The following is a 128,621-nucleotide window of genomic DNA, read 5'->3' on the forward strand; positions in this document are numbered from 1 at the left end:
GCTGCCTCTGACGTTTGAGGATTGCAGCTGCTGCTATGGCACTATGCAACGTAGCGTATTTAGCTCGTCAATGATTTCATTCCTGCTGCGGCGAAAAATATGTTGCGCTTAGAGTGTTATTCGGAGCTGCCCCGCTCATATATGGGTATCCACTCGGATCAGTTACAACCCTGGGTGGCCTGAGTACGACGACTTTACATTAAATGTCCAAGACTAGCTTCAGTCGTTGCGGTACTAAAGGAATCGCACGAGACAGTTCTTTGCGGAGTCGCTGCTATGTCTCCTGCAGAGCAGGTCTTCCGTCCATAGCCATGACTGCAGCAGCCCGAGAAGAAAGCGTTCTTTGTCTGTGTCAATACATACACTCGATCCCCATTTGGAGTTCACACATTTTAGCGAGATAACATTTGCCGAAACAGCCAGACCACAGATTCTTGAGCACGCTGCACCGCCTGTCGCCGTCCTCGATCGAATAAACAAAGACATTATAGTTCCTAGAATACTGAAGATGACTCCGGTTACGAGATACAGACAACCAAGTTCTTTATGATTGCAGTACACCACCACCCCATGACTGTGGGTCGCCACTCTGAACGTGACACACGGTTCTGAAGTCAGGGACAAAACGGGATGTTTTTGGAACGTCAGGCAAACACCTAGAGGTTCCCATCCCCGGCGGGGCCTTGGGGGGGAAGGGTGGGGGGAAAAAAGCTGGTCGACAAATACGCACACTAGCCGTTTCGCACACCATCGCGGGAGCGCCCAAACGCAATAGACAGCTAACTTGCTCGATATCGGTGGAGGTACAATTTTCTTGTCAGTTCATCTCATGCTGACAATTCAGCTGATGGCCCCATAGTAGGTACCAACACCAGGTGAGCTCCATTTCACTGCGTAAGTGTGGCTTGCTGAGGCGCGCTCCTGTACGCTTCAGAGTGTCGCTTATTCTGTGTCTTCTTCTGCTTTTGACTACTGCAGTGACAACAGAAAAACACACCCGACTGTAGCTGCTGGCTCCGCACAGCTTGTTCAAGTATTGTCATGCATTCTATCAAAGGGCTACTCGAGCCGTGGTCATTGCAGCACTCGCTCTAAGGCATTGAGGCAGCTGCGGAATTGTCGCTTGCGGCGTTTGTATGCTTGACTCATCAGAGCGTTGCTAGTTGATAGAATATTCGTTCCGTTACTCAAGTCTTCTTCCTGTACGAGTTGGATGAGAGATATTGCCGCTAAATGATAACCACACTCATCTTCAGGACCTAGAGCTTCTTACCCCTCCTTCGGAGACGAGTAAAAAGACGGAACGTGGATATCCTTTCGACATGCTGAAGGTGACAGGTCCAAAAACTCAAGCTTCTATCGTTCAGCTGGAACTATAATGTGCGTAGACTCTGTCTATCTGTGCAGGTTTTTGCCCGTCTCCAAGCGCTGCTCTTAGGAAGGGGCTTTCCAGCAGGCACCACACACTATTTATGCAGGTTGGATAACACTCTGGTCCCCTTTTCATATTCCCCCATCCGTAAGGATCCCTTTAAGGGGGAGTTTCGGTTCCCCTCATCCCGTTTACTTTGCTTAATTTGCATTTCTTGTGGCAACATGGTGCGTCGCCACGGTCTTGGCTGCCGCCAGGCGACCATGCTCTCACCACTTTCTCGATTACTCGTCGTCGTCGTCGTCGTCCCGTTACTCCTTCTTCATTTTGGAGTTCAGTGCGGACGGGCAGCCCCTTCCCAAGCCTCGCCGCATGATGTCCGTCAGGGGGGAGCTTCTCAGCAATCTGCAGCAGTAACATTCGGGAGTGGGGTCATGGGAACGACGACGGCAGGCTCTACACAAAATCCGTCGATCCTACACCTCGCAAGCGTGCAAGATCATGCGGCCATGGACCCCGTAAGAAGGTAGAAACAGCAGTTTTAATTTTCCGAAGTAGATAACTATATGCATGCGTGTCGTTCTCGTACAGACGCTGCTGTGAGCTGTACCCCAGAAGCGACCTGTACCCAGAAACATATAATATTTCCAGCCGCCGGCGAGATTCAGTATTGGTGTAAACACAATAAGTCTTGATTCACTTGCCTCGAATACAGAAGTAATCGAGCTCTTCACTGTGGTGGTGCTCACTTTCCCCCTTGAGAAGCTGTCGCCTGTGCTGACGGCAGCTCTGTTGCTCGGACCCTGCCGACGGTAGTACCTCTTCTACTGTTGACATTCGCCTTTCATGACCATTTCCGTGGTGCCGTATAAATACTGATTCCTTCAAAAGCACGCTCTAGGGCACATAGCCACTACTGAGCGAGGAGAAAGAACGTTTACCTCTTTGCTGGTACTGTCGTTTTGTCAATACACTCGAAGGACCTCTCCGAGCTGAACAAGCTCATGCAAGACTGCGGCGCAACATTCTACCTCGAGCAGACTCGAGATATGACAATGTTTATGCCAACGAATTCCGCTATCAAGGCTCTGTTGCCGATCGATCTTCACCAACTGCCGTGGGAAGTGAAATGGAGACTCCTTCAGTACCATATCGTTCCGCAGGTAAGAATGATGCATTGACCAACTACAGATATACGAACGCTATGGCAGTGTTGGCTCGCTGGAGCTCGGTGGCGTCGTTCTTCGATCAGCTGGGCAGTATCCTCGAAGAAGCGTAGAGCCGGCTTCTCCGCAATCCGGTGACGAGACAGGAGTTGACTCAGAGGAGCGGAACTCGTCTCCTTCGCCCAGTGACTGAAGCTTCCTCTTCGCAAGAACTGCGAGAGAAGGTATCGCGAGACCACAGGAACCCAGACAGAATGCACCGAGGCGAAACCCACGCCTCCGAATGAAGAGGCAAATCATGTCCTATAGCGTTAGGCGATATAAGATATCATTATGCGCAGGGGGAGGAGCTGGGTACTTCTTCACAGAGGGCTCGTTAACTTACTACTATCTTTATGGTGAACCTCTTTTAATGGTTGTGGCTGTCAATGATGGCAGGAAATTATCAACGTTGAGGATATTCCTTTGGATACGTCAAAGTCTTTCAGTACATGGGAAGGCAGCACGATCAAAATCACTCACAAACGACGCGCAGCCAACTCCAATTTGCGGGGCCAGTCTGCCTCGTCAGCTCCCGCTTTGTACCTGGTGAACGATATCAGCACTGTCGTCAGCGACCCTCCACGAATCGAGAACTTCAATGGAGCGTCTTACAAGATCGACCGCGTGATCATCCCTCCTGATATGGACCTCAGGTCAGTAAAACCGTTGTGAACCTTTTTTCGCTCAGTTGGGATACATTTTGAAACCGAGGATACGTTCATGCGACGAGGACAAGACATTCACTCTGACACGTCTCAAAATATTTGACGCAGGCCGACGAGCGCAGTGAGACATGGTCGGCCGGCGAAAACATTGCTGTCGAAGATGTGATTTTTCCATAAGGACGCGCACACCTTACCGTCCACATATACCGGCCGACTCTACGCTCGATACCCCCCGTCTCGCTATTCGTTTCCGCTCGCAGATCAGTTGAAGCGGCACCAGTGGAGAACCGCCAGAACCCCGAAGTAAGACATCAGGAGCCGAGAGAACAGAAGCGCGGACATGGAAACGCCACCAACCGCCCCACGCCCACAAATCGCCCTGCAGCGAAGAATAGAACGGGCAGAGACGAAGACGGGAATGACAACTCCCGAGCTCCTGCAACTCATGGGGGGCGTCAGCAGCGCCATCAGAAGCCACAGGCAGGAGGGGAAGAAGACGGTGTAGAGAAGACGCTGCAGAACTTAACTCCCGTTGGACACAACAGCCAGACTCCCGTTGGAAATGGAGCTCAGGCACCAGACTTTTTGCAAAATATCAACAAACAACACGCACGCTGGAATCAAGATCTCTACCTCGGGACGCGAATCATCGGTGACGCCGAGAACACGGCGACCGAAGCGATGAAGCCTTCTACTGGAATCTTCTCTCGTAAGCCCAATGCCCTCCGCTTGCACGAATTGGATTATAAATTTGCAAACTAGATAATGCGTCAACACAGAAGTGCCTCGACTAAGCCATGCATTCTCCTCATTAAGCAACTATTGTCACGGTTCATCTCAAGGTTGCCGAGGCTTTGAAACGTACCTCGGTACAAGCGTGTACAGACTGTTTATTCCTATACCCACACAAACATGCCAGTAAGCTATTGAAATGTGGATCTATGCACAGTCAAGTAATGCAGTCTGTTACGTTGGATATATGCGTTCTCCAGCGTCGACAATCAGTGCCTTGGGCCTTCCAACCCTCCGATCTTCTTCAGCCGGCTCCATCGCACGATCACCAGCGGCCATCTCAACCCTGGCTATTGAAGAGGAGCAATTCCCAGATTATCCGCCGAATAGCATTCAATACAACCAGAATGGTGCGTGACCTTTTCTCTGGCTCTCTCCGGCTTCTCGTCGTCTGCTGTACACACGATCCAAAATGAGGAAGGGATGCAGCATATCTTAAGAATGTACACGGATGACTAGTATGAGTGAACCCAGAGCATGTATTCTTCGCATGCAAGTAATTTGCACGCCTATAACGCATTTTAAAGCGGAGACATACGCTTTGAATCGGCATGGTCATCCACGCATTTATCGACCTATATATATTCACACGTAACAGGTGCCCCGGTAGTGTGGAACTATGTCCGCGGCTATAGTGTGTCTCGGTTTAGAGTTCCTCCCTGAGTTTCTGTCCGTGCTTGGAGCTCGACGAGTGCTTGACTCTGGAACACAGGGCTTGGAGGCGGCATGGGGGTTCCCGGCGTCGCCATAATTTGTGTCTTTCACCAAACGTGAAGACCCTGTGCTCGTGTGCTAACGCCGAATCCCGTGTGCGCTTGTGGAAGCGTGGCGGGAATCGCAGGTTCACTCTGTTTCGCTTGTACACATGCTTTTTCTACTTCTCCTTCGTGATCATACGTTCGAAACCTGGTTCGTCTCTCTCCTTGGAAGAGCTAAATCCCTCCTACCCGCTTTTGTACGCACCCATCCTTCTCAGGGCCTCGACCGACGCAGTTCGGCGTCCCGCTTTCACCTGAAGCTGACGGGGCCGGCATCGTGCTTCCGCCCCATCCATTCGAGTCTCTTTTAGTCGGTAATGCCCCCCAAAAACCTAAGCAAGCAGAAGGCGACGAAGTTTTGACAGCGGCGAATAATAGTGCCGGTCAGCCATTGCCAAGTGGCAAGAAAACAGAGGACTACAGACACGTAGAGCGAACACCAGAAGACAGGGAGCACCACCTGGAGTCGCCTAAACAGACTGACGCCCGTGGAGCGACTTCCTCGTCTACGCTTTTCCTAGGAGAAAACTCAGACCAAACTGCGGATATATCTGGAAGCCTTTTTTCTACTGCTGATACAATCCAATTCGATCCGCATGTTGTGTCGCCGTCGATTGCCGCCTTGGGGCTCGCTGACGGTCTGCTACCCGTCGAAGAGCTTCTCACACACTTTTGGAGCAAACCCGTCAGCACGAAACCCAGCGAAACCCAAGGCACCTCTGCAGAAGAGGATGCCAGCGCAAACGGAGGGCGAGGAGAGTTTAGAGAGAGCTCCACACAAGGCCGGCATCAGAAAAGCGCCTGGGGCGCTCAAACTCGCCCTGGTCCTCTAGGCGACCTCGCACATCTCGTAGCTCTGCCTGGCGAGTATGCCCACGCGTAATCATTGGCTCCGTGAAATAGAGCACCCCAAAGAAGAATTACATACACATGCCTCTGCACAAGGGCTCACACAACTGCAGCGGTATGTTGCACCCCAGAAAGTAACATACGCAATCACGCCAAACCACACCTTTGAATATACCAATTTCTTCACCTACAAGCGTTGGCTCTCCAAGGGAGAGTCACAGTTTCCTCTACCGTTTTGCGGGGAATTACAATTGTAGACCAGTGGTGTCCCTGCATATATAAACTGTTTTGGCTACCAGTACTATCCTCGCACATGTCGTGGTTGTCAACGTCTTGTCCGTATTTCTATATCATGCGCGACTGTCCATCGTCGCTCTAACGAAAGAAATACCATACCGGCAGCGGCGACCGGTCACCGTCTACGGTGCTCGGGCAAGCCGGAATTTTTCGCATTCCCTTGCTGCATTCCAAAAACCAACAAGTGGCTCCCAATGGGGTCTTGTAGTGGGCATTCATAAGCTACCTGACCGGAGGCGCTCATCACTGCTGTGCGCGAATTCACGGGGGACGCCGACTGCGTGAAGTATCAATGCCTGTTTGCAATATGGGAAGACCAGGCTGAAAAGGACAGTTTCTTCCGCGCACGGGAAGAGAACGTTCAAAACAGGGGCGATGTTCCTGCGCAGCACACGAAGATGAGTGCGTCCCCATCACGAGGAATTCCATACTCTCCTTCAGAGCTACCTCTTGAATTTACTCAGCACCCGTGCACGCCTTCTGTCGCTCTGCTCGACGTTCGCGCTTGTAGTGTGTGTTACGTCCTCTGCAAAGCCCTAACGCCAAACGGGTTTTCCTGCATACGTCTATCTTTAGAGAGATTCTCAACATCAATACCCTCGGTAGGCGAATATCAGCCTTCCTCTGTGTGATACGCCTACACTCTCCAACTAGAAGCACAGCAGTGTGCCAACCGGCGTCTCAATGTCGCCCCTCCTCTTCCGCTTGAACATGTGTCTCGCGACAGTCGCCTCAACCGGTTTCTGTCTACTAAGAAAAACATTGCTCTTGACGCTTCTATCCTGGTACATATCCATATTCACAGAAATCTGATCGAAACGCACGGCACAATATCATTGGGAGAGCAGCAAACCGTGAAAGATATATTCTTGCGACCCCATACTCCAGTTGAAGACGTTCTTGTTGATTGCAGGTGACCAAAAAGCCTCATTGTTTCCGCGGTGCATGCAGCGGCTCTTCTTCAAAAGACTTCCGAGACAGAAGGAGCATGTTGGGCAAAAAAGCCTCATAAAAAAGAGGGCAGGAAGCATCTATTGCTTCTTATTTCACATCATCAAAAAGATATACAATTGACTGACGTGGGTTGTCTTTCTCGGAATGCATAATAAGAAAGGCAACGCTTGTCATCGGTGTTTACGTCTCCGTCTTTGTGTCTCGTCCACACCACACTTTCTTCCTCATTGTCGTTTCACTGTGTGGGTATTATCGCTCTCCCGTTTTCCGTATTTTCGTTTTGCATGGTCCTCCGTATTTTCTTTTTTTTTGTGTCTTTCGGGGTCTTTTTTGCCTCTCCGTGTGTGTGTATGCCTTTTCTCCCCGTCTCGCTCCTACAACTCTGGTGTACACCGGTTCTCGTTTATTGCCGCTGCCTCCAGTGCTCCCCTGTTTCTACTTCCGCCTCATTCCTGTATTTTTGCTGCGTGCGGATCCTCTCTAGAGGAAGTCGTCCGCGTGTCGTACTCTTTTTTTTGTCCGGAGAGGATTGCCGCGTAGTGAATGAGGACTGTGCGTGTGCGCACACGCTGAAGGCTGCGCGTGGATACTCTCTTCGGGTTCGGACTTTCAGCGGGTGTGTGCACACGGGCTCGTTCACGCGCGTACAAGTCTGTTTGCAGTGCGTGCTTGCATAGGTTCCTCTCTCACTGCCGCAGCATCTGTATGTCCGTCGACCTTGATCACTAGCCTCATGGCGCTCAGCATCCGGGAGGCGGACGCGAAGCGTCTGCTGTGGACTCCCTTGCCTGCCTCAGTTTCCGCATCGGAAGTCGCCCAAACGCCCCTTTCGGGTTTGCTGAACGGCAACGCGCCCTTCGGGACTTCAGCGAAAACGACCCCTTCCGCGTCGGGGTCGTTCCTCCAAGGTGTCTGCGTGGCTGTTGATACCACTACGGACTTGGACGAACTGCCAAGTGCTCATCCGTGGCTTCTTACATCGCGTTTGACTGTCAAGCCGGATGTTTTGCTTAAGAGACGAGGCAAGAGCGGCCTCGTGAAACTGAATCTGTCGTGGGAAGAAGCGCAAAAGGAGTTGAAGCAGTTGATGGGGACGTCGTTCACCACACAGGGACTTACAGGTGAGCTCGACCACTTCATTGTCGAACCGTTTTTCCCACACGACGAGTCGACGAACGAGTTCTACGTGGCGGTCCGCACGTTGCGAAGCGGAGACGAGGTCCTTTTCTCGCACCGAGGGGGCGTGAATGTCGGGAACGTGGATGAGCACGCAAACCGGGTCCTCGTGCCAATCGAAAACAGGGCGAGGAAACAAAGCACGGAAGAAGCAGCGACGGGTGCACAAAGCGGCCAAACGACGAGAGATTTGAATGGCATCGTGCAGCCCGCCCCAAATGCTGGAGTTTTTGCTGCGCGTTCCGAGCCCTCTACCTCCGGCATGGCTGCCACCAAGGACGCAAAGAATGAGGGCATGAATGGCTCAGCGGAGAATGCCACGCCCAGGCGACAGGCACAATGGGAGAAGGGGCAGAGAGATGGCAGCGAGTGTCACTACACGCAGGAAGAACTGGAAAGACTCTTTGCCACGCTCGTCGTCGATGTTGCGGCTGAGGAAGTGAGGAACGCGCTGCCCCGCTTCCTTGCAGAGCTGTACAGACAGTTCTGCGAGATGCACTTTTCCTTCTTGGAAATCAACCCCTTCTGCTTCGATGCATCGACACAGACGTTTGCGATTCTCGACTGCGCCGCCAAACTTGACCACACAGCCGACTTTATCTGTGACAAGAAATGGGGCGACGTCAGCTTTCCAAGCCCGTTCGGCAGGCGCTTCACGGAGGAGGAAAGATATGTCCGGTGAGGAGAATGTAATAGACGCCTGGAAGCCGATCTTGGGAATGTGCAATGCGGCAGTCGAGGGAAATTATGCTTCCGCATGCAGCGGGTATCGGTCCATAGTGCCTCCTCGGGGAGGGGGACAGCTGCGTTTAGTGCAGGAGCCTCACTGAGGCGAGCGGTCCTTTTCGGGCCGTTCGTGGGGCTGAAAAGTTTTTGTTGATTTGCGTTCACACTTGACTTTCCGCAACTCTCCGATGGATGCCTGGCTTCAGCAGACCTCTCACACCCCTATGGTCCCGCATGTTTGATCATACCTGTATATGGAGATGAAAGGCGAGCATAAGGGTATGTATGTTGACACGCGAAGGCGTTCTCAGTGCATTGCGCTGTGACTGCTGTTCTCTGAAAACTTTTTGTTTGTCTGCCGGGGGCGCATGCGTAGAGGATACGTTTACACACATATCGACGACGCGACCTGATTCCTTCTGCGTCTGTGTGTGGCGTGTCTCTCGCTTCAGGGAGCTGGACTCGAAGACCGGCGCGAGTCTGAAGTTGACGGTACTGAACCCCAAAGGGCGCATTTGGACGCTGATTGCAGGCGGGGGGGCCTCCGTGGTGTATGCGGACACCATCTGCGACTTGGGCTTGGGTCATGAACTGTGTAACTACGGCGAGTACTCGGGCGCGCCGTCGGAAGTCACGACGTACGAGTACACCAAGACGATTCTCGGCATGATGACTGCGCCAGACTCGTATCGCCAAGAGGGCAAGGTCCTGCTGATTGGCGGAGGCATCGCGAACTTCACCAACGTCGCCGACACGTTCCGAGGCATCATTCGCGCGTTGCGTGAATTCCGCGAGCAACTGCGCGCCTTCAAAGTGCGCATCTACGTCCGCCGCGGCGGCCCGAACTACCAGGAGGGCTTGAAGCGCATGCGCGAAGTCGGCGAAGAGCTGAACATCCCCGTGAAGGTCTTTGGACCCGAGACGTACATGACTTCCATTATCCCTTTCGCGTTGCAGGACGATGCCGGCTCCGGTGCGGATGCGAGTGGTTTGGGAGAGAACGGCCAGACAGGCGGCCCAAGCCAGGCTAACGGCGTGGTTGCATGCACGCCGGCGACCATGAACGACATGATCGGCGACCTCGCGACCCACCACGGGTGGGATATCAGCTTGTCGTCTGACTCAGGCGCACCTGGAAACACGCCGGCTGGATCTAGCCGAGCGGTGCATTCGATGGCCGAAGCGACGTCCGTGGGGATTTCGCCTGTGACGCCGTCGGCTGACGGGCGGGATGCGTTCTTTGCGCACGGCGGGCAGCTGAGCACGTGGCACGAAATGACGATGGAGGAAGTGGAGAAGAACCCGCACTTTGAAAAGTACATTCAGGCCTTCTTGGCTCAGCAGAAGGCGACGAGCGCACGCTCGCCAGAGGGCAGCGCGACGCCGGAGAAGACCGCGTCGTCAGAGTCGCTCTCTGGGCTGCTGAACGCTCTGCAACGGCCCAACCTTTTCACAAACGAGACCCGGTGCTTCGTCTGGGGGCTGCAGTCGCGCGCGGTGCAGGAGATGCTGGACTTCGACCACGCCTGCGGCCGGAAGAAGCCGTCGGTGGCGGCGATCATCTACGAGTTCGCTGTTTCCCACTCGCGGTCGTTTTACTTTGGCACCGAAGAAGTGTTTCTGCCCGTCTACCAGTCTCTGCAGGAGGCAGTCGACCGCCATCACGACGTCTCTGTTCTTGTCAACTTTGCGTCGATGCGGTCGGCCGCCTCGGTCACGCGCCTCGCGCTCGACGTGGCGCCGCAGCTGCGCACGATTGTAGTCATCGCCGAGGGCGTTCCTGAGCGCGTAGCCCGTCAGCTGGCGACTGAGACGCACGAGCGGGGAGTCTGCCTTATCGGCCCCGCAACTGTGGGCGGGATCAAAAGCGGCGCTTTTCGCATTGGAAACACTGGCGGGACGCTGGAGAACGTGATGAACGCGCGTCTGTACAGACCCGGGAGCGTCGGCTGCGTGACTAAGTCGGGAGGCATGCTGAACGAAATGAACAACATCCTGTCCATCGTCAGCGACGGCACGTATGAGGCCATCGCCATCGGCGGCGACCGATTCCCTGGAACGTCGATGCTGGACCATCTGCTTCGCTTCGAGAAAAATCCAGACATCAAGCTGCTGGTGCTGCTAGGAGAAGTCGGCGGGGGCATGGAGTACGAGGTGATTGAAGCCATCAAGGACGGCCGCCTCACCAAGCCGCTGATCGCGTGGTGCGTCGGGACCTGCGCCTCGCTCTTCTCCACGGAGGTTTCCTTCGGCCACGCCGGTGCGTGGGCGGGAAGTCAACGCGAACACGCGTCCGCAAAGAATGCGGCTCTGAAGGCCGCCGGTGTCTTCGTGCCTTCGTCGTTCCACGAATTCGGAAAGTCAATCAGACAGGTGTATGTACAGCTTGTCAAGCAGGGCGTGATCACACCCCGGCGCGAGGTGCCCGTTCCGCGCATCCCCATGGACTACGCGTGGGCGAAGAAGCTCGGCTTGGTTCGCAAGCCGAAGGGTTTCGTCTCCACCATTTCGGATGATCGCGGTGAGGAGCTCGTCTACGCAGGATGGCCGATTTCCAAGGTCCTGGGCGACCAGCTGGGCGTCGGCGGCGTGATTTCGCTGCTCTGGTTCAAGCGGCCTCTGCCCGACTACTGCTACCGCTATCTGGAGCGCGTTCTCATGCTCACCGCAGACCACGGCCCGGCGGTGTGCGGCGCACATAACGTCATCGTCACGTCGCGCGCCGGAAAAGACTTGATTAGCAGCTTGATCTCGGGACTGTGTACAATTGGCGATCGCTTTGGGGGCGCGTGCGACCAGGCTGCGCAGCAGTTCCTCGGCGCATTCACCAGGGGCACAACGCCTGCAGACTTTGTCGCAGAGATGAAGCGACAGAACAAACTGATCATGGGCATTGGCCACCGCGTGAAGTCCGTGCACAACCCTGACATGCGCGTGCAGCTGCTGAAGACATTTTGCAAGTCGAGCTTCCCCCAGACGCCACTGATCGACTACGCCGAGCAGGTGGAGCAGGTCACGACGAAGAAGAAGGACACGTTGATTCTCAACGTCGATGGTTTGATCGGCGTGAGCATGTGCGACATGCTCTTCCACTGCGGACACTTCACCGAGAACGAAGCAAAAGACTACATCAACAACGGCTGCATCAACGGACTCTTCGTCTTGGGCAGATCTATTGGATTCATCGGCCACTTCCTCGACCAGAAACGCCTCAAACAGGGCCTGTACAGACACGACGTCGACGACATTGCCTACGTCCTACCTGACTGGAGCAGCGCCGACAAAAAAGCATGAGTGCGCCCAACCTCTCAGTGGCATGCACAGGACAGAGTAGAATCCATATACACGCGTGTGTCTGCGTGCCATGACGAGTGGGCGAGGTCTGTACGGTATAGTGTGTGCGCCCGGTTGCGCACGTGTGCGTGGATGCATAAAACATGACAATTTATCCATAGGTGCGCATACAGAAACTTGTACGGGCCGGGGGAGGAGGGAGGTGGAGGGCTGGACTTGGAAAATACCAACAGACGGTAATGCGCGAGAGGTACTACTAGGGAGGAGCGCGGCGTCTGCCTGCGCCGCCTTGCTGACCGCCACTTGGTGAAAGGCTCTTTTTGAACTTCGAAAGTCTGAGCCCTGGTCAGCGGAAAGGGTGGAGAGATATATGTATGGCTTTGTATATAGAGAGAGTTACGCGCGTGGTTTTTTGTACGCGCTTACGCACGCATGCAAATGCATGTGAATGATATGTATTTTCCTAGGCAGACACGGACGATGCAACGTCACGACAGAGAAGGGTGTGACGCTTGTATATGTGTGGGAGCCGAACTCTGCGCCACCTTTTTCCTTCATACGGTTGTCCGGGGATCGTCATGCTTGACGTGGGCAGATTTTCCTTTTCCGGATAGCAGTTCCTTGCCCGCGCGCGTGTCACCTTTCTTACCACTCTCTGATACGAGCTGCGCGTCTGCGGCAGCGACTGCGCAGCAACACATCTCGCCAGATTGTTCTCGACCCCTTCCCTGATTTCTTGGTGATTCTATGCCGTGGCTCTCACGGTTACGCCTTAATGAGTGTGGACTAACCAGTCACGGGGTTGTGTAGCTTTCAACGCATCGCGGAAGCGCGGGAAGCGCAGGTGTCAGTGGTACGTGGATGAACCCCAAGTCGGGGGCAGACGCTGCATCCACCGACGCATCTACAAACACATGCGAATGTACTCGTTTACGCACGGGCCTGTTTTGTACGTGAACCATGGATTTGCATTCTAATCCAGTCTCATCACAGATGTGCTGTGTGCGCACGAGCGGCCATGGTATCAATATATGTAGGTATTCATCTCACGGGATACACGGTGGAAACTGTGTAGATTAGACTGGGAAACGCCTCCTCGTGTCCGGACTCTCTTTTTTCTCAGAGAAGAGTCCGAGCATACATTGCACGCAGACACTAACACAGTAACCTCTAGTGCAGCGGGTGGGACGCCGATCGCTGCAAGCTGTGCTCATGCTTTTCCGCTGTGAGCATGGAAACCAGGTCGCATGCATTGGAAACAATGAGACTGCAATGCGTGCCGGGTCGCGATAGCGTGCAGGCAACTAATATCGGTGCAAAGAGTGAGACACTTGCGAGTGAAGAGAGGCGGTGTGACGGCGGGGCGCAGCTTTGGCAAGATACACCAACGACGGTACGGAAGACGGAAACAACTCCACACCTGCATTTGCGCATATATGTGTACAGCACTTAGGTGTGTCACCTTCACGATTGTGAACGCGAACGTGCCCCTGAAGCAACAAGAACATCCTTCACAGCGGCGGCAGTGGCTGTCCGTTAGCCAGCGTGCGGCTTTCGCAAAGGCTGGCAAACCGGCGGAGTGGACGATGTGGCGTCTGACTCAGCGCTGTCCCTGCATATAGGGGGATACCAGCCTTAGCGTCTTGACGCGATATCAGAGAGGACGGTTCTGCACTGATTTTCCGGTGATCGCTTTATGGACTAATGAACAGGGAGGGCGATTCTTCTTGACAGGCGCTGGCATCGCTGGAAGCAGCTCCGTTACCATGGCGCGCTCTTCCTCTACGTCGGCTGCTACACATCTTCCCATAGGCTGCTGCCTCACGGCGTTGCTCGTAAGTCCTACCAGTCAGACCCCACGCGCTTTTCTCTGGGGGAGCCGGCAGTCCGCGTCATCACGCATACCTCTGTCATGCTTGCGCTTTGAGAGGGTGAGGCCTGTTCGTTACGAAGGAGTTACTGTCGAGATGAACTCGACAGTGGAGAACAAGAAAAACGAAACGCGAGAGAAGCGTCGAAATCATCAAGAGTTGCCACAGCTCGCCAGAACTTCAATTAAGACTGCGTCCGAATACCCGTCATCTTTAGCATAGTTTTCCGGATTAGAGGCGTCTTGAGTACCCGTTCCTCGAGGCATATACAGGTGCGCTGTGCCGGCCTCCGTCTGACTTCGGCAGTGTGAACTGCGGGTTAAACTAGAAGGCTCACTCGACTGTTTTTGAGTCCAGCCTGCGGTTATTCCTGTCTCGCTTCCGTTTCCTTCTGCTGCCGCTTGAGGCATATCGTGGTCGACTGCTTTCTGCGGACCAGAAGCTCTTGCAGGCACTGCCAGCCCCGGACTGCTCTTCTCCGGAAACTCACTGCTGGTGTCTTCAGCCTCTGACGACGCAAGTGCCTCCGTTCCTGAGCCTTCGCCCCTTTTCGCGTCATGCTTGCTCCTGAGTTTCCTGTTCAGGTAAGCCACCAGGGCACTGTCGTCCATGAATACGAGCGGGGTCTCTTGTTTAGAGTCTAAATTTACCCAGCACTGACCAACCGTTGCCTCTGGCCTCACTTCCGAGAGGCCAGAATGCGTGTTGGGAAGCTGGACCCCACTATCGACGTCACCCCTCGAGACCATGGCACACTCCTCTCTAAAAGCTCCCGAGTGCTCAGATGAACTGTTTTGACGAGGGCAGCCACTCTGCGCAGTCGATGTGACTTGCGCATCTCTACTGCTGTCTGTGGCATGTCGCTTCGCACAGGGCTCCGGGGGAGCATTGAAAACGAGCACACACCTAGTCCCCCATTTTTCTTTCTCTACGGTTCTTCCCCCAGCTTGGGAAGTTTCACCTTTCTCATCAAGAGAGGGTGCTGAGCCATATGTGCAGCGTACCCGTCTGATGGCGTAAAAATGCCGACTTAGACCTTTCGGTAGAAGCCGCTTCCAACCAGTTTTCGGCAGTTCCACATTGAGGATGAAGCCGACCAACCCGGGATCTCTGAGCTGGTCTAAAGTGACGATACCTGTGCAAGCCAGACCGTCTTTCTCGTCCGTCTTCGATTGGCCTGCCAAACTGCCACAGCCGTCGTCTCCGCTGCTCTCCACCGCACCGTTGCTCTCCACTGCACCTGTATCAACAGCGTTTTCCCTCCGAAACCTCAGCTCTAGACCGTGGCGTGCCAGGAGAACTTGAAGGAGAGACAAGTCGTAGTTTCCCAAGCCAAACGGTGCACTATAGCTCGTCGGAAGTAGAGCCGAAAACCATCCAGTCCTCGTTTCCCCCGCAGCAGAGGACGAGGAAAGGGGCTGCGTGGCGAGGCGGCAGGGAGCTGTAGGCGTCGCGGCGGCGTTTGCCAATGAAGTATCAAGTTGCGAAGCGCACGCGACGCACAAAGCCGAAGAGGGCGAACCTGACGATCGCCGACTACCTGAAAAACGTTTTTTATCAGGGTCTGCCTTACGTCCGGCTGCTGTTTCCGTGTGTGCAGACGACGTAGACGGCGAACCCAAACCACAGCTGCAACATGAGTCGTCTCCTTTCTCTTGCGGTGCGGAAGGCTCGCAGGACGCGGGTGACGCCCCCGGCGCACCTTCTGGGGTTCGACTTCGAGATGCAGCTTCCAAGCGGGGCTTCTCATCCGGAAAAAACTGGCCGCGATCGAGAGCCCACGCCAGCTGTGTAAAGTCGTCAGAAGAGTAAACAGGCCCCTGCAACAGATTGTTGATCGTATGCCGAGCGCATTGCAGCAGACTCTGGCGCTCATGGTACACCTCAACAAAACAGAGACGAGGTTGCCCGCGACAGGCCCTCGGGAAAGGGGACACGGGAGGCAACGTAGCCATTGCGTTTATTGTTATGCTTTTATGAACATTTTCTAGTGCTCAAATTGAACTTCAGGCACGCTCGCACAAACCATGACGAAACAGCTGCGCACGGGTCACACGCTGCAGCACGGAAGGATGGAGCACTATACAAACCCACGGCGCTGGCGGGAAATCCCTCGTTCCACTCAGACCTCCACGGTCCGAACCACGCACCGAAAAAGTGTAGGACGGATCAACAGGCCTCACGGCGACAGGCCTGACGGCGATATCCGCTTCGCGAGGCTCAAGGCGAAAAACGTTGCGTTCGAGTGGAGACTCACTCCACTGGGCGATCTGCACTAACGAGGCCGCCACAAGCGTGAACTTGAACGGGAGTTGCCAGCGCGGCGAGAACGCGGACAGGCAATGCAGTTGAAAGCATTTTCAGTGCAAAGGCGAGCTGCAAAAAGGTAAAGGTGGATCCGTACAACGGATTCTCTTCCCAGGTGGGAGATTTTCCGGTAAGAGGAACACAGGCTACTTCCTCGCGTTGTCGTGCAGGGACGGATTTCCAAGAAAACACCAAGCACATACGGGTTTCCCTCAGTACAAAGTATAGAGAATCAGAAAGCTCGTTGAAAAGAATAATCTCTTCAGCAAATCATTCCCAGAAACGCGCAGAAGTCGCGCGGCAGTTGCAAAGACCTCGGTACCGCTATGCTCGAAGCTGCCGCACACGACACTATGCGCTTTCACCGCCCCCGTGACTGGCTTCGCAGCTTGAACAGCAACTCGTCTCCACACCAAGAAAACATGCTGATGACTACAGGAAGAGCGACTACCGCTGACTGTGAACAGTAGATGACAGAACTGTGTCATTCTGTTGAGTGAAAATCCATTTCCTTCAGGCGTTGCGCCAGCATGCCATGAAGAGATACCGTACACTCGTGCCCGTGGCGCGTCGCATAAAAAGGCCAAATGGACAGCAACTCCTCATCAGAGAAAACAGCTATGCCGCCATGTAGACCACAAAGAAGATAGAGTCTTTTACACAGGCGCCTCGCCCTGAGGCCCTACGAATACATATATATATATATATTTATACATAGCATATCCAGGGCTCTCACGCGCACCTCACTACTGTATGGTTGTCTAGATAGATTGAATGCACGAACAACTGATATACTGATATGAAAGTTTTTCTCCGAACGGTTCTTGCACGTGTATGTGCATGCGCAATAGCAGACCGTAGACAGAGCAAACTTGGCATCCAGGAAATGCACGACAGCAAACATCCACTCCTCCGTCGCACATAAACGATTACCTACTAGTAATGTACGCGTGAGGTCGCTTAGCAAAGAGAGGGCGGCTCTCTTTTTGGCAAAAACCAAGCGGAGGAAAAGCCACATCAGACCCTCTTGCAGAGAGGCTGCCACAACATGGCAGGCTAGCCCCTCTCTCACGAGGCCTGGCTCTGGGCCTTGCTCGCCTGGCGACGGTCGCTCGCTCCGCGCGTGTTGTTCGGGCCTGTCACTGCCGGCACCTGGTTACCAGGTTCTCTGCGGCGAAGAAAGACACACTGCCGGAGCTTTTCTTTGCTCTACGCATGCCTGTCCTCTCCAAAACATGTGCTTTTTTGGCTCTTGTTAAAAAGGGGCGTGTTTCTTCTGCGACTCCCGTCTCCGATCTTCCCGCCGGTGAGCCCAGAGAGTCGGAAGCGCCGCCAGCCTCCGTGGCTGCAGCCTCGGTCCTGAGCGTTTTAACTCTTTGAGTTGCGGAGCCATCTTTCCCTCTAGCACTCTTAGTCATGAGCCTTTCTTCTTTTAAAACCCCCTTCGTTCAACGCATTTCGCTGTTTGTGTGACTCTTCCGCTGCTTTCTGACTGTTGCTTCCCGTCCCTCCTCCTGCAGTGCCTGCGCGCCCGTGGGGGTTCGACCTCCGCCGCCCTCGTTTACATGCACACGCGGCGCTTCTGCGTGCCCAACGCTAATGCAACAAATACGACCTCCGAGACCCAAGATTTTCCTTCCAGCGTTTTTGGGCAGCTGCCTAGCGCTCGGAGAGACGAGCCTGAAGTGGGTGCTGTGCCCTCAGAATCGGGTATACCGCAGACCACGTCCTCACCACTCCTCGAGCCCCAGAGGCACCGCGGGGACGGACATCGGATCAGTGTGCACGCCGAAGCTCCACATCTACATGACGTGTTGAAGGGACAGATGGGAAACCTTGGGCGACAGCTTTCTGGTTTGGGAATCGACGGCCTCCGCACCCCTAGAAAGCTAGGTCTCCGCAGGCAGTCCTACGCGAGGCATTCCTACAGGCCTCTTTCGTAACCGACCCAGGACGATCCTCTCCTCATTCTCGCTTGAGTGTAGAAGGCAGAACCACTGAAGCTATCAACTTCGCCTCTGTACCCTCCCTCCGCCCTACCGCGATGCGGCCAGGTACGCGCGCGAGTCTGCGCCTCTTCTGGGCCTTGTGCGCGGGGTCAGTCCTTCTCTTTGATGAACGTCGCTTCCGTCTCGACTGGGCTGCCAATGAAGCTGTCGGGACTCTCTCAGCTGCCCCAGTGGCTGCCAATGCACGAGGCGCGCATCTCCTGTTGTTGCCCGCTCTCTTCACCGCTGCGGAGGCCGCCGGCGAAAGCGCTGCTGATCTCGCGGGAAAGGACGGCATTCCGCCCAGCAATGCAGCGCATGAAGGTGAGGCGAACAGTGCTGCGGGAGAGGGCAAGCAGCAAGGAGACTTCTCCCCGGAAGACAGCAACGATGACTTCGAGAGCGTGACTGTTGAAGATGACCCGTTTGGCGAAGACAACTATGACGCGCTCAGAGACCTCGCAGCGCAGCTGAATCCCGACAAAAAATCCGCGGGGACCCCCACGGACGTGCAGGAGCCCAACGCCGCCGCGGCAGAGGGGCCGCCGGGACGAGACGATACAGACAGCATAGACGAGGTCGAGACCGAAGAGGAGACGTACACGAACTTGCCACTGAAGGACGAGGCCGGAAACATCCTGCCTCAGTCGCAGAAGAACAGTTTGCTGGAGAGCGTCAAGAAACAGACACAGGGGCACATGATGGCCGCACCAAACCGAAAAATCGTGAAGCTTGCGATCAAGGGCACGCTGGAAGACAAACTCCTGAAGGAGGAAAAGGAAAAGGAGCAGAGACGGCAGAAACGGAGAATGAAACTCGCCCTCGAGCGGCACCAAAGGAAGCAGCAGGAGAAGTTCGACCCGCGAGTCGAGCTCAGCGAGAAGGAAGCGAAGAACAAGAAAATCAACAAAGTTCTGCAAAAACTCGTTGCATTCTTTGAAAACCGGTTTTAAATGGGGAAGCGGCGTACAGCGAGACCCCGAAATGCATCCTGGGGGCGCGAGGATGCCTCCGCAGGTTCCAACGGATCCCGCGGCGATGGAGGGGTCCTCGCTTGAGCGCCGTTAAAGAAAGAAACCAGAGCGGCTCACTGAAAAACCAGCCGCTGCTGAAACGAGGGACGATCGAGCGCCGGCTTCTCGTAGAGACAGGACGCGTCGAGTAGGGCGGGGGTTGAGCCTCGAGCATGGAGCCGTCTGGCGCGATTACGCCTTTTGAGAAAATGTGAGTTCTTCTGGACTGGCGTGTCGGGACGCGCCGTGGTGAGCCCAGGAGTGTACGAACGACGAAGGCAGGACTGAGGGCGACAGACGCTGCACGCTGCAGTCTCGCCCTGCGGGAAAAGTGGAAATTCGGGTGAAACTGACGGCAGAAGCGATAGAGCGCGCTCGTCCCGGGGGCGGACGACAGGCTTCAATGAGTGTCTGGACGGGCGGGACCGTAGTGCCTGTGGTGGCCTATAGAGCTACGAGCGGAAAGTCACTGCAGAATTCGTGAAGTAGGCGTCTGCAGTTGCAGATGTTCCTGCAGCATGGAGGCGTTAATAGGTCGTTGTGTGGCTGCGTGCGTACGCTGTTTTTGGAGAGGGGGTGAATACGGCCGCGCACTAGGTAGAAGTTTTGGCATGTGAATATTCTCGGTACAGCACTGCGGAGTCTAGCAAGCGAGTATCTGCAGCCTTTGTCGCGTGCACGTGGATCAGCCCGTGCAGGTGTTTCTCTCGCGATCCTTCGAAATATTTTCTTGCCGGGCTTGGCGGTGAGCCGCGTGTCCCTCCCGCCTCCTGAGCGGCCAGCGGCGGCTACGGACAGCGGAGCTGAAGCCGACAGTCCTCTTTGAGAAGAAAGGAAACGAACTATGGCTGGGAACGTACGCTCGAGGAGAGAGCCAGAACAAGAGCTCGCAAAGACCTCGTCTTTCTATACGCATTGAACAACGGCGATGGCCCCTGCAAGGCTCTTATGTGCGAAAAAATCGAGATGCTACTTCTGTGTACCCGTTTTTTTAACTGTGTATGGACGCGTGGCATTCTTCACGCTTTCTTCGTGCGTTTGTGAGTGTGCAGACAGACGCATAGTCCAAAACACTTTTGTTCACACTTCCTGCAAGGAAACCGAGGGGGAAAGTACAACGAACCGATCACGCATGCGGACTCACAGCTTCACCCTGCCCGAGGCAATACCCTGGAGCGAGTTCGAGGGCTGCTGAGAGCTGTTTATATGCATGAGAATATGCGTGCTAGTGTCCGCTTCTATGCGTCAGCTGTACTGTCAGGCGAGGGGGCACGAAGTCACCCCACAGAGCCACACGCGCTGCTTCTCATAGCCATAACAACTAAAACACTAGCTCTGAGCTCGAGCGGCGTCGAGGGCAGAAGCGTCTCGACCAAATCAAGAAAACCACAGTCATGCCAATGTCAAGGTGTGCGTACTGTTTGTATCGAGTGCGACTTCTTTTGGAAAACCCACGCTAGCTGTCCTCCACACGAAACTGTGCAAAGCAGACTGGACTGCACTGCGTCAATTGTTCCCTATTCGACCAAGGATACAAATGTAGAAGGCTTCATTTTTCGTACGGAGCTTGGAGCTCGCAAACCGCATCGAAGTTAGACAAGGCAGTCGTGCGCACGGAAGCCGACAAGCACCAGCACGCACGAATATTTTAGCATTCCCTCGACACTTCAGGCACTAGTATATATATACATATGTGTAGTGATTTATAGACTGTTATATACATATTATATATGTTCTTGGATCTGTGTGCATGCCCATCTGTTTTCGAACGTATATGCGCACGCCTCTCCATCCTTGCACGACAGTAGTGGATACACGTGCCAAGCACTGCCAACGAATTTATCGGGCACCGAACCAGGCCGTTGCTGCCTACTATTTTTCGAAGGCAAGCCTCCGTGAAAGGCCCGTTGCACAGGCACTCCTGCGTGCATGCAGTGAGAGACCCAGCTAGCGCATGCCGTTGTCCGCAGAAAAGCATGCATCGCAGCAGGAACGTCGATTCGTGAGCCTTTTCCCTAATGACGGAAACTTGGAGAGCTCAGAGCTCCGTCCGTCGCTTCCTTTTGCTTTCTTTTGCTCGAGAGGGGCTCTCTCTCGCGTAGCTTCTTCATTTAGGAGACTCTCAGAAAGCGATCACCCGCGCCCAGCGCATATATATCGCTGTCTCGGCTCTCCTTTTTTCTCTCCAACCCATTTCGCCACGCCCAACCCACGCATTCTGCGGCTTTTTAAAGACAGATACGCCTTTTCGTCACATCACAACCTACGTCAGCACCGATACTTCTGAAGAGAAGGGCGTCGTTCAACCGTCAACCAGGCGCAGCCGTATCACGGCACTCACGCGACTCTTTGCAGGTTACACGTGAGCCAGCGTCGCGAGCGGACCTCCCTCTGAAGGCCGTCTCCTGCGCAACGTTATGGACGAGTATTTAGGCGCTGCGACGAGAGACTAAGCCACACGCGAGTCTGCAGCTTTCTGGAACCCGCGTCGGGAGGACTGCAGGCGCACTTTTTAGCTGATTGTGGGCACAGAAGAGACGCAACGGCTCCCCGCCGCCTCGAGACTCACGGAACTTGCACGCCTCCAACATGAAGCGCTCTCTGAAGCTCCTTAAGGCGAGGTCCTCCTCGTCGCCAGGGCAGTCTGGGTCTAAACCGACTGCGCCTTTGAAGAAGAAGGATCGATCGGCGGCGAGGAAGGTGAAAACCCGCAGTCCCGCGCCGGCGTCCCTCGACAAAAAATCGCAAAAGAGAGCGGATGAAACACCGCAGCCCGCAGAGAACGTGCCAGAATTCTTTAAAAAAACTGAGGCCACACGCGCAGACAAAAAATCTCGAAAAAACGTCAAGAAGGTATGCCGGGAGGGCGGGTGGAAAGGAAGCTATTTGATAGCAAGCGTAGGCGTACTTTAAAAAGTCCGAATAATGCGGGTTTTCCGTTGAGTGTGTCTGAGACCCTTGCGTCTTCCACTTAGAGAAACTAAATATATATATTTACATGCCTATTGATCATTAAACATACATACTTGTGCAAACACGCGCAGTTCGGTGAAATGAGACCTGGTGGCACCGTTCTCTGCGTCTGTATATATCGGTGCAAGCAAGGTGTGCATATGCGGCTGTCGTTCAGGCAGGTGTCTACCTGTGGTTTAATACGCCTGTAGTGCGTTGTGTTTCTGTTGCGTGTGCGTCCTTAATGCATTCCCTTTCGCGGTCCGCTTCTGCTTTCTTTCTCTCTATCCGTGTTTGGGCTGCGTGTCTGTGTCTCACAGGACAAAGGCGAAAAGCACGAAAAGCGTTTCATTGTCTTTGCTGGAAATCTCCCGCTTGACACGACCGCAGAGCAGCTCAAGCTCTTCTTCAAGAACAAGCTGCGTAGGTGATTGGCTGCGTTGTCGCGAAGCTCTGCGAGTCCGCTTATGGACGCATCCCTCTCGCTCTCTATCTCTCTTATCTGCGGAGGCGATCATCGATCACGCGACATGGGAGTTGCGTTGAGTTTTTCGTCGGACGTTTCTTTGCTTGTGCTCCGTGGCTGACGCTTGTTGCGGAAGGACGGTATCCTCGATTTCTTTCGCTTGTATTTTTTTGAGCAGAATCCCGCATCGTTGGTGTGCGCGTGCTGACTCACCGAGGCACGAACAAGCCAAAAGGCTGCGCCTTCGTCGAGTTCGACTGCCGCGAGGCTCTCGAGGTAAGTCCATTTGTGACGCTGCTTCATCGAAGACCGCAGCGCCGCCTCGCCGCTTTCTTCAGGCGCCAGTCAGTGTCTTTACCAACGGCGGATGCGGTGGGCTGTCGGCATGCAATTAATCCGTTTTCGCGTGCCTTTGGATGTTTCAGCCCAGGGCGCACAGATATATCTGTCCAGCTTGTGTATGTATATAGATCGGAAACATGCTTGGTGATGCACGCACAGAGGCATCACGCTTGCGTGGGACTCCGCGAACAGGGTGTGCGTGCGAATGCCCTCCAGTCATAACTGCTTCGTGATATTAAACGTAGCCTTCTGGACGTGGTATTCGTACAGAGTGCATGCACCATCCCCACAGCGCATTTACCCATGTATATCATATGTGTACTCTCTATGCTGCTATGTATGTATGTGGTTATGAGTTTGGCTTAGAAAGCCGCTATGTAGGTCACGCGCCATCTGGGAAGTGCGTGTGCCAGTGCATGATTGGACACGTGAGCGAGCGTACCTGCAGTATTTATTCTGTGATAGAGGCGTCACCTGCTGAGCCAGGGATGCGGCGTGTTTCGCAGCCCTTCTTGCTCACCAGCTGTTGAATTCGTCAAATACGCTTATGAGTGCATCCTGTCCCGCGTCTCGCGTGAGCTCGGCATGCATGCGTGAGACGGCGAAACAGTTTCTTTGGCTCCACGAGGACTTTTTCGGGTATGACTGCGGCGTTCGTGGGCCGCATGCAAGTTCGCTCCCCTACGTGCTTCGCACACACAGCGGCGCCCTCGGGTTTTCGCCTTGTCGCGTCGACCGCCGACAGTCTGGCGCGACGGCATCCCCTCCCTGGGCTTGTTCACTGAATCTGTTTTTCAGATTGCGTTGAACTACCACCACCGCGAACTCGGTGGCCGCAAAATCAACATTGAGCTGAGCGCTGGAGGGTGAGAGCTCGGCGCCAAGGGAGCCTGACGCGGCGAGCGATGATGGTGTCTTCGCTGTGCCGCGTACCTAGCTGATTTCATACTGGAGCTACAGTCGTATATGTGCGCGTTTGGACGTGGCCTGGCGTGACGCGAGGTGTGTGCAAGCCAGACCCCCCGCAGGTTAACGCGCACACGTGCAGCTGGGCATTCATATATCCATGCGATGGCAGCGTAGAGCTCAAGTACCTTGTATACTCGCTAACGCGTGAGGCACGTAATCCTGCTAAGTCTGTCGTTTTGGAGGACGAGTGACTCCGCACGTTGCTGTGCATTCATCATGAAAAAAGGGTTCTGTCGCCTGGCGTCTAGGTCATCGTTAGAGGGTACCCTGTGAAGTCAACATTTTGAGGCGGCTTGGTGGTGCCGTCGAGTGGAGAGATGCGTGCTGTGTGACGCATGTGTGTGTGTGCTTGCACGCAGAGGCGGTAACTCGAAGAAACGGCGCGAGAAGATCTCCAAGAAGAATGCTGAATTGAAGAAGCATCGGGTGAGATTTTTAATACAGCACTGGCCCGAATACGCCGCTCAGCAGGAAGGTGAGGGCTCTCCTGTCATACTTCAGTTACGTGTACCTTGTGGGCGGTTCGATGAGTCGCGTTCGCGTGTGCATGACTATTCTCACGGTCATATAAACACGGCGTCTCGCGGCGTATACGCGTAGGGTTGGATACTGACACGTCCACAGGTATTTTGTGTTTCTATATTCAAGAACTAGGGCAGGAAACGGCTCGTATATGCACGTGCATGCATCCCTAAACAAATTTTTTCATGTACAGTTTTAGTGCATTTTGTATCTGCGCTGCGCGCGCTCTCTGCAGCGAATGAAGGTGAAGCAGGCGAAGAAGCCAGAGCAAAGCAAATGACGCCTCCATTAGGAAGACGACGAAAGGAAAAAGACATGAGAAACAGAAACACACCATGGGTAGCATTTGAAGCTTATGACAACTACGTACCCGTTGCGGGCTTCCTCTCACTGACGTAATCGAAGCGATGACTGAGTAACGATGAAAAAAACAGCGAAAGTGCCGCATCCAGGAAGCGTGCGCACAGGACGGTTTTTTTCTAGCGCGTATGTGCACAATCCGGGAGCTCTTATATATGAGCACGTGCTCAGAGAAAAGCAGGCGTACCGTCCGCAGGTGTGTTGGAAAGAAGAATGCTAACGCACGCAAAACGATGTTGGCTGATCCCCATAGCATCGCAGCGAAAATCCGGTTTCTGTAGAAACCGATGCGCGTGCGCTAGGGGCGGCTCAGCAACCGGAGGGGTTTATTCGAACAGGCTTGCGCAGGACGACAGCGCTGAGCAGAAAAGTTGTAACAGAAGGCGCGTCGTAGACTAGGGTGTATGCCGGGTGACGTTGAGATCGACTATCTCTAGTTTTTTCTGTCCTGGTGTAAGCAAGCGACCTGCACTTCGTATGAGTCACATGCGTATATGCGCGAATCACTTTTCATGCTCTGTCTTTCTACAGCACGGAACCTGCGGCGCCTTCATGGCCGTAAATATACTCGGTGAATATATCTGAGCCTATTCTGAATATGACCTTACGTGTGCCGACTATGTACAGCTTTGATTGCGTGGGTGTTGCGATGAGAGCGCGTTCTCTGTTGAGGAGGCACCGCGGTGCTTTTGCGGGTTTCAGCCGTCTTTCTCGTTCCCCTCGGTTCTATGATCTCTTTCGTCACCCCGTCCGTTGATGTGTTTCTCTATTGTTTCTGCCCGTGGGTCCTTGAATGCATGCGCATCTGTGGGTGGTCGCGCAGGGACCTGCCCATTGAACTCTTGGCTGCCCGGATGTTTTTTCAAACCCTTGTAAAGTCTTGCCGGTCTTGAACATTTGCATGTGAGCGCTCACAGTTCCTTCAAGAGCCTCTAGGTCTAGGATATCCGTGACGTAATACGAATGTCTCGTGGGTGGGTAGATCTACACACCGCGCGTATACGGTTATTTCACTGGCTGGTGTTTGGCCGTAGACATCAAAGTTGGGAAGCACTAACCGGGGCGTGCCTGCGGAGGGAGTGGTCTGCGCAAGCTGCTCCGCGCGCTTCAGACACACCTCGCGAGCCGCAGCCTCACGAGGCAGCGCTGCATGCGCGCTCTGTGCAACATTTGAGGAGTTCGAAGACCCTAGCCAAGGCTGGTTTCGGAGCTCCTCTCGGAGCGAGGCGCGCACAGAGGGGAGAGGCGTCTGTCGCCGACACGAAACTGAAAACGCGCTGCAGCGCTGGGAGAGACATAGACACCTTACAACTGTGGACACGCCTAATATGTGAGGACAACCGCTATACAACAGGCATCTCTCCACGTATTGGCACACGCAGGTGTCTCCTCAATCGAGGAATTCACCGGCAACAAATGGGGGGTGCTCAAGCGCGACGCTGACCACGCTCAGAAGACGAGGTGATACGGAGGGACAGTTTTCGGCTGGCATCCCTGCACGTCTGAGGACACAGGCACCTTCATCGAGGCGCATGCTTTCCAAAAGCAAGATGTGTTGACCAGAGTTCCCGCGCGAGCACCGGAGCCTTACATATAACTTCGTCTACGTACACAGTCAGAGACTTGCGCATGTACAGATACATGTTTACACATCGAAGCGAGGCCTTCGTACAACGACAGACCGGGTGGATTCAGACCCGGCGTTTTGCAGGGATCCCTGGAGACAAGAAACTCGTACGAAAGTCATAAATTTCCAAAACAATTGCTGTTCCTCAGAAATCTTGTGCATGCACACAGACATAGCCCTGCATGCACCGAGATGAGTATATATTGCATGGGGCGAGTTGGGCGTTCCATCTCACTCTGCGCGTTGAAGTTCCGCGGCTGCCTCTACGCGCCTCGCCCGCGCTGGGCGGCGCGGGAGACGCCGGCAGCCCCGGGTGTCTCTGATAGCGAGGCCGCGCGCGGCAACGCGGACGCAGAGGACGGGGCGCTCCAGCTGGGCGTCGCCGCCGACAGCGAGCAGCCCGCAGCAGACGCCGCGGAAGGAGGCGAATCCTCGGCGGAGGCGAGAGAAGACGACGAAGAGGAGGAACTAGCCGGCGACGAGGACGAACTAGACGGCAACGGCGACGACGCAAGATGCTCGGGGAACGTCCGGATGACCTCACGCGCCAAGCGAAGAGGCACATGCGCGACGCGATCGCTCAAAATGGGCTGGCTACGTCGAGCGAGAAAATGCTCATTCAGCGCCTGAACGCCGAGAGACGCACCTCCCCCGGCCGCATCTCCGTCCGCGCGACCTCCGGCGACCGACTCCCCGTGTTGCAGCGCCGCTTTGTCAAACACATACTCACTTCGCGTTGTGTGCATTGTGCGAAACTCCCCTCTGACCTGCTCTCCGGCTGGCAGTCTTCCTTCGCGCTTCCCCGCCCTCGTCGTCTGGTTCGCCTTTCCTGTCTGCTGTCCTGCCTCCGCGCCTCTCTCCGCGCCTCCATCCCGCCCCTCTGGTTGTTTCCCTGTAAGCGCGTGGAGGGTTGACTTCACGCTAACGTGCCCCGGGTTGGGCGCCTGAATAAACTCGGGCTGAAGCCTCATATTGCCGGCCGAAGAGCGCGCGGCGCCCTGAGAGACGCCGGCGGCAGACGCGGAGCTCGGCAGGTGCTCAGCGAGCGCGAAGGACGCTGGCGGACACGCTGCGCAGGGACGACAGGCGAACGGGGAGCTTAGATCGATACACGCGAGCCCCGGTGCAGGCGCGAACGCCGACGCCGGAAAAGAAGAACCACACGGCAGAGTTGCTGCGGGAGAGAACGACGAAAGGCGGGGGTCGCCCGGGTTGGCCTGGCTTCGGCGCGCGCTGCTGTCGTCCCATTGTCTGCGAAGAAAGGCGGCACAGGAAAGATACACACACGCATTTTCTGATGTCTGTCCGCGAAGCAGGCACGCCTGCCGAGAGCTGTGCCCCCGAGACACCTTCCAGGCAACTCGCCGGACACTCACAGGTGCCCGCGCAGCGCAAGTCATGACGTGAGCACTTTACGTGCCCGTTTTCGCGTCGCGTGCGTGGAAACAGATGAAACAGACGCGTGAAGCAGATCAGCAAAGCGGGCGAGGGGATGAAAAAACGCTGGTGATGCTTTCCGCTTCGCAGCTCTTTGCGAGGCACTACCCCGCGCTAACGTGACGGAATGAAACAGGCAGTCCTCTGGCGAAGAACGAGAGAATGTCCAGTGTTGCGGAGGCGCTGTCTCCAGTGCCGCCTGCAGTCGCTCGTGCGGACGCGCCTCGTGAATTCACAGCCATAAAACCTGCTGGCCTCGACCGGAGTGCACTTCCGTAACACTGTCGTCCTGCCCACCCCAAGTTCTTCTGCTTTTCTCCGCCGTTACTTCCCTTCTCGTTCTGCGTTCGCACTCGGCGGCTTTCCCGCGAGTCTCTCTCGCCAGGCGCCGAGGCGTGTCCTTACTTTTCGAGGCCGATGGTGAGGTTGCATGCGCTCAAGCATATCTTCTCGAACTTGCTTGTGACCAGCTCCAACTGCTTCGCCTGCGGAAAGATAAACGCCGCCGCGAGTGATGAAACGCATGCAGTCTGCGGACACGCGCGGATACGTACGTACGCTGAATCGCATGGGCGGTCTCCAAGCCAGGAGGCTTGGAGACTGTAGAAAAGCGCCTCCCCGTATGCGTGAATGTGGGGGGGGGGGGGGGAGGCGATCTCGGGGCGTTTATATATACGTATGAAAAACGGGGGCGTATGGGTGTGTACACAGCGCGTGTAGAAAACCGTGGATAATTCCAACTGTGTGTCTGCATGAATGTGTCAGCAGAATACTCGATCCGCTGAATCAGAAAGACACGTCCACGAGCGGCGAAGCACCCTTTCTCCGTACCAGCTCTTCCGGCGAAGGGTTTTCTCGAAACTTCACCGTCTTGACGACGGCCTGAGCGAACTCCCTGCAGGCCGAGGCACAAGCATGCGCGGAAAACAAAACTGAGCGGCTGTGCTCATGCACGTTCACATTCCCGTCCGCAAGCAAACACGAACGCTCCGCTGTGAACGCGGGCTAACGCTCTGGATCTTTTTGGATCACAGGACAGCGCCATAGAGCGGCTGCATGCCTGCTTCGAAAAACGCCACAACCCGCTTCCAATTAGAGACGGTTTATGAGGACGCACCCGCCCAGCATACGACGCGGTCACGTATCAAATACATCGATGCGGGCATATCCTTACAGACACGAGCATAGAGAGGCCCCACGCGCAGTGTGTAGCCACACCGTAGACGGCGCGGTGACTGAGTTGACGGAGAGACAGTTCAGTCTCGACCTACTTGCCCATGACATGCACTGCGTCCATTTCGATATCTGAGTCGCCGACGCTTATCAGGTTCGTGTTGATTTCACGGTCTAGCTGCCGCCGAACTTCCAGAAACGCATGCACCTACGCAGCGCAATTGCACAGAAGCAAGGGAGGTCTCCAGTCCATCAGCTGACCTAGGCGACCCCTGCTCACGGCCAAGAGGTTGCTCACAGGGACAATACCCGACGAGCGCAAGCTTTTCTCCTCCACAGACGGCGCAAACGTGAGAAGCGAGGCCTTCACGCTGCCAGCGCCGCGACGGAACCAAAGGCGTACCTTCCATAAGTGATACGCGCCCGGGTAGACTGCCTCATACCGGTTGCGCGCAGAGATAACTGGAAGCCTGAAGCGCCGAAAGGCATGGCCCGCAAACGGACACCTCAGCTGAACATGGGCAATTCTCTGGCCTTCTGCCTACATATACTTACACGTAACTATATATATTTATACTTGTTTGGTGACTTGGTATACCGGAACACAAATACCGGGATGAATAAGCAGCGCCTGCAGCAGCAGAGGCAGCTAGCGCCAAGGCGCCTTCCCTCGACGCATCTCGCTGCGCACTCGAATGCGTGTACGCATGCACTCGTGTGCACAGATCTCTGCAGGAGAGCTCGAGGGCGTGGTCTCCGACGTAACGAGAGTCGATTATCGCCAGGGCGCGAGGCCGAGGCCCCCGTGCACGTGGACCGAAAGATATCGACGCTGGACAGCGAAAACCGGCGAACAAGGCGGACGAACTCGCAGCCAGTGCGAGAGAGACAGAGGAACGTCGACTCAGCAGCGACAAGAAACGTCAGAGAGCACCTCCTCGCAAGGACGCAGAAGCGCATGTGCAAAGTTGGAGTGACCCGCTTGGCGCAACTGCGCATTCGTGCAGGGCGGCCGGCGTCAGGTGCCCTGAGCGAGTCATCCATGCAGCTGCGTCGGCAGCGACGCATCCAGCGAGAGATACACACGTCTCTGAGTAGCCGTGCGCCGACGGCGGGGAAGTCTGGCCTCACTGGCATCAGAGGTTGTGGACGCGGCGGCCTCGGAGTTTCTGCCTTACTTTGCCAAGACGGGAAGCAAGCCAGGAAGGAACCGCCGAGAGGAATGCTCCACCCAGCCTTCGACGGCGTTCGTCACGATGAATACGTGCCCCATCTTCATCGCCAGCTCCAGCAGAGCTTTCTGAATGACAGGCAAAACCCGGCGCGTAGCGGAGCGACTACTCTATATCTACGTGTCTACACTCAGTTGCTTCAGGTGACTGGTGCAACGACGTCGCTCACTCCTCTCACCTCCGCAGACATTCCCCGCATCTCAGCCGGTGGCGGCACGTGCACAGGACACAGAGAGCGACGACGTCTGCAAGTTCGCAGAGACTCTGGCTCGCGCCCGCATGTGCGTATGGAGGCCGCGGCGGATCTACGCACTGCAAGGTGCTTGTTGCGTCGCTCCTAATGCGCATACAGAGCGACACCCCAGTCCGAGAGGACAGGAGGCGAGGATTCCATAGGAAAAATGGAGTTGGACAGTGAAGCCAACTGGAACCGGGAGACGTCCCCCCACCCCTGACCCTTACCCCGTGCCGCTGAATCGTCTCCAGGTGCTCCACGACCGACACGCGCCAGTCCGGCGAACGGCAGTACACGTTCAAGAACGACGTGCAGAGCAGCGTGTCGTCCCAGTCGAAAATGATGACTGACAAAGACAAAAAACTCCAGACAGACACGCATTCAGGAGCTGGCTCGCGCAAGGCGTCCGCAAACGAGAGCCGAACTAAGAGAGAGACTAAGAGTGACTAAACGACGGCAGAGTAGATACGGGACTCAGTTGCAAAGAGCAGCAGAAACAGTCGCTAGAGGTGAAAAAGAACTCGCGCGGCCGACGGCCGCACAGACCGCTTGGGATGTGTCTACACGCATTGAAGGAATACGTGTAGATGTGTATGTGTTGAATCTGAGCGCTTCGCGGGGGTTTCAACCCCCCGCGACCGCAGCTTTAGCCATGGTGGGAACAGCAACAGAACCACCAGGTGAGCACGCACGCAGCACGACGAACGCCGGTGTGGTGCCTTGTCTGTGAGGCGGTCGGGGAGCGGGTCTACTCGCGCGCGCACCTGTTTGATGGCCCGGGAGGCGCTTCGACCGCGGAAGAAAGACGCGCCTGCGGAAGGAACGCAGGCAGAACTCCAGCGCCGTGCAATCCGCGTGACCTGCGCGAAGTGTGATTCGATGCAGTTCAGGTCCACACGCCCACGATCTCACGCTCCTTCGAACACAGCAGATGGATGAAGACGCAGGCACCACCGGCAGCTCCGCGCTGACATGCAAGCTGCTGACACAACTGTCTGTTTGCGTATCTAGGTCACTGTCCATATCCGGGGGTATCTACGCATGGATGGAGAGATGCACTTGTAGCGAGGTGGGGTGGTAGCGTGGCCGCACACGCGAGGCGAAGCGGGTAGCGGGTTCATGTGGAGATCAGCGACTCCGCATCCGCGGATGGCGGTACAGTTCGGCGTATGCACACGGGCGGATGCCTGGGGAGCTTCAGGACGCACGCGTAGGAGAGTTTTCTTAGGTAGCTTAGCGAAACACCGTCTCTTTTCTGGGCACCGACACAAAGCTCTTCCGCAGCGTCGCCGCAGGCCTTCGCGCTTGCGCCACCTTCTGCGTGTGCATCCCGCGAGTACTCTGCAACGGCCCCTGCGAAACACAGTCAGTCAGGCGGAGACTGTAGAAACGCTCGGTGAGGCAACTCACGCAGCGAATGCGTGTTTGCGGATACGCATGGAAAGAACTATGGACGCAGAGACGTGGAGGCCTGCGGGCTGGGCATTCACTCTGCAAGCCAAAAGGAACACGCGTGCGTATGCATACTCACAGAGGCATTTATATATGTATACAAATGTGTATGTGTCTTTACAAAAGTGTGTGATGCCCGCAGTTGACGCAGCAGCCACTTTCTCTCCGCTCTGCCTTCACGTTCTACGGGCATGTCGCGATATCCGCGAAACGTGTGTAACTGCGTACGTCGGATGTGCGCAGTTGCGCCCGCTTCGTGGCAAGTATGCAGTTTGAGAACAAAGTGATATATGCGCACACAGTCACGCACGCACGCGATGGCATACAAACACGGAAAGACTTGCAGCGCGCCATCCACTGTGCCGGCCTACCCTACGAATGAAAGATGGCCCTCCCCCTCCCGCCCCCCCCCCCCGCCCCCCCCTCACGCGTGAATCGCCTCTGAGCCCATGCTGAAACTCGCGCATCATCACGCGTGTATGGGAACGCGCGCCCGGCCAACGCCTGCGTAAAGCGCGGCACCGCGCTCTTTTCGTCTCTTGTTCGTTTCGTTGTCCCTTACCGCCTCCTCGGATGATCTGTGCCACGCTGGCGGAGAGCCGCTGTTCGTCGTCGTCCTTCTCGTCTGCGGTGCTCCAGTCTACCTGGCAGCCTTCGTCCTCCGTGTGTGCTTCTTCTCCCTTGCTTATGCAGTCTGTGTCGCCCTCGTTGTCGCTGTCCAACACGAGCGCTGTGGGCCACCCGCTGAGGTCTTCCACGTCATCTTCTTCCGCTCCAGATCTTCCCGCGGCGAAGTCATCAACTCCCGCGAGCGGCGGCTCCATGCCGCTGGTCTCCTTCGCTGCACCGGCGCGCGGCTGCAGTCCAGCGGTTCCCTGCAAGTCGTCCGGGGCAGGCTCGGTCTGCGTGCCGGCGCTGGCGACCCCCGGCGCTGCGTCTGCAGGCGGCGCCGACGAGGCCGCGGGCGCACAGGCACCCGCCGAAGGCGCAGAGGACGGGTAGGACACGGGGGACGACTCTGCAGACTCGGATCTCGAAAGGAGCGGGAAAGTTGCAGCGAGCAAAGTGCGCGGCTCTGCGAGCTGCTTCAGCTGCGAAGGGGCTCCGCAGGGCGCGCCGCGAGCAATCTGTGGGAGAGCAGGTCGGACGCTGCCGAAGTAGCCTGTCGGCAAACACGCGCATGTGCGCAGCAGTGGAAGCCATGTAAGCCCGTCGGTGCATGCAGCCATGTCCCTTCCTCTCATGAGTACTTACACGTAACTCATCGGGGGCGTGTTCGTACCCTGAAGCCTGCGCACTCCGCATCCGAATAAAACCCAGATAGCATCTCCACTCAGCAGGTACACATACATATGTACATACAAATATATATGTTTGCGCATACTGTCTGGGGTTCGTCTGGGATATCTCTTCTACTCGTGTTTGCGCAGAAACAGCAGAGTGAGAGACAAACACAGACATTCCGGAGAGGAGACAGAGAAGAAGAAACAGGCCGTTTGGCAGTGTACGGACAGTCCTCAGCACGGGCTTCGAGCTCGACTTACACGCATCAGGTGCGGCCAGGACGAGGCCGGGAGACGAAGAAGAGAATGTTGGGCACGTGCTGGCCTCAAGCCGCTCTGTGGGAGCCTCTCCGAGTTTCCGCAGCAGCTGTGCCCGGTACATTGCGAAAACGAATTAGAAAGCGAACAAAGCCTAAGGCAATACACGCATGCGTATTGGAGTGCGCCGTCTGCTTCGCAACCCTATGCCCATGGAGGCCCACACTCCCCCGAGGCGGCGTCTCGAGCCGAGATCAGCCGCTTAAACCGTCGCGCCGCCGAAGGCGCAGGAGTGCAAGACAATCTCACAACGGAGAGAGGACGGCCGGGAAAACAACAGCAGACGCCAGCAGGACAAGAACGAGTCTGGCGGGGCAAGGCGCTGGAGAGGAGACCGGGACTCCGCGGCTCCACGACTGTGGAGAAGGGAAGGCGAATGAGATCACACGAGGCGCCGAGCAGTTGCGGCGGATCGTCTGCGCGTTTCGAGTGCGTCGAAAAGGAGACGCACGAAAAATCTGGCGAACGCAGCAGGCGACGGCAAATGAGTCATGACATCGAGAATCTCCCGACAATCCGCAGAAGGTCGACAGACACAAAGCCTCGGGTGCCGCACGCACGCCCGGGTAAAGCGAAATCAAAGGGGAACAGGGCGAGTACGAAAACGGCTGGGCGGAAGTGTATAGCAAGGCTCTGCAGCGCTCGGAGCACTCCCCGGCACGTAAGCTTGGCAGATGCGGAGGTGGTCTTGGCTGGCTGCGTCCACTTACAGTGCCCGCAGTCACCAGCCCCCCGAGCCAACCTGCCTTGTGGGCAGAGAAAAGCAGCTTTTGCGATCCAGGCGAGGCCCCGAGCCGGCCTCAGCCTCTTCGTAGACACGAAGATACGAATGAAAAGGCAAAGGTACCTGAGGCGGGATCTTGACAAACGCAGTTGGCGGAGCACAATCGAAGCATCTGAGAGGGTTGCAAAGCCACCATGCAAACCCACGTCTCCGCACACTCTGCGAAGCAGCGCCTCGACGGCGTCGCCTAACTGGCCGCTCCTCTTGCTGACGCCAATGGAAGAATCCGCGGGAAAGCACAGCTGCCGCCCCCCTCTCGGATGCAGAAAAAAGTCAAACGCAGATTTCTTAAAGAGCTTCAATAAGGAGTTGATTCGATGCCTCAAGGAAGGCGCAGGCGTAAGACTGCCAAGACCCTCTGGCTATACGCAGACGAGGACATCCAGATCCGTGGACACAAAGATGAATATTCTCTGTGGACGCGGTCGGTGTGGTTTGCATCGATGCATGGGTGCTTACTTGCTCAATGCGGTTCGTACAGACCTGTTGCTGCGACAATCTTTGCACATGCCGCTTCCCGTTCCGCTCGGCTTTGACAAGCGTATCCAAATAGAAAATATCTGCGTCGAATGTCACTCCTCAATACCTTTCCCCCTCAACCAAGGGGCACGCACCATTGCGAGAATGAAGAGGATTGTCGCAGGTCACACGCGGTCAGACTCCCTCGACAAACTATGCATTCAAGGCGCGTTTGCTCAGGGGAGATGCGTGGACGCGAGGCCGTATGCGGAATAGATATACCAACAGTCACGTTTGCGAACGCATACATACGCAGAATGTAATGCGTTAAAGCTGTGCCGTCCACGACGCAGAACAGAATCCAATGCTCTGGGGGACTTGACACGCGTCGGAACAAATCGTAAAAGAAAAAGTCCGAGACCTAAGGGCCGCGAGCATCCCGCCGGAAGATTCTTACATCATACAGCACGTTTTTGTGTGCCTGTGTATCGGCATAACTGCTCGAATATAACTATATATATATATATATATATATATATATATATCTGTACGTTCGCAACGAGCCCGACACGCGTTTGCTACAAAAGCATCAGGACACGATTGCCGAAGAGAACACGAAAACTTGACACGAAGGCCATTTTGTCGCCAACGGCTGGACAACGGGGAAGAAGCTGCGTCTCACTTTGCTGCACATGCACGCGCCCCGCCAAAATTAGACGCATACGCGAGAGTGCATCTGTAAGTCATGCGCGGCTGCAGATGACTCGCGGCACACCGGTCTGATTCGAGGTCCCCCAATCAGAAGCGCATGCGAGGAGAATTGGACGCACATATATACAAGCGCTCTACCAGGTATTCACGTGGAGGCGACGAAATCCAGAGAGAGACCACTGGAAAAAGACGCATTGACAACACGTAATAGGGGGACCCGTGGAAAAAGGAGGCCGGTTCGAGCACGCGAGACACGACAGTAACAGCCGCTTCTCCCTATCCGGAAAAGCTCGGAAAACCCAGAAGACGTCGAGCCCACCATTCTTTCGCGCGCAGCAAGACTGCCACCTAGACGCCAACTGGGGTCCTCTCCAGCGGCACACGCGCGAACTTCCGCTAGCGACTGATCACGGCATGTACCATAAACAAACACGCACACGGGCGATGAAGGCGTTTGTCTCTCGCTCGCTTCAGTCACAAGTCTGCCATCGCCTTCTGTACCATACAATATACATCGATGCGTCTGCGCATACGGACTTTCATCTACTTGGTCACACTCACGAGCCGGAGACACAAACGCGATAGTGGCGCAAGCAGTTGCAAAACGCGGGCGTTGCTGTGGCGACTCGCGGCTCGTGGGCCGAACGAGGAGCTCTGCCTGCCGACTGCTTGAGAAGAGACAGAAGCAAAAGAGTAAACTGTGACAAAACAAACCAGCGCCGGCACGGAAACGGGCTGCTGCGAATGACCAGAAGGAAGGACGACACGGGTGAGAGACGCACACAGCAAGTGTCGAGTGAGTCACTCGCGAAAAGATGGTGCCTTTGACGGGAGCAAAATGGGGCCGGTCCGCCTCCTGCTGGCAGGAACTTTCACCACGCCGTTGACAAGAAAAAGAAAGGAAGGAAAAGACCTAGCCTCGCGCGGCTGGAAGAACACAGCGACGAACTTCTTGCGGCAGCACAAGGGAGAAAGCACGCGAGCGCGCGGCGGCGCGGCGGCGGCGCTGTAAGGACGCTAGATATGGGAACCGCCCAGCAGCAGATTTTGACACCGAAGAGCCGGCGTCGAATATGCAAAAGACACAGAGAAGAGTGTGGAGATGAAAAAAGGAAGGGTCTGTTGCGGAGGAAAGGCGCGAGAAGGTGACTTTTACACTTCAACGACTTACAGGAAAAAGCGGTGCTTGCCGGTGCAAGCCAGCTGGAGGACCAGCAGCCCGGGCAACTGCAGACACCCAAACTTGCCTAGTCGCCGCGCAACAGCTGTCTCTGTCGCTCATCTTTTCTCCCTCTTCTCATCGAGGAGCTTTCTGCGGAGTTCGGATGTTTCCGTTTCCTGGTTGCAGAGACACCCGAACCCGCTGTGCGTGTGTCTTTTGTTTCTCTCTCCACGTATGTTTTCACGTGCGGTCTCCATTCCCTTTGCCTCCTTCCGCAAAAGACGAGACAAAAAGGAAAGCGCGCCCAGTTCGCCGTCCTTCGCCTTCCTACCCCGCTTTTTTTCCACAGGGGCAGTGGTGACGCGTTTCCCTTGCTCTTCTTCTGAAGGAGATTCACATTGTGTCTTGCGTTTTCCCCTCCTGCCTCCTTTTTGCCCGGCTGGAGGCCGTCACGTCTCCCGTGGCTTTTTGCGAGTCGTTTTGCTTGCGGTCTACGAATAATACGCGTTGTCTGCCCTTGTCGACGCGATCCGATTTCCTCACCTATCTAGTTGTCTGTGTGAATCTTTCGGCTCTTCCCTTTCTGTTTTCGCCACCTCGTTAGCTGTGATCTGCAGTCCGGCGGCGGTTGGTGTGCACCGAACAACAGTGGACTGCAAGAGTCCGGTGTGCACGTTTTTCTTTTGCCGTGAGACAGGTCTGAGAAGGGAGATATGGGGGAGAGCCAGCCTTTCCACTGGAAATCAGCTGTCTGCATCATCCAGCTGAGCGTGCCGCAATATTTGACTTCTCGCCTTTCCAAAGCTGTGCGGTCAAATCAGTGGCGAGAAAGGGTCTACGGGTGACCCCCGTGTAGTGAAGGCAAAATTCTTCACACTGCCGGGTAAAGAGCTCCCGGTTGAAGGCTAGTCTGAGCGAACAGGGAAAGTCTGCATTGCGGTTGGGATGTAGTTTTGTGGGTGTTCAATACATTGCTCACATGTCTGGTGCATGAGCTCTCGCCACTTTTGCAGTAGGCATACAGGTGAAGGGAAGGCCTAATAGAAGGAGGAGGCGACCCAAAACTTATCAGTGTAAAGTCAGAGATGCGCAGGCACACGTTTTCAACAAGGGGGCAGACAATCAAAGTGTCACGACGGGCGTTCTGTGACTGTACACACACAAACACATACATACACACAAACACTAACATACTTCTGCGCACAGGCTGCTGAATTTCCGGCTTTAGGCCGTTGAGGCAAGCCAAGTCAAAGTCAGCGCTGTCTTAGCTGCAGGAACTCCTCTTCTTTGCTTTTCCAGTGATGGAAGAGCACTTGAGTCAAAGGGGGAATCTGGTCACTTGATTGTGTGTTTGCTCCCTCAGTCCGGTTTGGTGGCACGCCGGCGGCGGAGGGGGGCGTTGAATAGCTCTACCGTGCAAGCATCCTCTGTGGAGTGGCCTCATTGTGTCCGGCTCCTGCTCGAGAAGACTTGTTGTTAAGCGGAGGGGACGCTAGGCCAGAAATTGTTCTGCGGCGCTGCACCGTAGAGAAACCTGCTCGGCTGTCGGCGCGTCTCTGGCGACTGTGAGACGATTGGTGCATTCCAAGAGTACGGGTCTGAAGCCGACACACAGGTCCACCAGCAATTAGGAAGCAAGAGGTTTTTTCAGGATGAAGACCTGTCATTCCTCCTTTGCACGCAGATTCGCACTGCCATATTCAAGAGAAGTTCTTTGACCTCTCCAAGTGAACTGCCATGCTGGGAGCCCGCAGTTTGCTGCAGTGCTGGCCTGTACTGCACAATCAAGCGGTGCCTGAAAATGGCGTTCGTGCAGTTGTTTACGCGTTGCCAATTGACCGCTTGAGGGTCTGCTGCGGTAGTTGCGGGAACCCACAGAGAGCGAAACCGTGTCGCGTCGTATGTGTGTCGCTCCTCCGAAACTCAACAGTGGAATTCGTCTAGGCACGCAGTTGGATGCTGCGGAGTTCCTTCGCCTGATCGCGCGTGGCGCTTGGCAACGTGTGGGTCTGGCGTTTCACCACACTTGCCGTATCCGGGAAAGCGCAGCGGTTTGCAATGCGGCAGCGGCGATGCTGGAACGTGTAAAATACGAACCTCTCTGAGCGTGTGACCCTTTACGCCACGCGACGAAACGCTGCACGCCCGCGACACATCCTGTGGCAGACGAGTTTGTGAGTAGCCACCCAATGTATGCTGACGTAAAGTGTTTCTTCTGTTTTGAGGCGTCTACAGAGCAATCAGTGGCGGCAGGCGGCTGTAGTGAGGGCTTGCGTCGGACGATGGCTCGGTTGGAGTAGACAGCACGGCTTGGTATTTTCATAAGGGATCCAGTCCCGAATTGAGGCGGGGTGGGACATATGCCGTTCATGCGTAACCTCGATTTCCTTCTACAGTTCTCTTTCATGCAGCTGCCTGTCTCTTGAGGATCCGCTGAGACATTGAAAAGGCCTGATGAATCTCTCTTCATTAGTGCCTGGTGGTCCTTCCATTTGGTATCTTCGGACGCGATAGTGAGACTTCTGCTTATTAGCGTGCAAATCCACAGTAGCAATTTCAAACTGCAAGATATTCCGCGAGAACTGCCATTCTTCGTGCTTTGCGCCTCCGGCGGCCGTTGGGAGCGTGGAGGTGCAGTGTGGGCGCTGGAGCCACATTCGTCCAGCGCGTTGAAACTCGTCGGAGCGTGTAGCAGCTGGGGGCCGAGATACAGGTCTCTTCCATCACCCATGGTCTCAGCATTAGCAGCTTCCGGTCTACCCACCCGTCGTGAATAATAATAGATCCGCTATTAGTTGTACATCCTCGTCTATGAGCTTTTATATATGAAGCAATGGTATGCATATTTGGCGGAGTGACCGTGCCTAGCACAGCGGCTCAGTTGCGTTTTCTCACATGTTATCGCGGCACGTCTTTTCTGCGTTCGTCGCTGTGTGTCGCGTCGGCGCGCGGAGTCCTCTCTTTTGTTGACAACGTGCATAGAGGTATCTGGAATACCTAAGAAATGTGGCCTGTCCCCCAAATTTTACTGCGTCACTCACCCAACTTCCCCGGTTCACATCTTCCATCATGTGAATGAACTTTGTAGAGCTCATGTGCGTACCGCACTAAGTGCGAAAAAAAACCAGCTCGCCGCCCGCCACAGGTCCATACGGGGACGCACAGACTGTCAATTATATTCACAAATGCTTTGCGTGGCATTATATTAGATTACTCTACGCGTATGTATGCATATGCGGCGGCATTTGTACTTCATCACCGACTGTGAGGCGGGGATAAAATGCACCGTGCCTGACCTTTTCTGTCTTGACTCTTCGCGTGTCTGTGTACGTCGCGTTCTTCGCTAGCTTTTCGGGTCCTTTTCCTGTTGGCTGGCCTCAGTCCGGTCCCGTCCACCCAGAAGCGCCACCGCGAGAGTACCGAGTTTCCTCATCAGTAGGGATGCTCGCTGGGATTACAAAAGTTCAAAAATAGATAAAAGCGCGTGCGATCATTGGGGACGAGAGCCTTGGCAGTCTTGCTGGACTTCTTTATTTCAAGCAGCCCGCCTACCCCCCTGAATGGTTTCTGTGTCGGGCGGTTGGATGTGCGTGCGACGGGGGTGAACGTTTCTGGGCGTTCTCGCTGTTTCCAGTTTTTTGCTCCATTTACTGTCTTCCGCAGCCTACGTGTTTATCATCTGCGATCCCGGTGTGGTTTTCGTGGTTGTCCTTATTCAGACGACGCCAAAAGCCTCCACTTTCGCTTAACAGTGGAGGGCAGTGGGAATTTACGGCCTACATGTACCTTCCTGAGTGCATTACCCTTGGAAGTTTCAGCTAGAGGTTCCTTCGGATGCGACCAGCGGCCGCATTCATTTCACTGTATGGAGACTTCGTTGCTCGCTTTCTACCCCTATGGCCTCTCTTTGTGTCTCTTGTCTCCAGAAACAAGAACGAGAAACACGGCCGGAACATGCCGTGCTCAACGGCCGTTGTTTCCTGTCTCAGTCCGATGGACGCGTGCAGCAACTGGTTATGCACATTTTTGAGCCGTGAACAGAATCAGTCGGACCGTTTTGGTCCTTTGCGTGTATTTGCCGCCACCCTTTCTTTCCCAGACTGGGCCACCTTCCTCCGGCTCCAATGTTGAAACGCGGACCGCCACCATAAGAAAGGGGTTATCAGTGTCCAGTCCCAAACGGCAGTGCGCGATAAGTGTGCTTTTAACGCAAACTCGAAAACAAGTAAGTCTCAGCTGGAACCTCTGCCTCTCAAAATTGTGATCTAGGTGCTTGACCGTACATATCAATGTGTCTTACCCGTCCAATGATGAACCAGTCGCCTCGTGGCTACTGTGTTAGTTTTTCGTGTCGGGATCGAAAAGCGAAGCGTGAGTTTTTTCAAGCCCGGGGACAAGTCGCATACGCCGAAGAGTTGATACGTCGATGAGCATGTGTGTACCTGCGTGTATACGTATCGGCGATCGTCGAGCCGTCGATAGGACGCGCGTGCCTTATCGTCGCCTCTGCTCCACTGAAGAAAAACAAACATATCTGTAGAGGAACGGACTTGTGCGAGCAAGGGTGACACAAACAGCATCACGGTTGTAAGAAGTGGAGCAAGACATTGCCTTTTCCTTGTACGTCTCCAACAGGAGGGCGAAAAATACCGCCCTGCGAATCCTTCGAGTTATGTTTCTCTGGAAACGCATATCTTTACATTCTTCGCTTCCCCACTCCATTCGGATGCATGCAAATGTGATCTGGGCCGGCATCTTCCACGTTTCGTCTCCTCGTCAGCACTACCAGGTTCTGCAGATATTTAGTGTTTTTCATCCGTCTGCGTAATTCCCGGAGGTACCAAAAACGCTGCTGCTTCCGTCGGTTCCTTGCATCAGCAGCGGCGCCCCTCTTTAGCCATGCCTCACGCCGACAGGCCAGGTAAGGGCGAGCAAATGCTGAATGTGAACGGTAATCCATCGGTGGTGGGGGGCATATAACAACTCTTTCGGTTCCCCAGTGTGTGTGAACGGGACTTTTACATTGGCCTCTATCAAAGTTGCCAGGTCAAGCTGGAAGTTCGGTTCTTTCTGCGGGCCTTCCACTCTGTGCCCACATTTACCTCTCTCTTCATAGCTATATACATGTATACATTTAATATGTACCCAGGCGCTACACGGTGGCATCAGTATGTCAGTGCATGCCACGATGTGCCGGGCTGTCTTTCCGTGTAAATTGCAACCACGTAGTGTGTCACGTGGTGAGTCCGCATTCTCAATACTCCGAAAGCGTGCTGTGGAGATATGCTTTCCTGGAGATGGCGTTCCGCGCTGCCTGCGGGGATACTGAGTAGACGCCGAAACCCATTTTCCGCATCCTTCAAAGCTACGTGCAAAACCGTAAACTCTTGAGTGCAGGATTCTAGTGTTTCCGGTTAGAATTCATATGCAAATATATATTCATCCGCCGTATGCCAAGAAACATACGACTGGCGTGGACAGGCAAGCCTGCGTATCTGCTCGTTTATGCATGTGCGTGCAAACGGTACTTCTCTCGGTTGCTTTGCCTGCGACTGGCGATCATGTGTATTGCTACACATGGCCGTGTATTCACAATGCATTCGTATGTACGTTAGACGATACCTTTAGGTGTGGCGGCCTTAACAGGCTGGCGCCTACCCGTTGTGTTTTTGCCGTTTTTGTGTAATTCCGTGACTCAGCTTCTGGAAGGACGCGGGACGAGGCGACCTCAGCATCCTCTGACTCCTCCTTGCCAGCCGTACCCCCTGCCTTCTCTCCTCCTCCTCTTTCCTTTTCCTCTTCCCTCTCCACCGCGTTTTTCTCGTCTTTTTCATCTTCGCCGTCTTCGCCTAGTCTTCAGAACGCCCCTTTCCAGCCCCCCGATCCACAGGAGTCCCCGTTTCTTTCCTCTCCGGCGGCTTCCTTTTCGCACCCGTCTTCTTCCGGCTCGTCCTCCTTCTACTCCGCGTCTTCGCCGTCCTCCTCACTCTCCTCGTCCGTTCCCTCTTCTTTTCCCTCTTCCGCGTTTCCGTCTTCGTTGCCTCCGCCCTCGCTTGCATCTTCGTTTCCTACATCGTCGTCTCCCTCCCCGCCCCATTCGGAGTTGCTCGACGGGCTAGGCACGGGTGCTGTGGCCGCCGTGCCGATTCGCCAGGTTCCCTCGACGCGGTGTGTCTCGTCTTCTGGATCTCGGCATCCTGCTGGCGCTCCGTCTTTCCCTCCTGCGTCTTCCACCAGTTTCTCCTCCTGCGTGTCTCGCGCCTCCGGTTCGTCTTCATCTTCGAGCTCGCGCGCGGCTTCAGACTCCGCGTCGAGTCCGCACCCACCCCCGCGTCTCCCGTCGTGTGAGCAGGGAGACCCCGGCCCGCGCGCCGGCAGCAGCACGAGGCGCAAGAGAACGATCTGCGAAATCTCTTCGGTTTTGTACTTTGAGCGTGCGAGTGGGGGTGCGCGGTCCGCGTGCTTGACGTTTTCAGCAGCTGCGTGCTCTGCTTCGCCCGTGGGCCTGCCGGGCGGCAACGAACTTTTTAGGATCTCCTCGCGCATTCTGCTGCCGTCGATGTCTTCCTCGTCGTCGACGCCTCTCTCCGGCACACATGACGCAGAGACGCGGGGCCCAGCAGCGAGGGACAGCACAGAGCAAGAGACGAGGACGCTCGGAGGCGACGAGGGCCGGCGCGCCGGAAGTGTCTCCGCGAGACTCCCGCGCCCGCAAGATGGAAGTGTGGAGGGCGAAGCCGCACACGCGGGCCCGCGCGGGTCAGACGAGGAGGCGGGAGTAGGGGGAACGCGCGCAGAAGAGTCGGAGGTAGCCGGAGCAGCAGAAAACCGCGAAGACGCTCTCGCGCGCCTCGCTGCAACCCCTCTCACGGTCGTCGCAGTTGGACGGCAGCCATTCGTGGCTCTCTACGACGAAGTGACCCAAGCTGCAAAGCGTCACAGGAAAAGCTGTGACGAGTTAACGAAGAATCTAGATCTCCTCCTCGATGCCATCCTCGTAAGCCCCTCTTCTGCGACTCTTCTCGAGTGTAGACATCTGGCAGGTCGGTGCGGATTTAGCTGTGAGAAACCACCCCAGAGGAGGCCTAGGTTGTTTGATTGCAGGGAAACTCCAACATGCGACCCAAACAGAAGCGGAATTATGAGTGTGGCTACGGAGTTGCCGTCGCTGACTCGGGATGTGAATCTCCCCCTGTGGGTAGCTACATGCGCGCGTGCGATTCGTCTTTTGCCGTCCGCTCACTGCGTATCCCTGTAGTGTCCCTGCAAATCTTGCAAGCGTTTACACGTTCTTACACTTGGAATCAGCCGGCGTTTTTCCTGAACGTCTTTTGGTCTGGTACCCAGGGTGTCTCCGCTTGCCTAGTCTGGAGATGTCTCTCAGGCATCTGTTTTGCGTGACGGCGATAGGTTTTTCTGGCCACCTTGTTTCTTGGTTTGTTCTCTCTGGTGTATGTTCGTTTGTGCTCACTCTGGCCCATTATTGGCTGCCTCATCTGCTGTCGCGCTCGCTTCGCATAGCGGTCGGCGTGCCCTTTCCTTCGTGAGCATCCTTTCTCCTCTGTGCTTGCGTGTTGCCCCTGTCTGCGTCTGCTTCCTCGCCTCTCGCAGGCCGCTTTTCACAATCTTCCGTAGCCGTTGTCTTATTCTTTACTCCTTCGCCTCTTCTCATCTTGTCCGCGTTTCTTCCTATGTATGTGTCGGCTGCGATAGGAATCGAAAGACAAGCTCCGCGCAGCAGCAGCGGCAGCTGCGCGGCCGCCTTCAGGCGCTGGCGCAGTAGCAGGGCTCCGCTCTGGGCCGTCTTCGCTGCCGTCACCTGCTTCTCTGCCTCCATCTTTTTCTTCTTTAAATGAGAGCGTCAAGGGCGAAACGTCATCCTTTCCGTCCCCTTGCACGGCTCCTGGCGGAGGCGGGGCCTCCACGCGTGGCGGATTTCTCCCTGCGTCTGCGCCTCCTTCGTCGCCACGCTCGCCTCCCCCGTCCTCCGCGGCTCCGTTCGTGCTTGCTGAAAATGCCATAGCAGGAAACCAGTCGCAGGGACGCAGGGAAAATGACAGTGCTGGCCGCGGCCCCGCGCCGTCCGCCGCCTGTGCAACGGAGGGACAGGGAACAACAGCAGAGGCGTTAGCCGAGGCTCGCGGTGCCGGAAGACGAGAGGGCAGCAGAACGGGAGACAGACCGCCGGCTGATGGGCTTCCCGGCGCCGCGGACGGTGCTTCACCTGCGGCTTTGGATGCACATCTATCTCAACAGGGCAGACTCGAAATCCAGACGATGGGAAGAGCAGACGAGGCGGCAGAAGAGGGAGGAGAGCGAAGGGATGAAACCCAGGGCACTGGCGAATCCGGGGTGCTTTCTTCCGCGACCCTCGGGACTCTTGATGCGCCGCCACACTCATCTGCCGCGACGGCTGCTTCGCCTTCTGCGTTGACCTCACTCGTTCGGGGATGGGAAGGAGACACGACTGCCTCGCTGGCGTCGGCTGTCTCACCGTATGGAGGCGACGGTCGCGCAGGTCTCGCGGGCAGCCGCGGGTCGGCGGCCTCTTCGTTCTCGCCTTCGTGTTTCTCCGGTATCTCCTCCCCACCGGCATCTCCTTCGCCCGCCCTCTTGCCCTTCGCCTCTGCGTCGCCGTTTTTTTCAGCAGCCCCATCGCCAGCGGCAGCGTGTCGCCCTGGCAATGCCTTATCTTCTTCGCAGTCAGCGCTGCCGAGCTACTCTCTGCCTGCGCCGTGCTTGCAGGTAGCGCCGCCTTCGGCTTCAGTGCCTCCTTCTGCAGTCTCTGAGGCTTCCGCAAAGGCCTCGGCGGGCGCGACTCTCGGCGCGCCCGCCGGTGGGGGCGGGGACACACCCTCTGGCGGGGGAGCCCTCACGGAGTCGGGCGCCAGTTCGCAGCTCGCGGCGTTCGCGGGTTTGGCGCGCCGAGGCGACAAGGGCGCGGAGGGTATCCACGCGGCGATAGTGAAAGAGGTGCTTCGGGGATTGCAGGCGAGAGTGCAGGCCCTCGACGTGACGCACACGCTCGCAGAGACATACAAAGATCAACAGATGGCGCTCAGCGGCGTTGCCCGCGCCATTGATCGACTGATGCCTGGCGACCCGGCCCCCGCGACGCGCGTCCTCCCTCCACCGCCCGAGCAGCAACTCTTCTTCGCTCTGCACGCCAGGAATGAGAAGGCTGCTGCGAAAGCCGCTGCCGGAACACGCGACACGCCGACTGCAGAGAGCCAGGCACTGAAGGACCGCGAAGGGTCTTCAGCTGAGGCCGGGGCTTCCGAGGAGACGGCGGGGCCCGCGCCGCCGGCCACGCCAGCAGCGCGGCCTCAGAGAGGGACGGAGACTAGGGTCGCGAGCCGACGCGAAGGCGAGGAGACAGAGGTTCTGGAGCGACGCCGGCGGAGGCGAAAGGAAAGTGAAGAAGGCGGGAACGCCGACCGGCGGCGGAGAACGGTTCGCGGCGGCTTTGAAGGCGCCCTCACTGAAACAGGATCGGGCGGTACGCCTCAGATTCTCCTCGCTGGCCTCACGGCGTCGGGCGGGTCGCGGCGGCACAGAGGCAGTCGAGACAGCGAGGAACCGTCCTTTGCGTGCCGTGTAGACGAGCCGTGCGGGCACCACGTGTCGGGGAGGCGGCCGTCGTTGTCGCTCTGTCGCTCTCTGGGAAAGTCGCGAAACCCGCGGCATCCGTCGCGGTGCCGCGCGGCTGGAAGAGACCCAGCCTCCTGCGCGTACCGACGGGCCTGGTGCACGCGCGGAAGCAATGCGAACCTCGCCGCTGCGCTGCCGAGACTTCTCTGTGGGGGAGGATGGTCTGCGGGCTTCTGTGCGCGAAGGCATCTCATCGAAAGCGAAGACATGCTTCTCGCAAAGCTTCTCGCGCTGCACTTTTTGCACTGTGGCTGGTTTGACATCTACGCCCAGTTCTGGTAAGGCCCCAGCTCAAGGCTAGCATAAGAACGACAACACAGAGAGAACCTACGGGAGATCAGAGACTCTCATTATGCTTCCTGAAGCAACATGTTTCTGCTTAGGACAGGCAGTCCACCCCAGCGTGGGAACACTAGAATCCGCACTGAGGGTGGCATTTTAGCTTCTGTTCGCTTCCCGCATAATACAGAGCATGCGGTCACGGGGCGGATTCCGCTGCGCGTGAGGGCAAGCGCCTCGAAGGGGTGAGACCTTCACGCCTTGTGCGGTTTCCATCGCGGGTCGTCTTGAATCTTTGCCTAGCTGGGCGTGGATGTGTGCGGTGCTTCAGCGCAGAGCAGCAGCAAATCTTCGATGCTGTCCATTGCCCGTGTCTGGAGTGCCGGGGCTGGTCGCACCGTGAGTGGCTAGCTAGCCGCTGCGAAGAGGAGGGGCACCTCGCTGTGTCGGATTCTTCATCGGAGAACAGCCAGCAGAGACACCCAGGCCAAGAGACAGAGGAGGCACCACCGCCCAGTTCTACGACGAAAGAAGACGCCGACGGGCGGGGGCGGGCTCAAATGGGCGCGGCCCAAGCAAAGGCGAGTCAAGAGGACGGCACGAAGAAGGAAGCCGCGTCTGCACTCCCGTGGCCTGCGGCTCACGAGTGTCTCCATTTGCCTTCGGGAGACCGCGCTGAGGAGACTCTCGCGGGGGCCTCGCACCGGGCAGGGACTGGAAGCGAAGAAAAAGTGGAGGGCGAAGCAGCAGCGCGAGGAACGAGCCGAAGTGTTGTTCTCTCGTCGGTCACTTCGTCGAGCCCGCTATTGCATGCAGGTGATCCGCCGGGGGGGGCAGCTAGGCACCTCAATGGAGGGGCAGGATTCACAGGAGAGGAGGGACTTTCGTCCGCGTCGGAACGTGGCGACTCAGAAGTTTCGAGTCTCCCGAGTCTCCTGTCCTTTGGTGTGAACGAGTCCTTCTCGCTGGACTCGCTCAGTCGCGTCGGCACCTCCACGGAGGCGGCGCAGCGGACTACTGGCCAGAGCAGGGGGGCGCCTGGCGGGTCAAGACACCCGACGAGACCCGCGGGTACCCGCACCGGAGAAGCAGATCTGAGCGCCAAAGAGGCCGAAGCTGCGAAGGCTCCGCACGAGCCGAACGGTGGACAGCGAGAACAAGGAGGAAAGAAGACGGTGCAGGAGGGCCTCAAGCAGCGGGAAGCTCTCGACTGGAGGAGCCGGCACGCGGAGAAATCAGCCATGCGCGTTGGCAGACTTCAGCTGCTGCCGGGAGAAGTAGAGGCTGCCTACGTACAGCTGCATGAGGTGCGAAAAACGAAAGAGGGACGGAGAAAGAGAGCACGGAAAGATAGAAAAGTGTGAGATGAGTGCCGAGACTCCCCCAGGCAGCGGCGCAGCAACAGAGGAAAAAAACGATGGAGGCAAGCGCAGACGCATGTGCAGCATGAAGGAAGATAACAGCGAAGGATACGGTTTCGCGTTTGCGGGCGCGCCATTCAGGGTTGACTTTCTGTAGTGTAATATTCTTTAGGACTGCCTCAGCCGCTTCGGATAAAAGCAGACGTGGTTGATAGGGGGCGGGTGTCCACGAGAGAGACGAACAGCGAAATGACTCGGATGATTGTATGCACGCACGACAGACAGAGGAAACGTAACATGCCATTAGAGATAGCGAGTCAGGGAATAGGGATTGAGGGAGATTTGAAGTGGGCATCAATTGAGAGCCAGAAAAGGATCGAAGGACACTGTGGGAAAGCGAAGAAAAGTAGAATGAAAGACAGGAAAAGGAAGTCCGGGTCTACCGCGTGCTGAGGATTGACGAGCGGTACCTTTAGATGCCATAGAGCACGGAAGAGAGACCTCGAAAGACACGCAGAGATCTTCGGCTTGGCGACAGGTATCTTTTAGTATACAAACTGTCGGATCTGTCGCCGACAGTGGCAAATACGGAGTGCGACCAGGTACCATACCGTAAAGCAGCCTCCAATAAGCGAGGGGGCTGCATTGCCAACCTCCGTCGCTATTGATTTACCACGATTTATCGTGTACTTTTGACGAATCAACTAGTTTGGCACTTCACACACATTTACAGATTCCAGGATACTACAAGACAGGGCTCGTTTCGGCTGTGTATGGTTGTTCCTGCGTGGAGCGGCCGTCGGCAAACCGCAATTCCTCTGGGATTCGTTTCTCAGATTCTTCGGCGGCTGGAGCGCACGCGCGACAGCCAACTCCTTCAGTGGCGGCTGAAGTACGAGGGCAACGAAGGGGCACTCCGCGCGTGCCCGGGAGGCGCCGCCAAGAAGAACGGAATCGACCTGGCGCTCCACTGGCTTGCCCGCCAGAAGAAGCATCACAGGCGCAGGTTGGCTGCGCTTCACTTCGAGCTTCACAAGCTTAAAGTGAGGCATCCCCCGTATCTGCGCATGCTCCAGTGCGCAGCGAATGCAGAAAGTGCGTGCCTCGGAGTAGCTACGAATATCCAGGCGCGTCGAGCGGACGCGGCGTCATGCAACCTCCACGAGTATTTCTGTGTGCCGGGAGCCGCTTTAAGGAGGTCTGGCCTCGCCCAGTCCTGTCCTATTTGCACAGACATCGCTGCATGTCGTGTGAGTGTGCGGTCCCATTGGTTCCGCGTTTGAGCTCTTCGAATATGGTTTCTGCTCTCTTCTGTTTCTGCAGTTCCTCTCGCTCCTGTCCTCGCCTTCCTCGACGATCGAAGAAGCGCTGCTCTACTCGCGGAGCCACTTGGCGCCCCTCTGGCGCTTCCACAAGGCTGACGTGTGCCGCCTGATGGGCTGTGTGGCCTTCTTCGGGCGCCGCTCGGCGACGGCTAAAGACCACGGGGAAGCTCTCGCGGGGTCGTCTCTCCTTACTTCCTCCTCTCCGTGTCTTTCCCACCACGCCGACGTTAAACACGAGGCACAGGCTCAAGGCGAAAGAAGCGCTTCGCCTGAGAGGGAAAGGGTGCCTGACGGGCGCGACGCCGACCGAAGCGGGTCCCGAGGCTCCGCTTTATCGTCTTCCCGCCCGGGGGCTTCGGAGGGGCCCGGGCGCCCGAGCCGCGCATGGCCAGAGGCCTCAGCCGACGGATCAGCTTCTGCCTTCTCTTTTGCGGTGCACAGAGGCGAAGACCGAGAAGACGGACAAGTTCAGCTCCTGCTTAACGGCCGGGTAGCCAGAGGCCAAGTGTCGAGTGCGTTTCCCGCGTCGCATGAAGCCGACGGGGCAGCAGAAGCCCACGCCCGCCAGACGACTCCAGACCCATCCGCCGAGCGTGGACGCGACCCGAATTCTTCATTTCTAGCCGAAACGACGCCCTACCGGGACTTAGTTTCCGAAGCTGAGTGGGCACGTGTTTTGAATCTCTTCCGCCGGGCGTTTTGCGAGGTCGGTCTTCTCCTGCCTGTATGCGGTCATTCGGCGTCTTCCATTCGAAGTCGCGAAGACGTGGACACGCCTCTTGTCGCCGAGGCATCGAGCGCTGCAGGCTCCGCGCGCGCCGCGGAGGTCGCAGGCAGCGTGCCAGTCTTCTTAGGCGCGCAGGCGTCTCCTCCAGGAGGCGCCTCCATGCCCGCCCTGGCGTTGCCGCCGCCCTCCACTGCCATCGGGGGAGTCCCCTTCGTGCAGGCTTCGAGAGGCGTGGGGGCAGGCAGCGGCGGCGTCGTGGGCGCCCAGGCCGCTGGGAACAGTGCGGCCCGCCGGAGCTCCGTTCAGGCCCTGTGGGATGCCATTGCAGGGCGACGGCAGGCGGCAGAAGCCGGCAGCGGGGGAGGAGGCAGTCCGAGTCTCAGGGGGGCGGGGGGAGTCGTCGATGGGACAGGGGCAGCAGGGGCTGGCTACAGGGAGGAAATGACGCTGGCTGGCGCTGAGTATGGGCCGGAGAGCAGCAGCGCAGAGGAGGAAGCTGGGATGATGCCACTGCATGCCGAGGACCACAGAGTAGCTGAGAGCTCGCTGCAAACGTCGAGCCGGACAGCCCGGAGTTCTGCGGAGAGCGCCGGAGACCGGGGACGTCGAGAAGGACGCGGAGGCTTGACTCGAGCCCGAATCACCATTTTCTACCGCCCTGGGCACTCCGATTGGCGCCAAGCCGAAGCGGTCACCACCGCAGCACACGCCGGGATTCCCGTAGATTTCCTCTCCCTCCTTCCACCCGAACCGCCGCGTCTGGCTCCCAGTGTCTCCTGTGTGGGGCGACCCCTGAGCACCCTTTTCGCGGGGAAGGACCGGTACCCGGAGTTCGTTGACGCGGCGGTCGTCTCAGCGCTCAACTCGGCCTCCGGCTCGGCGGCGGCCACGGCTGCGGTCGCGGCAGCAGGAGCCCTAGCGGACGAGGTGGAGCACGCCGCCGAAGAGTATTCGCTGCTCTCCGACGTCCCGCTGTCCGCACCCCGGGTACCGGCGCTCCAGTGCTTCTCCTCCTTCCATCAGAGCATCCTGGCGAATGAGGAAAAGTTTTACAGCTCGTCCGAATGGTACCTGGATGTTTTAACAAACCAAGACGACGACATGGAGGCTCCAGTGCAGCTCGCAGCGCTGGGGACGTGCGGCTTCCGCGGGCAGCGCTTCACGAGGTGTGCGGATATCTCGGCAGGACGTCTGAGAGACAGCTGCGGAAGCGGAGCCTTCTGTGCGGGCCGGCAGCTTCTCACGTTTGGCGAGGCAGCTGGGAGTGTGCTGGCGCAGACCGACGGCTGCCCTGTCACGCGCCTCGGGGAGACGCGGGTTTCGGTTCCTCCTGGCAGAAGGGGCAGCACGAGTAGCAACAGCACGGGCTCGGGATCCGCGGGCGTAGTCGCCAGGCAGGCTGCGCTGGGCGCCACCTGCAGCCGAAAAATATTTCGGCGTCTTCCCCCCATTAGCGACCTCCAGCCAGGATGGCTTCTCCGCATTCACGCTCTCGGGGGTCGGCGGTGGGTGCCAGCCGGGGGCGGGGCGGAGTTTGGCGGGAAGGCCGACGGCGCCGGGCGGCGGACGCGGGCGAGTGACGGCTCTTATCACGGGTCATCCCCTAGGCGGCGCGGGGCCGGTGGCGAATACAGGACGGCGGAAGAGCTAGTCGAGGAGCTGGCGAGCCGCGCACACGAGAGCGGTGAAAGACGGGCGACGGGGGCGTCTTCGAGGAGTCCCACGGGCCCTCCCCCTCGTCCCCCGTTCTCTATCCGCGGCGGAAAAGGAGACCCTGACAGTTTCGCTGCAGAGCGGAAGGGCGACGCAAGAGCGAGAAATGAAAGCGAGCGCCGGAGTAGAAGATTCTGGCAGAGCGAAGTCGCGCGAGCGGAGTCGGATGACGAAGAGAGCTCTCGCGACTCTGCACTCGACGCCTGTCAGGCGAACATCGATGAAGGCGGGAGAGATGAAAAGGACGATGTTCTTGTTCGCTTCGAAAACCATCTGCGACAGAGACGGCGCCGGCGCCAGATCCTCGATTCTCTCTGGCTGAGCGAAGCCCTAGATGGTCCTCCGCTGTTTGGGCTCCGGTGGCGCCCGTGCGCGATATCCCGCCGCAGGCGTCGCAGCCTCCTTGGGCTCTTTCAGGGGTCTGCGAATCGCTCCAACTCAGCCGCCTCGAACAGCGAGGATGGGTCGATCTCACGCACTCATCGGCACAGCAGCAGCCGCGCGGTGCTGCGAAGCAGCAGTCGAAGCACTACAGAAACCAGCGGCGACGTACTGGTGTCTCACCGTGAAGACGGGGCTGGGGGCGGAAGACGAGGCAGACGGCACAGGAGACGACGAAGACGAACCACGAGTCTGACTCGCCTGAGTTCGCCTGCCGCGGGCTTCCCTTTTGAAGCCGCCGGCGGGCTTGAAGCAACCGGGGGGACAGGGACGGCGGCCGCTGGCCTCGGGGGGGCGCTGGCTGCCGGAGGCGGTGGCCGGGCGCATCGCCGTGGCGAGCGCCGCACTGCTTCCTCTCAAGGCGCGAATCGGCCTCAGCGAAGAGCAACCACGGGCGACATCGGCGCGACCGTCAGCGGCATTGCCGCCGAGGCCCGCGGTCTGCTGCTTCGCGCGCAAATGCGTGGCGTGCTCGGGCGAGGGCTGGGCGCCGGGACCGGGACTCCGGCGGGAGCGACAGGCGCTGCGGCGCGTCGGCTGGCGGCAATGGCTGTGCGAGGCCTCGGCAGTGGAGGCGGCGGGGGGGGGACAGGCGGCGACGGGCGGTATTCGTCCCTCGCGCGCGTGGCGTTTCTCTCCGCTGGACGCTGGCTCGCCCTTCCGCCGGCCGAGGCACTCCGAGGATGGCGAGAAGAAGAAGCGTCGGTTGCGCGAGAGGACGAAGACGACGACAGTGACGAGGACGACGAAGAGGAGGAAGAAGATCTTGAAGACGTGATGCGGGCTCTGGAAGAGGAAGAAGAACTCGGTGGCGGCGCAGAAGAGGAGGAGAACCGGGTCGAAGACGAAGAAGACGAAGCCGACAATACCAGCGAAACACGGCTCTTCTTTTTTGCCTTGGAGCCAGGAAGCAGGTACCTTGAACTCGCCGAAAACGTCGCATGTCTACATGTGGTACTCGCCCCAGTACAGCAAACAGAGTGCCCCTGCATCGACCAAGAGCTGCCCGCTGTAGAATATGCACATGTGGGCGTCAACCGTCCTCGGCAGCGTGCGGCGTATTGCGAGTAAATGCTGTCTCAGTGCAGTGAACGCAAGCGCCAGTGTCCTGCCTTATACAGGTCCAGTCTGCGGAGCAATTCGCGAGCGCATCGGCCTTCAGTCATCACTTTTTTCTGTGTCTCAGCATGTCTCACTCGATGTATTCGGTGCGCTTTCGTGAGGGACGGTGCTTGCAGAGAGGAGCGCGACGGCCGCCGCGAAGGCAACCGTGGAGCCACAGACAGCGAGGGGTCCCAGCAAACTTCGGAAGGTAAGGCGGACGTATCATGCATTACGTTCTCTGCTGGAGTCGCCGAGTTTCGGTGGCCTCTGCCGTGGAGATCGGGGTGTGTGTGGGTATCCGTCAACGTGCCTTCAGGTGTTTCGCTCCTCCCTTCTGTAGTAATAAAATAACGGCATTTTCATTAAAGTATAATCACCGTAGCTCTCCACGTCTTCGTTGTTTGCTCTTCTTGCAAAACGATAAACTAATTCAGAGAATCTAAAAGGAGAATGGTTAGTTTGGCTTCCAGCGTATATGTTTTGTCCCTTCCAATGCTTTCACGCAGGCCACCGTCCGCTGTCGTCTCCTCGCGGCGGCGTCTCCGACAGCAGAGACACCGAGCAACGCGGCCTCGGCATCTCGGATGCTGTGGGCGAAGAGCGACGACGAAGGAGCAGCCGAAGAGAGCGAAGGGGGCGCAGAGCGAGCAGCAGTGGTCCGCCAGGCAGCCCCGACCAGGGCGGCGGAGGAGCGGGCGTCGCAGAGGGCGGGGCTGAGGCGACTTCGCGCGGTGCTCGTTTGGCCACAGCAGAAGAGGAGACAAGTCCTGGGAGCCTACGAGGAGCTCAGGAGGCTCCTGCTCTCGCAAGCGGCGCTTCCGCCGGAGGTGGGGAGGAAACGAGCGCGGAAGCGGCAGGTGGCGCCGCGGAAGGCAGCGAGGGACGGGATGCCCGACTCAGGTAGGTACAGATGTTGGTTCTTCAAAAAAATACGCTAGACACCGCTATACTTCATGCGCTCAGCATGATGGTCACGAAAAGCACAAGAGAACTTGGCGGTGGGGCTGGTTGGGTTCTCAGTGAAGGCCTTCGACGAGTCGTTCGAGTTTGCCTCGCCTTGAGGAAGCGGCAGGGGCGCCAGTATTGTTGTCTCTGGCCGTGTAGGCTGTGCTGCATCGAGGCTCTACGAATATTCGTCTCTTCAGACTCGTGCGTGAAGAAGCTGCGTCTCGCGGCGTGGGTGGCCGGAGAGTTTCTTGTCGCTGCAGGATGCCCTGCAGGGTCCGCATGCGGAGGCGGAAAGTTGTGTTCCTGAGGCTCCTTTGCTTGCTCTTTCAAGGCGGTGCGTTTCTGTCTCTGCCTCTGCAGCTCCTCGGCGCTGGGTAGCGCGCTAGTTGTCGCGCAGATGATTGAGGCCGCAGTCACTCGGTCGGTTGCGGTGGCGAGGGGTGGGTGCAGCGCGGCGCCGGCCGCTCGCTCGGCTTCCACAGAGTCATCTGCCGTTCTTTCTCGCGAGCAGACGTCTTCGCTTCATGAAGGCTCGGCCCGCGCTTCAGAGGGATCTGTGCCTGTGGTGCCTTCACTCTCTGGCGCTCCCGCCGGCGCCGCCAGCTCCGCGTCGGAGACCGCGGCGAGCGCGGGGGACTTTTTGCCCCACCTCAGGTCGCTGGGGTCCTTCTCGGCCTCCCAGTCCGTCGCCGAGGAGAGACGTCGAGGTGTTCCATCAGATGCGCCTGTCGGGTCGGACACTCCGGGGCCTTCGGGCCTTCCAGGCTCATCTGAGGGCGCAAGTCCGACGACCCCCTCGGCGTCATCTCTCGCCGGCGCAGCCCCGCCGGGCGACGGAGGAATCGCTGGCGCCCCGGAGGGAGCTTCGACGTCGTCGAGGGAAATCATTCATGCGCCTTCCTCAGGTAGGGTTCAACGGGTCCTTCTAAGCTGGTGCTTCTCTACTCAGCTGCGGCACCGTAGGTATGCTGGACATCAGCCTCGCGCACGCGCATAATGCCCGGTACGTGAGGAGAGTAAGCACAGCACATCATCGATCTGGGCTGCTGACGCCGCGCTCTTCGACAAGTCTGGTAATGTTGTTGCGGACTTGCACATGATCCGGATGCCGTACTCACGTCCTGAAGCTCCGATTGCTGTCCTGACCGGGTGTCCTGTGGGAAAGTGTTTACGGCCAAAAGCAGACGTATCGTGTGTGTGACCAGTGGAAGTTTGTAGGGTCACTTGTCCGCTCAAGCGCTGAGCAGTGGCTGTCGCCCATCTGATCTTTCAGGGACGCCTACTTCCCAAGGGCAGCCCCTGCCTCCTCCTCCGGCCCCGCACGCCCTGCCAGGCGGCTCAGCGCCTCCAACTTCGGGGGCCGTCCCTCCTCCGCCCCCGCCGCCTCCTGTTGGACTCGGTGGTGGGCTTCTCGGGCCCTTCTCAGGCGCCGCGAGGCCCGCTGGGCAGGCGGCAGGAGGCTCGTCTGCGCTGGTGCCGCCGTCGCTCTCCGCGGCCTCCGCAGCTGGCGGCGGATTGATGAGTCCGAGTGTGTCTCTTTCTTCTTCGCCGCATTCTGCTCCTGCGAGCTCAGCGCAGCCGGGCGGCTCGACCGGCGCTAGCAGCGCGGGTGGAGGGACGGGGGCCGCGCCTCCCCCGCCTCCTCCCCCTCCGCCGCCTCCGCCCCCCCCGCCGCCTCCTCCGCCGCCTCCGCCCTTGCCCGCGGGCTCGTTGGGCCCCCCGAGGTCAACTGCGGGCGCGCTGGCCGCGGGTGCGACGCGGTGGAGACAGGTGCCTGGCGGCGACGCCCACGGGCCGGGAGGGGCGGGGCTGGGGACTCACGCTGGGCACCAACCTGAGACGCACCAAGGTGAGAGGATCGGAAGAGTTGATGTAGAGAGAGCAGCGCCGAAAACCAGTGTCTGAAGGCGCATGCGGGAGGGGCGAAGTCCTTCGCAGACGCGGCGTGAGCATGCCGCGAGAAAGAGATACTCGTCGTGTCGTGAGAGGAGGACGTGGAGGGTGCAGGTGATCTGCGAGTGTGTGTGTGTGTGCTATTTTTCGATGATGCGTTGGAACGGTTTGTGGACCGGTCCCACCCAAAGAGTAACAATTGACACGAATGCTCGCAAGGCCAGGCAGTTGACATGGTGTGGTCTACGGGCGCAGTCTGTAAAATTCCAAGTTGTGTGTAGAAACTGTGGAGGCATGTGGGACACTACTCGGCTTTTTTGAGACAAGTGAAGAGGCTCCTATGTTCAACTGGGCAAATGTCTGTCGCTCTGCAATGCCGCATAGGCAGGTATAGCAACTACAGACGTTGCAGGATGTCCCGGTAGTTTCCATCTTACACGCGGTGTACAAGCCGCCGCCGATTCCTTGCCGAGTGCTGTTTTCAGGCACCGGATCCCCGACGGGCCCGTCAGTCGGCGCAGGGCTGCTGGTGCCGCCGTCGCCCCTGCTGGCCAGCTCAGCTCCCGCGACGGCGTTGGGCTCCAGACCGGGGCCAGCGGGAAGCAGCGCTGCGCGCAGCACAAGCGAGCAGACTGGCGGGGCGGCCGGCTTGAGGCCCAGAGTTCTGGACGCCAGAGCTGCGAGCGGGACTTCGCTGACGTCTGCCGGCGACGATGGAAGGCGAGATAGAGGCGCTTCCGCTCTAGGTGAGGATACAGTGCAGAATCAATTTGTTAACGACGCGGAAGAGAACTGTCAGGGTTTCGCGTCCACGACCGCATGCGTGTCAAGCCTGCGTGCTTCAGATGATTGCGTCTGTGCATGGTGCATGACATATACTTCATCTTCTTGATGCACACGGAAGGGCAGTCTTCGCTGGCATGCCAGTGCGCGCCTGGCTCAACTGCAGCGAGTGCTGCGAGCGAACAAGCGGCGAGGAAAAGAGGCCGCAAATTTGTAGTGGTGGTGAAGAAAGTGTGAAGATACAGGCGTGGGGATTTAGCGCACGACAGGTTTGCAACTAGGTCTGGGTTCGAGTAGAAGCCGGATTCGTGACTCCTTCCTATTTCCTTTCCATTCTTTGGGTCTCCTCAGGAACCAGTCGAACTGAAAGCGAGCGCCACACTCGAGCGCGGAGATTCTCGGCTCTCCGGCGTCGCGATGCACATCCCGCTTCCCCTGTGGGAGGCCTGGAGCCTGAGGTCTCGGAGATGGAGAGAGGAGGCTGGCGACGAAGAGGAGAAAGTGAGGCGGCAAGAGCGAAAGCTTGTATTTGCAGAACACAAATAGCCAGTCAGTGGGGCTGCCTCGTCTCCAGTATACCGCTTCAGAGGTCTGCAGATGGCTAGCTAAAGAAGCCATATACATATATGCATGCAGGCATACGTATATACAGTACAGTATGTCTATGTGGGTACGCATCCGTCCACGTTGCCGAGAGGGTGATGGTAGAAATGGTAGGTGGGCGAGGCCGCTTCGGAGTAGAGGACAGTACTCTCAGCCTCCTCGCGTAGAATCTTCCACGCACTTTTATTCCTTACCTCAGGTGCCTCGACAGCCGGTCAGTCCGGAGTATCCGCCCCGTTTGGCTCCATTCGACGAGGCACCCACGTAGCCGATAGACAGGGAAGAAGACACAGGAACACAAGGCGTCCAGGTACGCAGCAAGTCTTCGCCGGCGCTTCCACATGTATCTCTGTCGGCGTTTCTCTGACTTTGATATATGCACTCACACATAGAGATATCGAGAGCGAACGACGGCGCAAATGGTACTGGACAGCACCGCCCAGCTGAGGCTGCTATGCTGTGACGCGAAACCCGAAATCCATCTCTCTTTCGGCGACTTCCCCCCTCCCTCCCCTCCCCTTCTGCCAGTTCGCATATCGTGCATTCCGCCTTTTTCTTTTATCTCATGAAAGTGTGCGTGTGTTCACGGTTTCGTTCCGCGTCTACCCTGTATCTCTCTGCCCGACATGTGTCGGCTTTTGTGGGTATCCTGCATTCATGCCTCACGGAAGGCAGCGAACTGAGCCTCGGGCAGCAGACGCCTCTGCCGAGAACCGAGCGGCTTGTTCGCTCGGGAGTGCACACGCTGCTTGGGGGAGAGGGTTAGCGCGCGCTTCGCCTGCCTTGTCGTCCCCCCTCGCGGGGCCTTTCAGTCACGTAGCCGGCGGATGGGCGCGCGGTTTTCTGTGTTTGCAGAAGTCACAGGCAGCCCCGAGGCCTCGCCTAGCACAGCAAGTCTCTGTTCGGCGAGCAGCGGCAGCCTGCAGCCCAGCGTGGGCAGCAGCGAGTGGTTCAGTCGGGAGACCTCGGGTAACGAGGACGAGAATAGTGACGAGGCAGACTCGTGTCGCGGGCCTCTGTCGGGGGACGAAGACCCAGACGTGCGCCGGGCGGGGATCTTCGGCGGCCGCGGATGGAGTCTGTGCACCTGCTGCGTCTGCAGGAACTGCGACTGTCTGCAAGGCGGCCTCGCGCGCAGGGAGCCGCGGCCGTGCACGTTCTTGCCGTGGTGCTCGCGCGCCTGCGAGGGCCGTCGGCGCGACGACGGCCGGCGTCGCCAGGCTCAGGCTGGAGGCAAGGCGACGCGCTCGCCGCCCCCTGAGGGCAGCGACCGCGATATCCCCAGACAGGGCGGCGGTCACGCGCGGAAGCCTAGGGGACGCAGAGGTGACAAGAAGAGAGGAGACGGCTCAGGACGCGGCGGGCAGCCTGACGAGAACGAAGAGCGAGCAGGCGAGGCAGCGGAGCCAGGGGAGGCAGCGGAGGCAGACGAGCCGCTGCGTGGAGCCCTGGAGGCCAGGGGACGCACCCCGGGCGGCAGGCTCTCGACACGGAGGCCTCATGAGCAGAGGCGAGAAGACGAGGCAAATCCCAGCGGCAGGGCTGAGGAGTGGCGCCTCCCTGCGGGGCAACGCGAAGGCCGAGACGAAGCGATATCTCCCCATGAAGCGATTCTGGTCAGGCACGGCGCGAGTCCGCACCCCCGCGGACGACGTCGCCGGCGGGTGTATCGCGGACGGAAGCAGGGACGCACAGCGGAGAAAAAACTCGAACGAATGGGTCTCCTGATCAAGAATGCCAATAGTGGAGGCGAAGGCGCGCATGTGCAGAAGAAAGGCCGAGCGAAGGCTGACGACGCGTCGGAGGAAGACGTCTGTCACACGTGCGGAGGCACCAAGACCTGGAGGCGAATCTCCCTGCCCTTGGAGAGCCCGTTAACTGTGCTCCTCTGCGCTGGAAATGTCGCGCTACCAAGGCTCATGCAGGTGTGTCGCGAAGAGAACTACGCCTCCACCTCCTCGATGTCTACAGCCATACATATCCGGACCTGCACATGCGTGTATCTACAGTATCAGACGCGTATACTTGTCCGGCTTCATCTGTGGCAGTACCCGTCTGCCAGAGTATGTAGACATACATTCTCCGTCTCGTTGTGTGCAGTCAGTGTTTCTTTGCCGCAGCTCGGGCACGTATAGTTTCAGAGACGCGTTTGTTTTTGTTGCGCGTCTCAGTCGACCAGCGTACGCATAGCAGGGCTTTTTCTAACTTTTCTACGGGGATGGAACGCCCAGGCGCGTGTCCGGGGGTCTGCCGTTTTTTGGTGGTGGATTTTGGCTCCACGTACTGAAGGGTTGTGTGGTATCGAGGTCGTCTCTTTTTTTGCCTCTTTCTCAGCTTCTCCAAGTTGTCTCGCAGCAGTCTCCTCAGCTGGCAGCAGAGCCTCCGCCGCCAACGTCCCCGAACTCTCTCGCGGCGTTTTCGTCGTCTCCTCCGCTGTTTCCTTCTTCCGCGTCTTCGGCGGCAGCCTTCTTTGCCCTCCTTCCGAGTCTTCTGTCGGCGACCGAGGGTGACGCTCCAGCTGTCCCCGCGGGCCTGCCGAGACCCGGGGAACACCGCGTGGGAGTGTGGGGCTCCGGAGACCCTGCTGCGTCCTCGAGCGCTCTCTCGCCGTCGTCCCTCCCTCCTTCCTGGCCCTCTGCGCCTCTCTACTTGCCGTGGCTAGCCGCAGCGGCTGCGAGCGGCTTGCCCCCTTGTCTCCTCCCGCCGTCGGCTGCGGCTGCGGCGTCCTCCGCCGCCGGCTCCGCGGCCCCCCAGGGCTTCCTCAGCCCTTCCGTGGGAGTGTGTCCGCGCTGCAGGCGTTCAGAGTGCGTGTGCGGCGCGTCGTCTCCGGCGCAGCTCGATGGCGGGTGGTTCGCCTCCTCCTCGCGGGCGCAGGCGCTGGCTTCGTCTCTCGCAGCCGGGGGTTGGTCTTTCTCGGCGTTCCCCGTTCTCCGCGGACTCCTCGCGGCGGCCAGCAGCAGTTTCTCAAGCGCAGGCGGAGGGAGTAACGGGTCGCATGCCCCGGGCGCGGGAAGCCCCGCGGCCCACGCGGGTGTGGCGACGTTGCCGTTGCTCAGCGGCGGAGGCATGCTGGCGCTCGAGCTCGATCTGGGTTCCGCTTTCCACTTTCACTCCAACTTCACCTGCGCAGTCAGCCGCGAGCAGACCTCCACGAAGAACCCCGCCGTCCTGCTCACCTGCGGCCACACAATTTGCAGGTTCGCAAACGAAGGCTGTGAAACGCAAGTAGACTCGCAGGCAGCTGAGAGTCGGCGTATGTGTCTGCGGCGCAGAGAAGCGGCTGGCGCGTATGCAAAAGAAGCGCAGCTACTTGCACCCAGCTGTGCGGATGTGCAGAGACTCAGCGCAGGCATGTCCGTGCAAAGGCGCACATGAAAGATGAGTGGCCCTGCAGAGGCGTGATAGATCTCCAGAAGCAAAGACCATATCTCCGCCCTTCTGAGCGACGGGGCAGCCTTGAAGGCTGCCTGCGCAGGAGCGAATTCGCTCGAGGGCCTCTATGCATTTCCACGAAGTCCGCTGTGGCTCCTGTCTAATTCGCAGCGCCTGTGTCGAGCGCGTGACGTCGCGCCGCAGCAGGCAGACGCTTCGCTGCCCCATCTGCCCGACGCATGTCTCCCTCGCTGAGGTGAGTGCGCGTTTTAGAAACGAATCGGCGACTGTGGAAGTCTGGGGGTTTTCGGCGTCGTGTCCTCTCCCCGAGCTTCGACTCTGCACGCGTGCGTTCGCCTTCACGGCTCGATGTACCCGTCCTGTCTCTTCGCCGTTGGTCTTTCATTCAGCTGGCGCAAGAGACTGGCCTTCCGCTGCTGTGTGTTGAGCACGTATAATGGACTTCTTCATTCCCATCTGTCTGTGTCGTTTCTCGCGCATAAACAGCAGGCGTCCATAGAGATGTATTCAAGCATGCATATAATCATTTGTTTCGGGAATATCTGCAGACGGTGCCATGGCAGTCTCTTAGTGGTGCAGGGTGGCTCTGATGCGGGTCAGGCTGGGCCGTCGTTCAAAGGCAGCGCCTGGGATAGATGCGCCGACGTTCTGTCGGATGTTGTCCGCTGCCTTCTTTCAAAAGTTTTCCTGGTCGCTGGCAGTCTCTTCCGTAGCTTTTCGTCCGTCCACGGAATCCCTGGTGATGCAGTTGATTATCTTTTCGCTGCGATGCGAGTTGTCTGCAGACACGCCAGCTTTGTTTCGACTGAGCTGTCGCGCGTGTCTTCCCGCGCCCGCAACGGAGAGACAAGACGCGAAAGGCTTGAGAGAACGAGCGGGAGAGAAAAGATCTTCGAGAAACGGGGCAGGGGACGCGTGGACTACAGGAGCGTCAGGCGTCTCGCGCTGTCTGGCAGAAGGCCCGCAGTGGAAGCCGCAGCTGCGAGGCCGTCGGCTAACTCGAGCAAGGCAGCAAATGCCTCGAGTGAAAAAGGCCTGCCTCGCCGGATATGTGTGTGGTCGCGCAGAGGCTGTGCTGCGTGCCGCAGATGAGTCTCCGAATTTCGAAGCGAGCTCGGCTGCATTTGGATGTAGCAGGCGCGGGTCGGCGTGCGTTGCGCCTGTATCGTCATCGCTCCATGCGCGCTTGTGGATATGCGGGTATACAAAGATGTATCCATGCATACGGTTTCTCTGGACGCGTCAGAGGCTGTGGGATCTTTGGCGAAAGATATGAGTGACCTCTCGTTTTTTGTTCTAGTTTTGGAAATGCGGCATCTTTGTTCGAACTGGAACGGAACGCGCATCAACGAATTTTGGCGCGCGAGGCTTTGATACGCGGGGCGAAAAGGTCACCCGCCGAGCCAAACATTTTGGTTTGCGTATTCGTGTATCATTAAATATTTGGATACGTGAAAGTGTGCAAACAAGACCGGGTTGTTGGCGTCACGAATAAGGATTATCTGAAGCCACTCTGCTCCCCACAATCGAATACCTACTCAGAGGGGCGATAGATTGGTTGTGTGTATTCACCCGCGTGATAGACGGATAGATACAGATACGTGTTTTTATCTTGTCGGAGCGCTCGTTCTGTTTGATCCTGCATTCGATCTCTGTCCGCATGGTAGTGATGGTACTCCCACTCCAGGTGTGTCCACAGGCTGTACTCTGAAGGTAGCCACAGACGATTGTTAATAAAAAACAGGAAAGCTGGCTTGATATCGTAACACTGGCAATGTACGCGTTGTTGTTTCTATATTCACATAAATGTAGAAATAGCACGGATATACAAACGTCTTTACGCGTTGTTGTTTCTACATTCACATAAATGTAGAAATTGCACGGATATACAAACGTCTTTACGCCAGCACACTCGAGCCTTTGACATCGTCCACGCGTTGATCGGCTCGCCACTGCAAACTCAGCCATAGCATGTCCACGCCTCCACGGATGGTTGCCGAAATATAGGAGATACGTCTGTAAGCATGCTTCCATGCACAAATGCTAAAACGTCACAAGAGCACTTTTTTAGTTCCGCGGAGTTGGGGGACCTAAATGCATGCATAGGGTTAGTTCGGAAATTTGAAGTAGACAAACCTCGTCACAAGTCTCCGTCACATCTTGGCTTTCAGGACTCAAGATGCAGATGTTAGCGCGCACGTCGCGACGTGTCCTTGAGGCACTTCCAAGCGAAAAAAAGACGAATGTCGTCGGGCAGGCGGTGCAAGTGTAAGGCAATAGGCATAGGCACCCGCGGGAGACAAATACTCGAACAGGCAATGTATGCGCAGCGACCCAGCGTGGAGTTAAATACTCGAACAGGCAACGTATGCGCAGCGACCCAGTGTGGAGTTTCCTGTGTCGCCTGAAGGCTGGAGTTTTGCAGCAACGCCAACGAGATGTCAACCTCCGCCTTGATGCACAGGAGGAAAGGAGGAGTATCAAAATCTTCGAGTGCCTTTCACAAAAAAGCCCACAGACGTACCTCGCGCCTTCAGGACACAAGGGAGAATTCTTCACAGTAAACACGCACGTGCGTGTTCATAAGCACGGACAAGTGTTGCTAAGCATTTTTCAATCTTTTATTTGCACACGAGTGTCACGTCGGAACGAAGTTTTCCAGCTTCAGCTGCTGTCGCACGGCTTCGAGACCTTGGAGGCTGCTCAGGCTCGGTAGAGCGTGTGCCGCCCACGTGCTCCCTTCCGTCGAGTTCGCTGCTTCTTCTCTATAGAAAAAGAGTAAAGAGAGAACGGACTGCCGCGCTGGGAATTTGAAGCTGCCAAGCACCTTCTACGCGCAGAAAGGGAACTTCAGTGCGAGTTCACCGCCGCGTCGGCAGTATTATGCGCTGATGGATGTCTCGGGGGAAAATTGTCTATCTCTGTATATGCAAGTGTCTAAGCATATGTGTGCACGTGCGCATACGCATTTTGAGTTGTAAATTCCTTCACTGACGCTGCGAATTCACGCGAGCAGTCACAGATATCTTGATTCTCCCTCTCGTGCGTGTCTGCCGACCAGTGCCGCTGCTTAGGTGTGCGTCCCTGCGTTGTGCGCATGCGTATATTGTAGCAGTTCAGTATCCGAAGTTCTACAGAGAGGCGCACACGTATTTCCGTAACCGCGTGGGTCCGTGCAGAGGTCCCCTTTCTAAAAGGTATGTATATTTATTCTAAATCTGTGCATGCAGTTGTACTGACGCGCATGCGTTCACGTTCATGCGCCTCTGAAGCACGCACATGCGTGTCGTGGATAAAATGGATATGAGTTAACCTACTCTGGCTTGATGCATACATGTCGTCGCATAGTATCTAGGATCTGGAAACTACATAGACGCCTTTCTATATATATTTATTTATTATAGATTGATATATTTGCACATGCTGCTGCGCGCATGTGCCTGCGCGTGGGTCGCGTACTCAGTCGGGTCGGCGCCCGTGTCCACCCTTGGTACAGAGTCCTGCGCGGAAGAAAACGTTTGCTCTTCTGGGGTTGGGCGCTCGGAGGGAGCTTCTTCAGGAGTCCAATCTGAAAAGATCAGAAGCAGGCAACGACGAAGCTTTCACTCACGGGAGAGAAAAGATGCAGCTCGCTGCGAATGCATGCACGCCAAACGCATATGAAGATATACCGGCATTCGCTTGGAAAAAGAGATGCGCGGCACGGAAGGCTTCAACGCAGGCAGACTGGCGTAGATGTGCTTCTCGGCGATTAGACAGGTCGCCGCAGAGAGAGACAAAACGAAATTCCGAGGCATCCACTTCTATGGTGAGGCCAATAGAGGTGAGGTGGAGAGGTCGTGATTCAAGCAGGCCGCGCGCACGCGACAGGCGCCGATGGTATCCTTTACCTCGGCATGGCGGCAGGACGCAGAACTCGGCGTCGCGGCCTATTTTGCAGCATGTGCCTTGTTCCTCCTTCGTCTGCCTTCCAGACTTGCTCCGCATACAAAGTCGCTTTTTGAACACGCAGCACACGCGGCCACCATAGACCGCGTGCGGCTTTTCCAGCGGACAAGAAGAGAAAGGCTTCACGAGGACGGACTCCAGCAGGCGCGAGAGAGGCGCATAAGCCAAAATGTCTCCTTCGGCCCGCTTCGCGACTCTCTGGAAGGACAAAAATGAGGAAAGCGAACGAGTTCTGCCTGCGTAGCCCCAGAGGAGGGCTTCGAATGAGATGTTTACAGCAAAAATGGAAACGAAGCCACCACAAGATTTTGTTTCCAGATGTATCATTTGGTCTCCACCAAGTTGAACCTGCGCGTGAAGCGCATAAGTGGGCATCGGCGCTAAGTTGTATGTACACGCATGCATACATATTATATATATATGTATACAAATACGCATGCAGGTCTGGAGTGTGGCTAATAAGAGGCGTGAGCGGATTCACAACCCTTTCTTTTTGTGCATATTCGCACCCGTGTGCAAGCATGCATCTGCGGACGGGCGTTGCTAGTCCTACGCATGCTTCTACATATATATTTATTTCTCTGTCAGTACGGACGGCGTCCGCCCGGGCCACTGCGACTATCTTTGTAAGCGATTGCTGCGCGACCTCGCGCATTCTTCACAGCGCCAATCCGCGACGTCAGCCTTCTATCCAGTTTTCGCCTCACCTTCGCCGCAAGCTGCTGCAGCTCCCGTCTCCGTTTTCCGTTGCTGGCGTTCAAGAAGGCATACCAGCGCACGTCTTCGAAGTCAAAGTCTGGTGAGCCAAGCAGAGCTTTTTCGTCGTAGCCGCCGTCGCCGAATCTGTGTTTGCTGAAGAAGTCTGGCGTGTGCCAACAGTGGATGTGCAGCCCCGGCGACTCAGTCCACTTGATCTTCTCAGCTGCCGCTGCGCGAAAACCAAAAGGTAAAGACAGTTTCACAAACCTCTCTGGCGGGCGGAGAGCAAGCCGAAAACGAAAAGCAGATGGGATAGGACGTCCCCCTCCTGTCACGCGTCGCGGGAGAAGCAGAAAGCGAAACCGCGGAGGATGCACCAGTCAGCTTTCCGCCTCCGCTGCGGTCGCGTAAGAGACGACAAGAGACGCACAGGCCACATCGGCTAGCAACATCCACACAACGGCACCTCAAAGCTCAATCGAAGAAGACACACGAGAGAATGCGATTAAGGAGCGAAATGGGATGCGGCGACCCCCGCGACAAGCCCCATATACGGCGGCGAGGAAGAACGGTGTGCTGTCGCGGGTTCCATGCAGCACCGCCGCAGAAAATAGGATGTGGCGGAACGGAACGTCTCAGCCTTCTCTGGCACAGAGAGAGAGGCATCTGCATGAATGCACCGCAGATACACGTACGCACACATACGGGTCGAGGAGAGTAGATGGGTTGTCTGTGGATGTCAGTCCATACATAAGAAGGTATCCCACGTGTTTCATTCCATGTAAGGTCGAAGTGAAAATGAAGAGCCCGTGGGGACGCGAAAGTCGCAGAGGGGACAGCAACAACGGCAGGCTCTTCGCAGATGCGGCGTCCGCAGGCAGTTGGCTCTCGCCGTTGCACGCGCTTCGAGGTGCACCTCACAGGTGTCTAGCAAGTCTTTTCTGACGAAAAGTCGGCGTCTGTCGATGAGGTGGTTCACAGCGATTTCCGCCGCGTACAGCAGAAGCACCCCGCGGTACCAGGTCGGCCACTCGCCGTCCAGACGGACGAAGACTGGATCTGCGTTCATCAGAAAATCTCCGACCTGAAGACGCGAGCCACCCTCCTCGAAACGAAGCGTAGAGACGCGCGAGAGTGGGAGCGCGAAGCGCCGAGAAAAAACAGAAGGCGCGATTACAGCTGATGCATCGTACCCAGGAGCTTCGACAGACAGAGAGGCAGGTATCACATGCAAGTTCGCGGAGAAGCGAGTTCACCCCCCCCCCCCCCCCCTGTCTCTGTCACCCCCCGTCGCCCTCTGTCGCCTTGAGTCGACCCGAAAATCGACCCTTTGAGGCTGTATCCCTGCAGTGCATAGGCCTGTTCTGGTCCAAGTATTTCCGTCTGTGACGCGGCCGCAGTTGCGCAGCAACGTCACACGTTGCACAGAATCACAGCAACATCACACTGCGTTGTGCTGTCAACCCCTCCCCTCAGCTCCAGGTCGCCGCGTTTCGCGCCCTGATGCCTCTTCCCTCCTCTCTCTCTCACCTTGACGCTGAGTCTCGCGGCGCGGACGACGTCGCTGGGTCGCCCGTACCACGTGCTGCCGACGTTGTGGACGCGTTGATGTCTGAGCTTGAGGAGGCGCGCGTACTCTGGAAGGACGATGCGATTCGTTTCTGAGTTGTAGCCGCCCCAGCCTGTAAAGAATGCGAACTCCGCCTCGCCAGTCTCTTCGTTCACACCCGTGATCCACGGCGTGTTGTCCGTCCGCACAAGCGCGGGCGAGAGGAAGGCGTCGTTGTCGCTGCGCAGGGCTAGGTCGTACTGCCCCAAGAGCCAGGCGACCAGCGGGTGCGTCAAGGCGCTCACAGAATGCATGGCGGGGTGCTTCTGCGTCCAGAAGGCGCGGCCCTGCGTCTCGTCGAGAAGCAGGCGCACGACGAGACAGCGATGCTGCTGCGCGTCTTCGCCGATCCGCGGGGGCGTGTCGGCGGCGAGCGCCTCTCTCTTTTCTGCACTCTGCGTGGGGTCCTGTGCGTCGCCTTCGGAGTCGTTCTCCCTGCTCACGGACTGCGCGTCTCCCGCCAACGCGCCGGGGGAGAGGCGTTCTGCATGCGCCGTGGAATTTTTCTGGGTGCTTGTCGCACTCCGCTGCCGCAAGGCAAGGCCTCTCCTGAGTCGGCGGAGGAGGTCGCGACGGGCGCCTGCGATGCCGCCCAGGGCGTCGAGCTCGTCGCAGATCCAGGGCAGATGGACGCCCTCCACTCGCGGGTCGACGACAATGAGAACGTCGTTGACGACTGGCGTCCGTAGGGCTGTGGAGCCTCCGATCTCGCCCTGTATCTCTGGAGCTTCTTCCAGGGTCAGAGGCACTTCAGCCTCCTCAGCGTCGATGCCCGCCTGCGGCTCGCCTGCTTTGGCGTCCCCCTCTTGCTCGCCTTCGTCTCGCCTCCCTTTCGGGGGCGTTGTGGTTTTCGCCTGAACGAGGCTCGAACCAGGCGACGAGGAAGCGGCGGAAGACGGCAGGGCAGAAGGCAAAGAAGGCGCCGGAGGCGACGCAGAAGGGGGGCCGGGCGCGTATGCAAGAGCCGAGGTTCGGCTGTGGAGTTCCCGTCTTTCCCTGTGCTCTTCGAGACTGGCTTCTTCTCTTGCGAGCTCATCGCTCAGGACAGGGCGCCAGCGGTCGCGCGTTTGTCTGCCGTTTCCGGCTGGGTGTTTGGTGCTTTTCAAACTCGACGCGAAGAAGAGATTCTCCCCAGTCAGGGCGTCGCGGCTGAAGTCGGGAGGCAGGCGCGCGTCGGGCAGCTCCACGATCTCTTTTCTTTTGTTTTGAGAAACCGAGAAGGCGTACCTCCAAGACTCAATGAAGCCGAAGGCCTGGTCGATCTGCGTCATAGACGACCGGTCTCCGGTGTGCGGCACATAGAGCACAAACACGCGCGTCGCTGGAAAGTCGACTCCCGGTAGCAGCGCGCGCTTTCCTGCTTCCTCGGGACTCTCCCCCTCCGCCGCCAAGCGGGAAAGGAGCGCGCGCGTGTAAGCAATCGACGCTGGCGGAGGCAGGATGGAACTCGACGAAGAAATGAGAGGGAGGGATTCTGCCCCCGCCGCAGCTGCATGGCCCAGAAACGACGGTGGCGTCCACGGGGATCTCCTCCCGCGTTCGCGTGCTTCACTCCCTGGGGAATCGAAACCTGCGACGGCGGCGGACGGCGACGATGCGCGTGGCTGGGAAGCAGAAGCGCTTGGCGTGCCGTGGGGTCGTCGTTGCTCTTCGGTTCGCACGAGTTCGCAGCGGTCTTCGAGGTCTGCCACGAAGTCCAGGGCTGGGAATTCGTTGTGGCGATCCCCCAGATGGAAAAAGAATGCCGGCGAGAGAGTGCCGCCACGGCTCTGTCGCTCCGAAGCAGCCTTGGACTGCTCGGCTTCGCCCTCACTCGCGGCTGCTTCGTCCTCGACGGCCTCTGGAGCTCGCGGAGGCCTGCGACGTCGTCTACGGCTGTGTTCGGAGTCAGGCTGAAAGGGACACGAAAGGAGGCGTTCGTCGAGACTCGAGAGGCGACTTCCTTGCGGACGGGTCGCGCGTGAGGAGACTCGTGCCCCATTCTTTACGAAGAAGAAGCCCTCAAAAAGCGCGTGGCTGTTCAACGAGGAAGGCAGCCAGTTTGCGGAAAGCGAAAAGAAGTCTTCGGCCGGAGACGCGAAGAAACGCGTCAAAGTCAAGAGATTGACACACGTATGAGACAGCAGAAGGAGGGCACAGAGAGTCGCGGATGCGACCAGAAAAAGCGCACGAGGCGTGCAACACCGCGCGAGTTTCCGCAGGGGCGCCACCGCAGAGCCCAGACAAGAAAAACACGACAGTAAGCGCGGCGAGCGACAGGAAGTCCGCAGGGGGAGCGATTCGCTTGCTTCTTCCTCCTCGCCCCCGCTAGGCGTATCCACTTCGCACCGACAGCCCATCGCGGCAACGCTGAATTCGTAGCCGATCGCAGAACTGCTCCACACGAAGCGAAAGTCGCTGACCAAAGAGTGGAGACTCACGTGAATGCAAACAAACCTGGGGAGCACAAGCTGGTCAAAAGATTCACAGAGTCGGATGCCTGTCTGTACCTCTGTGCCTCACACACGAAAGTCGTGGTTAGGCCGCCAAAGAAGGAAAATGACGCATAGGAAGAAAGGGAGTACGTGAAGCGAAAATGTGAGAAAGACGAAGAGGCAGGCCGATGAAGGAGCATATACTGTCAAATCAGCTATAATGGCACGCGGTTAGTAAAGAACAAGGTGCTCCACGCCATACGCAGCGGGCAGTTAGAACTGCAGAGCTTTCAAGTCTGTGACAAAATGAGCAGGAGTACCTTCGAATTGCCAAATCAAAGGAGGCAGAGCTGGAAGCGCTGTGGTCTGCAATGGTTCACCGGACAACTATATACCGCCGCATCTACAAAGGTTCGCATATACTTATGTATCGGCATGAAGCGTAGATGATGTGCCGCAACGACTTCGAAATACATTGCCACAGCGCGTTCTATTCCACACAAACGCGTGCCGATCTTTCGCGGTATTCGGAGCGTCCGCACCAACTCTGGAGAAAGTCCTCAAACATTAGACTCGTAGCCAAATCGTGGAACCGCCGCGAACTCTATTTAGCCCCATGTCAAAATAGAAGACATGACGCAGAGGGCTTGCCAAAAAAGCGAATGGGAATAGTGAATCTTGAAAAGGCGCTTCGTCTCAAGCATCCCTGGATGCCTTCTCTAGTCCAGCGTATCTCCCCTGTACCTTCCGATCCTCCCATGTAGGACAAAAAATTGTTTCGGAGTCGTGCAACCGGTGCGGGGGAACAGGGGGTTTCGTGCTTCGCTGCGTCGGCTACTCCCTGCGATGGCTCAGACACAAGGACGGGGACTGATACGCATGAGCTCATTGATACATAACAGATATACTCCCTTCACAAAAAGAAGTGGTGCACTCACAACTGGAAGCAAATGTAACGCAGAAGTAACTACCGCGGAAGCGCGACCGGCCCGGCTGCCATGGACCTCAAGTTTTCAAGAAGCATCCATAGATGGTTTGTGGCGTTCCTGTTACATCGTGTGTAATTTCAGGCTTCTAGTGCTCTCAGTGGTAGCCGTATATATTCATTGTCCACCCCATCTCTCGCCACATCGACCTTATGGAGGTCCAACGATCGGTTTCTGTGCGGGTAGCTTTGTAGGATGTGGAGGTCTCAACGCACAGCAGTGGGAACAAGGACGCTCAGAACGTTCGAGTACCCTGACGGCAGCTCCCTTTCTACGGTCCGAAACATTGTCCGGATTCCACGCGGTAGCCACAGACGACACTGCCAGGGGGTGCACATGATGGTCATGCAGAATAGCAGCGTTGTGTAGAAAATTACCCCGCTGGTGGCCTGTGTTCTGCGAGCGTTCACTTTTGCCCCCTACTATTTCAGCGGTCATCGGACCCCTCAGAGATGGAGTACTTTCCCCGCCCGGAAGATGAGCCAAGCCTGTCGGCTGTTGTCATATACATATATATATATATATTATATATATTATATATATATATATTCATCCTATGCATGTGCGCATGTCGCTACGACCTGACGGAAAAGTGTACCGTGGGTCCTGCCAGAGTTTTCCCTTCCCTGGAGCGGTTTGACGTATGCAGCTCTAAGCAGTTTTTCCAGTCACTGAGTCAGTGCATCAGAAGCGCATGCTGCACGTGAGCGCGTACGTCGTCGAGCGTTGAGCAGCCGCATTTCTACGGAAGGGAGCGCGCACGGCGCGTGTCTCGCTCTGTTTTCCTTCTGAGTTTCCAGAGAAACTCGCGGCTTCGAAGGGCGTCAGCAAAAGACGATTGCCGACCCGGATAGGCAAGCGCCCCTAGCGGCGCGCACACCGGTTCATCGACAATCGAAAGCCGCGACAGAATCGATGTGTTGAGTCTGGCGACCACGCGGGCACGTGGCATTTCCATGACTCATAGACTCCATCTTGGCGACGGGCTCAGCATTCCACGCGGAAGAGATCCCCCTGCAGCGCGTACCAACACAAGCAGCATCGAGGTCGGTGCCGCATGGGTGCCGCCTTGTGATTCTAGTTGTAGACATCGTGAAAGTCTTGACCGGCGTGAGGGAGGACATGCTTCGTAGAGGCGGCACAGGGGCCGATACACAGTGTGATGCCCAAAGATGGTCGTTGTTCACCGAAGCCTGAAAAGGTTAAAGTGGAAACTGTTTAAGTGGAAAGTCCCGTTTTCAGAGCCTTCGCCCGCTGGCTGGACTCTCTGCAACCGGCGGTTGTGGGAGAAGGCTCGACGTGAGGACTCCTGTGTATACGTGCATGCGCGTTTCTTCGCGAAAAGCGACATTTTCTTATGCTGTTTGTAATCGTCGACATAATCAAAGTTCTTGGGAGCTTGCGTCCAAGTTTAGGGTTTTTCTGAATCTCAAGGCGCGCTCCGGGAGACACGGTTGCTTCGCGTTCACATGAAAGCCCGTCGGCTCAACAAAGAGCCATCTTTTCTCCAAAGAGCCACTCGCAGCGACGTGCCGCAGAGCCGTTTCGTCCTTCTGGAGGCGTGGTTCGAGGCAGTTCTGTGGACCTCTTCTCTGTGAGACGGCAGAAGTCAAGAAGATCCGTGGGTGGCTCACTTCTGTTTCGCGTCTCGTCTCCGAAGCGACGGTCTCCTTCGCCTCGCCCTGCTGGCGCATGTGCGGCCTCTTCTCCGTCTTGCTTTGAGACAGAGAGCTACGCAGCGCACCATTCGCTTCGCGTTTGCGCATCTGCGTCGCCACAACAGTTCACCACGGAGACATATAGTCTATGTAATTCCTTGTATGCATACAGCATGCATGCCTAGGATACAAGCTTGCCTGCTGACTTGAGTCATCCCGCTCTCGGGCGGAGCCGTAGGGTCAGCTGCCTGAAAGGGCTGCGAGTTTGTCTTGTTTGAAAGCCAACGATTGCACTTTTTCGTGAAGCATTTATTCTTCGGCAGCTGCGAGCCGCGAGAGGCGCCGTCAGTAAGTTCTCTGTCTCTTGTTTTCCCGCGGATTTTTGCGCTGTAGAAGCGCGCTATCATCTCGCTCCGTAGCTTCACGTTTTTGTCGTCATGACTTTGGCGTGTTCGTTGGCACACGCTACACACAGTGCGCGTTCGTTCCCTTTTTTAGCGCCTTTCTTCTGGCCTTCGCCCTGCTCTATTCTAGTTGAACAGACGCAGCAGAGAGGCCGCGCGTTTTGTCGTTGTTTTGTCGCCTTGTCTCCCGCGTGCGAGTCTATCGTTGTTCCAAATCAGTTGTCTCCTGAGGTCTCGCTTCAACCTTTTCGCCTCGGCGCGGTATTCTGCTCAATTCCCGTTTCCACGTGACCCGTGCTGCTGTAAAGATCTGCGTCAGCTTCCTTCGCATTCCTCGGGTGCGGGCGTCTGCGTAGACGACTTGGTCTTGCTTAACTTCAAAGGTCTCTCCTCGCGTCGAGAGTCTGTCCCTGGCCGCTCGAGTCTTTTCTCGCTGCATTTCTTTGTCCTTTGTTGTTGCCTGGATCGCACCTCCCTTCCCTGTCGGCGACTTCGCTTGCGCGACGCCACGCCGCGTTGCAGCTCCCAGCGCGCTCCCTCCGCGCCGCGCCCTCGCTTTCTCTTGCATCCGCAGACAGGCACCTCGTGTCTTTTCTTGTATCTTTCACGCGTCTTGCCCACGTCTGTCGCGATGGAGTCTCTGGATAGTTTGGCCGCCGTGTGCGGATTGCCATTTTCTCTCAAAGCCCTGCCGGTCGTCTTGCTGCTGCTCTACATGAGCTTCTGCGCACATTTGGCGGTGAGCTCCTTGCGCCGCGTCCAGCCCTACACGAACTGGGAAGTCCTGACCCCCGATGAGCAGAAGAAATACGCCGGATACGAGCGGAACGACCGCCGGCGTCTCAGCTACATCAAGACCGGCCTAGGCGGCTTCTTCCTCGTAAGGACGCAGGCGTCTTCTCACATGTCTGGCGTCTACTCCGCGGGAGCACACAGCGACCAGGGAGCCCTGCGCAGCGATATTAACGACGCATGGCCTAGCTATGATCTTCATGACCTTAATGTCTGTGTGTGTGGAAGGTGTGGTAACTTCTTTGCACCACTATGTATATTGGAGGTGCGGCAGTCGTTTTCCCAGGAGCCGGACGAATCGTGCAGTGCAGGGGACCGGAGACGAAGGGGTCCGCTGCCGCTTGGGCACTCACTCGTGCTAGTCGGTTTTTCTTTATTTTCATTTTACGGCTGTGAAGGAAAAGAGGAATTTGTCTTTCGAGAACGGTACGGGGCGCGGCAGTTTTGACAGTCTCGGCGTTTGTCTCGCATGCCGCTGGAGCGTGATCTCTCCCTGCGGTGCTGTTCGCGAATCTGCAGCTGCCCTGGAGGATGATCATTGCCTTCTCCCTGCTCATCAGCAACGGGCTTTCGAGCTGTAAGTCTCCGTCTTCCCTCGAACTCCCGTCGCCGTCGTTTAGGTCTCAGCCTGTCCTCAGGTTGCGTCCTCCCGCAGCGACATCCCCCTCGTTCTCCGATCTGTCAGCATTTGCATGCAAACGCGCATATTTAGATATCCATGGGTGAGCGTGTAAATTCAATGACCAATTAACATGCAGATAAGCACATACGGCGGGCGCGGGCGACTGACACAGCAGGCGGCTGTGACGGTCTGAGGTCAGCAGCGAGGCTTGTCACTACGCCAGGAGCGCGATTTGCAGGCGACGATGCATCCTCAATCGCACGCATTGTTTCCGTGCATGTATAAATATGTGAATATATGATGTATATATGATGTTTGGAGATGCATCGATGCGCAGACACGGGCACTTTGAGCTGATAGCCGATCTTGTAGCTAACACCTAGCCTTTCCACAGATAGCGTCGGCGCGTAAAACGTATGCATGCGGGCAGCGCGCTCCAGATGGAGGCGTGACCCAGGGCTTTCTGCTTCCCGATGTTTGTGTTTTCAGCGTGGCTTTCGCGTCTGTTGGGAGATGCCGGGAAGGGTTTTTCGCTGCGGGCGCGAGTCACGCGGTGAGAAAACAGCCAAGCGAAAAAGGTCAAGGCGAAGCAACCGAGAGAGAGCGAGGGTGGGTTGCCCGCTTCTGCTTGCAAAGTCATGGCTTCGGAGAACACGGGAGAAGTGTGGCAATGTGCTGTAGTCTCTGATTCTCGTGTGTTGCATTCATGCGTATCTTAATGAAGCGAAGTTTTCCGTGGAATGTATATTTACACATAGATATGCCTGTATCTGTATATGCTTCTTATCCATGTGAACGCGCGTGTGAGTCTCTATCGGCACTGAGGCCCGAACGCTGCAGGGAGAGGGCTTTTGAGGGCTTTCTGCGTGCACGTGTGCGCACGCCTGTTGCTTCGTTCAGCGCGCATCGGGAACTGCGTTTGGACTCGTGAACGAAAATCTGGAGGCTTGAGAGCTGTAAAAGCCTCGGCCGGCTGTGGGTGCATCGGCATGGCAAGTGCACGAGTGCATGTGTGCGCGCGTCCGCGGGCAGGACAAAGCCGCTCAGAGAGTGTTTCTAGTGTTTCTTTTGCCGGAGACATGGAAGGTGATCGTCGATGGCATGCTTGCGTGTGTTCAGTTGTGGCTCTATAAGATGCGCTTGCCATTTTCTTGCAGTACGCCATTCTGTGGAAGGAGTATCGGCATTGTGTGTGGCGCCCTTCCGCAGGAGACTGATCGCATACGTCGCGTACTTGCACTGTCGCATTCTCTTCTACGTCATGGGTAGGTTCCTAGCTGTTTTTCCAGTTCACAACTTGTGCTGTGCGTCGACGGAGTCGCAGCCGACGGTGCGCCTTCGTCTTTCGCGACGAGTCGAGATCACTGTCGCTGGTGACTCGCAGCATGCACGCAGATGGCAGCTCGTCGTCGGGTCCGCATGCCGGCGGCGATGCACATGAAGGCTCCCGGTTTCCTATGCGTTTTGTGCGCAGGGATCTGGAGGATCAAGGAAGTCTACCTGGCGAACAAACAGGACTCGTCCAAGCGACCTGCAGACCAGCCGCGCGTGTTGGTCTCCAATCACGTCTCGTGCTTGGTATAGCGCACAAGAGGCTCGCATCTGTGTAGCCGACGCAGTCTCCGCGCGCCCGCGGGCGGCTGTCGCCTGCCTTGCTCTTCCACGCATTCCTGGCATGTGCGAAGACTCTCCAGACTCTCACCTGCGGTCGTCGTGACCCCCTAGTCAGGCGGCATTCGAAATAGGAGTTTTCATCCTTCCAGTCACATGGGCGGACACGTTGGAGTCGAATTGGCGTCGATGCTGGGGTTGCTCCCCGCAGGAGGTGTCTGAGTGCGGTCTTTGAAGGGGGAAAGGAGCTGTACGCGCGCACCAGGCTGCCGGAATTATCTTGCTGTGCGGCTCGCTCATCGCTGTGTCCTTCGAATGTTCGTTGCATGCACTCAGGATATTCCATATTTCATCAGCACCTGCTTCGCCGCGTTCGTCGCCAAAGTAAGCACGGCCGTTCCTCCTCTGCGGACTCGGCCTTCTACATATTTACAGGAATGCCTGTTTGTGTATAGACGCTTGATTTGCACGCCGCGCTAGTCATCCCCGGGATCGCTTCTGATCGATTCTCCCAGATCTTTTCTTGCTGTCTCCTTTGCTACAACTTCCGAACTCTCGGTGCCCTCGGGCGTCTCTAGGTTGCAAGAGGAGATAATGCTTGTATACGTAACACGCATGTATGGATATACATACAGATTTCGTGGTGCATATAAACTAGTAACGTCGCGGTTGTTGTGGACTCGACGCGTGTGTTCCTGACGCTTGATCAGCAGCGGTGTAACCTGTTTGCACTGTCACTGTCGTTTGCGTGATTGCATTCGTGATGTTGGTCTATTTGGGGGCTTATGCTATGCTGTTTTCCATCTGTTGTACGGCTGCGCTCAGAAATCTCTGTCCGCTGCGCCTTTCATCGGGATCGCGGCCAACAGCCTTGGATGCATCTACGTCGACCGAGATAGTGCAGAGGACAGGCAAGCTTCTTCAGGCACGCAACGGAGACAAAGTTCATTCTGCGACCAGATAGACGAGCATGCAGCCTAGGGCATCTCCCTGTCTTCTCTAAGACTGATACAGCCGGTGGGCGGCAATCCGCGCCATTCCTTTTCCACAGCGTGCCTATCGCGCGCCGCCGTTGGTGCAGACGTCTCCAGCGATCGGCAGGCGACGTGAATCGTCCGCATGCACACCTCCCGTGCCGTGCGGTGCCTTCGAGGTCAGCCTGTGTGTCTCTTGGCTTCTCGTGCTGGTCTTCCTGTGGTTCAACTGCGGGAATCCGCGCGCCTGGCCCCGCGTGGGTCACTCGCTCCGCGGAAAGTATAATCTTCTGGCTCGTTTGTTGGCGGTTGAGTCTTTTCCCACTCACGCTGTGCATCGGTGGAGCGTCTTCGGGCTTCTGCTAGGCCAAGGTTCGCTTTCTGCAAGTAAATCGCCCAGTCGGTTTGCGGCGTTTTCTCGAGCTGTGACGCGCATGCGCAGGGTTCGCTACGGAGTGAAACAACATGCGATTGACGGCCTCTGTGTGTACGATGCCAGGCGCCGCGCGTTGGAAAAAATCCGCGAGAGGCAATTGGAGTGCTGCGCGAACCCGGAGCTCAATCCGCTAGTCATATTCCCGGAAGGTGAGGCTTCACGCAGGCGAAGTCGGCATCAGAGGAGAGGAGAAAAAAAAGCACTGCAGTCATTCAGGCGGCCCGATGCATACATACGCCTGAATCACGCATACATCCACATGTAGCTGTACAGCTGTGTTTGCCAGGGTGGCAAGGTTTCAGTCTCTTTGTTTCCAGAAGTCGGCGGAGTCTGGCGCTGACGCAGGGGGGTTGAATCGGTTTGGCGAGTGTCTGTGTTTGCGTGCGTACTATCACGAGTGTGTGTGTGTGTGTGTGCATGAGTTTTTTCTTGTCTACATTGACTAGAAGCGGTAGCCGTGGATGTGCGGAGTCGCGCAGCACCTAGGTTAGCGCTTGGGGTCTCGCGCGGTCATACGTGTCTAGCGGTGAGTCGTCGTATGTTTTCGTGTGCCTGCATGCCTAGACGAGTCTCGCGCTGGCGTGGGCGACGCGCGGACGTTTGCGCTCTGCACGCGTAACGCAGAGTGGCGGAATGTGTGCTTTTTGTGACCGCCATGTTAGGTGCATTAGCAGGGCGTAGTTAAGATGATAACTATTGTGGATGTAGAACCAATCGGGCGTCACGAAGTTGTTTGACTTCATTGTCGCGTCTTTTCGCCTTTGCGTGTGGGGCAGGCACGACGACCAACGGGCGCGGCCTGCTGCAGTTTCGCCGCGGAGGTTTTTCGTCGTTCTGCACTGTTCAGCCGGTTGTCTTGGTCTACCGCAGCACCTACGTGGATCTGGGCTTCGACATGTTCCCGTCCTTCGACTGGATGGTTCTCTCGCTCTCCTCGGTAGGCGCTTTCGCAGAGAGCAACGAGGCAGTCGCTGGGAGGCACGGATGAGCGGCCGGCCTGTGGGGGGGGCGGGAGGGGAGGGCAGTGAAGAGAGCCTCCTGGGAGACGAGGGCGCGTGTGAGGAGTTCGGACTTAGGAAACGGAAGGCGTGTCGCTGGCGGTGAGCTGAGTGAATAGGGGTGGCACGCCACCCAGCAACCGGCAGTCGGCGGTTCCTGTATCTCTAGTGGCACCGCAACTGCTTCGAAGCATGCGCCGCCGGATACGTGCCTACTACTGGGGAACCCGCCCGTCTCGCCTCCACGTGGCCTGTCCACGCGGGAAGTGCGACGTTCCAGCCCTTCAGGGAGTGAAGGGCGTGACGGGGCCAGACAACAGCCATCTGGCGACGCGTCCATGCAGATGTAAGTGTGGCTCCGTTTTTTCTCTCGCCCTAATGCATGCAGGTGCACGGACGGGGCGTGCCGCCGATAGAAGGCAGGCAGCGCTTTCCTATCGTGGCCGCCTCCTGCAGGATGTGTTCCCTTTGTTTTACACGGACGTATAGGCAGAAATCTAGGCGAGTATGCTCTTTGTACGGGTGCATGCGGTGCCTTGTTTCCTGTCATGGCCCGTTCAGCCCGGACTGACGACGCTCGAGGTCTACTGGTTGGAGCCGATCGAGCCTCCTCCTGCAGAGAAGTTTTCGACGGACGAGCAAAGAGCTAACGCCTTTGCGGACATTGTAAGCCGTCGCCCGCTGAGCTGCCCCAGGGGTCGTGTATGTGTCCAATACTCAAAGTACATGTGCTGCTGAAGATACAGTTTTGACAGAATAGTGTTGTGTGAGGGAGAACTGTTGTGCTCAATTCCAGTAGACACACCTCCACGTCGGTAGATCAAGCCTCTCAGGACGTCGTAGCCAATGTGTCTCACGTGCCTTTTTGCCCTGAAATGGTGTCTGCCTTCCGGTGGGCACTCATTAAAAGTGGGCTTCAACGGGCGCATTTTCCACCAGGCGAGCGGGTGCTCGGCAAAGCTCATGTCTGGTCTTCGTGTGAATTTTGGATGATGGCAAAAGTGCACAAATTGTTGGAGTGTGACAAAAAAAAAGTTGATCTTCGTTTGGCAAGCAATCATGTGATTGAGCTCAAATGGGGGTATTCTTGAGCCCTTGGATGCAAGCTAGAACGTGCAGGTGCTTTCTTTGGCTTTGGAGTCAGAAGGGGATGCCAGAATCCGTTCGCTGTTTGTGTTCTTGTGCGCAGGTGCGGAATCGCATGTGGGAGGAGCTAAAAAAGCGCAACCCGCTGACACCTCAGTAAGTAGCATGCAGTCATGTAGTTGGCGCGTCTCTCGTTCTTGTGTATCAGGTATTGGTTCTCTCCGAGTGGCCCCTTCCCCTTTGTCCACGCGTAGATATCGCGGCGCATGCACGCAGCCTGGTGATGTTAGTTGCTTGAGATACTCGAAACGCGACACGTGTAGATGGGTTCATAGAGTGGAGTAAACGCGCGAGTGTAATCAGGTCTGCACGCCAGAACCTCAGGGTTCCTGGGAGATCTGGTGACTGTTCAGCAGCGTCGGTGATAGTGCTTACGGTCATATTCAAATTCGACTGTGTATTGACTGACGGTGTTGATGGGGCTGTGTTGGAGGGCCTTCTCTTGTAGCTGTGCAGTCGTGTCTTTTCCGTCAGCCTGCAGACAGTTTACAGAGTACACGGAAGCTGGGGGCCTTTTTATCTCCTGAGTTTTGCTCTGTCTTTGTCGATCTCTCCTCGCAGAATTGCAGGGCCTTGCCCTACATGCTGGATTGGCTCCGTCAACGTGCGCCGGGAAATTGTGCAAACGTTGATGGAGCGTCAAGGCATTCCCTGTAAAACAGACTGAGCTCAGGTGGCGGGCCGGACTGGTGAATCTCCTATAGAACAGGAGACTCGATGGTTCTGTGAGTCCTTGTAGCTTAAATGCCTGGGACGAATGGGAAAAAGATTCTACGCTCTGTCTCAACACGCAAAGAATGTCGGTCACGATATGGAAGTCCCAGGTGTTGTTGATTTCTTACGGACAATCAGGATTGCCGCGTTCTGCGCGTCGTGAAGTCCTTTCTAGACTGGAATCAGAACCCGCAGTCGGTCTGCGAGGTGCCGAACAGGCAGAGTGCAGCAGTGTGGGAGGCAACGGCACTGTTGATCTGCGAAGGTCACTTCCGCAGTTAGAGCTCCGTTGTGAGCCACGGAGTACATAGCATCTCGAATAAGACAGGGGATGGGGGAGAAGATTTAGGGGGGGGGGGGGGGGCAGGGGGAGTGAACTGCATCTGCGCCAATAGCGTCATCGAGTCATTAGCTAGAATGGCGTGGTGAGCCCGGACGGCACCGGGGATCCCAGCACGCCATCGTTTAAGACGTAAATCACACCAGGGCCGCAGGGTATTGAGACAGAACTATGTCATACTCAAAGTGTGTCTTGACTCTGAATATTTTAGACCGGACTCGGAGCCATGGCTACCGCTCCTGTTTTACCTGAGGGCGGAGATTGCTTATGTATCTTCCCCCTTCTGCCACCCCAACTCGCTGCTTTCTCCGGGGGAGAAGTGTGACGGTGTGTGTGGCTGCTTGGCGCGTGGCCGAATCTGGGCTTCGTTTCTTCGCAACCCGCGGTACAGAAGAGCAGCTTGGTGCACCGCCTTACGTGGCGTCGGGTGCGTGGCTGGATCACCTTAACGGGAAGTAGTCACTCATAGCCTCCCCAAGCAGTTCTGTCGACCAAAGCTGCGTGTACAGCAGTGTAGTGTTAGAATTAATACGGTGCCTCAACGCAGATTCTTCTAGACACCCTTTCCAGGCACTAATGGCGAAACGATGTCCGCTACATAGAGACCCGCAGATGGAAGGAGTCAGGGAACGGAAAGATACCTGTCCGAAAAAGTGTTATGGGTTCAACGTTTTTGAATGACACAGTAGCTGACTGAAAAGAACATGCGAATATCGAGCCTGACACGCGCACTAGCGTCCCAGAGAGATCACGTTGACTATACTCCAAATGTTTAGCGTGTGATACCTGAAAAGTAGGAAATACAGTGAGAAGCCCGCTTGTATATCACGTGTCTGTCTCAAATTAGCCACTGCAGGGTCGCCTGTTACAGTGTGCTCCACCGGGAAACCCCAATCACTGGCCGTCGCTTTCCGAAACATTCGTCAGGTTACGACGGCAATGTTGTAGCGGAGGTGGCGAGTTAAAGACAGAGATCCCACTGCTGGTGGGGTCCTACCCCGATGCCCGCCCGCTCTCTCCGTGCAAGGACTTCCTCAAGCCGGAAGCAGTTATGTGGGAGCATGTACTAGACTGCGTGGTTTGTTTCAAAGCACACTAGTGTTGCGCAAAACTGTGAATCAGCGAATACAAGAGGGAACTATATCCCATGCATGTCCGCGACAACTGTTGAACGAAGACTTACACACCCGCTATCGCAAGGGTCAGCAAGTCCTCGGCAAGCGTGAGTCGTAGCATCCGAGAACCCAAGCCAAAGCAGTGACGCCAGGCCAGACAGCGGTGCTTGAAGTGTGGCGCGTTTCTCCATTGGCGATAGGCAATCAGTCGTCAGCTGGCCGCTCTTGGCCAGCTTCTTCTTGGCGCTGCAGGTATGAGCACGGTGTGAGCTGTGGCCGCAGACAAATGTTGGAGACATTCTGAGGAACTACCTGTTCCTTCTCCTCATCGAGAAGAATGACGTCACTCGTTACTGTGTGGAACGCGTGCTCTGCCTTTTCAAGCCGACTCTTGGCCGCGACTAGCCTCTACGGCAGACGAGAGTTGTCGTTCACCGAAGAGTACGACCCGGCCCTTGAAAGAGCTGACCTTCAATCCGATTTCAAGATTTCCGAGCAGTTGTTCCTTCCTGACGTCCTCGCGCAAGAACTGTTTCGACGCCTCACGAATTTGGAGTTGATTACCTTGCGCACAGCCGCTCGATGTTACGCTCTACGGCGGCGAGCTCTTCTGCGGTGCGCCTGCTCTTTTCCCTCAGCAACGCTACTGCGTTCTCATCGTACAACGGGCCCTCGTACAGCTTATCAAGATGTGCTCGTAGTGCACGTGAAACTGCCGTAAAGATGAAGTAACTTGTTGGTAGTTGCGTGACAGTTAAAGAATTACCTCACCGCTTCCTGCCTCAGCGATTACGGCGTTACCTGTGAGATCGGTTTGCTCAGAGGTGCCCCGCTCCTTCCAGCACTGAGGCGGTAGGTGGCTGCTTTTCAGTCTACCATGCAGCGTGCTCAACAATAGCTCCAGGCGATCAAGTTGGCGTTGTCGCCTGCGTGTCCAGCTCTCGCTTGTCGGTATGATCATGTTCGTCTCCACACTACAGTGCCCTGACGTTTGCATTAGCCAGACGCTGCGCTGCTGTAAAGAAATGTAGCGACTACGTTAACCATTGGCCATATTCGCTTGTAGCCACACGCGAAGTCCGCTGGTATCTGGGTCCACCAGTCCAGCTGCCCTTACGAGAAAAAAAAAACTGAACCACGAAGAAAAAACGGCTTCGGCTAGCTTCAGTCCGGAGTCTCCCGATGGTGCACGTTCGGATTTGCATCTGTTAATCATCCTTTCGTAAAGGCACGTTCTTCTGCCCATTGGCTAGCGCCATGTCAGTCAGCGACAAGTGACGTTGAACTGCCGGTGTCTCTACAGTCCACTGACGGACTCACGGGTCGTTCCAAGTGCTCCGCAATTTCCTACGTTTTACTGATGGTTCATGAAAGGCTAGACTTCCATGCTCGCGGTTGTGCAGAGAACTCTGTCAAAGGGCGCTTCATCAGTGAAGCATCCTGCAGCGTATCTTCGGCGTCCGAAGAAAACCATATACGCGCATCCTGCAGGATTCGTCTCGAAGGAATATGAATGGCTGTGATTCTTAAACATGAAAAAGTTTATGTGAACAACCGGGACTAAGACCGCTGACTAGCAGCACTATGTATGATAGGTTACTGACACGGCCACACAACTATCTCAAACCGCCCAGCTTTTTGAGAAAGGCTGCCATCGGTCCAGAGAAAAGCGTACCCTTAGTGTCAACCTGCGGATGGCAATGAATGTCCTCCACATAATTTGTATGTTAACGCGTAAAGGGACGCCTCAACTCAAAAATACAAAGGGGTCTACTCCAGTACAGTGGCCCCATTAACCACTCAAGCGCGAAGGCGCCCGGGTAACCTGTCAAAACTCCATTGAAAAGGGGCAATCCGTCTCGGAATCGTCCGTGGCAGCTTGCCACGTGGTCGCACCCAAAAGGAGTTAGTCACTGACACGGCCACACGACTATCTCAAACCGCCCAGCTTTTTGAGGAAGGCTGCCATCGGACCAGAGAAAAGCGTACCCTTAGTGTCAACCTGCGGATGGCAATGAATGTCCTCCACATAATTTGTATGTTAACGCGTAAAGGGACGCCTCAACTCAAAAATACAAAGGGGTCTACTCCAGTACAGTGGCCCCATTAACCACTCAAGCGCGAAGGCGCCCGGGTAACCTGTCAAAACTCCATTGAAAAGGGGCAATCCGTCTCGGAATCGTCCGTGGCAGCTTGCCACGTGGTCGCACCCAAAAGGAGTTAGTTGAGAGGTTTCAAACAGTGATATCCTACGCTGTAGTAGGCAATGAAAATTGGTAAAAAACGGCTCCATTACGGCGCAAAGAAGGCGTCCTTCAAGTCTGCAGCCGTCTCTTTGTAGTCTACCAAACCCGGGGGGGTCATCCTCTTCATGAACGGCAGCTTCACCAAAATTCTGGCCCGCTTCAGAAGCAACAATTTTGGCAGCCGAAATTTCTGAACCTTGTCTATGAACAGCGCACACACCAGACAGTATCATGGTTACGCACTCGCTTAGGGAGGCGGAGAAAGGACCTAAACTGGTGCCGCATGAACATATCAAGGTGTGTCAGTGAGAGTCTACTTACTTGTTTTGACGTATAAGAGAAAATCCATGACGATGCCGTACGGGTTGAAGAGATAGGGACGCTCCTGCGACGAGTATACCGGAGTCCTGTGGGATATGTCGCCCACGCGTTCCCAAACCTGCCGAGCCCTTTCCTCCGCAATTCTATCTGAAACCTGGTTCCACGGACGCTTCGCCACAATGTCGAGAACAAGACCATGTAGCATGGTGGCAACAGACCTGAGGCGTGAGGAATTGTTCATGGAAATGTGGGGGAGCGTCAGATATGTCCATGCCTGCTCCTTGAGCTTATGGACGTCAACTGTCGAGCCAGTAAGAGCGGTGTACATCTCTTCGCATTTAGCCGCCATGACTGAAGGGACAACAGAACAGGAACAACAGGACTCGACCATTGATCCCACCTGAATCCCGACGCAATTGCAGGGATACGGCGGTGGTTTCTGAACTTGGCTTACCATTGTCTAGAGAGTCGATAATTCTGGTTGTTTGCTCGGCAGTGAGAGATGCAGCAGAGAAACCGAGTGAGCCTAAGTCCATCAGGCGGCTATGAACACAGTCTATCTTCGTCATTTCCTGTGCCATGCGGCTTTTCTGTGTGTACTCCGCGTAGTCGTTGAGAGCTTCTTCGTAGCACGATATCTTCGCCTTCTTCACCCGTTCTGCCAAATCGTTCATGAGCATCGCCATGCCGTAGCCGTCAATAGTTTTGTCCCCCGATGCCAGCGAAAAGCTTGCTTGCTTGACTATCTCCGCAGGTGGATAGAGAGACCTCTGTCGAAGAGAGTAAGCGTAGTCTCCAAGATCATAGTAAGAGTACACCGAGCTAAGATTTCTGAGGGTGTCGTAGCTGATGTCTTGGAATCCTCCCGCCGTTCGATATGCTTCAGCGTATGCCTGGAGGCGGCTAGGCTCCAAGAATCGGAGCCATTCGGCGAAAAAGTAGCTGCTCACTGAGAACGCGCAAAAATAACAAAAGGCATACTATCAGCAGGCTTGCACGGCGGAGAGCTCTCCTCGTTCAAGGGTGCAGAATGATGTTATCGCATGACTTCGAGTCTGCGTGACGGCACCAGTAACCGGTAGCATACTTACGGTTGAGTTGAAAGAGTTCGGGCTTCGGCTCTTTAGGGTTCATGATCTTGGCTGTGGCTTGGAGACAGGCGTTGAGGATCGGAGTCTCTGGTACACGGGTAGTCCTACGCGAGTGGAACGTTAAGATTTCAGTCTCGCCGTTGTATCCCACGAACGCTGCGTCCAGTTGCAGGGAGCCGCTGACAGCTGCGACGTGCAGCATCGACATGACAGGGCCGATGCGTTCAAGCTGCTTGTGGCGCTCATATTCATTAGCGCCTTTATTTGCAATGAAGTTCAGGTATTCCATCAAGGGTGTGCCGTTGTAATACATTGCGTCAATGAGGGCACGCACAGTTGTCTCGTGCTGGCGCTTTTCGCGCATGACCTTGAGATTAATCATAAGGATGCAGGCCGCAGGAAGGCGCTTATCCAGCATAATTTGTGAGCGACTCCAGTACTTTAGAGCCTCTTCCAAGGAAACTCCCAGCTCGTTCCTAATCCCGTCGATCAAAGTGCGGCAAATCGCCTCCTGGAGTGTCTCGCCGGGCAGCTCTTCGACGCGGCCCAGTTGCATTTGCACCAGTTGAGGGATCCTTGAATCAATAATATTCGCGATCGCATCCACCACAGTAACAGACTCTCGCAGTGGCAAATATTTAACGGCCGCACGGTACACCGCCATCAAGGACGCCTTGGGAGCTGAAGAAAACAAACCAGCAACACAGCATTATCCGCACTATCAATGTATTAAGGAAGTGGCAGACACCCCGGCCCCATCCTGCAACCTAACTGTTTCTGGAGTGTCACTACTACAAAAGACGTACGACAGTGCCGGTTCTGACTTCCTAATTTGCAGTAGGCCGCGAGTCGGACATCCTCCATGCTTTTCACACAGCACTGCTGCAGAATTACCTCCCTTCCACTTACAGAAGCGGAATAGCTCCTTCGCTTGCTCATCCGGGATTGCTGCCATATGTCTGAAAACCGTGGGCATCACGAGGATCTTCTTGATAAACCGAAGCGTGTCGGCGTCCATCACCTTGAGAATCCCGACTTTCTCTTGGTGGCTAACTTGCGAATTTGCGGAGGGGACGCCGGCCAGCGCCAGAAGGGCGAGAGCGACGGTGCTGCCTGTCAGGCCCTTGCCGATGTTGAACGAAAGCAGCCAGCCCGCCGCAGCCCTCACGTCTTCATGGCTCATCTGCCTCACCATCGCCTCGATTTCCGAGAACAACTCTGCACGTACAGCGGCCAGCCGAGTCGGAAACGCACGACACGACGATAGCCGTGATTCCCCGAGTCCTCCGTTGATGTAACTTACGACTGTCGGTTGCCCGTGCACTGCAGCATGGCTGGGGACACAAGATCGTTAGTTCTTGACAACTATTTAGTGGATCACATCAGCCTTCCCCACAACAGCATACACGAGAGTTGTTCACGGCGTCACGTGCGCCGCACACGGACAGGTTCAGTCTGACGGCGATCCCCGCTCCCGGCGTCAGCAGCTCTTCCCACTGATGGAGGGCGCGACACGCGTAGCCACGGGGACAGGTTGATAATTCTTACCTTGACACTCCGGAGAAACGAATGGAATTACGCGCATCTGAGAGACGATATCGCTCATCTGCTTGGGATGCTCGAGGTACAGCGGCACACTCTCGAGGACAAGAAGTGTCCTCCCGTAGACAGCCAAGTCGGCGGCCTTGAGGAAGTCTTCTGGCGGCATCTGTGTGTCGGGGAATGCTCTGAATTCTCCATGCTCCAGCGCGCCGAAGAAGTGGTTCCCGTTGATGACGTTAACGAATCTGCGTAGAGACACATACGGAAGGCATTAAGAACCCGTGGGAGATTCGCTGCAGAGAAGGCCCTCCTCGCGCATCACCCATAGGCATGATGGGGTGGCGCATGTGTGTGAACGAGCTCGAAACGCGGTCGTATGTCGTGACGAAAGATCTTCCATCGCGGCCTACGAGTTTGACCACACGCCAGCGCCACAGTGGGCTCCGTGTCCCTGGCGCCTGACTTCTGCCAAGGTCTTACCTGAGCGCCTTTGGAACGCTTGAATGCCCGGCAATGCTGAGCACGCGGCCCTTCAGCTGACCCATGGCCTTGCGAAGCTTGTGGCGCATGCCGCTCGACAGGTTCTTCATGTTATCCAAGATGTTTCTGAGGACGTTGGCTGTTCCTTCTGTGCCTCGGGGCGGAATGATGCTACCCAAAGAGGGATCCATCATGGATCTCAGCTGCGTCAGCACCTCCATATCAACGACTGGCTCTGTCTTGATGAGGCGCTCCAGCTCTTCGTAGTTATACGCGCCTGCGGTTTCTTTGTAGAGATCCGAGGTCTCGTGCAAGCTTTTGTAGTTCAGGAACTGTGCCCATGAAGTCTGGGTCGTTCGCTGTCTGTCAAGGTACTCCACTGCGCCATTCAGGTACGCGCGGACCATAGGCAGCGTCATCTGCGAGACTTCTTCGCCCGGGGCAACATCCCGCTGAGGGAAATCGACAGACGCATTGAGAGAGGAACGCGTACAAAACCATTGTCCCCAAGGCTGGTGGTGAGTCGACAGGCCCCTCCTGCGAGACCTCTGCAGAAGATATCTGCACACCCCGGATAGCTACAGAAAGAAGAAGCGAGCCCCTGTCACGGTTGCAATTCGACTGGGCGTTCCGTACCTCCGGCAGGCGCAGAGAACGCAGCTTCAAGAAGCGGAAGAGCGCGCACTTAAGCCCCACAACGTCGTCGATCTCCGCATTGTCTTCTAGGAGGAAGCCACACTCAGGGAACTTTTCGCGGAAGGTATCCGCCTGGATGGTCTGCATGATGTGCAGCAACCCCCTCTGAAAGTGATTCATGACGAGTGTCTTTCCCGTCCTGTTTTTCTGGATCTTTTGGTACGCGTAGTGGATGAGACCGACGACGAAGATCGACAGTGTATCGGCGGTATCCAGCGAATGCATACGAAGCACCATGGTGTTCATCGAATTAAACACCACCTCCTTGAACGTCTGGAAGCTCACAGGGAAGCTGTACAGTCGGCGCTCAAGTTGCACACCGGTTTCGGCTTGCTGCTCATACGAGTCAGCCAACGCCAAGAGAGCATCGAAAAACATTTTCGGGGTCATGTACTGAAGGAATGTCGAGAAGCTGTGTCTGTGGAACGATGGCGTGTATCGGTGAAGCACCATCATCAAGGTAGCCGTCTGCAAACACACGCAACACACAAGACGCGCAAGTTGCGCACCGCACCGGACGCGAGAAGCTGCATGCGAGGCATAGTCAAGAGTCATCCGCGATACGGGCACTGGTGCCAATTTAGAAATGCACAGTTCACCGGCGAGGTCCTCCGACACGCCTTGTGATGCTCCTACCATTTCAGCGCTGAGGCGGGACTTGATACTCATCAACTGCGACACGAGGAGCTCCTTGATGGCAAGCGGATCTTGATGGATGCTGCGAAGCTCCTTGCGATCGTCAACGTAGTTTAGTGCGCCCTCGAAAGGAATTCCAGGGTTCTGGCTAAAACGCAGAACACCCTCGTTGAGCTCAATGACTTCGAAGACTGCGGGAGCATCGAGAGGGTCCGGGTGAATTTGTCTGAGACGGTCTAAACACCAGAAACGCATTCGCAAGACGCCGCCAGCTATGACCGCACGCTTCCTGTCTCCGCGGGAGGAGTTCACAGTCTGGTGAAAACATACTTCCTCTCGCCTGCAGAGGTCTTGCCAAAATAAAACGTCTCCAACATATGCGAGTAGAGCGCGGGCAAAGTGCGGCTGCCTCTATCCCCTATGAGCTGAGATGCGGTCGCTCGCTACGCGACTAGCAAATCCCTCTCTGCTTCCAACTCCGCGTCTCTGCGTCGTGCTTACCGAACATTTGCTGAGAGTTTTTGGCTGACAAGAACAACGCACGCACAAGCGGGTGCTTCCGCGTTCAGAATGATCGAATTGGAAACGTCTCTCGCCGCTGTCAGGCGGAGACCTCAAGGAGAATGCAGACAATGTTCAAGAGTCGCGTTTAGCTGCAGGACCCGAGAAACTTACGTGTGAAAATCACAGAGCGTCCGTTGACGTCAAACAGTCGCAGACTGGCTGCGTCCTCTTGGTCGAACCTCGTGAAGCGTAGCTGCGCAGAGGCCGCAAGACACCGAAAAAAAAAAGTCGCTGCCGTGGCGCTGTGTGCAGCTCTCCAGCTATGGCACGCGCAGCTTGGAGCTACATTGAGGATGGTAACCAGTCTTACTCTGTCTTGCATCGTCTTGCTCAATGTGTCAGAAAATGCCATGGATTTGCCTGCATGAACGGATAGAGACAACACGAGAAAGAGGTCGTCTAAGGCTGGGCGGCAGGTAGAGCGTCCGACCTCCCCCTCCTCCCCCCCACCACCTTCCGGCCTTTACGGACAGGCAGAAACAAAAATATCGACAGAAGTTGAGCTTGTGTCCCACTTACCCCTTTCGTCAATCTGTTCCGCGTACAACAGATACTCCTTTCCCTTGCCATCGGGTCTGTATCCCTTCTGTCGCAGCCACGCTTCCCATTGTGCAAACACCACTGTTGGGTCCACAATCTTTTTCGTCTGGTCGGTCTGCAGAAATTCAGAGAGGAGAAGATCCCTCGAGTCGGTCACGATACCGATGTTCAGCGAGAGCAACGACTTGCTGACGAACTTGACCTCGTCGATGTGGGTCGTTACGTTCATGCCACACGCGTCGCGGTGGTTGGGATCGTCGGGATTCTGGCAGGTGTTGATGAATTCAAACATCCTCATGCGAGTAGTCTGCTCCTGCGCGCGGACAATAATAGCTTGGCTGTTCAGGAAGCGGCCCAAGATAGTCGACAGAGAGGATCGAATGAGCTTCGCGCCGTCCAAGAGACGGTTGAACGACTTCTCAATGACAGCCTGGTCGCCCGCGTCCTGGCCTCCAAGTAGAGAGTGCAGCGACAGACCGGCAGCTGAAGAGGGGGCACACACGCCACACAGCAACTCGCTATGTGCTGACATTCCAAAGCAGTTCAGGAAAGGCTCCGCGGTAGCAAATGAAACTCTTCGTTCTGAGGCCAGAGGCCTCGCTCTCACAGGGCGCGAGACACAATCCTAGAATTTCATTCCGAGATCGTTGAGGCAAGATGCGCGATTTCCCGCTGTGCGCATTCCCTTTGTTCACTGTGCCGCGTAGAGTGATTTCATGTCGTCCAGTGTTGAGCATTCGCTTAGGCAGCTTACCCGCATGGAAGAATCCGTGCGCCAGTTCGCGGACGGCGACCTTCATCCACGGTTTACGGAACATCGCGCGCGGCATATCTGCGTCTCTGGGGGGAGGAGTGGCCTGCTGGCGCCGTCTCAAGACTGCCTCGAGTTCGACTTGATAAGAGACACGGCCCTGGTTCGCGTTAATGGCGCTGACGATATCGCTCTCAAGAATCGAAAATGTGTACTCGTAAAACATGGACATGATATTCGACAAGTAGCCCTCAAAGTACTTGAAGTCCATCTTCAGAGTCTTGACCATGTGTGCCACGAAGTTCTCAGTCATCCCGACGTGGTTTCGCTCCAGCTCAGCAAGGTAGCCCCGGTTTTTTTCACACTGAACAAAAACGTGCAGGAAACGCGCCGGCGACGTCATGGAAGTGCGAGTGTCCATACTGCTGACCGCTTCTACTTCCAGTGATGCAGCAGTGCCACTCGTACAGCCCGGCTTAGCAAGAGACCTACCCATCTCAACAGCCGTTCACGCGCAGGTACTTGAGGATTTTCGCCGTTCTGAAGGCATTCAGCACATGACAGAGAATATGGAATCGTAGCCCATGCGCACCGCTTCACGAGGCCGCGCTTGGGCGTGCATCTCTACCCGGATTTGAAATCTTTGAGCCATGGCTTACGTAGAAGTCGGCGAGCTCGGCTTCCGAGAAGTATGCGGGTCTTTCCTCCGTTCCTCTGTAGTACGACGGTCTTTGCTGCACAACAAGAGTCGCGAGAAGCAGGCAGAAGTCAGGTGAATAATGAAAAGAGGGCCGCGCTCACGAGCGCCTCCGCACACTGTCCTCCCGCCAGACTGCTTCAGTCCCCGACCCCAACACCAGCTGGCGCGTACGCAGTTCGAGCCGCAGTCATGCTTACCTCCATGCAGTACGTGTAGATGCTGATGGACAAATGCAGGTATCTCTGGACGTAGTCCTTGAAAACTTGAGCAAAGTCCTTCACACCGAGGAAGAGACCGTCAGCCAGGGCCCACACGCCGGGACCGGCTGGCAGAGCTGACTCGACATTTTCTCCGCGGCGCGTAATCGAGTCGATATTCACGGCATGCAGCTGGAACAGCAACGTGATCATGACGGCGCCCCAGCCCTTGACCATGTCCTCGAGCAGCAACTGCCCCGTGATGTCTTTTCGCAGACCGATGACCTTCGAAATGAACTTGTTGAGGAAGCGTCCTACCCGACGCTTGGCCCGGAAGATCGCAGAAAAGATCGCGTTGATCAGCTGCGGCAGCCGCACCTTGCAGAGGACGCCGAGGAAGAGAGATAGGAGGCCCTTGAAGTTTGCCAGGACGGGATGGAAAAAGATGACGTACGACCGCATCATCTTTTGCATAATTCGCCCCAAAATCCCACCTGGAAAAAGGTTCGTGAAGGGCAAGACATTGCGCGCTTGCTGCGAGACAGCGAAGCACCCTTGGTTCACCTCCCATTCCAGCATCCCAGAGAAGCCTCTCAGGCCGTTCTCAAAGGCGTGGGCAACGACGTTTTTCACTGTCGCGAAGGGATTCTTCTTGAGAGAGTCAACCCACGTAAACATGGTCTGGGCTGAACACAAAATGGCACACGTCATGTCACGCAGGTCGTCTTTCGCTGCGATCATCCCTCGGCAAGCCCCCGCTGCGAGGCTACAGATCTTGACAAGCGTGTCCGCTCACACGGTCTCCTTGGTCGATGAGGACGCGACTAGACTCACTAGGATCCCACTTACTGTTGTTGCCTAGAACAACTTCTGCAGCGTCGGTGGGGGCCGTAGTGCCTCGAATAAGCTCGATGAGTTCCGCTCGCATTTGACGATATTGCCTTCTTCCCGCACCAAATCTCCGTGAGAAGCGCGTCGTCACTCTCTTCAGGAGCAAGTCGGCGAAAACCTCGGCCACTCTGTTTGCCGTAGCCTCTGCAAATCGAAACGAAAATGCGACTCCAGCCCACGCCTCCGGTTCCACAAGGCCCGTGCAGGTGAAACCCCCGTTAGAGACCAACTGCTTCCGCCGCGAAACATACCTTGAGAGACGACGGAAGTAGCCTTTGCGATTTTCGCAAGTTTGCGGACGAGGGCTTGTTTATCGACAAAATCGAGTGTCGAGTACTTCAGCCAGGCGTTAGACGAGAAGAGTGACGTGAGGAATGGCGCGGTGTAGATGTACTGAGCCACTGACGCAAGACATTCAAGAAAACGCCACAAACCGCCACATCTGTGCACGCGACACAACACTCATGACCGACAGGCCATCTCAAAGACTAGCGGGTCCGTCTCTTTGTTGTATTATTTTTTCAACGCCGAGCGCAAGTGCAGCAAACAGCAAGAGTCACAAATCAAAGCTTTCCGGGATCTGGAGCGGAATGTGCTCCGAACTTACTCGATTTGAAGGCGAGAGACATCGTAGTCGACGCGTTGATGACGTACTCGAAGTGTAGCAGACCAAACCATATCTCCCCCTCGCGGTAGGTTTGCGTAAAACTGATTTCGTTTCCTCCATTCTTCCAGTCTGAGGCAGTAGAGATGCACACATCGAAACAGGCGAGTGTGACAGGCTTCTGGACGATAGGGTCTATGCATATCATCTCGTAGTATCATGAGCCGTCACCCAGAAAATGGTCCCATCATTAGGCAATGGAGGCAATCCAGTGGAGTCATCTGGAAGTGCGCTTGTAACGCATGTTCTCTTCAGACACTGAGCGGCTAAGCGCTGGGGTGATAATACCTGCCATCTCCAGTCATCTTCACAACATGGCGCTTACCCGAAGTTGCATCAGAAACTTCCAGTTCTGAGAAATTGTGGTGACGCTTGATGACCTGGAGAGACTTTGATTCGGAAAACGTAGAGAACGCGCCATGGTGGAGAATCATGAAGGCAAGCAGGCAGACCACCCACTTGCCAAGACGAGGCGACGTTTTGGTCTCCATCTTGAGTAAGCCTCTGGTCAGCGGGATCTGCTGAAGCTACGGAACGAGGAGCTTCGCACCGCACCGGTTCGAACAACACAGCCGGACGAAACTTCGAGACGTCAAATTAAAAACACATTCGATGGCGCATGGCATGAAGTACACAGTATAATCGTGTTAGGATCTTGAGCCCGTAACGCCTCCCGCCAGATCATGAGAGCTGGTTCCGCGGCTAGCCGCAGGTGTAGCGGCGTGAAGCCTGTCTTTAAAAAAGAGACACCAAAATTGATTCCTGTCAAAACACATCGAAGGTAAAGCAGGCCCTAAAAAACAAGAAAAGACAATGCCGAAAACGCCTTCTGCTATCAGAAACAAGCGCTTCGGTTTGCCGCTGCGCCGGCTGGCGCCTGCTCGCCAACACGGCGTTGTCCGCTAAAAATAATTCTCAAGACACCTCGGCTAACCTGACCGAGCTCTCCACCATGACGGTGGAAAAAACGAAATGCCGCCGCCTAAAAGGAATACGAAAAAGCATATCCTTCTCTGAGATGTCCTTGAACTCCAGAAAGCAAAATAAAATTACATTCGCACAAGTTCTTAGTGAAAGGTTCGCCCGACAAGCCGTCGCCTTCATGACACAACTCCTAGCGGAGAGCTGCAGTGAGAATGGTTTGTCTGGTGCGCACGCTCTGGTTGCTGCCAGGTATGCGACATGGTGAGGCGGCCCTGTCCCACCAGGGCACCCGAAGGAGCCGATCAGCATTCACGCCGAATTGCCCCGATATTTGTAGTCACACTTCGGTCATGCATGTCTGCGACGCGGAACTACTATGCGGTGAGTCGAGCCGTATGTTCGTCCCGGAGAGGGATTCGCGTCGCGCGTCGTCGGCTGATCGAGCACTTGCCTAGCTGTGTCTTTTTTAAGGCAGTGTGCAGCAGCTCCTCTTCGCCTTGAAGGGAGTCGATAGAACGACTGGCTCACATTCTGCTGCAGCAATGAGCAGACAGGCACTCTCCCTCGCAGGTGTCGTCGTCTCTGAGTAGGCAAGCCCTCCGCTGTTCACGGGGGTTCCTAGTTGCTCCGCGCGATGAGGCATCAACTACGACAGTGGGCCGCATAACATCAGAAAAAATACGGGAAACAGGTCTTACCCCTGTTTGTCAGATCATTCGTGTCTAATTTGTGTGAGATGCTCATATATGAGGATCACTCCTCGGTTCTGGAGGACGGAGAGGCGTTGTTGTGCCGTTAGAGTCGGCTGGCAATTGATTGGTGAACAGTGCAGAAGTGGAGAGCCGTGGTCACCCTGCACATCCCGCAGTCGATATTTCCCGACAGAGAGGGCCCCAATCCAGTTCGGAGACGTTGAGTATGGACTAGGATGCGCTGCCATCGCGATTCCAACGGCCGGAGTAGTCATGTTGTGAAGGCGGAGTCATGTGAGCACAAAATGGTGAGTCAAAAACGCACACCGATGCGAAGTGTTTCGGGACAGCCTTTGACCTGCAGCGGCTTCGCAGCCGTCTACAAAGCAGCACCGCACGCGCCGCTTCCCACTATGGCATTGGAGACCTGTCCACGGTGTACCATTTTGGGGGAACCCTGAAACTATACACTCGACACAAAGGTCCCCTGCTGAACAAAAGATACTGCCACAAGTGGCAGTATCCACAAGTAGCAAACGGGTTTCTCAGTGGTGCACCAGCCCAGCTGCGACCTGCAGTAAATGAGTTGGTCATTCGTGCAAGCGGCCTCGCCGACGCCGCCCGCCCATAATATAAGTAGGCACGCATGACCGTGTAAAGGGGAAATCGTGGCTCTCAAATGACGGATATGTAGCTAATGGAATACTTCACAGCAGGGCGGTGATGCCAGTGATATAGCGGCAATGACGACGGAGTGATGATGCCTCGCGGCTTTTCCTGGTACAACTCCGCGAAACAGTCCTTTTGTGAAAGCAAACGAGTCAGTCCTTCGGCCGACTGAGGTCGTGCAGAGCCAGCATTTCAGAAGCACAAAATACTCAGATCTTACTGTGTGCTAGAGTGAGCCCATGTTTTGCGAAACCATGTTCGACTAGCCTTCGGTGGCCCGAAGGGTTAGCACCCGAAGCGAAGCTGCCCAAGGTACTGCTCCAGTGTGGAGCGAAAGAGACGCAATGTATCTGACGAGAGAGGACGACGTGTATGCGTTATTGTAAATGTCCTACGTGAATCTCCGCACCAAGGCAAGTCCCGCTGCAGCTGTGGTTTGTCGTGGCGCCGCCGTCCTGCGCGAGACAACCGTCCACTGTCCTCCACTACAGCCATATTGAGTTCCAAGCCCATGCAAAATTTGACATACCACTTGGGGAGCATCAAGCAAAAGCTTTACGCCAAGATTTCCTGTGTCTATAAAATGCTGGTACAGGTGTGCACAATTCGAGCGAGTGCTTGTGGTCAACACAAGACTTCTTTGTTTGGTAAAATGTTGGCCGTCACAAATGTACACTTTATTTGCACTGCATACTTCGCGCACACGTGTCTGAATGGAGCTTGACCACCGAGTGGCCCCCGAACGTGGATCCATCGAATATCCAAAATGGTTACTGTAAGGCGGGGGCGCCTTATCCTGTTTGGTAGCGCGTGACACATCGTCACGTGCCGAATACGGTATTCACGCACCTCTCGACATCAGTATTGCGAAATCAGGTTATCTTCGACATGCCAATACCACTTTTAAGATGGGGGCGAATGATACGACCATATCACATCAAGACATTCGCCTAACAATCTTCTGTATCACCTTGCCACTGGACCAAGTAGCTGGAACTCAAGAGTCGCTGCGTGGTGCCATCTTCGAGTTGCCCAAACGATGTACGTTAGCCCTGCGGTCATGTGTCTTCGTCGTGGAAAAAGCATGCAGGCTGTGCATCTTCTTCGGATGTCCGAGGCGACTTTGTGCTGATGCCGCCTTCCTTCTGGTAGGTAGCGAGGGGTAATCGTAAGACGTGGCGGTGATCAAGTTCGTGCGGCTCCCATGTCAGAATTGCGACACCACATTGTCTTACAGTGCCCGTTCTATGCCGACGGTAGACGCGAACGATATGGTCATGTGATTATCGAAGCAGCGCCCGGGATTCATGTTTTTCCACAGTCCGCCGTCATGCACTTGGAGCTCTATGCATTGAATCAAGTCGCTCGGTTACGTACGTGCCACCGAGCTTCGCCGAAGGCTCTCCTAGTTGCGTCGTATTTATGGAAAGGCGTCGGCACTTTACTCTCTCTCCGGATGCTGTCTTCACTGCTATTCAAAGTGCTTCTAACCGAATTCCGTCGGGCGTTTGTCGGTCGTCGTTTTCACGAGTCCCGGTCTTCACGACCTTGTGCACAAGGTCAGCCACCACTTCGGTTGAGCGTATTTCGCACGGTATTGCCACAGCAGCGCACTGCTCGCGGGACGGGAACTACCAGAGGCGCGAGAGTGGGCAGCGGGGCAATGGGCGCGCACCTTTTTATTCACGTCGAAAAAGCTCTAGGATTCTCGATCACCTAATCGGTGGCATGGAATTTTGGTGCTTCGTTTTGTCGCTTTCTCCCTTTCCTCAGACTTCCCTGGCTTCCCACCCCTCTACCATCCGTCGAGGCAGTCACACAAAATATTGTTTATTGGCGTCGCCTTTTGCTGTATGCCCCTGGCACTGGCACTTCCCTGCCCCCCCTCCCCGGTTGGCCTTGTGCTCTGAGCACTGTTTTTCCGTGTTTTTTTCGTCTTTTCACAGCACAGCGCTTTGCCGTCGCGAGCATCATTTCCTTAGCACCAAACTCTGTGCTGGTAAGAACTACTTCACGTGCCGTGTGTGGCTTTGGGAAACATTTTTCGACGGTCATTTGTATCGGTCTCCAGTTGAAAAACGGACAAATTTCCGACAGCTTTCCCCCCCTTGCTACCAGTTTCGCGCGTGTCTCACTTTCGCCGGCGGCCAAAACTCTGCTTTCTTGCCTTCAAATTCGTGGCGCGCACTTGCCAAAAGGAAGAAGGCAAAACCGACATCGTTTTTCCCTCGATATTTCCGTAGTGCTGGACGGCACTCGGAATTTCAGCGTACGGGGGAGCATTCGTCGTCTTTCCTGCGATGTACAGGCTCTCTGTTCCTGCTCCCCGTGTCTGCGCCGGAGAACACGAACACCAGCCGTTTCCTATTTCTGCAGTTTCGAGCCAGTTCTGTTTTTCCTCTGATGCCGATTGTGCATCGTTTTTGCAGTCGTCCTTGGCGTTCCTGTCTACCGCTATTCCGCGTGTCTTTCGGGGAGGCTGGCGTACAGGAAGTTCCTATCCGCGAGTCGTGAGGCGCGGGGACGCGTATCTCGGTTCCGTTCGGTTCCTTCGCGTCGGTACATTGTTTCCCGTGTGTCCCTCGCACGAGTCCGTCGCATCCCCCTTAGGCCGTTCCGTTGCTTTCGTTCTGCTTCCGCATCCCCGTTCCAAAGTTTCCGCCGTCGGGTCTGCTTCGTCTGCAGCGCACCCGGGCCAGGTTCTTGTGACTCGCGGTGGGTACCCTCGAACGGAGTCATCTTTTTCGGGTGACCAAGATGGCGGCTCCGCCGCAGTACGGCATTCACCCCTACAGTCACCTCGGGTATGCGTATGGGGGCACGACGGCGGCTGTCGCAGCTGCAGACTACACGTGGGGAGCCGCAGCGCAGTACTCTCAGTGGCAAACACCAACGGCACATCCATCCGCACCCAATCCACTTGGTAAGCAGGACGCACCTCGCTTCTGCGGAATACGCGGGCGTAAGCTGTAGGCTAACACAGGTCAGGTCTCCCAGGGCTTCAGGTTGCCGGTTGCCTCCCTCTTGCGTGTCCTTTGACGCCACACACAGCGGAGGGCGGTGTGCGTCGCACCCGTCGTGCCAAGCACGTTACTGACAGAATCTATCTTTTCGCCGCTTCAACGCGTCGTTGCTTCCATTCACGGGCGTCACTGTGGGCATGGGCATTGCTGCTGGTCCGTATGAGTGGGGGCGCTAGTCATTCAAAGTCATACGTGTGTCTTCTCTCGCCGCCGTAAACTTCTGGTCGTTCGGATTGGGCCTGTGTGGTTTGTGCGTTTTCTGTCGCACGGGACGTGTCGCTCAAAAGTGTCAGCACGACGAGCGTGTAGAGAAGCGGCTGCGCAGAGCTCCACATCATTAGGGGAGCGCTGTGTATATTCGTCAGACTGTGTGCGAGCGGTGGTGTGCTTTCGCCTGTATCTGCAGAACAGGAACCAGATGCCCTTCAAAGCCGCACGCTCTTCTTCGGTCGACTTCCAGAGGATGTGACTGAAGATACGCTGCGGGACGTCGTCGCGCCGCACGGCGATCTAAAAAAGGTTGCCGTTTACGCTGAAAAACGGATGGCGTTCGTTGAGTTTGTAAGTTTGGAAGAAACGAGTCCATTCATGCGCAGCTGACTAGTGCAGGCGATGCCCTAGCACGCGGATTACTATCTGAATCGTCTGTGTAGATGACTTTTTGGTCTAGATGCGTGAACACTGTAATGTCTAGCAGACGGCTGCGCGGATATATTCCACGAACCGCGTGCCTGGGGCGCGTTGGCTGGCCGTTTTTCAGTCTGCGAGTTCCAGCTGTCTGGGTGTTTCCTATTCAGTATGACCTTCGTCACGCAGAAGCTGCTCGGGACGCTCTTCGCGGCTCGGACATCTTGGGAAAGCGAGTCGAAGTGCAGTTTTCGGCTGTGAAGCGGCCAGACAAAGATGGAAACACGGTGGGGAAGTCAACTCGCAGCTGCAGTGTTCCTCGCGCGAGCTTCACGACCGCTGCCTGTCGCCGGCTTGGGGACCGCGAGGCGAGCACAGATTTTCGTGTGCGGTTTGAACTTCTCCGAGGGGCCGCGGAAGGGTCCCGCGTGCCGCCGGTCAGTGCAGGTCACGCGCCGCTCTGCGGGCGGGCGCATTCCAGCGTCGCCGGTCTCGAGGTTCATTCTTCGACTTTGTAGATTTCCAGCTTCGCAGAGCAGCGCCAGGCTCTGGCGTATGGCGGCGGGCGCCAACCGGTCTCGGTCTCGCGTATCTGCGTGCGTCTCAGGGCACTCTGTACGTACGTCCAGTCAGCACGGTTCATGTGTCGGGCAACTGGGCAGATCCAAACAGCCTTGACGCGTACAGGGAGCTGTTCGCGAAGCATGGCGACCTCAAGAAGGTGTCTGCAAATCGAAAGCGAGAGACGTACGTCTGTGCCGATTGTGTTCTGGGGTGAAGAGTTCCTCGAGTCAGGGCGTCAGTCTCCTCTTTAGGCTCTCATTTCCATTCGCGTGGTCACACCATCAGGGGGGGGCCAGACGTTTCGACATCCAGCGGCTTGCAGAGGAGTCCCTGCTTCGTGCAAGCGGCTAGATGTTTCTTGGACAACGGAGAGTTTGCGTGTTCGCTGGCAGCCGTGCTTACGTCACTATTTGTTTGTGCTTGGGAGCAAGCACTGTTGAATCCGTCATACGGTGGCGACATCCTTCAGATTGTAGGTCTGACCCGAGGCGTTTGTTTTACGCGTGTCACCGTGTTTTTTCAGGGAGAAGTTCGTCGAGTATTTTGATCTCCGAGACGCGCAAAAGGCACTTGACTCTTTGAACGGCTATGTTTTCAACGGCGCCACGCTGCACATATGCTTCGCCCAGAACGCGTCGCGCACAGTGTACGTCGAAAATGTGGCGTCAGCCCAGGGTTTAGAAGGGCAGTGTTGTTCTGCAAGTCTTCGTCTATTGTGAAGGGATGCGGCGGGATTGGCACTCGCGCCTCCTTTCCCTCCCACGACCTTTTGTCACATGTAAATAAAATAAAAGAGCACAAAGCTGCGTACCGCTGCCTTTTCGCGGGTGGGGCGGCAAACGGTAGTTTGCGTGCCGCGAGCAAACGCGTCGCTTCGCCGATGGAAGGCAACCGCACCCTGGGCGGTGTGGGAATGCCTCGGTTGTTTACGGGCCGCGTTTTGATTGCTCGCGCGTGGGCTGTTTTTCTTTTCTTTCGCAACAGGAATAAGAACGCAGAGCGTTCGGGGGGTTCGCGGCGGACACCGGAGAGCTACGGCCCTGTTCGAGGCGGCGGGAGCTCAGGAAGTGGCGGGATGTCGCGCTCCTACGCGTCAGGTCCCTACGCTGCGCCGGTGAGTTCTCACCAACCTCACGCTGTTCCTGCCATCTACGCATCCGGCCCTCCCCTCACGCCACAACACCCTCCACCTGCCTACGTCGCGGCTGTGCCGGTGAGTCGCGTTTCCACGCACTGCGTGCGCTGCACGAGGGGCGATGTCTGCGCGTCAGCCGCTTTCGACGCGCCCAAAACTTGCGCCAAGTTGGCCGTGGCCTGCTTCGGGGTGCGCCCGAAGAACCAGTGACACTCGCGGTATGCACAGAGGCTCCAGGTATCTCAGCACGGCGCTGCATGCCCCACAAGGCACGCGTAGATAGATGCGCAATAAAGGCACGAAGAAAGGCAGTCACACTCAGACGTCTCGGCTTCACACCGGTGCGATGCCTGTCTGCGTGTACGAGGGCTGGCGCTGTATGTGCAGAACGACGATTCGGCAGCTGCGGGGGGGTGGGGGGGGAGGGGGAGGGCGAGTCGTTTCCGACTAGAATCGATGGTGTGGGGAGGGGCGTTTTTACGTGGTGCACGCGGTGCAGCCTTGATTAGTTTCGCGCAGCTCATGGGTTTCTTTTTTTCTCTGCCGCGCTGCCTCTCTGTCTCCAGTACGCCACAGGGCCAGCGGCGTATGGCGCGTACGCAGTACCGTACCAGCCGGCGTACGGCCTCTACACGTATCAGCAGCCGCAGGCAACAAACGGGTACGCCGCGCCGCAGCCGTGGGCGGCAGCTGCGACGACGGCAACAGCGCCTGCGAGTGCGACGGCTGCTGTCCCGTATACCGTCGCTCCACAGGCGGCGAGCACGTCCGCAGCGAGCAGGTCGAGTCCGGTGAGTTCCGCGGCACCTGCGGGAAGTGCCGGGGCGTATGCGACCCCCGCAGCGACTGCTCAGGTGGCTGCGCCGCGGTGGTGATGTCTGTATCTGTAAGGTTGTTTGAGTTTTGGGAGTGGATAGGGGCTGACGAGAAAGTCGGCGTTTATCGGAGGAGCGTTCCGCTGAAGGCAGAGAGCTTCAGAGGGGGCGAAAGCAGGGAATGGAAGAAATTCGCGGGGGGAGGGGGGGGGGGAGGGGCGGGAATCGCGGTGGAGAGCGGGAGGTCAGGGAGAGTTTTTTTGAGGAGTTGTGGCTTCTCGTATGGTGATTTGGAAAGGGAGGGAAGGGTGGAGGTGCGCGGGATATGGAGAGCGTAGGGCAGAGAAGGTCAGGGAAGGGTAGGATCGAGGTGCGGAGAAACGACCAATCGTGGATTTGTGGGACAGTGGAAATGACACCCTCTGTTTTCCTACGATGGTGCTGCACCGTCCAAACGTGCTGTTTTTGCGAAAAGAAGTCGAACCGTTGTCAACATCGCTTGAAAGAATGTGCCTCTGGCTGGCTCGGGCACCGTAATCCAAAGTGTCTTTTTCTGAAGGCCTCTTCTTAGCTTGTGCTGGTACCCCGTAGCGCGTGTGTCTTGATGACCATTCAGTCGTGTTGCCACAATATGCGTTTTTGTACGATTCTCGTTTTTTGCTTGCAATTGTCCTTTCTCGCTCGTTTCGCGTTTTCCTGTGTTTCCGGTGGCGGGCATCGTCGCGTGGTGTCAGCTCGAAGGTTCATAGAGATGCAGGACTGCTAGGGATCCTTGACCCTGCTATTCCTTCCTAAAACGCCTCTGGCACTAAAACGGCAATTCTTCGAAAGTGTAGCAGAGTATCGCGAGAAACTCACAGGGTACAACACAATAGGGTCAGCCGCCCGTAGCCAGTACTTACAAATGTCGCGAAACCCATGTAGCTCTCACGTTGACCACAAAATACGCGGCTCCGCACGCTGTAGAAAGTGTGTTGGAAAACGCCCCTGCATCTACGAATGCACGTTCAGTGACCCCGGTAGCCGAGTGTAGCATTTGGCAATATTCAGAAATACTATGAACATCTGGAAACGCCATATAGAACAGGAACTCTCTGCCGTGAGGCTTGGTGGAAAACTGTGGTGTCGACACGTGATGGTCAGTGTGCCTGACTGGCTTTCGCCTGCATAGAGGCACGGCGTTCCGCACAGGGGCGTCACTCTCGTCGTGAGCCCGAGTGCGAGCCTCGATGGCTAGAAAAAACATGAGCGTGGAACAGAGCTAGGAAACATACTAGGTTCTACTTTTCTGCTTACAGTTGTATGCTCCATTTCCCCCATTCACCAACCGTCTCGCGGCTCGACGGTCACTTTCTCGGCCCCGCTTTCCCGCAGTGATAAACCCCGCAAGTTCTGATTCACCACTCAAAATAGGTGTCTGCACACCAGGTGATGGCCTTGCTGCATCACCCCCCCAATGGACTACACACGACGGCGGGGAAGCGGGACGGTGAAAGTAGCCGTAGAACGTCGAGAGCGTTGGTGAATGAAAGAAATGGAGAGTGCGTTTTGCGTAGGCAAGTGGTACCGAATATGTTCTCTAACGTTGCTAAGGTGTTTCTCTCCACGTCGGGCTACCGGGGGGGGGAGGAGGGAAGTGTGGGTGGGTGGGGATTAATCCCGTTAGAACGGGGTTGCGTAGGAATGGAACAGCCCTCCGACGAAAGCGGCATCAAAGGATCACGGAGCCTGTTGTTCTCTGCGTGCACTCCACCTCTTGCCGCTGGGCACGGAAAGCGTTCTGTCAGGATATGTGGTGAGGCCGCAACGTTTTCGTTTCTCCGTAGGCCGGAGGGACTTTCTTCAAAGGTATTCCCAGAGCTCACGCGGTCATAGTTCCCTCCTTTCACCTGGCGTCTTACTTACTTCCGAAAAAGCAGCCGGCACTGACATGTGCCGCCCGTGGCTCTTGCAGAAGCAGAGAACGCCAGCGACATGTGAGCAAGTTGCGTTCACCACCCTGAGTCGGCGGTGCCGCATCGTCGCTACTACAAATCCCTCCAGCTGTGCTGAGGCTGCTGCGCAACAGGATCGGCTGCGCAAGGCACTTTTCAGAACAAACCAGTGGGACCGAAAGATGCGTATGAAGATGTGCAATTGCTGCTGCTGCTGCCTAGCCGTCGTTGAATAGGAGTGTCATTAGTAATACAGGTTGAGGTATAGAAGGCTGGCTGCGTGGAGAGACGTGCCGCGGCTCAAGGCAGGAGTGGTCTCGCGCTGCCAGTCCTCAAAGGAAAGTAGCCGACTTGCGGAGTGCGTTTAAGAGACTTACCGAGACTTGCCTCGCCTGACCGGCGTACCCTACGTGGCTGGAAGAGGGAACAGAGATCGTATTTGGCCGCAGTGACTCTCACAGGCTGTTCTGACATATTTCTGTTCCGTGTTTATTGAGTGCCCATTTGAAATTCGGGAGCACTGCCGGACGCTTCGGACAGGGACAACCCGACACCGGGGATGCCAACGCAAAGAACTACGAGAAATAACGTGAACTGTAACTGGAATTTCTCCTCCCTTTCGATCTCGGACTCGCTTGAACTGGAGACCCGAACTTGCCACTGTGCCACCGCCAGGCGGTTTCTCGACCGCGGCGCGTTACGTGCCTCACAGACGACGAGGATATCGAGCTTTCAAGACATCAAGTTGGCGCGCCCCTTAATTATGCCGAAGGATCCGGAGGTCGTGGACTCACTCAACGCAGGCGACCGGGGTAATGGATCGCGAATAAGGCGGACGAACTCCGCTGGAGCAGGCGACTAGTTTTCTGTCGTGGAGTGGGGAGCGCATAAACCATGATTCCGATTTCCTCCCATCAGCCGCGGAGGAATGACCGGTCGTCCGCGCGCGTTCGCAGATGCGACGCTCGGCACACTGCCGACATTTAGTCCACAAGAACCCGCGTCGCGCTCTGGGGAAAGAGGCAAACGCGGTGAGAAAATCCGAGGCCATCGTAGGCTAGCGAGCCAAGATTTGGCAGGACCCAGGAGGACATCACGCCGAGGCGTTTGCGGCCGGCCCCAGAGGCGGAATCGCGTTTTCCTCCGTGTCCTCTAACTTGCACTTTGCTTGTGTCACGCGGCAAGACCCAGGAATAGGGCAAGGAAGCTGCCGCCACCGCCGAATGCGGCAGGCAGGCGGATCGAAGGCCGCGACTTCTAGCTGTAGTTGACCAAGCACATCGGCGGATGTGTGCACCTCGAAACGTCGCTGTGACCGCGCAGCGATCGATCCTCCATCGTTGCGGGATCTCGCTCTCTCGCCGGCGCGCCCTCTGCAGCAGAGCTCGACAGCGAGCGCCGCGGTGGCAAGCTGGGCGAAAGGTGCCGTAGAGTTTTGTTTTTCGAGTTTTTTCCTTCGAACAAAAGAGAAATCCGGTCGCAAGTCTTCCCCCCAGTCTCACGTGCATTTTCCAACCGGAAACGTGCACAACCCCGCATTCATATGCTGTCCGGCTCGCGCCGACTACTCTTTGAGCAATACCGTCACTTCCTCGAAGCCTGCCTGGGCGTTGGCAATGGCACGGCGCGCGAAAACTCGCGTGAAAGGGCGGCGCTAGCTGTCTCCCGCGAGAAAAGCTGTAACGAAAAGCGAGCTAGGAAGGTCACGAGAGCAACGAGACGAGAACTATCTGCGCGTGTGTGACGCTTTTGTAAACCGGCCATTTTTTTCTTTCTCGTGATATTGTGGAAAACAACTGCTGTATCCCCTGCCAACAGGAGAACGCGCGTGCAGCAACGCCTCCTGCATTTTCTGAAAGAAGCACACCCTACTACGGGGGCTACAGCCACTTGACTTCTTCCGTTCTCGCGTTTTCTTTGGTGACTGCCCTATTTCTGTGCTTTTCCCGAATTGTTCTTGCCCACCTGTGAGGCGCTGCCGCAGACTTTTATCTTTTTCGAGCAACATGGGAAACGCGTGCAAGAAGAACACCGCCAAGACGCCCACCCGCAAGCAGGCGGAGGAGCTGGCAGAGAAGGAGCGCCAGGAACGCGAGGCGAAGGAGAAGGCTGAGGCCGAGGAGAAGGCCCGACGCGAGGCGGAGGAAAAGGCCGCAAGAGAGGCTGAAGCCGAGCGCCTGGCTGCGGAGGCGAAGGCGAGAGAGGAAGAAGCCAGGAGAGAAGCCGAAGAGGCGAAGCGGAGGGCTGAAGAGGAAGCTGCTCGCGCGGCTGAAGAGCAGCGACGCAAGGAAGAGGAAGAGAGGGCAGCGGAGGAGCGCAGAAAGGCTGAAGAAGAGAGCCTAGCCGCCAAGAAGGCTGCGGAGGAGGCCTCGAGAAAAGCCGAGGAAGAACGCCTCGCTGCGGAAGCCGCCGCCGAGCAGGAACGCCAGATGCAGGAGGCCCTGAAGCAGCAGGAGATGTCCCCCAGAGAAAAATACGACAAACTCGCGAGCTCCGAAGACGCAGGATCAGAGACGACGATGGCAACGCAACCGCAGAAGGTCGCTGAACACGGCAGCAGCGCCGCCTCCGAGCGCAGCGGTGTCACACCGTGCGACATGGGTGCCATTGATGAGACTGCCAAGTATGTGTCGAGGCGATGCGGATGCGACTTAGGCGAGCAGCACGATGAGAACGCGTGCCCAATCTGTCGCAACATCGACTTGTCGGATGCGCCGCTGCTGAACTAAGTTGTGTACCTTGTCTTCTCTCCTAGCTTTGTTTTGCATATGCTTTCTGTAACTTGTGAGTTCGTGGACAGTGCAGATGCGCGCGCCCGTTTAACGGGAAATAGAGGGGGGTTTGGGATGGAGGAGAGGAGGAACCCAAACGTTTTTTTTTGAAAGGAGCAACATGCTTGATGTCATACGCGCAGAAGCGGGATCTCGTCTGCCTGTGTGGGTGCTTCGTTCTGTAAAGCGGGAAGGTCGGTGCAGAAAAGGAAAAGGGCTCAAGGGTTCGTTTCCGAGCGGTTTTTCTGGAACACAAGCAACGTGGTTCATCATCCTTTGCACCACCCGGTTAATCTACGCTGGCTGGGATACCATATTATCATACAGGTATTGCCTGTTTGTTAAAAAGTTTACTGCGAACAGTTGACTGCCCGCACGCGGAAAAGACGAAAACAGTCATTTCCCTTTATGCGGCTTCCGTGCTGTCCGCTGAAGGACTCGTAGAACGCATGAGCAGCCAAACACTCCCGTAGAACTACACCGCAGCCGCTCACAGAGAGCGCCCTGCCTCACGTAGCTCAGGCCTGCGCTGCGGGTGTGACTGCGGCAAACATAGGTGCGTACGCGGAACCCGTCGCAGGTAATCGCTAGCAGAGAGTATCCCTAACTAATTTGCTCGCAAACGATGATAAGGTCGTCGTGGCCGTGGTGTACCTCGGGGGAGGGGCGTGCTTTTCCAAACTCGCTCATGTAGTGACGGAAGTACGCAGGAAAGGATAAGCCTTCCACAGAAGCGTTAATCATACGGGTTTGAGCCAGCGGACATCGGTCTGAGGACGACTTTGCGTGCTGAACTCAGCGACATGAAGATCTCAAACAGGCCCAACAGTAGCCTGCCGCGTCGCCCGGTGACTGGAGGGATTTCGGTTTGGCGAAGACTCGGCCTAGACACGCATCTGCGTCCAGTGCCGAAGTAGGGACGTGCGTTGAAGTCCGTGTCCCCCGTGACAACTTTGGGCGCTTTCTCTACGTAGGGTTCGCGTTTCCGGTGCATGGTCTCCGTCCGCCGCATGGTAACGTTATCAACATACTTCTGGGCCTGCCGAGAGTGCAAAGTGCAAGGCGGAGGGGGAGGCACCTCTGTAATGCCGCGCCGCCGTGTGAAACAAGCCCTTTCTACCTTTCAGTGGCTAGCGTGCAGCCTGAGAGAGAGAATCCTGCCATATTTGAGGGTGAGGCTCCAACCAGACTTCCGCGTGGGTGTGGGCGAGCAAGCGGTTGACCGACTCAGTCTCCCACCTAATGATGACTTCCACTATCCACGCTGCACTCCACTTGCTGCCCTCCAGTTTTAGGACTACGTATGGTCCATCAATCTATATCTATCTATGTGTATCTATCCATCTCTCTCTCTACCTATACATATATATATATATATCTACAGAGAGATATACATGAGATAGCGTCTGTCCCCCGTGAGTCAGTATGCGACAGTGCTCGCGAGTACGACCGAGTTGTGGTACAGAAGAAACCCGTCAGATCCGACTCGAAGCGAAGATGTAGTCTTCGGCTGCTTGGCTAACAAATCGTGTTTTTCTCCTTACGATCGACACAGACTGCCCCGCCCCCCCCCCCCCTACCCCCCCGTCTTTCTCCTCCGCCACTGAGTCGTGTAGCGGGTAAGATCGCGTTGGCTTCATGCAAGCAGCAGTCGTGGCTGCAAAAAGTCTTCGTGCCTGGAACATCGAAGGTGTTTTCCTCCTTCAAGACGAATCAAACCGCGTAACGCGAGTTCAGCTGCCGTCATCGATGCCGTTTCTCTGCACAGGCAAAGGATGACGTCTGCACGGTGACCGGGCGCCGTGAAGCGACCTGAAGGACGCCTAAAGCGTTTCAGCTGCTCGCACCGCAACGTCATGCAAAATCCTCTACTCGACGACCAGCTTCCAGGAGGGGGCACGCCACGCGCCCTCTTGTCCACGCCCTAGCCCGCTCATGAGCTAAGTCTTCAAGAACTGTCTGTCTACTCTTCGAAGGCGCGACAGTGAACGCGCGTGCGCTCGCTGCGAAGTCTATCAAACGTCAAGAGAGGCGAGACTAGCCGAGCATTGGTAAGTTTCATATGCTTCGCTCGAGGACTGAGACATTCCCGCTGTGCGACATCCACTTTTTTCTCCAAGAAAGCAGCACAGCGGATGCAGCTTTTCCCCTTGCATGTCTCGTGCGCACTCGGCCCCCGATCATCGGCACCACCCCCCTCGTCATGTCCAGGGAAGGTCCTGGGGCCTTTGAGTTGACTCTTGCCACTCTCTGCACTGAATTTGCGGCCGTTTCGTCCAAACTGCTTCCTTCTCCAGGTGGAACCGCCCATCCTTTCCTTGGTTCGTCATAAGGTCTACAATTCCCGTCGACTGGTTCCCCCGAGCGAGGATTGGTCCGCCGGAAGACACCGGTGTGCTGGTTTGCGATTGTTCGTCTGTGCACGCGAGGGGGCCACCGAGTTTGAGGAGCTTTCCTTTCACTTTGCGGCACGACGGAACGCTCACGTTTCCGCATCGGGTCTGCTTTTGCTCGATCTCCCGCCGATTCGACGTTTCTTTAACGGCGGAGACGCGAATCGGCGTGTCGTGCGCCCGACAGCGCCAGAACTACTCGCCTTAGGCTTCTCGGGTCACCGTTGGGGCTCTCCTCCCTTTGCTGCCATTGCTGTGAATGTATCCGCAGTGCCAAACACTTCTCCTGTACGTTTTAAAACTGGGAGTAAGGCATTCGTGTGCCCATGTCCGCATACACTAACAAACATCCGCGTCGTGCCAGGCCCGTTACTGCATGTTTTCACGCAAGTCTATCGTAGTAAAGGCTCTTAAAAGCGCGAGCAGAAAGCCAGATTCCTTCTGCCATCGTGTGCTGGCATGCAGCACTAGGGACCAACGCGTTAGAGGACTCTTAGCGCGTGGATCTGTATCGTCAGAAGCTCCAGAGCGCCCGGTCTTTCATCCAAGGAGCCGCAACGCGCCAGAGGGCCTCTTTTCTCGCGCCTAAACCCTTCACTGCCTTTCGTGCTGCAAGCACCGCCGTCGCTGGCCGCTGGCGCCGAGGACGGAGCCATTTTCCTCAGAGACTGTTGTTCAGCGGAAGATGTGCGCGTCGCTGTGAAGCGTCGGGGCGATAGTCACGAGAGAGGGACTTAGTTCTTTCTGCCTCTCTCCTCTTTCGTCCCCCAAATCGTTCTCTCTCTCTCTGCTTCAACTTATTTATTGTCTCCTCGCTGAAAGATGCCGACAGCTCCGCTCGCACGGCCCTTCTCTCCGTCCAGCCCCATGGCGTCTTCTTGCGCCGCGGAAACCACGGCTTCGTCTCTCGAGGCCGACTCTCCCTTTTCGCCTGCTGCTGAGGCGCCGGCGCCTCTGCCTGCCGCGACAGCTGCCTGCCTCCGCGTGCTGGAGGCCTTGGGGCAGCGAAGACTCGAGCGGCCTGCGGCGACCTCCGCACGGGAAGACGACCCGCTTGCGTCCTTCCTGAGCTTCTCTGAAATGCACCAGCTGCTGCAGGATGCCAGTGCCCTGGACACCCCTGCAAAGTACGCACACATGCTGCACGCCATGTGCGTCTTGGCGGACCGGCGCCTCGAGGAGACTGCGCGCCGCTGGCGGGAGGCGAAGACCGGTGCGCCTCTTTCCTCTTCTTCCGCGCTCAAAACGAAGAAGCGGCGTCTCACCGTCGATCCAGACGCCGTCAAGAGAGAAGAAGCCCCAGAGGACCGCGGAGTGGCGGGCGACCCGGTGCTCTTTGAGGACAGCATGACTCGAGGAGACTCGGAGTCTGCGGCGGGCTCTGCGCGCGCGGAGGGCGACACGGCGCAGGGGGACGAAGGAGAGGATCGGGACGGCAGCCAAGGCGACTCAGCGGCCTCTGACGAGGAGGAGGGAGACAGAGACGAGGGGGACGCCGACCGCGAGTCCGGGTCTGACCCCGCCGAGAAGCGACACGAGATGGCAGCACACGTCGCAGGCTTGCTCTTGGGGACTTTAGAGAGTCTGCGGCGCCCTCCTGCGCTGGGAGCAGACGACTTTCTCGACACCGTCACTCACGTTCTCACGCGCGTCCTCTACGCGCACCAGCCAGTTGTCGCCAGCGCTGCGCCGAGCGACGAGCGACCCGACGCCTCCAACAAGGCCGAGCGGCCGCAGCACTCTGACTTCTCTTCTTCCTGCTCGTCTTCCTTCTCTTCTTCCGGGTGCTCGTTCTCGTCTGTCGTCGAGTGTAGACAGGCGTGGCGGCGCGGCGTCATTCGCCGCTTCGAGACCATCGACAGACTCCTCTCGCAGAGCTCGTCCTTCTTCTCCGCGAACAATCCCGCGGCGCGGGCTACCTCCTCGGCGGACGCGTCTTCCCTCGCGGCGACGGCGAGTGGGGAGGAACGCTGCCGCCGGGCGATGCGTCTCGTGAGGCGATGGGCAGCGTTCCTCCTCGAGCTCGAGAAGATCCGCCGCCAAGCTGTAGACCGCATTCGCGCGACGAGCGAGGAGGCCCAGGGTCTCACGCACATGCTCTTTCTCCCCCAGGAGACCGCCCCTGCGGAAAAACACAAGAAAAGGAAACCCAGAGGCGAAGTCGTCGTCGCCGGCTTCAACGATGCGGCCCAAGAGGGCGAAGAACAAGCTGCGAGCGAGGAAGTAAGGTGGCCTCGAGCTCACACAACAAACTAGTCGGGCGAAGCTGTCCCCGATCCGTGTACATATACGTCCAGACACATGCACACTGGTGCATACACATGAATCTATAGATATATATATATATATATACACGCATACAATATCTATATATATGCGGACAGGAATGAGGAGTCCCAGTGTGCCGGCTAAGCGCAGAACGGATAGGTCTCTCGAGTATGTCTTTGTCATGCGGCTAGGTCTTTTCACTATCTACCAGCCGTGCGAGTCTCTGCTGCTTTCCCACCATGCTATCTGCCTCGCTGTGCGCTTCTCTGCAGCAACGTATTGAGGCTAGGATCGTGGCGACGGCGCAGCTGCTTCGTCTGCCAGCGCTGCCTCCTTTCGCCTTCCCGACGAATGCCTCTGTTGTGGAAGCGCGCGGGAAATTCGAGCGGTGCTTGGCTCGATGGAGAGAAGAGCGCGTAAGTCATCGGTTTTTTCGCGTTTCTGGTCCTCCCCAGTTTGCCGCGCCTGTCCGCCGTGAGAACCCCAATCTGTCTCCCTGCTCATCTCCGTCCGCCTGTTGTCTGCGTCTCCTCCTGTCAGGCGCGGAGCGGCGGGCTCTCGCGCGGGCTGCTTTTGCAGTCGGAGGCTGGAAATTGTCTTTCCTTTCTACTCTCGTGTCGCTCGAGCCAAGTTCCCGCGGAGCTCCGCTGTGCGCGTCTTCTCGCGGTCTCGCGGGGCTGCTGTTGTCGCGTGGGGTCTCGGCTGAGTTCGCCAGCTTTACGTGTCTTCTGGGTCTCTCGTGGCAGGCGCGGCGCAAGCAGCAAGAAGAAGAAGCCATGAAGAAGGTCAGCGCAGCGGCGTTGATTGTCTCCTACGTGACGGCGCGCATGAGGGAACAAGAAGACGCTTCCTCCGCTCTCGCCGCGGCGCTCCCAGGATCTTCGCAGGCGCTCGCGGCGCTCATGCGCCAGCGAAGCATCGCCCACGCCTTCTACCTGCTCGGGCTGAACCCCCAGACTGCCACAGTGCCGATGGTAAGCGAAGAGGGACGAGGCAGGGAGGGGGGGCGAGGGGGGGACGGAAGCTGAAGGGGCGAGGTGATACTAGGACTGGGAGTGAGCGGCGACAAGCCGTGAACGCAAGGTGCGAGCCGGGGAGTCTTTTCGCTTTTCTGAGAGGAAAACGGACAGCACATTTTGATGTTTCGCTGTTTTATCGAAAGACACAACCTGTCGCGGGTCTCGTTGCGTACGCTGAAGCTCCTGAGATCCGTGAAGACTGAAAATGCGCATGGCGGCAAAAGGTCAGGGAGCGGGCCGCCCTCCGCCGACACCTGATAGACTTCCCAAGGCGCAGCTGAGCTAAAAAGTGAGGCTCCCACGCTTCTACTTGCAGCGTGCTGCTGCATGCAACGCTTTTCCGAAGTTTAGAGATTCACTCTGGTCGTGGACCAGCGTGGTCGCAGAGGCGAAGGACGTCTGCAGCAGTCTGCCGAGCTTATCCAACGTGCGGAGGGGCTCGAGTTTCCAGCAGGCAAGCGTGCAGCTCTTTTGATTTCCATGAACGGAGTTACATATAGGTGAGCGCGAGACTTAGCGCTGGCTGAGCCTTTCTCCTTGCGTTTGAAAAACGTGCGCGCTTTTTTTTCAGGTCGAGGCTGTGAAGAAGAAGTGGCGAGTTCTACTCCACCCCGACAAGTTCCACAGCGTCCCTCATCTTCTGCATCAGGCCACGGAAGCCTTCAAGGGAGTGAGCCGGGCGCTCCGTTTGAATACTTTCGGGAGTCATATTCCCTGTGTATGGACTGCCTCGTGTCAGTGGGCTGCATCGCGTGGGGGACCTGCGTCACTCCGTTTGCAAATTTACTATGCCATAGCGAATGCTGGGGTCTTCTGTGGCTTCTACGTCGCGCGGCGTGTCCTCTGGGCTCTTTGGGCTGTGCCGCTTTTCCTTGTGGAAGATAGATGAACCCGTGGTAGCCGCTGCTTTCCAGTGTTCAAGAGTGTTTTTTCGCGTGTCGGTTTGTGTTGCAGTTTCAACTCGCTGTCGAGGAGGCTATTCGCGCCATCCAGCAGCGCCGCGTGGATCCTGGCTGGGCGCAGCCGCCGCCTCCGCCGGATCCGTCTGCTGCGGCGTCGCCTTTGGCCGCTGGGGCTTCGCCGTTGTCTGCGCCGGGGCCTGGCAAGTCCCCTGCTCCCCCTGGGGGCCCGGGGGGCGCGGCGCCCAGCAGTGCGCCGCCGTCGCCGGCGTCACCGTGCCCGCTCCCGACGCGTCAGTATTTCCCCGAGTTTTCCATCGAAGTCGCGCCTCGCCGCAAAGCGCTCGGCGCCTTCCTCGTCTACGTGTCTGCGGCCGGGGCAGGGGCAGATCCCGCGTTTTCGGAAATCACGGAAGTCCGCGTATACATCCACCGGCCCGTCCTCGGCGGGCCCCCGGGGAGCTTGACCCCGTCCCCCGAGGCCCTGTCGGGGGTGATCACGCGGAAGGTTTCGCTGGTGGGCTCGAAGAGAGAGGAAGAGAGGGCGGTCGAGGAGAAAATCGAGGTGGTTGACGTCGTACAGCCGCTCTGCCTGGGCGAAGAGCGCCGCTACTGGGTCGGCGTTCAGGTGGAGGGCCGAAAGAAGGACTTTTCCCTGATTCGCTGGAGCCCCGTGCTTCTCCGCCTGGCGCTCCCGCCCGCTGTAGACGCGGCGGAGGACTTGTCGCGGCCCTGGTCTTCCGGCGCGTCCCGACGCGACGAAGGCGCGCAGGCAGCTGCAGAGGCCCGCGCCCTGCTGGCGTTTTTGACAAGTTTTTCCGAGGCTTCGTTCCTCGACGGGCGCATGCGAGGAAAAGTCCAGGAGAGCATCAACTCACTCAAGCGTTTGATGCGCCACATCTCGAAAAAGAAGATGAAGAAGGGGGCAGAAGGCGCCGGGGCCTACGGAGTCGGCACACTGCCACACGAGCTGCTAGTTGAATACCTCGCGACCGCGAAAGAAGGGAGGGAACTGCTTCAACAGTGTTTAGAAAAAGGCAAAGCGTGGGCCGACCGCACTCAGTAGAGAGTGCTTGCCGAGTGGACGAGGGCCAAGACACGAAGTGAAACGCCCGTGTAGTTCAGCAATAAAAATAGCTGTGTTTGGCCGTTCCGCAGGCGGATATGTGACGACAGCTGCGCTCCATAGTATCAGGGAGGAGAGACGGAATGCGCCACAGACAATTTCTAGTGTGCAGATGGGCGTAGCCGCGCGGACGATTCATGCTACGGATTCTGAATCACGTGTGAATTCCTAGTCTGTCGAGACCAGGGAATCTCTGCGATCCGCTGTATCATTCGCCAAACCGGTGTAGGACGCCGGTGCCCCCCCTTTATCGGGGAGAATTCGCGGCAGAGCAAACATGAGCGACTGCACATTTGCCGTCCGTTGTGGAAGTCAGCGAAGCTGCATTCATGTGTCAAGACCGCCAGTCTCGCTTCTTATGGCGCTGGAAGCTTTGCTGCCACAATCGAAGGCGATGTGGCTTGACGGTACTGGGGCGTTCACGAAGAATAGCTCTAGGCACGGCTGCTTCCCTCTGTTTTTGTTGAAGAGATAATCTAGTTTTCTGTACATGATAGTTCTGAAAAAATACCGTTTTGGCACACTCGCAGGGAGTCTGCAGTCTTGCAGCGAGAGTGGAATAGGGGGGGCCACCGCAGAGAGGGAACCTAATTCACAATCTGAGTCTCGTGAACAGCAGACTCGAGTTTAGGCGGGAATTTTTCGTGATCGCTGTCGGCAATTCAGAACCGCCGAGGTGTGTGCTGGTTAAAGCTGGAAATCTTGCGGGCTTCATTTGCTGTTTTATTGCTCGGCGACGTTTTCGACTCCCGTGTCCTCTCTTTCCTTCGCATTGTGTATCTCTCGCTGCCTTCCCTGCGCTCGCCTCTGTTGCGCGGAAGCACTGCAGGCCGTTTCAGGCTTGCATTCTGTCGATTATCTTGGCTTGTGGGATGCGAGAAATTTTTCAGCCAACTGCAGACAGTGTCGCCTCGATGAGCCGCACAACCGGCCAGCCTCAGAATACACTGGGGCGTCCACGTCCGTTTGACGCTAGATGGGATAGCACTGAGTTACGTACCGTGCGGCCAATGGAACGGTGTGGCTCTGCAGGTTTCCATGGCCAAGTCTGCGCTGTGTTCATCAGTGTTCGACGCAGAGCTCTCGGAGCAGTCAGACGCGCTCGTGCAGTGATTCAGAACACGAAAGCCAGCCACTTCCTCAGAGCAGCATTGCAGTCGTCGACAGGAGCACAGCTTTAGGAACACTGGAGCGCCAGGGGAAAAAGTAGGTTTCTCGCAAGACAGTAATCCACAGCGCTGCGCGCTGGATGTAGTCCAGCGCTTTCTGGCTGATCTGACCTATAGTGCGAACGAGGAACGTCCCTTATTAGAAACGCGCTATGGTAATGCCGTCGCACGGGAATGGAGCAGAGTGTCATCCGCGTCCCACGTTTTGCAGTTCTACAGGGCGAAGAGAGCCACCGTGCTAACTCTACTGCCACAGTCAGTTACCTGGGCACGTGAGGGGGAGTTACTGGAGTCCCTCCCGGGCTGACACAAGGACTACTCGGTTACCTAAAAAGTGTCTTGCTCTCTACGAATATTTGTGCTTAGGGGCAGGCTGTGCTCGGGTTTGACGTGCGTCTCGTGGTCGACAGCCTTGCTTTCGGCAGTGTTTCACCGCCAGCAGATCTAGTCATGGAACGTTGTGACCTGCCAGGTGAAGCCATACACTCGTTTCGGACACCCGCTTTTTTGACGATATATATGTATCATGCTATGTCATTCCTGATCTTGTTTCAGCCGCCCGTACGGGAAACAGAAGCCGCGGAAGAGATACAGAAGCACCGACCTGCCGGCAACATCCTCTGCAGCGACTGGGAATAGTGACGGGGCCGCTGCACATTGCTGGTGACAGCGGATGGTATACAGCGTTGCTCTCTGAGACAATTGCTTCAGAAGTATTAGGTTTGCTACCGTGGTTCGCCCTCTTGTGGAAAGATGATTTGAAATTATCATAGCTGAATAAGGTATGTATTTCCTTTGTCTCAGCAGTACACACCAGGAGCTAAACGACTAGTATACATTTTGAAGGTTCGTTACCGACCAGGATCAAACCTGTCCGAACAGCTCTTGCGGAGCTCGGAATTAGGAATTTGAGGAGAGTAGATCACGACACCAGACAACGAGACATCGACGCTGGCGTTGAAGAGAGAGGTACTCGACCGGTACCTGCGGGTCATGGCAACTTCTGCTTCCGGGCACCGTAGAGGCGAAACAAGCGGATGTGGGAAGACAGAGAGAGAGTGGCACAAATGCACATAGCCTGATAACGCCACACAGAGACAAGGGACTGTCAATAAGCGAGACAAAGAATAAAGCATCGCGAGAGGTGGATAAGATAGCCGTATCGGCTCCTGTAGTTCCAGTACTTGAGTTGAGTTGGGTGATTGCGTATTAGTGGCTCTCAGAGATGTGACTTATACGTGTTCCACGAAATTCATTTGGAAGAGCCGTGATAGTACTACAGTATGTAGTATCCTTCAATAGTGTATGCACATAGCGGGCAACTTGACAACAGATCTGGAGCGACTCTTTCAGTTACAGCACCCGGATTCACTTGCATGTAGTGTCCGTGCGAAAGGAGCATACGACCGTTCGCAGAAAGGAGAGTGGTCAACACTTTTCAGCCCAACCATAAACACAGATGGAGTTGTCTAGAGCGGGGTATGCCCGCAAGGGGACTGCCTACCCTGAGTTCCAACGGTGACTGAAAACTCGCGCGAATAAGGGGTGAAACACGAGTAAGCCACCGCCGACGTTGTGCAGGTCCGGCATAAGCGTTCGGCTATGTGATTTCACTCAGTTTTTGTTCAGCAGGTGAGCGAGTACAAAGTCTCGTTGTCGGGGCAAAAAATAAGCTCAGATGTGCGATTGCCCTGCCTCGTCCAGCGAAGCGACGCGGCCTATGAGACCTCACTGTTGTTTCCGAACGGAATATCGGTATGCTTCTCATTTCTGTTCTTCCCCCATTCCTCGCCTTCTCTTCAGCACTACTTCGTTGACACGGACGTGCCAGTCATCGCGTGCTCTGTCTCACGGCCGAGTCAGAATGCACAAGGCGGGTAGCGAAACATGGAATACCCTGCTTCAACTCTCGTTGTTTTGAAACATGCGGGCTCACCTGCACGAGTCTAAATTCAACACGATGCTACTGCCCAGCAGGACTGCAGAAAAACAAGACAATAACGGTCCCGCGCTCTTTATCTGCACATCGCTGCCCGCTATCTTCCTCTGGAGGGATGGTTTGCGCTCTACGAGAGGGGGGTGTACATACACGTTCCATGTCACCTGTGCATCTTCTGCAAGAATCCGCAGTTTCACCACGAGAAAGGAGGCTGCTGTGAGTGAGAAGGGAAATATCGTTTTCTGAGGTTCTTCGTCCCTCCTCTGCCTGCCACCCTCGAAGCAGGCGCCGCGGACTGCCCGTCCTCCTCTGCGCCGTGTGTCTTGCATGCTTTCGCGATTTCGTCCGCCATCTCCCTCGTCAACTTTCTTGGTTTTCCGCTGAGCCACTTCAGCGCGTCTGTTGTTCTCCTGGCAGCCTTCAGAGCTGTCTTTCTTTTTTGCTGTCTAGTGCCCGTCCGTTCCCCGCGGGAGTCTTCTCTCCTGTGTTTTCCTCTGCCTGAGTTGGGGCAGCTTCGCGAACGTGATATTCATTGGGATCACGTGGACTAAGAATACGGGACCAGAAAACCAATATCCACACATTGCATGTAGTTTTTTGATGCAGCTTCGAGGGCTGACTTGTGTTTCATGCCTCCCTCCTCGTTGGCGAGGACCCTGCGCTGTTCCATCTCTACATCTCCAGCTGCAACGCGTGCCTACATTCGTCCACATGTAGCAAGCGTATGCATTGACGCACTCAGCTTTCTGCGTTTCTCGACAGCACTTTTTCTGTTTCGCGCAGCACTCTTCACCGCGCATCGAACTACGTCCCTTTCCCATTCTCTCATGTCTATTTCTGTACACGGAAGTCTCTTGTGCGTTTGGTGACCTGGACCTCAGAGATTTCAAGCCGGCTTGTAACTAGGAATATTTTGCAAACGCACAGGAAACACGAACTTTCCCTCTGTAAGGGCTGGGCTTTTTGCCTGGCTTCTTAAGTCTCTGCGTCCCCCCTGGAGCCGCCTCTTTGCCTACTCGCCGTTCGATCCGTCGACTCTTCTTCGCCTTGTTCGCACTCTCTCCTCCTCCTCCTCCTGCTTGGTTCCTCTTCTTTACTGCCTCTCCTCGGCTTCCTGTTTTCTTCACGTTATGCAAAAATGGTGTTGGAGGCGGTTATGATCTGCATCGACAACAGCGCGTACGCGCGAGATGGAGACTTGGCTCCTTCGCGTTTGGCGGCGCAGGAAGAGGCTGCGGGCCTCGTTGCCGGCGCAAAGACAAGCATGCACCACGAGAACGCAGTCGGCGTCCTCACGTACGGCGGAGAAAGGTAAGAATTCCGTGCACGGGCTGCTGTTCCTTTTCTATGCTCGCGCGTACGCTTCCTGTTAGCCACCGGCGATTGAGCTGCCACGCTTTCGTTGTGAGGCCACAGGCGGATCGTTTGTCTCCAGGGCTGACGGGCGTGCCAAGCGTGCGTGGATCTACCTGATTCGTGCACATGTGCTCTCTTGAAGTGCGTCTATCCGCTACGCCTTCTGCCTCCACTCACATTTCGCTTGCCGTAGTCTTCGAGGGTGGCGCTGTCGCCTGTGTCGGCCTTCCGCTCTCCCGTGGCGCTACAAACGTTTGTCGCCATTGTTGCCTTGTGTGATCGAAATATCACCCTTTGAGCTTGCGCGTATGCTTGCTTCCAATCTGTTCTGCGTGCGTTCACGGAATCACGCAGATATGTGTAAGCATACTTACATATACACGTATATATATATATATATAGCGCATATGCATCTATATATACACAAACATGTTGGTGAGACGCGTTCCTGTGGATGTCGGTGGATGTGTGTCTCTGCCAGGGTGTGTGCGCCGCTGCGTGGCTCTCTATGCAACACCAATGTGCGATTTTCGGCGCTTTTTAACTCCTTTTTCAGGATTTCTGTCCATCTGTCGCCGACCAACGACATGGGCGCGGTGCTCTCGTCGCTGCACGGCCTGCGGTGTGGCGGTGACTCAGACTTCGTGCGCGGCATCCAAATTGCTCAGGTGAGCGGCGGAAACAGTTTAAAAACAAGTCCTCGCCCTGTGAGGCTGAGAGCGCACAGGACGCGCTGCATCCGCTTACGGGGGAGCCTGCGTCTTTGCATGTGTCGTGTGAGCACCAGACTGGTATTCCCAAAGTTCCTTAACCTTGCATTTTCTACTGAAAGACCGCAAATATACATCTTTATAAGAAGCCGTAAAGCCATACGCACACACCTCGCCTGCAGGAATAGGATGCGAGATCCCGTCCTTCGCAGCGCCTTCGCTTTCCCCAGTTTCCCGTTTGGCCGTCTTCAGCTGCTGTTCGTTTTCTTTTTCTTAAGTTTCCGGCGTTTCTTTCCGGCATTTCATTCCTCTCACGCGAGGGTTGCTCCACGCTCTGCACGGATGCGAAAGCGCAGATGCTTTTATTTGTGCTGCCTTGCGTGGCTCCTGAGTCCCACATTTCTGCGCTCCACACCGGACGCTCCTTGCCTGTCTTCGTTTCGTCTCAGCTCGCGCTGAAGCACAGAATGAACAAAAACCAGAAGCAGCGCATCGTTGCCTTCGTCGGCAGCCCAGTGGTGAGTCCACCCGCGACCGTTATAGCGAGGAAATAGCGAAAAAACCTCGGTGCATGTCAGGTGATCGCATCAAGTTTCTTTGTGCTTTACGGAGATGGCGTCTCCCTAACTCGTTTTGCTTTTTTCTAAAAAAAAACTGCAGAAACTGCGGTCATTCGTGCCGGTAGACAACGCGTTGCGCTTCGATACGCATCTGGTGGGCCTTTCTGCACTTCAAGATAAGGGATTCGCGAGTTGCTCTGTTGTCGTTTGCCGCAGAAAAACTCCGAGAAGCAGCTCGTTCTTCTCGGGAAGCAACTCAAGAAAAACAACGTCGCTCTCGGTGAGACTCTGGCAGAAGCGTTGCCATCGCCCCAACGCAATGTCCTGTCGTCGCTCTCGCGTTTTTTTCTGTTTTTGTTGAGACGCTTTTGCATACATGCATGCGATGCACACCTACGTTCACTCTCCCAACATTCGCATGTATCGACCTAGACCTGTAATGTTTTTCCCTGTCGCTCCTTCTCGTCGATGTTTTCGTCTCGATATATGGCGACCTCTGGGGACTCGGCGGCCCCATCCTGTGAGTGTCTGACGCAAAATCCTAGAGCACCGCGTGCGCTTTTCCTGCTTTTTCGTTTTCTCAGATTTGATAAGCTTCGGCGAGGTGGATCACAATGCACAGAGATTGAAGGTTTTACACGAAGCTGTCGACAGCAATGGAACAAGGTGCGTCGCTGCCTGCGGCGTCGCCCTGCCTGTTTCCACATTTCCATACATGTGGGCGGAGAAAGATACACAGCGCGCCCGAGTGATGTGCTTCACTGCTTGATTGCATTTTTTTCCATTTCCATGCGCTTTTTTGGGTCTCCTCGAATATAACGACCTGCGCGTCGCTATGCGTCTTTTTTCCCCCTGCACGCGCTATAAGCCACGCATCCACACAGCAGCACGCGTCTCTGTATCTGTATCTTTGTCTAGATCTGTGTCTACGTCTGCCTATATCTATGCGTATAGCTATATCTGTCTATGTCTCTACCTATCTATGCCTTCATCGCTATCTGTCTAGAGTCTATATATCTGTCTACAGACTCTTGACAGGCATGGATGAAGACACAGATCAGTGGAGACATGTATAGATACAGGTCTAGGCACGGATGTAGACAGATGGAGGCATAGATCCACCAGTATATGTCTCTATTTATCGGTCTGCGAGGTGGAGGCGGCGGCGTTCCTTGCGTTTTCTGTGGCGCAGCTGCCTGTTGGAGTGCCGACCTGAGCCCGGGCAGCTGCTGAGCGACTTGATTCTGCGCTCGACGCTGCTCCGCGACCCCGAGACCGGCGCTGGACCGCGGGGCGTGTCGATCCCCGGCGGAGAGGCGGCGGGCGCGGCGGGCGCGATGAACGACTTCGGCGTCGACCCCAACACCGACCCCGAGCTGTTCATGGCGATTCAGCTTTCGCTTCAGGAGGAACAAAACCGCGCAGCGCGCGTGCAGCAGGAGCAGAGCGGCAACGACGGCGGCAGCGCGCCCGCGCTCCAGGGAACTCCCGCGGGTGAGCGAGAGGTCAAACCCGCAACGCAGAGAAGAGGCAGAAAAAGCAGATACAGGCGAACTTCGAGAGAACGACCCTGGGCAAGAAGCAGCCGTCTCTCTGTCATCTGGCGTCCTAGACTGATGTGGCGACCGGTAGACAAGCACTAGGCATACACACGCTGGCCGCTGGGGGCGCCAGCTGACGCGGCGGAGCCGCAGGCTGGCAAGCACGTTTAAAGGAGACGGCACTGAAGCGCGGGATTCCGTGGCGAGATCGTAGACGGGTCTGTGTGGTTTCTGGGGCAGTTTCGTGAGCGAGGTGCCTGATTGGTTTCGTTTTTTCGCTCGAGAAGTCGGCTGAAGACACGGCGAGCCGGCTTGGCAGTCCCCCGCGCGTCTGTCTCCTCTGCGTTTTTCAGCAGCTTCCGCTTCCTCGGCGAGCCCAGAGGGCTCCGGCGTTCCGACGGCGGCGCAGATCGAGATGATGGAAGACATCGACGACGAGCTGCGGCAGGCCCTCCTCTTGTCTCTCCAAGACTACAGTGGCCAGCAGGCCGCGCCTGCAGAGGACGCCGAGATGGAGGCGGCACCTCCCGCTGAGGGCGAGGGGAAGGAGAAGAGCGAAGCCGAGACGCAGGCACAGCCGGCGGAGGAGCAAAACGAGACTGCGAACTTGGCGGGCGTCCTCGACACGCTCCCGGGCGTAGATGTGACCGACCCCAGGCTCCAGGAGGCTCTCCGCGCAGCTGACCAGAACAGAGACGGCGGCGACAAGCCGAAAGACGGCGAGAGCCAGAGCTAGACGCGAACGCAGGCCGCGACGCAGCGCCGAGAGGGAGAGAGGGACGCGCGTGAAGGGGGGCGGAGGGGAGGTGGGAAGGGCGGAAGAGGCGAGAGCGGGGCCTATGGAAAGGAGGCCTCGAGACTGAGAGGCGCGGCAAATATGACGTTCCTGCGTCTTTCGGGGGGCAAATCTAGACAAGTTCAGAAGGGTCTCTCGGCGCGCACACACAAGAAGACGTTTTAGTGAAGGCCGCGCTTCGCGGTGGCCAGAGGCGCTCGCTTTCCTCGCTGTTGCGTCTGTCTTCTTGGGGGCACCCCTCTGCCTCGTCGTCGCTCCGGAGACCGCACGCGACGAGCGGGGCGTTGTCAAGGACGCCTCGTCTCCCGTAGGCGGCGTTCGGAAGCGAGGCAGAAGTGTGCGTTTTTCGTGTGCTTCTCACGGCGCGGGGACCCCGGAGGGCGACATGCGCAGTCTTCTCAGCGCATGCTCATTCGCCTTGCCTGCTTTTTGTCGCCTGTGTGTCTCGCGGAGGACGCCGGCGAAACGTGCAGACGCCTGTTGAACTCGCCGTCGATGCGAGCGCACGGGCGTGCTGTTTCAAACACCCAAGCAGCGGGGAAGCCCCCAGAATTGTGGTCTTTTCTGCGAAACTTCTGGAGCTTTCTCCTTCGTCCGGCGTTTAAAACATGTCTCCTCGCTCGCTGCCGCGGGCGCGAGGGCGCGAGCCGCGCCTCTCCCTACCAAACGTCTTCGTGTCTCCACTGTCTTGTCTTGCTGTGTCCGTCGCTGTTTCGCTATTCACGTCTCGAGCCTCGAAACACAGGAACTCGAACACTAACATAGAACTTCTAGGTGTCTTCTTTTAATCGTGCTCTTTCTCTCGCGCGTGACATCCACCGTCTGTCATCTGTCGCTACGGTGTAGCCTCTCTTCTTTTTCTGCGTTCGCATTCTCGTCTCCTCACAACCTTCCCCCCACGTTTGTCCTTTTGAACTGCTGCGTCTCGCCCATCTCGGTCTTCCTCTGTACCAGCCGCTGTGACCTTTCCGCAGCATTCAGCCCTGCGATGCGGCAGCCGTGGCCTCGTCTGCGCGCTGCTAGAGGCTCACTTCGTTGCACTGCACACAGATATTTTCAGTTGCATACGTAAAATTTTTCAACTTGTTTTTGGAGTCCCCGCGAGCGAGGCGTGGGCACTGCGAGGCGCATCTGCGCGCGCTAGACCGTGGACCTTGCAGCAAGAGAGACACACAGAGAAAAGCGAGAAGACGCGACAGAAGACGAACGATAGAGGAGACATCAGTGACTCCCCGGGCGAGAGAGAGACGCGAGGGTGGCGCCGTCACACGCACAGATGTGCGCCAGCCTCCGCTTGGAAGGGAAAAACGAGTAGAAATCTAGTTTCTGCTCTTCAGAGAAAGGATACATTCCTTGCGGTTTCCACGTGTCACCGACCTCAGCAGTCGCTTTTCGCACGCGCGCCGCTGCCCGCTAATATGCCTCGGCCTGTAAAATTCACTCCTCCACTCCCCTGCACACAACGACCTCCTGTTCTTTATTCATTCGCCAGGGCCCAGCCGCGAGCGCGCCTCTAAAAGAGAGGCGGATTTGCTTCTTTTTGAGCTCTCGCCTCCTTCTAGCTGCATTTGTTCTGCTCCGTGTCTCCGTGGGGCTTCAGCCTCCTTCCAGAGCGGCTCATCGCTGCGTGTTGACCTCGCAGGGTGTCGACCGCGTTTCTGGCTGCGGCGAGCGGCGTCACTTGGCCAGGGTACGGGCGACGCCGTTTCGGTCTGCGACGATTCGCTCTTCGATGTGTTTCGGCGTGGGCATGTATTTGGCGAGCTGCATGCTGGACGTCGCGCGGCCCTGGGAGAGGGAGCGGAGGACGGTAGTGTAGCCGAACATCTCGGCGAGGGGGATGAGGACGTCTACTTCGGTGATGCCTTCGCCTTCTTCGGCTGCGGCGCCGCGAGCGGTCTCGCCCTCGGCGTCGTAGACGTCGTCGCTTGCTTCACCGGCGAACTCCTGGCTGGAGACGCGCTGGACGACTCCGCGGCGCGAGGTCAGGTCCCCGATGACGCTGCCCACGTAGCTCTGCGGCGAGATCACGTGGAGCGCCATGATGGGCTCGAGGAGGACGAGCCCCGCGTTTTTGGCGGCGTCTTTGAGCGCGAGGCAGGCGGCGATGCGGAAAGCCAACTCAGAGCTGTCCACGGGGTGATAGGTTCCGTCGAAGACGGTCACCTGAACGTCTGTCAGCGGGTAGCCGGCGAGCACGCCGGCTTGCAGCTGCTCCATGACGCCGGCCTCGACGGCGGGGAGGAACTCGTTCGGGATCACTGCGCCACGAATCGCGTTCACGAACTGGTTCCCCGAGCCGCGCGGGAGCGGCTCAATGGAGAGACAGACGTCTCCGTACTGCCCGCGGCCGCCAGACTGCTTGACGTACTTGCCGCGACCCGTGCCTGCGCCCGAGATCGTCTCGCGATACGCCACCTGCGGCGCGCCTGAGGCGGCCTCCACGCCGAACTCGCGCTTAAGCCGATCGAGGACGATCTCCAGGTGCAGCTCGCCCATGCCGCCGAGAATCAGCTGCTTCGTCTCGCGGTCCACGCCGACACTCAGCGAGGGATCTTCGCGCGACAGCTTGGCGAGCGCCGCAGTCATCTTGTCGTGGTCAGTGCGCAGCTTCGCCTCGACCGCCAGACTGATCACTGGGTCGGGGAACTCGATGCGCTCGAGGTGGACAGGTTGCTTCGCGCGGCAGAGCGTGTCGCCGGTGAGGAATTCCTTGGGTCCGAGTGCTGCGCCGATGTCCCCTGCCCGCAGACAGGAAACGTCTTTCCGCGCGTTCGCGTGAATCAGCACCAGACGCTGAATGCGCTCCTCCTTCCCCGTCCGCGCGTTCATCACAACGTCCCCGGGGCGGAGCTCGCCCGTGTAGACGCGCAGAAAGTTTTGCACGCCGACGAACGGGTCAGTTGTCATTTTGAAGACAAGAGCCGAGAGCGGCGCGCTCGTCGGGTCTTCCTTCGCGCCTGGGAACGCCTCGTGGATCTTCTTGATCGCCTCCGCAGGCTGGGGGACTTCCAGCGGCGAGGGCAGGTAGTCGAGAACGCCGTCAAGCACGGCCTGAACGCCTTTGTTTTTGAAGGCGCTCCCGCAGAAAATCGGCACGAGCTGGTTTTTCAGGGTCTGCATGCGCAGCCCCGCGCGGATGTCCTCCTCGGACAGCGTCTCGGTCTCTAGGTACTTGGAAATCAGCTCCTCGGAGCCCTCGGCAGCTCTCTCGAGCAAGCGGGCACGGTGCCGCGCCACCTCCTCCTGCATGCCTTCGGGGATCGCTTCAGTTTCCACGAACTCTGTGCCGAGCGAATCTTCGTCCCAGTAGACAGCCCGCATGCGAACGAGGTCAAACACGCCGCGGAAGCTGACTTCCTTCCCGATCGGCAGCTGGACGGGCACGCCGTTGCTGCCGAGGCGCCTGCGAATCTGCCGCACACAACCCCAGAAGTCCGCGCCGAGCCGATCCATTTTGTTCACGTACGCGAGGCGCGGAATCGCGAATTTGTTCCCCTGGCGCCAGACTGTCTCCGACTGAGGCTCCACGCCAGCGACCGAGTCGAAGACGCCGATCGCGCCGTCGAGGACGCGCAGGGAGCGCTCGACTTCGACGGTGAAGTCGACGTGGCCTGGAGTGTCGATGATGTTGATGCGATGCGGCGCAAAGTCCCGCCGCATGCCTTCCCAGTAGCAGGTCGTCGCGGCCGACGTGATCGTGATCCCCCGCTCGCGCTCCTGAGCCATAAAGTCCATCGTCGCCTCACCGTCATGCACTTCGCCCAAGCGACAGGAGACGCCCGTGTAGAACAAAATGCGCTCGGTCGTCGTCGTCTTCCCCGCGTCAATGTGCGCCATGATGCCGATGTTGCGGTACCTAGACAGCGGCACACTCGGCGAAGAAGACGAAAAGAGAGAGGCGGAGGCCGGCGCAGCGCCCAGCGCCGACGACGCGCGACCGCCGCGGAGGAAGCCGTGCCCTAGGAGACGACGGGAGCGCACGCGCGCGGAGAGGAAAGACGCGCGACCAACGCACGAACCGTGCGGAAGACGCCGCTGCGACGCACGCGGAGAGGAGCTACACAGAGACTCGCGCCAGCTCTGAAAAGAGCTCACGGCGCTCGAAACAGCTTGAGCCGACGATGCCGGCCGCGAAGCCGCAAACGCAGCTCGGAGCGGAGCCCAGGCGCGCACTTGCCAGCGACCCTCCGCGGCTCGCCTGTCCACACGAGAGCGAGAAGCAGCTGAGACGGGAGAGACGACAGCCGGCGATGGAAGCGGGAAGCACTTCCCGAAGAAAGCCTCGGATACTGGCGACGCGAAGGCGAACGCGGGTCGCGCGGCCGCATGCGCCCGTCGGGTGTTCCATTGTGGCTCATGCAGGGGAGGCGCTCTTCGCCGCGGATACTGCAGGACTGATGAGGAGGCGAAGGCAGAACCAGAGAGAGAAGCAAAAGGAGAGCGAGGAGCGAAAAGAGAGGAGGACGAGTGCAGAGGGGACCTGCGGTTGACTGGCGTGGCTGCACAGCCGATGGAGCCGCACCGCGGCCCTACATTTTTGAAAAGAAAGACGAGACTTGAAACGACGCAAAAGAGACAAAGAGGAGCCACTCTGCGAGAAAAGACGAGGCTGGAAACACAGGCGGAGGACATAGGGAAGGGGACTTTCATTCCGGGACTGAAAAAGACGCCTCCAGTGCCCATCGAAGGCGCCACGGCTCTCCGCCACACTGGTGATGGAGAGGCCGAGGCAAGGCTTGGCGTCCTCACAAAAAGAGGCAACCAAGAAGCATCACAGCACGCAGAAATGACGATCAGGAAGAACGGAGACCCCCAAGACAGTCTGGTTGGCGAGTGAGACCACTCTGCGAGCGACGTTTCGTTGGCGAGACTCCCGCGTAGCACTACGGAGATCGTACCACAGAGTCGCGACTACGAGGACGACATTCCGATAGACCTCAAAAGGGATTTGCGAGGTCTCCTCCTGTCTAGAACTCCACAGCTGGACGAAAATGGAGACTATTTGCCACAAAGAACGTTCCGGAATGCATGCCAACGAAGGCCGCTCCACGACAACCGCTCGCATGCAGTGTGCGTATCGAGACACGCCGCGAGACACGAGAACCGCGTGCCGCGTCACCTTGGAAGAGTGATGAAGACTCTAACGCACACCCAGCGTAGGCTATTAGTGTCTTACTCAAAGAGAAGGCGTTGCAGAGAAGGAGGTACACACGGCTTTTCACGCGGAGAGTCTCTAAAACCGGTGCCTGTTTCCCGGACGAGCGCTTGTGTGCGACTCGCCCGCCGTCGCCATCGTTGCCGCGGCGGGCTCTCTCTGTCCAACGGCGCAGGCTGTGCTTTTCGTGAATCCTGCATCCTGGATAGATGCTAGCCCACCACCCGACGATTTCCAGTTCCTCGTTGGCGATATTCACGTCTCACGCGCAGTTCCGGAGCCATCCAGTCTGCTCGATTACAGCGGCGAAGCTTGCTCGCAGGACGACTTAACGCGTGGCGATAGCTCGCGACCATTTCTCTCACACTGACAGCGACTGTTGCGCTTCGCTCTTCGTGATATCCGCACCAAGACATCACGGTAAGGAGCGAGGACTTGCCTTCCCGTCTCTGCAGTTCTTATGCATCTCTCCGAGCCTCTATAGAGAATGTGGAGCAAACGTGTGGGGTCGCACAACGATGTGGCAGCGACATGCGCGCGTGACTTTCGCTTTCTGAGTCAAGAAAGCCTAAGGTCAGCCCGGCGAGAGAGCTCTACGCCAATCGCACAGAAACCTCCAGTGAATCTCTTCGTCGATCGTTTCTCACGGGATAGTGTCCCTCTGCCATTTCGTGCCTGCATACGGCTCCCAGCTTGGAAAGCCCAGCGGCGAGACCGCTGCGATGGGCGGTCCACTATGAGGGGTGACGTTTGCCTACTCCTCAGCAGCGCAGAAAAAAGCACCATGCCATGAGTGAAGAACGCCATGAACGATTTTGAAAATTCGTCTGACCTTGTGCCTGTCCGCGGGCCTACGGATCGCACTCGTTAGAGAGATCCCAGCCTTCCAGGCGCGAGCCCAAGCGGCGCCACATCAAACCGGTCTTCCGTGAAAGATGGGGGAACCACGTAATGCGTGAAAGCCGTGCACCACTTGGATTTGCTCTGAGACAGCCGCTTGCACATGCGCGCCGCTGTAAGTCTTCGATATTCAAAAAACGCGCTGCTGTTCGTTTCACGTTACACGCGGCTTATGCGAGGGTCAAGACTAGACGAGTGGGGCTTCTCTCTCCCGTTGGTTTTGCAGGCAAAACATCCGACGTGGAATCAAGGCGCACTCTGCGATTTTGTTCCGTGAGCGTGTTAGTGTCTACAACCGTTACAGCTTCGCCTGAGCTTGACTACCTGAGGCCGTGCGGCTTGCCGCACGGCCTGCCGTGCGAGGGGGCTTGCGTGAAAAAGCCGCCATTGACTTGACTCGTGCGATATGCCTACATTCGTTCTTGGCAACCCTTCAGTCCTGCTGCGTCCGCATTTCACGCCAGCGTGCGCAAGGTTTTGCGCTTCTGCAGACCCTACGGAGGGGGCTTGTTCCCCTCTAGACACTGACTAGTTGTAGACACTTGCCTTCTGCCTCGCACAAACACGGCCGGAAGAGAGCTGCTGTCCAAATTATCGGAACAATGCAGGCATCATTGCGAGTGCGGGGAACTGTGGTCGTCGCTGCTGTGACTTTCTCGTTCGCGAGCGGAGGATGACGGGAATTTTTCGGCAGTGACCCGCGGGTCACCGGGTTCGCATTCCTCTGCGGAGTGAAGCCTCCAGTGAAGGACACAGCGCCGCCAGGATGAGACATACGGGTTTCTGCGACTGACTTCCCGAGGTGCGGCGAAGCGAGGAACTGTATCTCAATCGCTCCTTGTGGCAGTGAGAAAAGGATATCGCCAACTTTCG

General features: G+C 56.8%; 16 protein-coding genes across 16 annotated transcripts; 11 read left to right on the top strand and 5 right to left on the bottom strand.

Moving 5' to 3' along the window:
* Positions 1-1,596: 1,596 nt before the first annotated feature.
* On the top strand, positions 1,597-5,678 carry BESB_079320 (fasciclin domain-containing protein; the record flags this gene model as incomplete). The annotated part of the gene is made up of 6 exons (XM_029366294.1): positions 1,597-1,890; positions 2,353-2,535; positions 2,977-3,233; positions 3,506-3,954; positions 4,238-4,387; positions 5,014-5,678. 6 exons carry the CDS (start codon positions 1,597-1,599, stop codon positions 5,676-5,678), a joined length of 1,998 nt encoding a protein of 665 aa, XP_029217725.1.
* Positions 5,679-7,628: 1,950 nt separating this feature from the next.
* BESB_079330 (putative ATP-citrate lyase) lies at positions 7,629-12,091 on the top strand (the record flags this gene model as incomplete). The annotated part of the gene is made up of 2 exons (XM_029366295.1): positions 7,629-8,749; positions 9,250-12,091. 2 exons carry the CDS (start codon positions 7,629-7,631, stop codon positions 12,089-12,091), a joined length of 3,963 nt encoding a protein of 1,320 aa, XP_029217726.1.
* Positions 12,092-14,114: 2,023 nt separating this feature from the next.
* Positions 14,115-15,917, bottom strand: BESB_079340 (uncharacterized protein; the record flags this gene model as incomplete). The annotated part of the gene is made up of 1 exon (XM_029366296.1): positions 14,115-15,917. One exon carries the CDS (start codon positions 15,915-15,917, stop codon positions 14,115-14,117), a length of 1,803 nt encoding a protein of 600 aa, XP_029217727.1.
* Positions 15,918-18,313: 2,396 nt separating this feature from the next.
* BESB_079350 (RNA recognition motif-containing protein) lies at positions 18,314-19,210 on the top strand (the record flags this gene model as incomplete). Its single annotated transcript, XM_029366297.1, has 1 exon — positions 18,314-19,210. The coding sequence occupies one exon, from the start codon at positions 18,314-18,316 to the stop codon at positions 19,208-19,210; it is 897 nt and encodes a 298-aa protein (XP_029217728.1).
* Positions 19,211-21,859: 2,649 nt separating this feature from the next.
* BESB_079360 (RNA recognition motif-containing protein) lies at positions 21,860-24,801 on the top strand (the record flags this gene model as incomplete). The annotated part of the gene is made up of 6 exons (XM_029366298.1): positions 21,860-22,123; positions 22,543-22,645; positions 22,867-22,964; positions 23,829-23,896; positions 24,359-24,425; positions 24,757-24,801. The coding sequence occupies 6 exons, from the start codon at positions 21,860-21,862 to the stop codon at positions 24,799-24,801; spliced, it is 645 nt and encodes a 214-aa protein (XP_029217729.1).
* A 1,970-nt stretch (positions 24,802-26,771) lies between these two features.
* On the bottom strand, positions 26,772-33,702 carry BESB_079370 (uncharacterized protein; the record flags this gene model as incomplete). Its single annotated transcript, XM_029366299.1, has 11 exons — positions 26,772-27,759; positions 28,351-28,430; positions 28,777-28,840; positions 29,217-29,326; positions 29,522-29,588; positions 30,297-30,418; positions 30,813-30,931; positions 31,350-31,445; positions 31,849-31,938; positions 32,600-33,199; positions 33,582-33,702. The coding sequence occupies 11 exons, from the start codon at positions 33,700-33,702 to the stop codon at positions 26,772-26,774; spliced, it is 2,457 nt and encodes an 818-aa protein (XP_029217730.1).
* A 7,951-nt stretch (positions 33,703-41,653) lies between these two features.
* BESB_079380 (uncharacterized protein) lies at positions 41,654-53,322 on the top strand (the record flags this gene model as incomplete). The annotated part of the gene is made up of 6 exons (XM_029366300.1): positions 41,654-41,675; positions 42,454-43,751; positions 44,468-46,683; positions 47,016-47,991; positions 48,882-49,088; positions 49,369-53,322. The coding sequence occupies 6 exons, from the start codon at positions 41,654-41,656 to the stop codon at positions 53,320-53,322; spliced, it is 8,673 nt and encodes a 2,890-aa protein (XP_029217731.1).
* A 508-nt stretch (positions 53,323-53,830) lies between these two features.
* On the top strand, positions 53,831-60,957 carry BESB_079390 (zinc finger, C3HC4 type (RING finger) domain-containing protein; the record flags this gene model as incomplete). Its single annotated transcript, XM_029366301.1, has 7 exons — positions 53,831-54,255; positions 54,664-55,208; positions 55,577-56,152; positions 56,682-56,942; positions 57,331-57,480; positions 58,438-59,507; positions 59,917-60,957. 7 exons carry the CDS (start codon positions 53,831-53,833, stop codon positions 60,955-60,957), a joined length of 4,068 nt encoding a protein of 1,355 aa, XP_029217732.1.
* Positions 60,958-64,373: 3,416 nt separating this feature from the next.
* On the bottom strand, positions 64,374-69,570 carry BESB_079400 (uncharacterized protein; the record flags this gene model as incomplete). Its single annotated transcript, XM_029366302.1, has 5 exons — positions 64,374-64,543; positions 64,866-65,121; positions 65,631-65,851; positions 66,544-66,706; positions 67,153-69,570. The coding sequence occupies 5 exons, from the start codon at positions 69,568-69,570 to the stop codon at positions 64,374-64,376; spliced, it is 3,228 nt and encodes a 1,075-aa protein (XP_029217733.1).
* A 3,754-nt stretch (positions 69,571-73,324) lies between these two features.
* On the top strand, positions 73,325-79,939 carry BESB_079410 (acyltransferase domain-containing protein; the record flags this gene model as incomplete). The annotated part of the gene is made up of 12 exons (XM_029366303.1): positions 73,325-73,573; positions 74,005-74,062; positions 74,597-74,660; positions 75,317-75,372; positions 75,582-75,685; positions 76,055-76,102; positions 76,544-76,629; positions 77,192-77,277; positions 77,905-78,065; positions 78,688-78,792; positions 79,316-79,368; positions 79,834-79,939. 12 exons carry the CDS (start codon positions 73,325-73,327, stop codon positions 79,937-79,939), a joined length of 1,176 nt encoding a protein of 391 aa, XP_029217734.1.
* A 3,794-nt stretch (positions 79,940-83,733) lies between these two features.
* BESB_079420 (rhoptry neck protein RON3) lies at positions 83,734-93,251 on the bottom strand (the record flags this gene model as incomplete). The annotated part of the gene is made up of 21 exons (XM_029366304.1): positions 83,734-83,888; positions 84,009-84,359; positions 84,463-84,957; positions 85,100-85,780; positions 86,009-86,317; positions 86,648-86,886; positions 87,122-87,573; positions 87,758-88,285; positions 88,454-88,689; positions 88,955-88,978; positions 89,129-89,210; positions 89,328-89,377; positions 89,537-90,040; positions 90,312-90,672; positions 90,801-90,848; positions 90,968-91,012; positions 91,206-91,891; positions 92,055-92,240; positions 92,348-92,497; positions 92,704-92,832; positions 93,086-93,251. The coding sequence occupies 21 exons, from the start codon at positions 93,249-93,251 to the stop codon at positions 83,734-83,736; spliced, it is 5,877 nt and encodes a 1,958-aa protein (XP_029217735.1).
* A 4,551-nt stretch (positions 93,252-97,802) lies between these two features.
* BESB_079430 (RNA recognition motif-containing protein) lies at positions 97,803-101,269 on the top strand (the record flags this gene model as incomplete). The annotated part of the gene is made up of 7 exons (XM_029366305.1): positions 97,803-97,968; positions 98,475-98,629; positions 98,866-98,982; positions 99,303-99,442; positions 99,783-99,905; positions 100,244-100,472; positions 100,961-101,269. The coding sequence occupies 7 exons, from the start codon at positions 97,803-97,805 to the stop codon at positions 101,267-101,269; spliced, it is 1,239 nt and encodes a 412-aa protein (XP_029217736.1).
* A 3,880-nt stretch (positions 101,270-105,149) lies between these two features.
* BESB_079440 (putative Gliding-associated protein 45) lies at positions 105,150-105,872 on the top strand (the record flags this gene model as incomplete). The annotated part of the gene is made up of 1 exon (XM_029366306.1): positions 105,150-105,872. One exon carries the CDS (start codon positions 105,150-105,152, stop codon positions 105,870-105,872), a length of 723 nt encoding a protein of 240 aa, XP_029217737.1.
* A 3,257-nt stretch (positions 105,873-109,129) lies between these two features.
* On the top strand, positions 109,130-113,559 carry BESB_079450 (uncharacterized protein; the record flags this gene model as incomplete). The annotated part of the gene is made up of 5 exons (XM_029366307.1): positions 109,130-110,530; positions 110,848-110,991; positions 111,322-111,549; positions 112,166-112,264; positions 112,549-113,559. 5 exons carry the CDS (start codon positions 109,130-109,132, stop codon positions 113,557-113,559), a joined length of 2,883 nt encoding a protein of 960 aa, XP_029217738.1.
* Positions 113,560-117,865: 4,306 nt separating this feature from the next.
* BESB_079460 (ubiquitin interaction motif family protein) lies at positions 117,866-121,630 on the top strand (the record flags this gene model as incomplete). Its single annotated transcript, XM_029366308.1, has 7 exons — positions 117,866-118,038; positions 118,640-118,751; positions 119,243-119,311; positions 119,570-119,633; positions 119,938-120,019; positions 120,546-120,847; positions 121,251-121,630. The coding sequence occupies 7 exons, from the start codon at positions 117,866-117,868 to the stop codon at positions 121,628-121,630; spliced, it is 1,182 nt and encodes a 393-aa protein (XP_029217739.1).
* A 1,737-nt stretch (positions 121,631-123,367) lies between these two features.
* On the bottom strand, positions 123,368-126,343 carry BESB_079470 (putative translation elongation and release factors (gtpases); the record flags this gene model as incomplete). Its single annotated transcript, XM_029366309.1, has 1 exon — positions 123,368-126,343. The coding sequence occupies one exon, from the start codon at positions 126,341-126,343 to the stop codon at positions 123,368-123,370; it is 2,976 nt and encodes a 991-aa protein (XP_029217740.1).
* Between the last annotated feature and the right edge of the window lie 2,278 nt (positions 126,344-128,621).

This window comes from Besnoitia besnoiti, chromosome VII (genome assembly GCF_002563875.1).
Source record: "Besnoitia besnoiti strain Bb-Ger1 chromosome VII, whole genome shotgun sequence".
In the NCBI taxonomy this organism is placed as follows: Eukaryota; Apicomplexa; class Conoidasida; order Eucoccidiorida; family Sarcocystidae; genus Besnoitia; species Besnoitia besnoiti.